Genomic DNA, 144,179 nt, shown 5'->3' with positions numbered 1-144,179 from the left:
CCCTTTCCCTAGCATAATTATGCAACAGGATTTTGGTCCATAATTTTTTTTTTCACTGTGCCGATCTACAAGCATTTCTGTGTAACACGTATATCAATGGCAATACTCATAGCCTGCTTCTAAAGATATAATTGAAGACTCTAGCAATTTCCCTACCTGCTAGGATGAGATGTTGTTATCTGTCTTCTGACATGTTTCTGTCAATAATGCTGGAGCTTCCTTTACCAAATACTCTACTTAAGCATTAGGAACAGATAGATCAGCAGAGAAGATTGAAAAAGCAGAAGGAAAATCTGCTGAAGTGGAAACTAGACTGCATATATTCTTGGATCCCCAGTAGTTAGTTGTATACAGAACATTTAAATCAAAGAATGTGTCTGTGTAATTGTTAGAGACATGATTTCAAAAATTCAGTGAGATATATAGTCATAAATTATTACGAGGAGATTAAAAGAGAGAAAGAAAGAAAGAGAGAGAGAAGAGGATATTCTTAAACATCTGAAACAGATACCAAAACCTGCCTTTTTAAAAATAGAGATCTTTATCAGAAAATATGAAAACAATGCTGTGGGTTTTGCTTTTCTTTTAAGCTGACTCAGGCACCCATGTTGTTTTCACTTATATGCCACAATATCGTGTTATTAATGTAATGCCATTATGGTATTACATAGCTAGTCAGATTTGACTGCATGGAGACATCACCAACCATCTATGAACACATATTTTTCTAAGAAAGTGTGTATGTGTGTTGGGGGGTATCATCAATGCTGCCATGGGGAACCCCACATATAAACATTTGTGCAAAGAGAATACAGTGGACCCTCTACTTACGGAATTAATCCGTATTGAAACGGTGGCTGCAGGTCGAAAAGTCTGTAGGTCGAGTCTCCATTGACCTACAATGCATTGAAAACCGATTAATCCTGTAACTGGCCGTTTTTGTTCCATTTTGGGTTTTTTCTGGTCTGTAGGTCGATTCTCCGGCTTCAAGTCGAACCTAAATTTTGCAGCCAGAGAAGTCTGTAACTTGAAAAGTCTATAAGTCGAGCCGTCTGTAAGTCGAGGGTCCACTGTACAAAGTGTATGGCCAATAAGATACATGCAGGGGTGTGGGAAACTTATGCTTAAAGGTTGTAGCTGCATTCTGTTTCAGTGCCGTGCATACACTCCTGGCAGAAAGCAGCAGGTGTCAGCAGGTGGGGTAACCCCTTATTCTACCCTTTCGCTAGAGGTAGAGCATAAGCTCGAGGGCCTCCTTAGAAGATTTTAAAAGCCTCCTAGGCTCCTATGGAGTGATCAAATCCTTCAAATTATTTCAGCCAATCCTAGTTGCGATTAGGTAACTACTATCCTATCTGAATTCTAACAACATACTATGTAACTTATGCTAATATAAAGAGCTCTCAGGGCGTTGCCTTTAGGCTCCGCTGGCTCAGACATCCGTTGTTGACTCCTTTGTTCTTTCTCTAAGATAATTAGCCTTCCTTTGTTCTGTGATCACCCACATATGGGGTCTCTGAGGAATGAAAGCTTATTCCCTACCATTTTTTTTGTCCATGGACAAGAGTCATATGAATCTCCTAATAAAGCATCTGAATCTATGGACATAAGGTCAGGAATTTGTTTTAACATACTCATCAGCTTATGAGCAAAACATATACATTGATTGTTCAGATCCTAATGGCACTGTACAAAGGAAATTATTTGAAATTTGTAGGTTCTATGTCTACCCTTGAAAGCAAGAAACTGTATGAGCAAACTTAACCTCATCTGAAATTTGCCTAATGGCCACAGCTTAGTCTTCTGGTTCTTGTCATTAGCGTATTTGTCTTTGGTTCTTTGGTAGGCCCAGTGCAGCCCTCCAGGGGGTCTTGGACTACCCTAGCCAGCATTGCTAATGGTGAGGAATTTTGGGAGCTGCAGGACAACATCTGGAGGAGTGGCCTTTACATGCTCCTGCACTAGCTTGGTCTTTTCACTCTGGAGAATATGATCATGCCCTTCGGTGAAATACCAGTGAAACATTTGACACACATATAAATAGCCAGATGTCTCTCTCTTACAGAGAAGAAAACACAAACACTGTGCCAATTAGCACCCTGTATCTATCATTTATGGAGGTTGGCAATATTTTTATAATTTTTGCTTTTCTGTCAAAAGTATCAAAGAGCAGATTAGGAAATACTATCCCTTGAAAGCAGCAATCTCTAATTTCGCTTTTCCAAAACAGCTTTGTTCAACATGCTGGTGCAAGTCTGTGTTTAACGAGTGTCAATCATGTTTGAGCATGTTTGCCACAGAGCTGTGAAATTATATTGCTAGACTATGAAACCTAGAATCAATTTTGATGCTTGTCATATGACATGTAAGAACACATCTAAGAGGAAGAGTAGAAGAAAAATGAAGAACAGATGAAGTGAGATAATATTGAACAAATCTGCCTTACGTACAGCTAGCTAATATGGTTACAGATGTTTATAATTGTTCCAAACTAGATAATTGTTCAACATCCCAGTTTGGTTAAACCCTGCCCAAGTGTAATGATGAATGGGAAACAGTGAGATTTTTTTTCATTTATCTCACTCCATCAGCTCAAGGCAACATATAATTCAAGAAACATTCATATACTGTATCTATGAAATTTTCTCATACTTTCCCCGACACCTAATGGCAATATAAATTTATCTGAAACTTAACCCAGACAAGACAGTTGGTCACTAAGCAAATCAGGGAAGAAGGACTCAGCCAGTACTGGATGGGGTTACAACCCCCTTAAAACACTACATTTGCAGCTTGGATGTGCTCCTGGACTCAACTTCACAAGTCTCAGTGGTAGCCAGGAATGTGTTTGCACAGTTCAAGCTGGTTCATCAGCTGCACCCATTCCTGGAGATGTCCGATCCGGTCATGGTTACATATGCCTTAATTACACTTCATCTGGATTATTGCAACATGCTTACATAGGGATGCTTTTGAAGAGTGCTCACAGACTTCAGTTCAGAATGCTGCAGCAGACTTTTGACTGGTGCTGGTTACAAGGAGCATAAAACTTCCTCATTACAACAGCTTCACCAGCTTTCAGTCTGTTTCCAGGCTCAATTCAAAATGCTGGTTACTGTCTATAAAGCCCTATATGGCTTGGATCTAGCTTATTTGAAGGATTTGATCACCCCATATGAGCCTAGTAGGCTTTTAAGATCTTCTGAGGAGACCCTCCTCTTGATTCCACCACTTTAAGTCTTTGTGCACTCAATGCTTCCTTCTCTGCATTCCAAAATATCTGAAGGTGATTCTGTCTAAACTGACAGGGCATCCCTAGAGACAGTGACAGTCAACCATATAATCTTTCTTCTTACTGTGTCTCCACCACAAGCCAATTTTGCATCCTCTTATTCAAGTGGCTATGGAACTGGCCCTCAAGGCGTATCTGCTGGAACTCCACTAAGATAAACAATATCCCTGCTGATAAGAGTTTGAAGAAAGTAGTTCTGTAACAAATTTGTTGGCAGTAGTTTGGAGTATGTGTGTTATTTTTCTACATGTTTATATTTTAATCAAGGCAGCATTTCAAAGAGAGGCAGTGTGGTCTAATGGATAGAATGCTGTACCGGGAGATCCAGGATCAAATCCCTACTTGCTCATAGAAACTTGCTGGGAAGAGGCAGTGATAAACTACTCCATGAATAACTCACATATCTGGAAAACGTTACTAGGGTCACCATAACTGTGAAGTGACTTGATGACACATAACAAAGACCACATTTCAAAATGTGGTTTTAAATCAGGGATGGGCAACCTATGGACTTCCAGATATTTTGCAACTGCAACTTTGGACTGAGCTTTTAAAAATAGGAGTGAGGTGAAAAAGAAACAAATGTCCCAGTTCTTCTAAACTTTTGCCTGTAACCAGATCTATAGCCTCTGCTACTACAGGTTTCTTCTGGCAGCATGTATTCTGGGAGGAGGTTTTGACTGGCATCAATTAAGCCAGGTCAGCATGTTGGGCAGCATTCAATCTCTGAAGCATACTATTTCATGGAAGAATGTGCTTTCTCTTGGGATTTCAAAATAGAAATGCTATATCCTTTCAAATATGCCAGAAGAAATGCTAACTGCACTCACAGCCTTTTGTGAGTACATCATGGCACCCCCAATGGTATAATGTGCCTACGTCCTCAAACTGTTGTTTTCCAACACACTTTATCTATAATAGGGTTGAATAATTACACTAAAAATACGGCAGGACTGCGCTGTGAAATATTCAGTTGGCCTGTCCCCCAGCTGCTTGCTGAAGGGAATGACTCAAAATATCTATAATGGACTCTCTCTCCCTTTAGGCATTCTAGGCTATTAAAAATAATTGTCCAAATTCTGCAATTCAAGCCATCTCTTTCTTTCTTTCTTTCTTTCTTTCTTTCTTTCTTTCTTTCTTTCTTTCTTTCTTTCTTTCTTTCTTTCTTTCTTTCTTTCTTTCTTTCTTTTTAAAAAGCTGGACAGTGATGGTATTCTTTACACAGGAAGAATTTCAAAGAAAGAATAAGTTTTTGTTTCCATGGCAATTGGGGCTCCTTCATTACATACAAGAAGAAAGACAATGTAAGGAATTATCTTATTTGTGAAGAAATGGTGGGAGGGGGAGGGATCTACAAAGCTATTTTTACCGATCAAGAATCGCTTGTCACTCTTTGAATCACCTAAATGAGTTTCAGTGTTAATCTCAAGGCTTAATGGATGCAAGGTATGCTAATTTCCCGGCACACCAGAGCAGTTACAGTTTCTGAAAAGTGGCTCTTTTTTTCACACTGCCTTGATCTAGTGATGGAGATCTGCATATGCTAATTTCCTGGTGGAAATTACTTGTGCAAAAGCAGGGGTCAGCAAAGTAACTTTTGGATGACTCTTCTGAGAACCGCCTTTTTCCATCTTTGGCAGATAGCCCGGCTGCGGTCCTATCTCGACAGGGGGGCGCTCACTACCTTGGTGCATGTGCTCGTAATCTCAAGATTAGAGCACTGTAACGTGCTCTACATGGGGCTGCATTTGAGGTTGATGCAGAAACTCCAAGTGGTGCAGAATGTGGCAGCCAGACTCCTCAGTGGAGTGAGAAAATACCAGCATATTTTTCCTATTCTGGCCGCACTGCACTGGCTGCCCATCTGGTTCCGCATTGACTTCAAAGTCTTAATGCTTACTTAGAAGGTCCTAAACGGTTTAGGACCTTGATATTTGGCGGAACGCCTACTCCCACCAAGGTCTACCTGTATCCCCCGAGTGAGTCAGGAAGTGAGGTTGAGGAGCTAGACGCCGAGGGAGGCCCGGAAGGAAAAAAACAAGAAATCAGGCCTTCTCAGCATTAGCTCCTCACCTCTGGAACAATCTCCCTCCAGAGATTTGTGTCGCCCCTATGCTGGGTATTTTTAAAAATCAATTAAAAACATGGATGTTTATTCAGGCCTTCCCTCCAGTCAATACTTGATCTATTTTCTTTCTTTCTTTTTCTTTATTTATTTCTTATTTTATTTTTCCCATCTTGTAGAATTGTCATGGAAGTTATTTAAAATAATATTTTTTGTGTTATATTTATTTGCTGTTTTATGTATATATTGGTTGCCTAGAGTGATCGGAAGACCAAATAGGTGGGATATCAATCAATCAATCAATCAATCAATCAATCAATCAATCAATCAATCAATCAATCAATCAATCAATCATCATCAATTATCTCTTTCCCAATGTTTGGTCTGCTGTGGGGGTCAGGCTGGTTTGCTTCTTTTGCTCGTGACCAGATAACACATATGCCAGTGCAAACCCAGAACATTCCTACCTATAACTTCCTGGCTTTCTGTCAGGGTCTATTCTTTAACATGCAGGTAGGAATGATCAGTATTGGTTGCTTCCAGCACATGCAATCACTGGAATTGAACAAAGTGAAGTTTGCTGGTTTCAGTTTCTCAATATCATTATGCTTAGTCCCTTAATGATACTGGGAAATTAAAACGTTTTCTCCTCCTCCATGGAGGTGCAAGAAACTTTTTAAAAAAACAAACCTTCAAGGATTGCTGCACATTTTAGGAGAAAAAAAAGTTTCCTTGTAGAAGAAGGAGAAAACAGTAGGGGGAAATGAGGGGAATTTTTTGTTGCCACCAAATATGGCTGCTTGAGGTGCATATGTCATGTGAATACAAGGATAGCACCAAATACAATCTTAAGTGATCCTATTTAGATCTTAGTTTGCTCCAGATCATTCCATTAAGCTGTCTCATCAAGTCCATAGGGGAGTTCTGGGAGTTGTAGTCCAAAAGAAAAAAGGATAGCACAGTTAAAAAAAAGGATTCAAATTCAATGATGCAAGTAGGGATCTGGGTTTCTTCTTTTCTAGTTCTTTTATAGTCCCATGGATTCACTTTGCTCTGAATTTCATAACTCTTAAATTGTGGTTTAACATGGCAAATTTCTAGGAATTCCTTCCAGAATATAGAACTTACGTCTTTTAGCTGTTCAATCCCTTGGTTCATTGCTGCTTCTTTTCCTTAAATTACTTCTGTGAATGGGCCCAAAGCCACTCAAAAGAAGCATCTTGAACCTATAGTTTGCACATTTACAATGCATCAAGATGCTTTTTCTGTGGTTTACTGATACTCAAACATGCTTCTGTAAAACACATTGGTAAACACACCACAAAATTTTTTAGATCCCATTGATCTATGAAACTCAGGGCTCATCCAGAATACAGCATCCAGACATAAGTGATAAAGAGTGACAAAAACCCGGGTTTTCAAAAAGCCACCTCCTGTAGGTGGTTGGTTTGTTTCCTATTGAATTGGAGCCAGGGTTCAGGCTTCTCATGTTGAAAGAAAATTATCGAATCGTAGAATTATAGAAAAGTGAAGTTGGAAGGGGCCTACAAGGTCATCAAGTCCAACCCCCCTGCTCAATGCAGGAATACAGTCAAAGCATATCTTCCCAAGGGCACACAGGTTGGGCTCCTCTCCCTAGAGGCACAATGGGAATTCGACCTGCCAGCCTCTGGCTCTGCAGCCAGATGCCAAAACCACTGAACTATTTTTTCCCCTTCATCAGTAGTATAAAAGGGAAAAATGTACTGAAGGTAATTAAAGATGTGGCAGACTGTGCACATACAGCACTGACCACAGAAGGATCCCTGAGAAGTCCATTTCAAAAATAAGAAAAAGACCAGACTTCAAAACACAGTGAAAGGAATGTATAATGAAAACCTTGAATCTGGGGAGAGAGACTGAAGGGGAGCATCTGTTTCTGCATACTCCACTGCTATCCTGACCAGCATCACTCTCCATGAGATGGAGGATTAACGTCTGCAGTAGAGAGTCTGCCATAACAAAGAGGATCAGGATTAATAATGTTCGATGACCTTGAGTAGGCAGATAAGGCAGGAATATTTTTCTCCTGATTCCTTGGAAACTGAGAAAGAATCTGCTGGATATTTAGGGCCACATGCATTGCCACTTAATTTATGGGACCTTATGAGGTTTTGAAGGTCAGAGGGTGGGGTTCATCTCAACATTCTGTGATGCATTTCCCCTCCCTTCCCATGAAACCACAAGCTGCCTATGGTGGGGGTGTGTGTCTGTTTGCCCCCTTGCCTTAGAAAACCTTTTAACAAGTTTTTAACAGCTGTGGGAGTCAACAGACTCATCCAGCAACTTTGTTCACAAGCTCTCTCAGAAAGTATGTGCCCGGTGGGAAGCTGTGGAAAAAACCTCATGCTGCTTTGCACTGACTACGCCTCCCAGAATGCTGTGGATCTGATGCAAATGTGACATGACAAGGTATGATTACCAGTTTCAAGACATAAAGCTGGAGAGAAGGCAGGAAGAGGGCTTATGCCACCACGTGTAAGACAAAGGTTTTACATTTTATATTTTAACTGAAAATCTAATAGGGAAAAGCAAGGGGACGTGGTGCTGCTGCAGGCTAAACCGCAGAAGCCTCTGTGTGCTGCAGGGTCAGAAGACCAGCAGTCGTAAGATCGAATCCACGTGACGGCGTAAGCTCCTGTTACTTTGTCCCAGCTCCTCGCCAAACTAGCAGTTCGAAAGCATGCAAATGCAAGTAGATAAATAGGTACCATTTCGGTGGGAAGGTAAACAGTGTTCCCTGTATAGCTGCGTTGGCCATGTGACAACGGAAACTGTCTTCGGACAAACGCTGGCTCTATGGCTTGGAAACGGGGATGAGCACTGCCCCCAAAAGTCGGACACGACTGACTAAATGTCAAGGGGAACCTTTACCTTTACCTACCTTGGAATTGTTCAGCCAACTCATTAGATTCCATTAGATTAAGAATAGCAACCTTATCGCATTAAGTCTGGAGGAATTTCTTTTTCCTCCATGACCTTTTTCTGCTAATTACTATCCATCAAAGAAATAGTCATTAAAAATTCAGTTGATCCCTTTTCTACAGGGTGCTCTGTAATATTTTTCCCAAACAAATGCAAATAGATTTTTTTTATTTAACAACACTTTCTCAAGAAAATACCTTATATGAAAAATGTATGTTATACTATTCTGGTAAGCTGCCAGGAACCCCCATGTCCATCCCTTTCCTAAAGACTACTGCTAAATATGTCACTGGGAGGGCAATAAGGGTGACGCCTGAATTAAATGACTGCCATGGCATGAACTGGCTGCTTGCAATGTAGGAATCCAGGTCAGTCAGTTATGAAAGCAATGTTGCTTGCTTGGGTGGGTGGAGAGAGACAACTGGGAATCTAGGATTGAGAAGACAGCCACAGCCTATTGACCACCCTAAGTTCCAAACATACACACCCCAAGACAAGAACAATGTTTTTAATACTTTAATCATTTTGTGCTGTTTGATTTCAAATTGGTTCAGATATCTTGTTTTAAAATTGATTAATATAGCTTTGCAGCCCACCCTGAGATCCAGTGATAGAGGGTGGGCTATAAATGTTTAATAAAGAAATAAACTAAGGAGCTGAGCTGACATAACCTTGCTGGAGAACCCTCTAGAAAAGTAGGCTTTACTTTGGTGGGCCCTGGGATACTGTATGAGACTTTAGGGAGATGTTTGCAGAAACCAAGGGACGTGGGGGCGCTGCAGGCTAAACCACAGAAGCCTCTGTGCTGCAGGGTCAGAAGACCAGCAGTCATAAGATCGAATCCACACGACAGAGTGAGCTCCCGTCGCTTGTCCCAGCTCCCGCCAACCTATCAGTTCGAAAGCATGCAAATGCAAGTAGATCAATAGGGACCACCTCGGTGGGAAGGTAACAGCGTTCCGTGTCTAAGTCGCACTGGCCATGTGACCACGGAAGATTGTCTTCGGACAAAACGCTGGCTCTATGGCTTGGAAACGGGGATGAGCACCGCCCCCTAGAGTTGAACACGACTGGACAAAAATTGTCAAGGGGAACCTTTACCTTTACCTTTTCAGAAACCAATTCCAGTTGCCTCAGTTACTGGTTCAGTAAAAAAGTTTCTACTGCTTTCTTTCCACTTATTTAAAAGACCTGGAGTATCAGTCTACCCTCTTGAGAACTTTTTAAACACAGACAGGAATCCAGATAAGTTAAATATGTCTGTTGGAAGTAATAAGTTAAACAGAAATAAGTTAAAGCATTATAAAATTTAAAAGTTAAAGCCCAAGAAAGAATAAAGCATCCAGAGTAAAAGTAGTCAGGTAACCCCCCATCTCAAGAACGGCCCACTAGCTGTACATAACACATAGAGGCTTCCTAGTTTAGCCCCCACTCCTGAGAAACGTACGTATCTTATGAGTAAAACTGCCTCACTGAATTGCACCTAATTATTATAAAATGGCAGTATTGATTGGCTTCTACTGCTACCTGAATCCACCTTTCTAGTACAAAGAGAACTACCTCTGTGGCTACCTTACTTAGTTGTATCTTTATATGGTCCCATAACTATGGATAGCCCCCCACCCCGCTACACATCCTCCCATTAGTATTCCTATTAGTTGATTCCTAATTTTGGCTTCCCTTTTCTGTCTAGACTTGACATAAGTTTCCTCCAGGGATTTACTGCTCTGCTGGTTCATAAAAAATTGCACATGACAGTGAATTTAACACTTGTTTAGTCATTAAATACCTCAAGGAATTGATCTTAACTAGTGCTAACACCCAGTAAGCATTGACTATAGCTTATAACAGCGATGGCGAACCTGGCACATGGAGCCCTTTCTGCCAGCACATAAGCCATAAGTCACTGGATCGCTTCCCCCCTTGCCCCCACAGCCAAACCGGAGCAGACAGCTACAACTGCGGTGCTGGTGCCTGAACAGGTGGCGGGGCAGGATCTGGAGCAGCTGGTGCTGGCTGTGGATCCGGAGTGTGGTCTTGAAGCACCTCCGTGCCTGAGATTCCCCCTTCTGCCACCACTTCCGGTTCTGCAGCAGCAGCAGCAGTGGCACACCGCACCCTGTCCCCCCCAGTTTGGGCACGCGAGCCCAAAAGGTTTCGCCACCCCTGGCTTATAATGTGTGCCTTATGTTAGAGAGTTATGTCATGCTGCCTCCAGTAGGTGTGGCTGGGAGGAATCTTTTTTGGCTTGGGGTGACTGTCAATCTATCCATAATTAATCAATCAGTCATTTCCTCCCCTGCCTCTGATTCAAAGAGAGCACTTTCTCTCTGCTCTACTCCCCCCGCCCCCAATCTCTGGTGTCTGTTGACAGTTTGTGAGTCTGTTGAGACCTGTTACTGAAGGCAGTCATTTGTCAGTTTGTTGTTTGATCTCTTCTACATTAAGTAAATGAAACTCCTCCCCCCCACTTTCTCTTACTAATATGAGTTATTGAGACTGCAAGTGCCAGCTTAATAAGAAAAAGGGGTGGACTACTCTAGGGAACTTGAAACTATTCTGCTCTGTGAGTCTCTGCACTGCCACTGTGCAGCTAGAGGAATTTAAGCAACATTTAAAACTCTGCAACACCTTATGCTTGCCCTCTATTGCTGACCCAAATTAAAGCCTATGTTCTACAGCCTCAAAATGTCTCCCTCACTAATCATTCCACTTAAGCGGCAAGAGCTTCTTCCTAAAAGAAGGTGTCTAAAAGCCTACAGCATATAAGAGAAGGCTTGCCCAGAACAAACTACCACCACATCTGCTACCTAAACCTTATCTCTTACAGCTGAATTCACCTGCTACCAATCCCTGATCCTGCTGCCACTTACCACTAACCAATGCTCGTTTCCACAATCATTGACCTCAGGCTTCTTAACCACACTCATTCCCACATCCTGCCACTATTTCTACACGTCTCGCTCCTGATCCTGTTGCTTCTTACCCTCCCTAAGAGCCTGAGCAGGAATGTGCTCCAAGAGTTGTGGACTATGGAATTTTCCAAAGTGTCATCAAGGGACAAAGACAGACAAAAGTCCTTACCATGAGAATAGACTCTACCTGAGCTAGGAAAACTACTTTTTCTAAGTAATGAATCATTTGCTACAGTGCTGTGGAAGTAGTCTGTTACCTTCCATGTGCCAACTCCAGAAAGGATTTTGATTACCATATTTTGCAGTGTATAAGATGCCTCCATGTATACGACCCCCCCCTTTTCTAACCCAAAATTAAGAAATCTTAACTTAGCTTTGATTATTCAGCCTTTGGGCTCAGAACACTTGGACATTATGAGTCCCTGTTGAATCTAAGCACTTCCTACAGGCTCCACCTCCAAGGAGGTGTATTCCAATTGCTTTGATCCCTGGTTTCCCCTTTCTTGCTAAACCCTGCCAAACTTAGAAAGAGGGAGGGGGAAAGGGATCAAAGCACTGCAGGATCGCTTTGATCCCTGCTTTCTCTCTTCTTGCTAAGCCCCATGGGGCTTAGCAAAAGGAGGGGGAAAGGGATCAAAGGGTTGCAGGATCCTGACTGTAGGAAGCTAAGCCTCATGACTGAAGGAAGCCTGTTTGCAGAGGCAACATATGGGCCATTTTGTTCTCTCCTCAGCTTACTTCCATGTATAAGATGACCCTCAATTTTTACTCTTAAGATTTTAGACAAAGTATCATCTTCTACATGGAAGAATATGGTAGTTGCTTGTTTGTTGCTTTTTTTTCCATCTGGGGAACAACCAGTTAAGATTGATAAGGCATATAATTAGAATAATGTCTTAAAATTGCCTGTAAAACTAGTTCTGGAAAATAACCAGAAAGTGTTACACTAATAAAGTAAGTTCAGTCCTACTTATTTCATTATTTTTGGAATGTAACTTTGATATGCTGTTGCCCCCTCCCATTAACTAGTTACAGTGGTGCCTCAACTTGCAAATTTAATTGGTTCCAGAACTCCAGTCGTAACTCGAAATGGTCGTAAGTCAAAGCACCATTTTGAAATTGAAATGCGATTAATCCGTTCCGGCCGAAGAAAAAAACCACCAAAAAAACCACACCAAAAAACAAAAACAAAACCACTGCAAGACCCATCGGAAACACGATTAATCTGTTCCGGCTAAAGGGGCAAAAAAGAAAGAAAAACAAACTGTGCAAGACCCTTCAAAAATGAAAAAACAAACAAACCCGAAAGCAGAAAGCAACCAAATCCTGCAAGACCCATCAGAAATGGGAAAAACAACAACAACCAAAAAACAAACAAGCCCTGCAAGATCCATCAGAAATGGGGGGGAACCCCTCCAAAAAGCAAACAAACCCTGTAAGACCCATCGGAAATGGGGGAAAAAACCACAAAAAACAAACCAGCCCTGCAAGACCCATCGGAAATAGGAAAAAAAACCCAAACTCTGCAAGACCCATCAGAAATTCGGGGTGGGGAACCAAAAAACAAATTGTAAATGGGAAAAAATACCCCCCAAAACAAACAAATCCTGCAAGACCCATCACAACATAGTAATATAATGCCACCACCCAGCCCAAAACCACACTGCAAAAACCCACCCAGAACAGTTTTTAAAAAGTAAAAAGCAGCATCATACCTTACCAGGCAGTCTGAAGCCTGTACTCTTGGGGCTACATGACTAATTACTTGTGAATTCCAAGCTCTGGACTTGATGCCTGACCCCATAACAAAATGCAGGTCATGAATTCCTTGTTGGTAGCCTAATTCTGCAAATGAAAGCCGGAGCCATTTCCCTCTTTGGTATTGTCATCTTTCAAATCAGGTGTGGATTGGCCCTGAGCTTAGAAGGAGTGGAGATTTCAACAATCATATCGTGTCAATAAGCTATAGATGGAATGTTTTTTTCCTTTTTTTTTTGAGCTTTTGACTTACAAAACAGCTGGAAGTAAGCTTTTAGGTCCTCAAAATAATGCACAAAAAGTACTTAATGTCATTTTGGAGTTTTTAAAAAAAGAAACCCAAGGTCCTGGTGTTTAAGCATAGATTACTTTATATTTTTCAAAAGCACTTCTGAGATTTCCTGTCCCCATAATTGTAAATTTTGCTCTTGTTGACAGCAGGTATAAATGATTACTGTGGAAGGGGGAAATAACTGTTTAAAAATGTAGCTATATTTTCTTCTGTGGCCCACAATTTACTGTAGATCTTAAGCAATGAAGGATAGAAAACCTCCTGCTGCTTCAAGGAAAAAAAATAGTTATTTTTACTCATACTTTTCTTTTTTCTTTTTGCCAAAACATATACAAGCCTTACATATAACTTCAAAGAGTCAAACAAGCATCATGTAAAATTTTACTTTGTAAGCTGTTCTAATGCAGAAGTAAACTAATTACTACAATGTGAAGCATCTTGGAAATTTATAAGATAATTAAGTATAAACTGTATGGCTAATTTTATTCTCCATACTATAGATGTATTCATTCACTGGCTTTGGGGAGCACAATTAATTCACTTTTGGCAAAGGGGAAGTGCATGTTTAAAGACCCTGAACTATGAATGAACTATGTTCTACTAAGAGAGTTGGCTGGCTAACTCCCATTGAGTGGTCTACCAACCATGTACTGTATTTTCTTTGTTGGAAACCACATTATCAGGCAAGATTCCAACTCAAAAGCTCATTTATCAGGTACGGCTTCAGAATTCAAGGGTAACTTCACATGAAATCCTCTTAAAACAGTATAATGGGCAAGGGCTGTTACTCCTACTTCCCACTCTGTGGCCTTTTGGAACAACCAGTTCCCATGGCATGCATCAGAATGGGGTGCCATATATATCCAGCTGGTTTTCTGAAGCTGGTTGAGAAACGGACCTGGAGCTATGTAAGCACAGAGGTTTAGGATGTTGGGCAAAGGTGGTGGAAGGAGCTGGCAGATGGGAAGAAAGGGGGCAGTTGGAAAGATGCAAAAACAGCTAGTCTGCTAAGACAAATAGCAGAGCTTTCCCTTGCTTTGAACCTGGGGAAAAATGCAACTAGAGTGGAAGGAATAATTGTTTATCAAGGGCTCACAAAAAGAGCAGTGGGGGCAGTTTTCCACCAACCTCCACATGTGTGGGCAGTCTCTGACTATAAGCAAAGGTTTGTCAAGCTTTCATCACATGAGTTCAAACCTCTAATTTCACATTTGGTTGATGTGAAATTTAATAGGGATAAGTGCAAAGTTATGTACCTAGACAAAAGAAACCAAATGCACCGTTCCAAGAAGAGAAATACTTGGCTGAACAATATTGCATGAGAGAAGATCTTGGAATTGTTGTGGATTGCAAGCTAAGTATGAGCCAATAGTGGGATGTGGTTGCAAAAAAGGCAAATATTCCAAATCACATGATGGACAAGTTCCCTTCTTCTTAGTACTAGTAACACATGTGGCTGCAGCTGAAACAGTGTTGGGATTCTGTTGGCATACTGTTCTCCACATGCCCAACAGTCTCCTTTTGTGAGCATTCTTGGGCAGTGTGGTGTGAGACTCATTGTTCTGGGAAAATTCAATATCCATGCTGAGGTTGCTCCATTAGAATTTCATGCCTGTCACAATAACGGACTTACCACAATTAGTAACTGACCCCTTGCATGTGATAGGGCATATGTTGGTTACTTTATTTTCCACTGGTTACATATGATTCAGTTGCATGGATATATAATCATCTGGTCAGTTATAGATTAGCAACTGTTGTAAACTCGTTAAAATGGTCTACTCCAAGATCCAGTGGATTTGAACTTGGTGAACTTCTCACTTTTTTATCAGTGTTACTGTCAAAACCCTGACTGATCTCTGGGACATGGAAATAGCTAGGGTGGATAACACTATTGCTATTAAATTCCCAGTCCATGTATATACTGTAGATGGGTCAGCTTCTTAGTTCAGCAGAGACTACAATACATCTTGATTGCTGCAGTGCTCTCTATGTGGTGCTTTGAAGAGGCTCTGGAATCTTCAATTGGTGCAATATGTGGCAGCTGGGCTGCTTAATGGTGCACTGTACCACAATAATATGATCTTGGTACTGAAATACTTTCACTATTTGCAGTTGCTTACTGGGCCCAATTTGCAGTGTTGGTTTTAACCTTTAAAGCCCTAAAAAGGATTGTGGGCTGGAAGTATAAGGGACTGAGTGTATCATTAGGAAACTGTCCAAAAGTTCAGATCTTTAGGAAAGGCATTCTTAAGAATACCAACAATTCCAGAGGCAAATGGGAAAGAGCTTTCTCCTGTGTGGTTCCAGACTGTGGAATGCACTTCCTTCAGAGTTATGATCAGTTTCCACTCTGGGTTTTTCAAGAGAAGTTTAAAATGTATATCATTTAAAACCAACATGTGATGTTTAATATGCTGTTTTAAACCGTTTATCTGGTTGATTTTAATGTTTTTTTTATTGTGGAGTTGATTTTACCGGGTATATGTTTGTATAGTTCAGTTTGTTTTTGATTTGTTTTAATTTTTATGAAGTCTGTAAGCCAATTTGAATGCTACGTTGGTGGGATATAAATGTAATACATATCCATCCATCCATCCATCCATCCATCCATCCATCCATACATACACCACAGCAGTGAAACACTTTCAGTTAATGAGTTGCCAGTTGCATTCCTGGTCATATGCTAACTTGCATTACTGCTAAGCAGCCAGGAATGTGAACAGCAAATTATTAATTAGAGAATCTGCTGCTTCTATTGCCATTTATATAGTTACACTTAGATCAGAATAAATCTGCAATAGGGTTCTAGCCAACAGTTGGTAGTACTGTTACTTGTAGTGACTATTTTTTCTTAAAACATTGTTTTGTTGAGACATTTAGGAGAATTTTCTGCCATTTTTGTATATTACAAAGTATTTTTTAAATTAAAACATAGCTGTAAAGTTAGAAAGATGTCCTCTTGTGAGACAGGACTCCATTTTGTGGTATCTAGTGTGTTAACAGCAAGTAATGAATCAATGTTTTTTTTTTTAAAAAAACAGCTAACATCTTGTTGCTTACAGAAAATGGCATAAATTTCAAACGGTGAATTGCTGCTTGCTAAGAAGCTGACATTTGTGTTCCTCACCATAAACCAGTTGTGTGAATTGGTATGCAACAAGAAAAACAAGCTTTGATTTTTCATAGTAGGCATCCTTCAGTCTCAAGAGACTATGGTAACGTGCTCTGTATGGAGGACTTGGAACAGTGTCTTGTGTGGATGAGAAGACTAATTCGAGAGTGACAATCCCTTCCACACTGAAGACAAATACAGTCTGTCCCCTATCCAGCTCCCTGATTTTGCTGGTTTTGAGACTGCCTCTTTGCCTCAGCCTGCTGAACAAGTGTCTCTTCAAATTGGAAGAGGCCATGATGCACTGCCTACCTCCAGGCTGAACACTCAGACACCAAGGTTTCCCATCTGTTGAGGTCCATTCCTAAGGCCTTCAGATCCTGTTTGCAGATATCCTTGTATCGCAGCTGTGGTCTCCCTCTGGGGCGATTTCCCTGCACTCATTCTCCATTCAGGAGATCTTTTGGAATACGACCGTCAGCCATTCTCACAACATGCCCAAGCCAACGTAGACGTCACTGTTTCAGTAATGCATACATGCTAAAAATTCCAGCTCGTTCTAGGACTACTCTGTTTGGAACTTTGTCCTGCCAGGTGATACCAAAAATGCATTGGAGACAACGCATATGGAACGTGTTCAGCTTCCTCTCCTGCCATGTACAAAGGGTCCAGGACTCACTGCAGTACAGGAGTGTGCTCAGGACACAGGCTCTATAGGCCTGGATCTTGACGTCACTGTTTCAGTAATGCATACATGCTAAAAATTCCAGCTCGTTCTAGGACTACTCTGTTTGGAACTTTGTCCTGCCAGGTGATACCAAAAATGCATTGGAGACAACGCATATGGAACGTGTTCAGCTTCCTCTCCTGCCATGTACAAAGGGTCCAGGACTCACTGCAGTACAGGAGTGTGCTCAGGACACAGGCTCTATAGGCCTGGATCTTGGTATATGCCATCAGCTTCTTATTACACCATACTCTCTTTGTGAGTCTAGAGAACATGGTAGCTACTTTGCCAATGTGTTTATCCAGCTCGACGTCTAGGGAGAGAGTGTCAGAGATCGTTGAGCCAAGGTACAGAAAGTCATGAACAACCTCCAATTCTTGTGTGGAGATGGTAATAGAGGGAAGTGAGTCCATGTCCTGGCCCATGACTAGTTTTTTCTTCAGGCTGATTGTTAGTCCAAAGTCTTGGCAGGCCTTGCTAAAATGATTCATGTGTTGTTGGAGGTCTTCAGCAGAGTTGGCAATGATGGCTGAATCATCAGCGAAGAGGAAGTCCCACATGTATTTCAGCTCGACTCGGTCTTTGCTCTCAATCTAGAGAGATTAAAGAGCTTTCCATTTTATCTAGTCCGGAGATAGACACCTTCTGTTGCAGTCCAAAGGCATGCTTCAGCATGACAGTGAAAAAGATCCCAAACAGGATTGGTGCGAGGACACAGCCTTGTTTTACTCTGCTTTGAATGTCAAAGGGATCTGATATTGCGCCATCAGAAACTACAGTGCCCTTCATATCCTCATGAAAGGACCTGATGATGTTAAGATGTTGAGGTGGACATCCAATCTTGGGAAGTATTTTGAAAAGGCCATCCCTGCTAACCAAATCAAAGGCCTTTGTGAGATCTATGAAGGCCACAAAGAGTGGCTATTTTTGTTCCCTACATTTCTCCTGCAACTTTCTGAGGGAAAATACCATGTCGATGGTGGATCTATTAGCTCGAAATCCACACTGTGATTCTGGATAGACTCTGTCTGCAAGCACCTGGAGTCTCTTCAGCACAACATGAGCAAGCAGCTTCCCTAAAGCACTGAGAAGAGAGATGCCACAGTAGTTATTGCAGTCGCCCCTGTCTCCTTTGTTCTTATACAATGTAAAGATGTTTGCATCCTTCATGTCCTGTGGTACTCCACCTTCACTCCAGCAAAGACGAAAGACTTCATACAGTTCGGTGGTGATGATCTCTTTACAACACTTCAGCACTTCAACAGGGATGTTATCCTTTCCAGGAGCCTTGCTGGAGGCGAGGGAATCCAAGGCTGCTTTTATTTCTGCTAAAGTTGGTTTGCTGTCCAACTCTTCCAAGACAGGCAGGCACTCAATGTTATTTAATGCTTCTTTGGTTACTACATTCTCTTTGTAATATAGCTCAGAGTAGTGCTGCACCCAGCGGTCCATCTGCTCAGTCCTAGATGATCACGCCTGTAGCAGACTTCAAGGGAGCAGATTTCTTCTGTATTGGACCTAAAGCCTGCTTGATAATGTCATACATTCCCTTGATGTTACCTGTGTCCGCTGCTATCTGTATATGAGAGCAGAGCTGAAGCCAATAATCATTGGAACATCTCCTGGCAGTCTGTTGGACTTTGCTATGAGCAAGTCGAAGAGCCTGCTAGTTGTACTCACTAGGACAGGCTTTGTATGCTGCTAGAGCTCTCCTCTTATCCTCGATGGTTGGCATCTCCTCTTATCCTCGATGAATGGGCTTCGAACCAGTCGGCCGTCTTTTTGGTCTTCTTGCCAAATGTGAACAAGGCAGTGTTATAAACAGCGTTCTTGAAAAGTTCCCATCATTCAGGTGCATTTGCATCAGCTGGGCCTGGAAAGGTTTCCTCAAACACTTGGACAAATTCCTCCACTTTTCTTTGGTTGCAAGTCTTGTTGATGTCAATAGTGGTCTTCCTTTCTTTTTCGTGTGATATAATCTCTTTCTTTGCAGTTTTATTTTACTACACACCAGGAAGTGATCAGTATCGCAATCAGCACTCTGGTAGCTGCGTGTGATCGTAACACTAGGAAGGCTAGAACGTCTAGTGAGGATCAAATCGAGCTGATGCCAATGCCTGGATCTTGGATGTCTCCAGGAAACTCTGTGTTGCAGCTTCGTATTAAAGAATGTGTTGCTGACACAGAGACCATAGTAACAGCAAAACTCCAGTAAGCGTTGGCCATTTTCGTTCATCTTTCCAATGCCAAAATGGCCTAGACAAGTGGGCCAAGAATTGTGATCAGCACCAACTCTAGCATTAAAGTCTCCAAGAATGAACAGTGACTCTCTTTCAGGGACTTTTTTGATAGTAGCTGCCAGATCGTCGTAGAATTTGTCTTTCACTTCTGTAGTGGATGACAGTGTTGGTGCATATGCACTAATGAGGGTTACTGGTCCTGCTGATGAGTGGAGCTGCAGAGACAGGATTCTTTCACTCCCCACAGTGGGTGGAACAATGCATCTCAGGAGAGTGTTTCTGACTGCAAAGCCAATACCATATTCCCTGGTCTCATTCGATGGTTTTCCCTGCCAGAAGAATGAGAAGTTTTTTTCTTTGACAGATCCCGAGTCTGGCAGTCTTGTCTCTTGCAGGGCAACAATGTCCATCTGCAGTCTACTCAGTTCCATGTCAATGACAGCTGTCTTGCGCACATCGTCTATTTCTTGCAGGTCGTTAGGAAAGCCGTAGTCAGGAAAGCCAGGGGTCATTGTCCGTACATTCCAGGTGCCCAGCTTTAGGGCAGAAGTTTTCTTATGATTGTTGCATGGTGCACGGTTGTCGATCTGCTTGTCGGGTTTCACCCTAAACCACACGCACCCCGTGAGGTTAACAGACCGTGGCGAGGTAGCACCTTACTGGCTGGGCGGATGTCTCCAGGAAACTCTGTGTTGAGGTTTTGTATTAAAGAACGGGTTGCTGACACAAGGACCACAATAACAGCAAAACTCCGGCAAGCGTTGGCCTTTTTCATTCATCTTTCCAATGCCAAAAATGGCCTAGACAGGTGAGTTATGATCAGCATGAACTCTAGTGTTAAAGTCTTCGAGAATGAACAGCGGCTCTCCCTCAGGGACTTTTTTGACAGTAGCTGCCAGATTGTCATAGAATTTGCCTTTGACTTCTGTTGTGGATGACAAGTGTTGGTGCATGTGCACTAATGAGGGTGACTGGTCCCGCCGATGAGTGGAGCTGCAGAGACAGGATTCTTTCACTCCCCTCAGTAGGTAGAATAGTGGATCTCAGCTGAGTATTTCTGGCTGCAAAGCCAACACCATATTCCCTGGTCTCATTCAATGGTTTTCCTTGCCAGAAGAATGAGAAGTTTTTTTCTTTGACAGATCCCATGTCTGGCAATCTCGTCTCTTGCAGGGCAACAATGTCCATCTGCAGTCTACTCAGTTCCATGTCGATGACAGCTGTCTTGCATGCGTCGTCTATTTCCTGCAGGTCGTCAGAAAAGCCAGGGGGTGATTTCTTAGTTGGTGGCAATTTCCTACTGAGATGCCAGCTCTCTGTCTAATCTAGGTATAACTAAGTAATAGGATTCTCACTAATACTCATAGCTCTGAGAAAGACACAGGGAGGAAGATAGCAAGGAGTCAAAGAAGAGGTAAGGAGTAGAGATGGGCATGAATTGAAAAAATGGTGCTTTGTTGGGATTCGTCATTAGTCAAAGTTGATTAAATGATGAAGCACCAAGTTTTAGGGACAAATCAATAAGTTGTTAAATGCAATGTTCTGCCGAACAGCTGATTGGAGGGTCATTGACAACAGTTCTGAGAGCCAGCCTGCTTGTCAATGTCCGGACCACCAACTGATCTCTTCCCACATTGACAAGTGGACTGGCTGTGGGAAGGCAAACCCAGTTTCCATTCCACAGCCTGTGGCACAAAGGGACAAATGAAAATGGGTAAATATTCGTCCCTTCATAGGGACAAATATCTCACAAATCAGTGATATTTCACAAATATCCTGACACAGTTTTTTATTCGTCCCCGTGTCCATTAAGGAGCACAGTTAAGTCGCAAAAAGCTAAACTGGAGGTAGCAACCCAACAGCAGCCAAACTCGTTATAATTCTGTTGTTTCTATTCTTCAAATATTGTTTTGTCCTCCAAAAGACATAATCAAGTAATAATCACAGTCAGCCAAGCAGGAACAGATATTACTTTGGCTCCTTTGATGTTTACTTTGTCACTGATTGGAAAATACTGAGCCGATGGAGACATTTGCCAGATTCATTGTTCTTCCCTGCACAGCGGACAACCTGTGGTCCTCCAGATGTTGCTGGACTGACTCCCATCATCTGTCCTTCCCCATTTGCTACGTTTTTATATGTCACATTTCTGTTTCTGATCTGGAAATGTTTAGAATGCCAAAGGAAAGCCTGTATTAACTCAGCTATTTTCCATGGGATCATGGAATAAGAAGGTGGGGGGGGGATGAATTAAATGGAAATTGACTATAGTCAGATTATGAGCAAACGTTCACCCTATTTGTTTGCAGAGAAACAGGGCAACAGAGACCATTTCACCAAATCTCTCCAGAGAGAGAAGACATTCTTCAGCCATTTCATGGAAAGGAAGATCTCATCAGCGGTAGTGATTTCTGTTACTGTTGCTTCTCTTCCTCCTCCTCAGACAACAGCAGGAATAATTAAATTGATAGCAAGGCGGCCACCATTGGTTCTCAGCTTTAGGTAACCCAGGTGCTCATGGACTGCAACTCCCAGAAACCCAGGGCAGTACAGCTTCTGGGAATTGCAGTCCAAGAACACCTGGGCTACCCAAGCTTAGAAACCACTGCTGTATAATATCCTTCACATAGAGTTCATGAGGAAGGGAAAACAGTAAGAAAAAAAAAGAAATTTAAAATGGCACAGAATGTTTAGAACAAGTTTATCAAAGGACATTCCTATTTTCTCTCAGCCTCTTTGTGCCTGTGTGTGTAGGGGTGTGTGAGAGAACTCTCAAGTGATTTTTGAGAACTTTTGCATAAGCTCTAATAATAATAATAAAGAATGAAGATATAGCTATAGATATGCCACCCAGAGTAGACTATCTGTCTAGATGCATGGGGTATAAATCTAATAAATAAATAAATAAATAGCTGCAAATCTGGAAAATAAGTATAAAGGGGGTGGAATACTACTTAAATATACCCAACATCTTGATTGCTAACTTCTTAGTCCTGCCATGATTTTTATGGTGCAGACTATATCAATGCAATATACAAAATTTCTATGCTGTTGCTGATTTGCCCCTACACCTGTTTTCCATCAAATGCTGGAGCCGTAGAAGGAATTTTCACAAGCACGTTTTCCTCTGTATTGCATAGAATCTGTAAGGCATCTTAATATTCTGGAGGCAGGGTAGTGATGGGGGGGGGGGGAGAGAGAGAAATCCCTAAACCATGGGAGAACTCATTTCTCTACATACACATTGCACATAGTCCTGGCAAGAGATATGATGTATTTTGTAAAGGGATTTGGAAGGATACGGCTTGTGGCCAATTTTTCATTTCACTGAATAAACATTGTGTCCAGACTTGACAGTATATATAAGTACTCCAAAGGACTGGATCTTATGAGACCCACATTTGATTAAAGGTTTAATGGGGAGCAGAGAAAGGGACTGGGGGAAAGGGAGAGACAGAGACAGAGAGAGAAAAAGAGAGAAGCACAAATTGCAGAAACTTTGCCTGGAGAGTCACACCTGCCAAGTGCCGTGCTCTCTCCTTCCTATATCTCTCTGTGAGTGTCTGGCTGGTGAGCCCTAGTGATCACATGAACTTCAGGCAGCAACCTCCCTCCCTTCATTTCCAGTCCTCACTCCCACTTCGTCACTTGCAACTTTTGCAAACTCGTCCAAAGCAGAAGCACTGTGCTCTTGATCTAGAGATTCTTCAACAGCCAATGTCTCTGTTTTCCTGCCTGCTGAATATAAATTGGATCTTCACAGAAGAGCTTTTTATCCCCTGCAATACAAGCAAAATAAAATGAACCATCTCTTCAAGAAAGCCTCTTTTGCTCAGATCTGTCTGGCACTCTATGTTTTGGACCTGAGTCTGTTTGGGAATACAAACTGGGCTCTCCCTTTGGAAGATCAGGATTATTACCTTCAGGAAATCATCAACAGGGAACATTATTATTCTTTTTCGGATCCAGATGAGGAATTTTCACCCTTCACAGAGCAGCCCAGGGAGGAGGATGTGGAGATTCCCACAGAAACAGAAGAATCCCCAAGATTCAGGTCAGGCAAGAAGGACTTGAAATCAAAGAAAGCCAACAAAAAAGAGAAATCCACTTTGGAGACCCCACCAGGTAAATTTATTCTTTCACATAAAAATTCTGACAATCCAGAAAGGCTTCAAACCCTGCCCCCTCCCCCTCCAAAAGTTAATACCCTAAGCATAAAAGTAGAGATAGTACTCACTGTGCTGCGAATGACGTTAAAACACCCTCATACTAATAGCAGCTGTTACACTAATAGAGTTGGTGATTATATGTAGGTTTGGAAATCTAAATTTAACCTCAATTCATTCTTCTGGGAAGACACAAAATTGCTCCCACTTCCTGTTCTCTCTTTGTTTAAAGGCTTTCAAGAAAACTTTTCTTGATCCACGTTGCCCAACCTGAGCGCATGCCATTGCCCTTTTTAATACATGACATCTGGTTTTTGTTTTGGGTTTGCTAAGTAAAGTGGTCACATTGCAACCAAAGACTCCGTTCCGTGCTTCTCCTCTTGCTCAGGTTACGAGAGCGGGGTCTGCGAAGTATTTCTGGGACAGTGTGTGCGCTGCTGTCAAATTTCATACTAAAGCCTTCCAAAAAACCCCAGATCTTGAAGGAATGTTCTGCTTTGATCCTGGTTCCACTGAATCATATTATATTGTTTTAAATAGTACTATTGATTGCCCTCACCCTTAGGTCTTCAAATATAGCGTGAAATGGAAATATTTAAAATAAAATATTTAAAATCAATAAAACCATCTAAAATCACGTTTGCTCAAGCAGTTGAGAGGGGAGTTTAGATGCTCACATCTGGCTTTACGAAATGCTGTAGTTGTTCTTGCCATTATTGTTATTGTTGCTGCTGCGTTTTCGATAGCATGTGTTCCTTTATGATTCTTCATTCCTGTGTCTATGTGCAGAATGCTAAGCCAGCTGAAATAAGCTGATATGTCCAGACCTGTTACAGCTGCTTCATGCATGGCTCATGGCTGAGAGGAGAATTATGACAAGTTTTGTTCCCTTCACTGTCCAAATTGTAAGCACTTTATCAGTCAAGACTGGCCCAGGATATTTTGCTGCCTGAGGCAGAGCAGCAAGTGGTGCCCTTCCTGAGTCAATGTGCCTAACACAATCCAAATCTGGTCACATCATTTGGGCATCTATGGGGAAAAATGTCACAAACACTTGGCACTCTTCTTGGGAGTAAGGACACAATGGCTGAAATTGCAGGTAGAGTAGGCCCATTGAATCTGTGGGGATTTAATGAGTCAAGATCTGTGTAGGTTGAATGGGTTTAATGGGCCTGTTGTTGTTGTGACTGACTATTGACTTTCAGATAATGATATTAAATAACCAACAAAGTGTTCTGTTTCCATGGACCTTGAGGCAATTGCCCTATTCTGGCTAATGATAGGGCCAGCACTTTTAATCAGTTGTGCTTTTTACCATCCTGCACCTCTGATGACAGCAGGTGTGTCCTATCACCACCATTCTGTCTTCATTGGTTGACTGCTGCCATTTTTGAAAGAGAATAAAACATCCAGACCTATAGGAACCTGTGAAGTTGTGCAGTGCTGTCCTCTCTGATACCATTTTATGAAATTTAGTGATATGCTAAGGGTGAGTAGGCTGATATAGTATGCTCTGGTGTAGAACCCCTCCATCTCAGAGCTGCATCTGACTGCTTCACTCTTAACACAATGAATGATAAAATTGCGATGCTATACTTCCTTACCTCAGACAATCTTGATGAAATAACTTTTTTAAAAAGATTTTTGTTGTTGTTGTACTGGAAGCTTAGGCTGAACTTCACTTGAGGAACTTGCAAATACACATTCTGGTTGGGGGATTCTGGAAGTTGGAGTCCAAAACCTAATTTTTCCAAGCTCTGCCAGAAGAGTCCGAGGCTGCCATTTAATAAAGACAGGAAAGATGAAAATTTCATACGCAATTATGATTTACAGCTGTAGATCTAGCTGTGGGGGTGAATTCTCTCTTTGCACCATAACATATGAGAAAAGAGCTAATGTAGTGTACAGAAGAGAATTCAATTTGCAAGTCTTAAAATAAAATGTTGCTGATTCTTGTTTGCTTAATAGGGCTAAAGGCATGTTGGATTAATTAAGTGCTTGTAGCAAACAATCAGCTGGTGCTGAACTGCAATGAGGCAAAAGCCAGGAATTGGAATTAGGAACATGTGATCTGCCCATTGACAAAGCAGCTGGTACCAATCAGAAGCTGCTCTGAATCAAGAGCTGGAACTAACATTCAGAATAAAGCCAGAGCCCTATACCTATGCCACAAACTTTTGATTAATGTTAAGTAAATGAGGAAGGAGAGATCAGATGAAGCTGTTTCAAACACTACAACAGCAAGAGAAGGATATGTCCTCCTTTTCTTCCCCTTCCTTTCATCTGAAATAGACAAAAGGCGAATTTAGAGCATTAGACCTTAGCATGGATGAAACATGCCCTAAGATCTTCCTATTGATTAAATGTTCATGGTGTGAACTTGCAAATAATAAACCACATGCCCTAGCCTCTAGCCGTCTAGCGCACACACCAGTGGCATATAAAGATTAGAGTGCTGGGCTAGAATTTGGGAGTTCCAGGTTCTATTAAGCCTTGAAACATGCTGGGTGACCTTGGGCTATTTACTTACTTTTGTGTTGACCTACCTGACAGAGTTATTGTAAGTCAGTGGGAAGTAGAAGAGGATGCTTGCATTCATGGGAAGAAAGGCAAAATATAATAATAAATAATAAATAAATTCCAGAGCTTGGAAAAGTCTGGCCTATAACTCCTAGAATCACCCAGTTGATATCATCAAAAGTAAAATTCCCAAGCTTTTCATAAGTGACATGACTAAATAAATTCTTACTTTATATTCATGACTTGAAAATATATGCATGTGCAATACATGTACACCTACTACCACACACAGATTGTAATGACTGGTGAAATGAGCAGTGAACCAGGCAACACCAGTTCAAATACTGTCTCTACCATGAGTTTTGAGATACTCAGTGTGGTGTAGTGAATAGAGTGATGGACTAGGATTCTGAAACTCAGGGTTCAAATCCCCACTCAGCCATGGAAGCCCACTAGAGGAGTGCAACTGGTAAAACCACTCCTTAGATATCTTACTTACCTTAAAAGTCCTCTTAAGTTTGCTAGAAGTCAGTGCCAACTTCATGGCACAGAACAACTACAAGTCTTAAATTGTTTAATTATATAACATCAAGTCACCATCTACAATGTGGAAGTTGTGAGCATCAGTTTATACAGAATGCAGGTCACAGGCTCTTACCTGGATACCTGCCAGTAGCATCCCACAGTCAAGGTGCACAGTGTCAAAAGGTTAGGATTTTTTATTAACAAAAATTATGGTAACAGCTGCCACATTGCTAAAGCTTTCCCCTTTTCCACCCCGCTGCATTTGACTGCAGTCCTCACTGTACCTGGGAGGAGGCATTGGGTTTTGTCAGTGAATTATCCTGGTTCTATGACCGTTTCTTTTATAGTGTGAATTAAAATCCACTACCTTTGTAAAATAGCTGCTTCTGGCAGGTTTGAAAACTGCTAGAGCTATTAGCAGCTGCCAACATCATTCGGATTCTCCTTGGGTGTGTTAGGAGTTGTCAAGAAGAATATTTGTGCTTTGAAATGGAATATTTGCATGCATAGCCCGTTCACATTCAGTGTTAGCATGTCACCACCAGTTTTGTGTATGAGAAAGATCAGACATTCTTGGAACCCATACATGGACAAGGGCTTGTACTCAAAATGAGGCCTGATTATCTCTCTGTATAGTACCAAGGTTGAAAGATAGTAGACTAAAGGCCACCAATGAGGTACGTGGCAGATGTCTAAGAAATGGATGTCCAGGGCTCTGACCCAGGAGTATACCAGTCTGAAGAAGCAGGTAATTGCAGAACTATTGCCAAGTCAGCAGAGTCCCATTTAATGGTCCAAACTTTGATTCTGGCTTTATGATATTAGAACCATGGGTCCTTGTGACATTATAAAGTTAGATGCCTGTGGTGTCACAGTAGGCAAGGAAGGAAGTGTGCCACAACACTCATACTAAGTACCTTTGCCCTGATTCAGTAAGCCTTGCCACCAATAGTAATTGGATGAAGGTGCGGGCCCAGGTTAAAAGAAATACAAGAGAAAGAAAGAAAATAGTCTTTCTCTTCCTGTAGCGCTGCCCATCCCAAAGTTTGTCTTCTTTTCTTACAACTTAGGGAAGCAACTTCCCGAGACTCAATTTGCTGTTTTGAAACCTGGCAAGTTCAAGTGGCACTGTTCTCAGCTATAGTCCATTGCCTCAACAGCTGAGCAGCAAGCCAGCTGGTGCTATAGTAGGGATGGGCCCAGGGTAGGTGACTGAGGAAATGATTGTAGCTGACATATTACTGTGGCAATGAGTTTGCCATACTCACGATTTGGGAAGGTCACTTTTTGTACTACAGAGCCTTATAGGTTGAAGAATTCTGAAGAAGCCTTCATCCAAAACTGTAACATTTTCAAACTCCTGTCATAATTGTCTTCTCAAGTCTAGCATGTTTCATCAAAGGCTGAGAGACCCCAACCAGCAAGCATAGTATGTCCTGCTACCTTTAAGCCAGAAAGGGTTGAGAAATAGTCTTTCAATGTTTGATCTGCCATTGCCTCTTGACAGCAGTGGGTATATGTGTGGTCACTGCTAAAAGGGAGTGGAGTCTCTCTCTCTCTCTCTCTCTCTCTCTCTCTCTCTCTCTCTCTCTCTCTCTCTGAGCCTCAACTAGCAGTTTTGATGCCTATGGCTTCACTGTCCTACTGGTTAAATTTGAGTTATGTGAGATTGGCAAACATGGAGGGACGAACAAGGAAAAATAGTTCTGTCTAAGCACGTGAAGGCCATGTTGGTTTCAAACTGAATCTGCCTGTTCGGTGTTTCCTTTAACTGTGATGAGGAAGCTAGAAATAATCCTAAATTCTTGGCATATGTGGATCCCAGCAGCAAATTTTTGCATAAATTAAAAGTTGGCGCTCTTGGTCAAAGCCTCACTTGCAGTACCCTTGCAGTAGTTCTGCTTTCTCTTACTCTCTCTCTATCCCCTCGCCCTTCACCCAGAAGGGGAAAGGCACAGATAACTTGCCAGAGACCTAAACTGATCACTTGCAGATAGCTTTGAGATTAGGCTAAGGACTGTGTATGGCCCTGGGGCCAAAGACTGTGCACCTCCTCCTTTAAAGGATGGGGAGTCAGGGCTAAGAAAAGAGGTTCACCCATTATGTATTAGCAGAACAGAGACTCACAGTTTTTTTCAATCTCCTTTATAGCTGATCCTCTTTTCAACACCCTCTGGAGGGTTTATGTCTGCAGGAGTCCAATTGGATAATTTGGGTTATGAACAATAACAGTGGTGTTGCCAGTTTTGAGAAATCCTGTCCAAGATGCTTTATGGAATCATGGTTCTGTAGTCAAACTCCCGGAGACCTGCAGTTGGTAAAGACTGTGTCTAAAAGCATGAAACATAAGCCAGATATTATTGTAAAAGCTCTCTGTCCCTTCCTTTTATTGTATTAAACAAAATGTCCTCCCTTCCCCTTTAGTATAAAGATTTTCTTGGCGGAGAAATGTTGCATAGGAAGCTATTTAAGATGAAAACTATATTTTCCACCCAGGTAAGCCAAGGATAAAAATAACTAGCCATGGTTGCCAGATGTACTTTATTTGAGGGAACATTCCTTATTTTGAAATGCCTTTTTGCCAAATGTCTCTCCCCCCCCCATCCCAACATTTATTGGAGGAATCTTTTCTTTTTCTTCAAGTAGGACTATGTCCACAATGTTTGAAATATTAAACCTTATAAACCCTAAGGGGCCTACATTAGATTTCCTGTGAGGTAAGTACCAGAGCTTGGGGGTGGGGGGAAGATCACAGTTTTGGATTAAATTTCTCAGAATCCCTTTGCCAGTGGCCATGCTGGGTGTGAGAGTCCTGCAGTTATCATTCTAACCCCCCCCCAAGAAAGTGTCCTTTCCTGAGCTAAAACTACTCTCATGTGCATGTTTTCATGGCTGTCAAGAACCATCCTCTGTTTCTGGCCATTTTCTACTGAACTCTTGAGGTTGAAATAGCCTGATTTATTTATTTAGTACCTCATCTATCTTACGTGGGAAAGTTCTTCCATTCATATTAACACACCTTACTACCATATACAAATTCTGTTCTCAGTTTAACTACTATCTGTTTTGTTTTGCATTAGACAAGACACACTCCCTCTGGTCTAACTTAGATGCTGTCCCGTTGCACCCTGCAAATCAACCCAGATGTAGAACCACAGGGCATTCTACCTTGCCACATTAATAATAGCTCTCCAGCTCATCTGTTCCAGAAGAACAAAACAATGCTTTTCTAAACAAGATGGGCATCTTTGCCGTTTTAACTCAACCTTTTCCCAACCTGGTATCTTCCAGACTTTTTGACTAGAACTCTCATCAGTTCTCCCTCCTTCCAATTCTTCTTTCAGCATTTCAGTGTGTTTCCATGCTTAAAATAAATGGAAGGCACAAATGTGGAGAAGGCTGACTTAAACTCTATCTTGATAGCGCCATTCCTTCAGAAAGATTCTGGTTACCCACTGTTGGAGAGCCAAGGCAGAGACGGAAAATGGCTGCACTTTTGCCTTCTTCATAGGACAGTTACCAAGCCCAGGATATTGCATGGCAGTGCTGCCCAATGTATTCCTCACAGAACAATTGGTGTTTTCTTCTTTTGTTGCTGTCGTGCTCTTTTTCACTTTAAAGAGCATATGGTGGTGTGATTCTCCACCTACTAATCTTCACCTCCTCTTCCCATCTTCTCTCTTTCTACTGTCAGGTGAAGCAGGGCTTCATTTCTCCACTGTATGTTTGACATGTCTGGGGAATTCTGGGAGGTGCAGTCCCTAAACAAGGAACAGTCTAGCTCTTGTAAAAAAAAAAAAAATTAAGAAGAATTTGCCATTTGTACTGTCCTTGATGAAAAAGGACATCAGCATGTTGGGACACCCCATCAAAAATATTGTTAATCAATGTGAGATTCTTTTGCTCCTATATGACAGCATACCTCCCCTGCTTTGTTTAAAGTAACACCATTATCAAACACTATTGTTCTTTGTGCAAAAATGTAGTATTTTGCACAAAGTTTGTATTATGTGGAAACACTATTTTGAACCAAATACAATATTTCTTGTGCAACGTGTTTCTGTAGAAAATACACTTTTTTCATGAAACATAGCAGGTTTTCCACAAAACACAATGTTTTTGTGTGAAAGACATTTTTTTTGTGAAAAATATATTTGCACAAAATATAATGCTTGTGCACAAAATGTGGAAAATACACAAAACATCACTAGCCTTACCCAGCAGGGAGAAAACACTGAGTTTTTTTTAAAGATTATGAAGTAAGAGGATATTTGAATTCATACAAATAAGCCTTAATTTGCATATGCTTTCATAGAGCATTTTTGAAGCTATGATTTCAACCTCTCCTTTATTCAGCAACTATGAGATTTATTACAAGAAAGGTCTCTTTTCTTAGTGTGTCTCAGTATCTCTCTGTTGTGTGTTGTGTGGTGGCTGCAATATCATTCCAGCAGGGAGAAAGTTATGGGTGGTTCTATCAAGGTAATAAGACTTTGAAGTGTTCCTGGTGCCAGACCATATTTCTGCTACTCAAACAACAGTTTAGTTGAAAGAAGCTTGCTGCTAAAAGATTGGTCAGCAGATAAGAACTGGCTGCAGCAATTATGGACCCAATGACAGTGCAAACTAGTTCTGATTAGCTTCAAGGGAGAGACTGATGCATTGCATTAGCTCTTCAAGGTGTTCAAGGAAGTCTATAATTTGCCTTGAGAATGATTGTTACTGAGGAAACTAGAAAATACAAACAAGCAAAAGTCAGTTTTGCATATTTTCAGTCCTCAGCCAGTTATATCCCACATCAGTGTGTGGACATGTTAAAAACATAATGGTGATAGTTGTTGTAGGTTTTTCGGGCTGTTTGGCCGTGTTCTGGAGGTTTTTCTTTCTAATGTTACTCTGTCTGTGTTCTAGCATAGACTATGCCACACACTTCACCAGAACACAGAGAGAGTTCTGACTCCTGTCCTCTGAAGACGCCAGCCACAGAGACCGGTGAAATGTTAGGAAGAAAAACCTCCAGAACACATCCAAACAGTCCGAAAAACCTACAACAACTATCAGATCCAAACCATGAAACCCTTTGAGAATACATAATGGTGATAATCTGCATTTATTTTTTGGGTGCATTTTCCCCAATATATAGGTTTTTAATACAGTTTCACCTAATATAAACATTTTGAGCAACATTTCTTCAGTCCATGTATGGCTTTTCCTTGGTATTCATAATTTTATATTCAGTTTTGCTTCACACTGAACATTTTTGGTGCTAAAATCTGTACCTCAAAATCTAGAGAAATGTACAATCCATTGAAGAAATGCATATTGGTTTTGGAAGTTCAAATAAGTTTGGTTCACTTTTAATGTGAGCTGAATAAAATTCATTCATTTCATTCCTCATAATCAGTCTCAAAGCTGTGTACACATGTCTTTCAGTAGATAGAAATAAGACTACGGATGATGTGAATGTGGCTTATGAATGGAAACACATATCCCCCCTCCCCGTTTTTTGTTTGTTTGTTTTTTTGCCTTTGTCTTAGTAACTGCAACAATGAAGGTGGTAATTCCTTGTCAATAGCTGGCTCCTCCCAGCCTGTCCCATGAATGGCACTATGTCATAAAATAACATCATTCCAGGGGCATTCTCAAAGTAAGGAAAGGGATGAAAAGAAGGTCTGGTAAAAGGCAGTGAAGGGTGGGAGACTTGGCAGTAGTCCTTCCAAAGAGCTTTTAGTACAGTATTGGGTATCATCAGTGTAAATCATTTGAATAAAGAGGAGTCAAAAACTGAATTTGAAGAATTCAAGAAACATGACTTTGCACCCAAGTCTGCATGCTTGTTTGTTTACTATTCAAACATCCTGCCTTTCTGTCCTATCACAAAGATTTCCAAACAGCTAGCAACGTAAGTTGAAAAGAGCAGTTAAGTGGGACTTACTCATATCTTTATTTGTAGGCCTGTCATTTTTGTCTGAAAAATTCCGGAGCAGCAGTGGTTGTGAATAACGAGCCAGGCTTGGATCTGAAGAGAGGGTCAAATATATCCCGAACTCTTCAGCTTTTGGTAACCATCAGGATCAATGCATAATAAATAATATTTGAGAGACACACTGAGTCTTTGTTTGCTGACCCAGATGGAATTTGAAATAATTCCCTGGCTGTGTTTGGAATTAAAAATAGGAAGGCTGCCATGTTTTTTGACTTGCCAGTGGTGGGAAAGAGTTTCCAGCTCACAGCTTGTTCTTGTCTCACAGCCTTTATTAATTATATTCTCTGAGAGTTAAGCAGCTACTGCCTTCATATTAAGCTTTATGACACACTTAGGGGAATAGCTGCTTTGTTGGGTCATGAACCATTGTATGAAATTGTCTGGCTTCATCACAGTCAAGTCATGTATCTGACTGTGTAGTCAGTCAGATGGGCCAGGCAAGCTACTCATTGTATGCATTTGCCCATTTTTCAAAATGCAGATTGGCGTCCCTAAGAATTTCACATGGACATCTTGTTCCCTACAGGAATGGATTGACACTTCTGCTTTCTCCCATAACTCCTTCTTTACTTCCTTCCTCTTCTCTTATTGGAGACTGGATGTTATCATGGCTGTTTTTACTCTGAATCCAGCAGTTTCAAACAAGTCTCCAAACTTTCCCAGCAAGACGTTCTCCTTCCTGTGTTCCTTTTCCAAATTTATTTTACCCTGAATGTTGAGCTGTAACAATCTGTAGTTTTCATTTCTCATTATGTGAGCAAAGCATTGTAACTTTCTGACTTTTATATGCCCTATGGTTTCTTCATCTCATTTGGTTTCCTGCTTTGTCTTAGCATTCTGGCAACACACCGACTTTTCACTTTGCTTCCCTCCCCCCGCCCCCCCGGTCTGTCTTAGTCCACAATTATCTCTTGACCCTTGTTTAGCAATAACTCCATCATCTTGTCATGCTGCGCTTTGCCAGAGGATTTCTCCTGACCAAGCATGACCCACCTTCCTGCCACAGTGTCTCTTCCCAAGTACATGTATGTACAAAAGTGCTTCCAGATCCTCCTTTGAATCCAAATTGTGTGCCTCTTGCCTCTTTTTCACACTGCTCATCTTTTTGTTCTGTATCACTACAGGGTGCTCCTAATTTGATAATTTAATAAACGCCAATCAGTCGAATTTCAAGAATAATTCTTGCCCCTAGATCTGACTGGGGGAAAAAATTATTGAAACATCTATGATACCCTTTTTTTGCGAGCTTCAATACCTGTTCTATATAATTGAGTCCAGGAATGTTGCCATTTTTGCTAGCTATACCACATCTTGACTATGGATTCCAGTCTGTTATCTTAATGTACTCACTCCATGCTACATTTTCAACGGTAATGTTAGCTATCAGAAAATTACTGTCATCTGTCAGTAATGGTCAATGTCATGTTTTTAATATACTTTGTTGTTGTTTAGTCATTTAGTCATGTCCAACTCTTCATGATCCCATGGACCAGAGCACGCCAGGCCCTCCTGTCTTCCACTGCCTCCCAGAGTTTGGTCAAATTCATGTTGGTAGCTTCGGTGACACTGTCCAACCATCTCATCCTCTGTCGTCCCCTTCTCCTCTTTCCTTCATACTTTCCTAACATCAGGGTCTTTTACAGGGAGATTTCTCTTCTCATCAGATGGCCAAAGTACTGGAGTAGCATTAATATACTTACCTCTTGCATATTTTTATTCACATTAAAAAATTATGAAAATAAATCTAGTTTTTTTAAAAAATTGTATATTGTTCAAGCCATTGTTTTTCTTTAGCCAATCCAATTTTGTTTTGGATGCTCTCATGTCATTCTCTGTTTTTGACGGTGTCTTCATTTTTCTGTTAGTGTTAATATTTATTCCATGATCCCCTTTTATTTACATTATTTACTTCTGATATAGTCACCTCTATCAATAGCGCTGTTAATTTAGAGCAAATAGAATTTATACCTCAGATGAGTGTGCAGTCTTTTTAACACCTTCATGAATCTCTTACTTAACAGTAGTATATACATAGTCAGGTCATGTAATTGTTTAGTTGCTTTGATTTTTCTAGGGTTTTATGTTTGTTTGTAGTTTCAGGCAAACTTTGGCAATGACATGATTATGTCTAAATTTGTGTCAGTCCTGGGATACATTTCCATTAACTTGACTCTCTTGTGATATCTCTGATTCTATCTTAAACCTGTAGCACTGGAAGAGGGACCCTATGGGTCATTGAGTACAGCCCTGTCAAGGAAGCACAGCGGGGAACTAGCATATAATTTGGTTCCTTACAATATTATTGCTAATTATATTTTGTGGGAATTTCTGAGTATGTAGTCTCCTTGGTGGTCTAAATGTGGTGTTGGTTATTTCAAGATCCTTCTCCTTCATATGCACAAAATTTTATCATCTGTTTTCCATATTCATTTTCCCTTCTAAGACCCCCTTCTAGTTAAAAGAACAAGGGGTGGGGGAAATCTCCATAGCCTCCTTTCCCTATTTAAGTATTAAAACCTCTTATTGTGAAATTTAGATATTGCTTTTTTCCCTGTGTTTTATACACACCTGAATTCTTTAAATAATCTTTCTGTGCTTCCTTCATCTTTAAAGGCAGTTGAGGTACACTGTATAGTGTTTATATCTGTGGGATTTGCCTTTAGTTGGATATGGATTATTAAGAGACAGGTCACTTTTTCTGAAGTACTTCCAAGTTTTGTACGATGACTTCAACATTTGAAAAGAAGTGGAAATGACTTGTTCACTTTTGGAGAACAGAGATGGCCAATAAGAAAGGGGATTATTTTCTTAGTTTTGTTTATAAATTGAATTCTAGGGATGTGCACAGTGGAAACTTTCATTTTTGTTTTATTTTAACAGTAGGGTGTTTTTCTTTGGGGGGGAGGTTGACTCTTATTTTCATATTTTTTTTGTCTTCCAGTCTTTTAATTTAAAATGAGAGGGACTGTTTCTTTAGAGTAAATTCATTTTGTTTATCCCCATTTGTGTTTTCTAGTGCTAGTCCAAAAAGTTGTTAAAAAGCCATAAGAGCTATCCCAAAAAAACAAAGACAAAAGAAAATGAATACACTGCAAAAGCAGGCAATAGTACAGCCAACTATGAAAGGAAAGAGTGTAAAATAAACCCACCAAAATATACACCTCTGACAGAATAAATACACAGTAAAAGAATGAAATAACATTTTTTTTGAAAATCAGTCAAACAGAGAAAACACTCAACCATCCCCCTGCATACAGGGAAAAACTAGCAAGATAAAACACACTACACAAATAGCCACCTCTCTCTAAACCCAGGAAAAAAAACAATCAAGCTAATAAAAGTTATTTGCTGTACTGGTTTTCTACCTCAATCAAAAACAAGTGTAATACAGAGAGATTTCTCTCCCCTCTACCACTTCAGGCCTTGTTCCCCACTTCTTTTCCCTTCTTTGAGTCTAGCACAATAGCAGGCAGGCAGCAAAAATAATCCAAGCAAGGAAAGGACCAAAGAGGAGGAAATTTCTTCAAAGAAATCAGAGGGAAAAATACACCCAATGAGGCATGCTGATTGGTGGTAGCAATAAAAATAGTCTGAAGAAATGGGGAACACAGCTCCCAGCAAGTGAAACAAAGAAAGAGCCCTCCTGTTGGATTCCAGCCAATCCAGGCTCTTTTTTAGCTTCCAAATACCACGTATTCCCTTCTCAATATTCTGATCGGCTAATAACAGCAGCTCTCACAACACTATTTGATGAAAAATTTCCTGGGCAATTTGATGGATAAAGAGTGAAAGAAAGGTTAAATGAAAGAGTGGAAAAAGAAATAACATGAAACTTGTGTTCTCTTTTTATGCTAAATGAATCATCTATGTTTAAAAGCTCTCATTCACAAATCAGCAAAACAACACAAAACTTTTTAAAGCCTTGTTCATATTTGTTCCTTTTATGAAAACATGAACGTTGCATCTCTATTGACTATTAGGCTTTATGTTTGGAGCATTTATATTTGAGGAAAATAATACATCTTTTTCCTCTCTTCTGTCAGCTAAAAATGGCAACAAGAAAGGTGAGAAAAACAAGAAGAGCAATGAAAGAACACCAGATGGTGACCCTGAAAGACAAAGTGCTTATGAAGACAGCAGAGAAAGTAAGCTACAATGCTTTAAGAGGTCCTTTGGAGTTCCTTTGGTCTTTTGAACTTTTTCATTCAGCTCTTTCTTTGGACACATAAGAATTAAAATAAAAGAGGTCATGAAGACATACTGTGTGTTGCATTGGTTATGTAGGTTCCAAATGTGTGTTTAAAGTCTTTCTTAGGAGCTATTTTCCACCTCTAGGTTCTTCTCTTTGGAGGTCTTGTGCTTATTTTTAACTGAGATAGTAGGTCTGATGGGAAAGTCAATGGATATAGTTGTTCCTATTTATCTTCTAGAAATAAAAGGTATGGTTGAGTCCTAGTGCAGAAATTCATTCTAGCCAATCTTTCCCTTGCTTGATGACATTTTGTGAATGGCAGTGAGCATAAGAGGGTATCCTGTAGACCATCTTGACTGCTGCCATTGATGTTGTCAACATTCAGGCTGTCCCTTGCTATATAAAGCTTGGCATGCTTTTTCCTGCTAGCAATGCAGGCATGATATTGTACAGCAATACTGGGCCGTTTCCTGGAATTTTGAATCATTGATACAGAAGAACAATATCTCAAATTCATAAACAGAATTGTTGGCAGAATTGGATTTCCTGGCTTTTAAAATACAGTGTGAGTTATATGGAACAGATGAAGAGATTCCCTAGGGAAAACCAGGTCTTCCTGGACCAATATCAAATAACCCTCCAGAGATTTGCACTATGTTCAGCAAGCACTATCTGCTTGTTGGCCTCTAAAGATTTTCTGGCTGGTTTTCTCCAGGGCGTTAAATCACGCTCACTCTACAATGATACATCTGTGGTACAGACAGGATAAACGAAGACCATTTTTGTTTTGATATAACACAATGTTTAGAGTGCAGTCTTTTGCATTGTTGATTCAGAAATAAGCCCCACTGGGTTAACTGAGATTTACTTTCAGAAAAGGTACATGAAGGTTCAATCTCTTTTCCTCCCAATCTGACATTATTTTGTTACCAGTATAATATTATAGGTTTTATGTTATGCTAGAGATGCTCCTCTTTGGTAAGGGAGGAAGAGTATGTGGAAATTTTTAAAACATAAGCAAAAAAACACAACAAAATACAGAGGTCAATTAATTATGTGTGACAGGTGTGGACTGAACTACAGTGGCAATTGATAGATGATCATGTTATTGAAGGGAGAACTTCATGACATTCTGTTCATTTAACGGAATGGAGAGCACAGACATTCTCCTCATGCAAGGACAAGAGGTCACCATTGATAGAAGATATTCTATGCATGAAGAAGGTCTCATATTTAATACCTGGCACTAGTGAGAAGAATCATGTAGAAAGTGATCAAAAATCTGCTGGAGACCCTGTGGAGCAATTGCAGGTCACAGTGCTGGACTACATTTTTGTTTGTTTGTTTGTTTTGGTGGACAAATAACTTAAGGTATAAAGCAGATCCTATGATCTTCTCAGAGGCATTATAAAAATATCAACAGAACAACTGAGGCATTATAAAAATATCAACAGAACAACTGGATGTCTTCTCAGACAAGAAAGGTTAAAACTTATGTCAGTATTCAAGACTAGCCCAAACAAAAAAAAATCAAAACTATTTTTTAAGCTGAAATCGATGTATTCTGCGAGAGAGTTTCTCAAACTGCTAATCAACTTTACTTCCCAGCTGATCCAGGAAGACCTGATTGCGTACTTACAGCCAGAGGCCAGGGTATAACCAGCTTATAATCAGTATGCTTTATCTTACCAAACATTTTTATGCAAAAGTAATGGTCTGTCAGGAAAATATGTAGTATCTGAATGCCTATTGTTTTAAGTATTGCCACTTAATATAACCATTAAGATTATTTGAAAAAAGAAAGCAAACATGTTGATCCATTTGAACAAAACAAAATCAATGGGAGGGCAAAACTTTTATTTAACATCAAATATGAGTTTACAACATTTGTTAGCTGAAGTTCTCCAGACAAACGACAGGAATGTTTTTGGCAGCATTGATGCAGATGCATAAGTAGCTGCAGTCTTCATGTTCACAAAGAAGGGCAGTCTTGCCTTCTTCTCAGTCTTATTTTTTTGTTTTGCTTTTGCTAGAGATCATGTGATACCTGCATAACCTGCAGACCCAAGCCACTACTCCCCATCTTGGGAATGAATTTAATTGCAGTTCTCTAAGGCTTAAAATGCCTACCCAACTTTCTGGTCTTCCACCCTTTCCATCCCTCTCTCTAATGTTTACCATCTGATGAAGAGTTTTAGAGAATCTGAAGGCTTACATATTGTATAGATTTATATTTGATCATAATAAAAGTACTGCCTGGAGGAAGAATCTTTCAAGTATCACAAAACGCCTGTTTTCTAGTGCTGCTTCATTAGCGGAATTGGACAACATTTATTCAGTTAGTTGTTTGTCATTTGTCTATCCTGTTTTTCAACCAGTGAGTTTAAAGCAGTGGTTCTTAACCTTGGGTTGCTCAGGTGTTTTTGAACTGCAACTCCCAGAAACCCCAGCCAGCACAGCTGGTGGTGAAGGCTTCTGGGAGTTGCAGTCCAAAAACACCTGAATAACCCAAGGTTAAGAACCACTGGTTTAAAGCAGTGGTTCTTAACCTTTGTTACTCGGATGCTTTTGAACTGCAACTCCCAGAAACCCCAGTCAGGACAGCTGGTGGTGAAGGCTTCTGGGAGTTGCAGTCCAAAACTCCTGAGTAACCCAAGGTTAAGAACCAGTGGTTTAAAGCACCATACATGGCTGTTCCCTTCCCTGTTTTCCCCTCAAAACACCCTGTGAGGTAGATCAAGCTGAGAGAGAGAGAGCTCCAGAGTCATTCTGTGAATTTCATGACACATTGTGGACTTGAACCCAGATTTCCCAAGTCCCAGTCTTAATAATCCAGTCCAAGTTCTACATCACACTAGATTGTCTATGCTGTGGAGAAAATAGGCACCACTGTTACATGAGTGAAAAGAATCTTATAGGAAAGTAGGCTTTGGGGAATATATATATATATATATATGGGGAATATATAAAAAGATGTTAAAAATACAACACAGGAAAATGAACTTTCTGTTATCGTGGGCCCTGTGCAGTAGCATAAGAGTGGAGAAGCCATTGCTTTATGATGAAGAAAATAAAATGGAATGAGGTGAACTGGAAGCATAACATTTTCATCTGGAATCATGTTTGCCCAAAACCTCTTAAAAAGCTTCTAAGCTTGCTCTAAACCAGTGGTTCTTAACCTTTGTTACTCAGATGTTTTTGAACTGTAACTGCCAGAAACCCCAGCCAGCACAGTTGGTGGTGAAGGCTTCTGGGAGTTGCAGTCCAAAACTCTTGAGTAACCCAAGGTTAAGAACCAGTGCTCTGAACTAAGACTGGAGGTTTCAGTTCAGACTATTCATTACATGTCAAATAGAATCAAAAGGCATCTTGTTAAAGTGAGCATTTATTGTAGAACTGGAAAAATCAAAACCATGGATGACTGGAGTTCTTCGTGCCCCCCCCTTTGTCTTTTTAAAGTAATCAGCCTGATATGTTGCATCCTGGCTGGCACAGTTAATGCTCTGTATCATGACCCCATATTTCACCTTCCAGGGAGTTGCAAGGCCTTCTGCTCTGACATACAAAAGCTTCCTAGAAATGGTAAATGGTAAAATTTCTTTGCAGACACTCATTTATTTATGAGTCTGGGGCAGGGGGAAATGTAGTCTGCATTGAGAAAAAGAAGCCATTTGAAAGCTATTTTTGGCATCTGAATATGGCCGACCAATATGGCCGACCAATATTGGAAGAATGTCCTAATGACCTTCTGGAGTCTTGACATACCTTTGGGCTCAGTACCAATAAACTATTTGAGACAGAGAGGTAGTTGGGATATCTGAGAACTGAAGAAAATCTAATCTTATCAGTTGTAGTTTTCGAAGTTGTAGCCATGGTAGTCTGTGTAAGCATTTCAACAAGAAACAGAGAACGAAAACAAACGAAAAACACATTGTGGCACCTTAAAAACTAACTTCTATATTTTAATGCAAGCTTTCATGGCACATGCCCATTTTATCAGCCATAATATAGAGACTAACAGTTTTCTGTCTGTATTCTCACTCTTACATTTTATGTAATTCTACAAAAGCTTACAGTAAAATATAGCAGTTAGTCTTTTCTTCTTCTTCTTTTGCTTTGTTTGGTGTTTCTTGTTGAAATGTTTATCAGATTCAATTACAATTGAAGCAATAGTTCAAACATTTACTTTTATTGACTGGATGGAGGGGAGAAAATAATGAAACCTATGGAGCTACAGCTTCCCCTCACTATATGTTGACTTCATCTTAATGCTTCAAGGTGATCAGGAATGTTTTTCTGCTATGTTAGTAGCCCCCACATCTGGGATGTCTTGAGTGAAAAATGAGCTCAGTTGAATGCAGCTGTGCATAGGATTTAATCCTTGAAAATCTTGCCATATTAACATTTTGTTCTGAATTATTATTAACACATACACGCCTCCTCCTGTTCTCCATACCTGATGAGATTTCTTTTGCTAAGCAGGTTGAGAAAAAAAATGCAGGGAAGCAAAGAGACTGGAGTTGCCTGATTTTAAAGTAACAGATCCTGAAAAAGATTTATCAAGTATTGCACCTACTAAGACAGATGTTTCCTCTCTTAAGGAACAGTATGAATACTAACTTTTTCCTTATTCTTTCAAAATATACAGTATATATATTTGAAAGACTTTTTACCCAGGCCTTTACAAACCTCACCCCTTTGCAATATGAAATTTGTACTGAGATTCTGCAAGTTTATCCCTTGGTTTGCCAAATGGGTTTTTGTTTTTATATGCCTAATTTTTTTAAAAAAAATGTTGTTTTGTACATTTTTGTTATTTCCTGGAAGCACCCTGGAGTAGTGACTTGCCCATTAAATGATTGGGGTAAAGGTATAAACAATAAAATGAACAAACAAACAAATCAATATTTATCGAATCAGCAAAAGCTGGTAAAAGCTATTCTGTCCCATGAATGATGCCTTGTCCCCTTCAAATTTCCTTAAACACTTTTTCCTTCAAATGACAAACAGGGCAGTCTATCCTCATTTAGGACTGTCTGAACACCACAATATTGGACCAAGGAAAGCTCCATCTTACCTGCACTGAATCTCTCTCTCATCCAGTCCAGTGCTATGACCAGCCACTGATTAAACATACCCATCTGGGACCAATGGAAAGGAAATAGATGTTCTTATCCTTGAAATATTGGTGATACTGGCTAGTATCCAGCATGGAATGTCTCCTGACAGAATCATAGAAAAATGAAGTTGGAAGGGGCCTACAAGGCCATCAAGTCCAGCCCCCTGATCAGTGCAGGAATACAATCAAAGCTTATCTGCTAGGTGATTATCTAAATTTTTCTTGAATGCTTCCAGTGTTGGACCACTCCCCAACTCCTGAGGTAACTGGTTCCACTGTCATACTGCTCTAACAGTTAGGAAGTTTTTCCTGATATTCAATCAAAATCTGGCTTCCTTTAACTTGAGCCCATTGTTGCGTGTCTTGCAGTCTAGGATGATCGAGAACGGATCTTGCCCCTCCTCTGTATGACAACCTTTCAAAAATTTGAAAAGTACTATCCTATCACCCCTCAGCCTTCTTAAGGCTAAACATGCCCAGTTCTTTTAGCCTTTCCTCATAAGGCTTGGTTTCCAGCCCCCTGATCATCCTTGTCGCTTTCCTCTGAACTTGTTCCAATTTGTTAGCATCCTTCTTGAAGTGTGGTGTCCAGAACTGGACACAATACTCAAGGTGAGGCATAACCAGTGCTGAATAGAGGGGGACTAGCACCTCACTATTTGGAAACTATACTTCCATTAATGCAGCCTAAAATAGTATTAGCCTTTTTTGTAGCCACATCACACTGTTGGCTCATATTTAGCTTGTGATTCACAACAATTTCAAGATCCTTTTCACTTGTAGTTTTGCTGAGCCAGGTATCCCCCATCTTATAACTGTGCAATTGTTTTCTTTTTCCACAGTGCAGTACTTTGCACCTATCCCTGTTGAATTTCATTCTGTTGCTTTTGGCCCAGTGCTCCATCCTATCAAGGTCATTTTTAATTTTGTTTCTGTTTTCTAGGGTATTAGCTATTCCGCCCAATTTGGTATCATCTGCAAAGCATTCCCTGCACTCCCTCATCCACGTTATTAATAAAAATACTGAGTACTGGGCCCAGGACTGAGCCTTGGGGTACCCCACTAGTTACTTCCTCCCAGTTAGAGAAGGATCATCACCCTCTGAGCACGATTCTGTAGCCAATTGTGTGTCCACCTGATATTAATCTGTCCAGCCCACACCTAGTTAGTTTGCTAATTAGAATATCATGGGGCACTTTGTCAAAAGCTTTGCTGAAGTCAAGATATACTATGTCTACAGCATTCCCTCTGTCTATCAGGGAGGTGACCTGATCAAAAAAATGAGATCAAATTAATGATGATACAACAAATGTCAGCAGTTTGAGGAGTTGGAGTTTTCTCACTGCAGCTGTTCTGTGTACCACCGAATCTGCTTTGGAAGGCTGGGAAACTAATGTTCAATTCCCTCTAAAGAGTGCTGTGGTGAAAATGGGAAATAAGTTTCATTGTAACACCAGTGCAATGTTAGATTTAAACTACTGAACACTAAATCTTACTTAGTAGTTTCATGTAAATTCTGAGCAGTGATGGGCACAAGACTGACCCTTGGAAATACCAAGAAATCAAGGAGAGGTCTCTCAGGAGCACCTTCTGAAAATACTTATTTAGCTGAGTAAAAGTACCATAATGTTAACCCACATATTCCCAATTCAGGCAGCTGGTTCAAGTGGGTGTTTCGCTGCTATAAAATTGTTGAGAGACCTAGAGAATTAACTGGGTTAAAATTGTAACCATATAATAAGTAAGAAACGGATCAGTACCTGACCAAATGTGGTTACCTAATTTGAGTTATATTTGAGCAATAGTGTGTGAGTTTTATTTGATTTATTTATTTATTTAAAATAATTTTTGCTCACCTTTCTCCTTAAAAGGAACCGAGGTGGCTTACATCATTAACAGAAAATACAAAGGCAAGAATAGGCGATACCTTTATAGACTACTAAAAAACCACAAGATTTTGTGGACAAAAACCACTTCAGCAGGCATGTACCAGTGTGAAGACCTTAACATTTAAAAGTTCATGGCAAGATGGGTTGTGGCAGGCAGATATTTCTTAGATGTAAATCAGGAAAGATGCAGGCATCATTAGAGTCATTGTCTTAAAGTTACAACTGGGGCATCTGGATATTACGCCCTGGTTTTTCAAGGCACCACCGTCCATGCGCACACACCCCTTCCCATTTGGCCTTTCTTTGAAATGGACATGTCTCTGCTTGGCCAGGGAGAAAGGAGGTGACTCAGAAAACCCGAGTCCTCCATCTGGGAACTGGGGTGATAATTTAATAAACTCACCAGGTTTAGCCAACTGGGGTCAGATTAAAGTCAAAATAATATTACCTAGTGGTTGCAGTCCTGCTCTGCTGATATTGAGAGTCTGTATCTTCTTGTTAGTACTGGGGTGGTGGTGGTTCATTTCATTAAAAAACAATATTAAGGCTAACAACAGTAAGTATACACAAATACTAAAAAGGATTTTTTAAAAAGAGTTATTTCCATTTTGGCTTTCCAGTCGCTAATGAATAGCAGAACATACAGTATTTTGGCTGTGCTGTCTGGAAATATATGAGCCAACATCTTAGAGCTGGCATATCTGTTGACTGGGGCATAAAAACCTACTTGTAGACATCTCGGTTCATATACTTGTGTAAAAAAAAAACATGCTTTTAAAAATTACACTAGAGTATTCTATGGAAAATGAGAATGAAATTTTCCTAACTGTGTTTGGCAATCAAGATTTATTAAATCAGCCTGATGCGAAACATTTTGCTGGCAGAAATCAAATGTAAACCCTGTGGAGAAAGAGAAATGCTGTTCTTTTGATTAACTGGAATATTAGATACATTTTTAAAACAATTTCCCTTTCCCTTTATTTCTCTCCCTCCTTGCCTAACTTTTTGTTTCTGTTTATCTCTATATGTTTGTTTCTGTTTATGCTTATATGCGTGATACTCAGTGAGGTGTAGTGCAGAATCCCCACTCAGCCATGAAAACTCACTGGGGGTGTGGAACTGGTAAATCTACTCCTTAAAATATCTCATTGACCTTGAAAGCCCTGTTAGGGTCTATCAGTGAATTCTGACTTGACAGCACATAACAACACAAATACAGTGGTGCCTTGCTAGACAGTTACCCCGCATGACAGTGTTTTTTGCTAGACATTGGCTTTTTGCAATCACTATAGCTATTCGCAAGACAGTGATTCCTATGGGGGAATTTTGCTGGACAATGTTTGGTCCCTGCTTCGCAAACTAATTTACGCTAGACGATTTTGACAGCTCCCTCCGCACTCGCAAAATGGGTGTTTTCGGGACCTAAGCTTCGCAAGACAGCTGTTTAAACAGCTGATCGGCAGTTCGCAAAGTGGCTTTCCTATGGCCGATCTTCACTAGACAACGACGATTCTTTCCCATTGGAACGCATTAAACAGGTTTCAATGCATTCCAATAGGGAAATGCTTTTTGCTAGACGATGATTTCGCTAAACAGCTATTTCAGTGGAACGGATTATCATCGTCTAGCGAGGCACCACTGTACACATTCTTTAATCAGCTGCTGTTTATTTCAATTCAAGAGAATCACAACTTGTAAATATTGTACAAATTATTAAGTGATTAAAAAAACTCAGATAGCTAGTACAAAGGTAAGGAAAAGTTTTCTTATGGAGGGCCATTGATTCATGAGTAAAGTCAACCAATGATGGACATACTCAGAGCAAAAAGTGAGCAAAGCTACTGCCAAAATCTCTTCCAAATTCTTCAGTATCAAATATCATCCTTTCTTTTTTTCCCCTGCTCCCTATCTATCACCCATATTTCATTGCCATACACACTTTCTATCCCTTCCCTCATAAAATCAAGCCAATGGCGGAAGGAAAAGATGCTAAGAGCTGTGAAAATCCATGGGTTGCAGATGCCCTAAAGGTGGGTTCTGTCTTTCATTGAAGCTGGGGACTCCCTAGTTTCTCCACTTTTTCTCGCACATTTCTAAACATTTTTCCCATCAAATCTACATTTTTTACATAAACCTTGTACAACGTAGGGCCTGAACTGCAATTTGTGGAGAAATGCAAAATCTCAGGGATAATTTTGTTGTGATGCGTACATTAGTCTGGTGCAGAACAGGTTGGTTTGCCATATATAGGGCACCAAAGAACATTTCTGAGCATCCTTTCTCTGACCAGTGGCGCTGTTCTGCCAGATAAGCACATTCCCCTGCTTCACCTATAACCTAAATGTTCTGTCATGGTTCCATTCCTGATCTATTAAGGTAAAGGTAAAGGTTCCCCTTGACAATGTTTGTCCAGTCGTGTTCGACTCTAGGGGGTGGTGCTCATCCCCGTTTCCAAGCCATAGAGCCAGCGTTTTGTCCGAAGACAATCTTCCGTGGTCACATGGCCAGTGCGACTTAGACACGGAACGCTGTTACCTTCCCACCGAGGTGGTCCCTATTTATCTACTCACATTTACATGCTTTCAAACCGCTAGGTTGGCGGGAGCTGGGACAAGCAACAGGCGCTCACTCCGTCGTGTGGATTCGATCTTACGACTGCTTGGTCTTCTGACCCTGCAGCACAGGCTTCTGCGGTTTAGCCCGCAGCGCCACCACGTCCCTTTCCTGATCTATTAGGTTACATTAAGTAAGCCTCCCTGTTTCCCTTGTCCAGAGTGACATGGTAATAACTAGAGATAGGGGTATTCGGATCCATGCAGCTGGACTTAATGAGGGTCTCCACTCACACTTCTGACGGCGACCTCACTCATCCTTCCAATCACTTCTGGGGCTCCACTCTCTTCCTCCTCGGCTGCGTGGAGTGGGTAGCCGACTGGGAAGAGAGTGGTGCTCCGGAAGTGATTGAAAGGATGAGCACCAGACACCACCAGACACATAAGTGGACAGTCTGGCTCCAGGGGCTGGACTCTCATTAAGTCAAGCTGTGCAAGGATATTTGTATTCGTATACGAATACAAACACCCCCATCTCTAGTAATACATAACCTTTGTGACAGAAAGCTGATGCTAGCATATTGTTGTTAGGAGGATATAGTTAGGAAGAAAGGAAGATTTATGTGTGTGACTGTTCAAAAGTGGTGTATTCAATATATACTACACATCCATCTTGCTTCTTTCATGGGGAATGCCTAGAGTAGTGGTTACCATCCTTGGGTACCCAAACATTCTTGGACTACAGCTCCCAGAAATCCTGGCCAGCACAGCTAGTGGTGAAGGCTTCAGGGAGCTTTAGTCCAAGAGCATCTGGGAACCCAAGACTGGGAATCACTGGCCTAGAGCAAAACAGAAATGTGATGAAAGTGAATGATAACCAGTGGAAACTGACACATCCAGACAGTACAAGTAGGCAGCTGTGGCGTTTGAAGTGTATCCCTCCCATTATTCACCTCATTTCGTTGCACCCACTTGTGAATGCAATGACAAATAAATTTCTTATGTCTTATGTTTTATTCCATGAAGTGATGGTGGGATTTGTTAGTTGAGAGTTTCTGGAGGGCTACAGTTGCCCATCCCTAGTGGACATCATAGACATAATTCCTTTTTAATAGATATACCTTACATTTTGCTGCAGTTTTCTTAGATCTGAGTCAGCATCCTTCCCTAACCATTGCTAGAACTTCTTTTGTCAGAAATATTTTGATGAGAAGATCTGGGACTTCCATGATGTACAAAGAATCAAATGAAGTTTGCATGCTTGTTGATTTACAAGTACATTTTGTGAGGAGATTAAAGGTTATAATGGTGGAAAGAGTTTTACAACTAGGGGCTGAACTCTTACTGTATCTGTCTAATACACATGCATGCACGTGCGTGCACACACAAAACCTGTTTCAGAGTGTTAGCGGACCTTCCAGAGGAGGAGAAATTTTTGTAGAGAGTAGTGGGAGGGAAATCCTGCTGTGTAAACAGAAGTTTGCTTGTGCCATACTGGATGTCATCCAGATTATTCACGAAATGTTTCCATATATTGAGTTCCCACTTTATTAGCATCATAAAATTATATTGTTCAGATGAGATATAGTAGCAGTAGCCATTTCAAAAATACCACTTTCCACTTTAGCTTTTTGTATGTTATCTAAAGCTTAACTGAACCTCCGGAATCTGGAAACTTGGACAGGAAATCTCATGAGAACAGATTAACTGGAAATTCCTCCTTTCAGCTCTGCCAAAATGACAGAAGCTCAGCATAAATGTGCTTCATCTACATCTTCTTTATAAAAAGAAGTTTGGCACCTACATGGACAGCTGGAACCCAGAAGAGCAAAGGAGCATTAAACTAATTGGAAGGCTGATGAACAAATAGTCAAGTTTTTGTAAATATCCAAACTGTTTGGCTTGACAATTCCATGTTTGTAGTAGAATAATGACACTGATAATTATCTCACTGTTCTTTTGACATCAATACAAAGGGATAATGCAGATGGGAAGGGGGGGAAAATCTCTTCCTTCTGTAATGATATATTCCACAAATGCTTTCAACAAATGTTAAGTGGTAAGTTCTGTCACTGTGAGCTGAATATGATGCAGCTGTGTTCAGGAAGGAGAGAATGCCCTTCAGCTCTTAAAGCTAAGAGGAGGAAAGCGTGGCTGCTCATACCCGTTTACCCCAAATTTCGATTCTAATGTTCAAACTTATATTTCTGGTTCCCCACCACCACCGTATATCTCAGCTTGCATGCTCCATCATTGTTTGAAACTTACCCTGGCCAAGTCTGAGTTGCTCACTCTTCAGATCCAAAATTCTTCTTTACACACATTTTGTATAACTATTGATGATGTTACTATCCATGTTATAGAGCCTGCAGGCGGTCTTGGTTTTAGTTTTGATTCATCCCCATGTCTCTTTCTCTCTTTGTTTCCTCATATTCAGGCTATTGTTAGGGCTTGTCATTGTTCTGTTTATAACATTGCTGGAATTCATCCTTTGCTTTCTGTTATTTCTACTAAGACTTTAATTCATGCCTTAGTTATTTCTTGTTTAGACTATTATGATCTGTTCTTGACTGATATTCTGCAAACATGTTTCTGTTTAAAACTCAAATGTAAAGATCTTTTCTCCTTGTTTTGGCTTCATGTTCAGCTCATGTTATTTCCCTTTTTGAAGTTTTTTTAAAACTAGTCTCCTATCAATTCCAGGATTCAACAGAAGTTTCTACTGACTTCTAAATTTTCCCATAGTCTGTCTACTCTCTATTGTTTGGCCCTGGTTTCTGACTATAGATGCAATTGTTCTTTCCATTCTTCTAGTTCTGTGCTTCTTACTGTGTTCTTTCCTTGACTACTGCTCCATAAGCTTGGAACCATGTTTGGTCCACACCTCACTTAGTGGCCAGAAACCTTTTGGATGATTACACTGAGGTTAGAGCAATAGTGTAAAATGTAGTAGCAAATTGCTTCTAGTTAATGCCAGTATTCCTCATCACATACATACCAGTTATGTGAGTTAGCATGCATTGTGTATGCACTAGTTGCACTAGTACCAAGGCAGAAGTGCTATCCCCAAAGCACTTCCCAGGGCACATAAGGTGTGTACTACATATTTCTTTCTAATCATTTATGTGTGCCACATAGGGTTGCAAACCTTCAGATTGAGACTAGATAGTTCTTTCTCTAAGTCTCAAACTTACTGGTTTGGGAGTTCATTGTGACATATTGGTCATCACTAGACATGGGCATAAAACCAACCACAAACCAAAAAACCTACGAACCAGGCAGGATTATGCTTTGGTTTGTGGGCGGTTTGGAGAACCATGCTTTAACAAATCAAAATGAAACACTAAACGTTTTCATTCTTTCAGCTACACAGAAAGCCCCTCTTCATTTAGATATGGGTCTGAACTGAACAAACCATGAAATGTGCTTTTTTAATTGGTGTGTTCCATGGACACTGACAAACCACAAACCATCATGAACTGCTGCTATGCTGGTTCATACTCATCTCTGCTTATCACCCATATGTTTTTAATAGGCCTAGATTCTACCACCTTTGGTTGAGAAAACAGTGTCCCTTTCTTTTTTAGCAGTGCACATGGTCCCCACTCAGTGTTCAGACTACAGATCTCTTCCAATAGATGTTGGGAAGCAGAATCTGGGTAGCAGTATTTTGGTGGCCCTTAAATAAGTCATGGCATCTTCATATTGTCTGTCCACACCCTCAATCATTTTGCATTTGTTACTGAACACTGTGTCCAATGACATCACAAGGGCATATTGTCATTGACCTTAAAAGGGCACTGTGCTAAATCACAAGTTTTGGCTCGAACTCTCAGGCACTCTTTGTTCTCTCAGTATTTCAGATGCATGATTTTGGGGTCTCCTTCATCATTCAAACCAGAAGCTATCACTGAAACTGAATGGTGTCCCTAGCTTAAGTTACTAAGAAATCCTTGGTGGACCATGACTTACTTTCAGGGAAAAGGTAGCACTGGGTTCAAAGGAAATCCCTGATTGGGATGTGAGCTTGAAACCTGCTCTCTGCAAGGTTCAAGAAAGATAAAAATACATAGTTTAGTTTCATGTGTTTATCTAATATTGGAATTTGGGTGTTGCTTAAGAAACAGAATATTTTGGGATCATACAAGGAACTTGTTAACCTATTGTTATAAATGTGACCACATAAATATTAGAAGTTTCAGTGATAAGGGAAATTTGGAGAAGGACTATGTTATTGCATAGTCTATCTTTGTAAAGACTTTCATAAGAGCTACTCTCAGCACAAACTGCTGATATCTAGAATAACACAGAAAGGATATCATATACATCAGAGAAAAATGTAAATGTCACACATATGAATAGATTCATCCTCAAGGCAGCAGAATGTAGCTAAAATTCAGTCCCCAACTGCCGGCAGCTATAAATAAAGTAGAAGATGCCAATTCTATGAAATACGTTGTTCAGTCTCATCCAACCCCCACAAAGGCTGTCCATGGAAATGTTTAACAACAATGTTTACTGTTTGTTCTGCACAGAAAATTCTGTTGGCACATGGCAAGATTCAAATGCATTGTGATTCAGTCTTTGTAGTTCACCATTGTTTTGTGATAAAGGATTTTGGTTAGGCGTATGTAACACCTAATCTTGAGAGTCCCCTGGCCTGCAAGGAGATCAAACCTACCCATTCTGAAGGAAATCAACCCTTAGTGCTCACTGGGAGGAGAGATCCTGAAGCGGAGGCTCCAGTACTTTGGCCATCTCATGAGAAGAGAAGACTCCCTGGAAAAGACCCTGATGTTAGGAAAGTGTGAAGGCAAGGGGACCACAGAGGATGACATGGTTGGACAGTGTCATTGAAGCTTCCAACATAAATTTGGCCCAACTCTGAGAGGAAGTGGAAGACAGAAGGGCCTGGTGTGCTCTGGTCCATGGGGTCATGAAGAGTCGGACATGATTTAACGACTAAACAACAACATGTAACATTGCTTGCATTAGCACTTGATGTTCCATGTGCTGACAGTGTAAGGGGAGAGGTTTCAGTACCATAGACTAAATAGACTGGCCCCTCTGCTTGAGTTGTATCACTTCCTGCTTTCTTTCTTCTTCTTCTTCTGTCTTTTGCTCTCTCTCCACTTTATGTCCTGGGGAAAGCAGCTTGTTCCTTTTTCTCTTCTCCAAGCGTGTGAACCACACGTGGACTGCTTGGGAGTGACCAAATAAATGCTTGTTCATCTCTGATAAACTTTGACTAGTGTTTTTTGTTCTAAGCCTCTCTGTGCAGATCCTGACAGATCTAGGTGCAAACAAAAGCCTGTTTTATTTCCAGCAATTTTGCGGTGCTATTTGTACAGTCCTTCCATGTGTTTGTTGATGGAATCCAATATTGTTGGCTTCTGTGGAACATCACTCTGTGTAACACTCCCCTTTGTTATTGGTGAGATAGCAAGGTACACTTTTCAGGAGTTACTTGCTATTATAAAAAGTTAAAACCAAGGTTGTTTAAAATTCAGTGTTTCACAGATGCATCCACGTTGCAAAAACTGTGTTTTCCTCAGTAGCTATTTTTTTATTTGCTTAAAAAGAATCACCACAATTTTCAACCAAATTAAATTCCCAAAGCAAACACACACAATCAATAAAAGACACTTCTTGCCTGTGGTTATTTCTTACAATGTAAAAGGAGTGAGATGTGGAAGCAGTGAGATGGGAACCATTTACAATCAGCTAGTGGCCATGTTGGCTGTCAGATTTGTGGAGCCATAGTTTAAACGAACAGCTCCCATTTCTGGAAGAAAAGATGTAGTCATTAGCAAGATTGGTTAATCAGCCTTGCTTCTCCCCATTGCTCCCTTTGCTACTCCTTACTGGATACAGCTTCAACTCCCAGTTTACTTTAGCTGAGGCTTAACTGGTATGATACCAGTAATGCAGTGAAGATGCATACTAGCAGCCTTCTTCCACATTCTGGGACATACTGGTAATATTTAGGGGGTGGGGTGGGAAAGAGCCACAGGACTGGGCTGAATGGAATGTTTTCTTCTTACAGAGAATGCTAGCTTAGAAAATAACATTTGTCAACCACGTTTAGAGATGTTAATGCAGTAACATGGGGTTGGACTACTGAGAAACATTTCTGTCATTATTTTAGCAGCATACTGTTAAGTGCTCTTAAACTCTTTGAACAGAGAGAAATCTGGGTGGAAACATTACCATCAGTATGACGAAAAGAGAAAACAGGAAATGTGGAATCTGTCTTGAAAATCAGGGCTATGAGTGCCTGGGAAACTAGTTAAGTGCTGTAACAGCCAGCTTCTAGATTTTCAAAACAAGGAGGGATAACACCTGAAGCTTATTTTCTGAGAAAGAGGCCTTCAAGACCAGGCCTAGCCAGTTCCCTGATATCATGCTAATTGGGAAAAACCATTTCACCTGAGGGTGGGAAGAAAGCACTCTTCCTGAAGCCAGACTGATTGTTGATCCAGAAGAATCTAGAATGAGATGTTTAATATGTACTGTATTTTTTGCACCATAAGACGCACTTTTTCCCCACAAAACAGGGGGGTGGAAAGTCTGTGCGTCTTATGGAGTGAAGAAAACAGATTATATTTTCCTGTTTTCTTCTCCTAAAAAATTGGTGCGTCTTATGGAAAGGTGCGTCTTATGGAGCGAAAAATATGGTAACAATATTGTAGAGTTTTGAATTATTGGCAAACTTCTGTTTTTGCTACATAGTAAAGGAAGTACAGAGATCCACAGAGGAGAATAGAATGGGACCTGCTTATCCATGGGGTCAGTGATTCACTTATCCACACTCTGAAAATATTAGGAAAAAAAGAAAAAGAAAAACAAAACAAGAAAAACCTATTTTCACATGTAATACCAGAACCAGCCACTAGGGCCAGAGACCATGCTATGCATGTACTTATTAGTGAAGAATACATAGCATGGTCTCTAGTGTCATCTAGTGGACAATTCAAGTAATTGAATGAATCCCCAGCAGATATGGGGGTCCTACTTTAGGTACAAGCTCTCCATAGTCCACACCTTTCTCATTAACTGGCACTAAAAGTCTCTATAACTCATTCTGAGACATTTGTAGTAAAAAGAACTAAAACATTCCTTTACTAAAAAGGTTCTTTAGTTGCTTGAAATTACAGACCTCCATATACTTTCTTTACTGCACGCATACTAACAATCAACTGAACAGCTCAACAGCAAAAAACAACTGCCACAAACCAACAAATGAGAGGGATTGAACACTCAGCGGAGAGGTGAGGCTCTCATTTAATTCAAAAGCTGGCCAGAATAATTGGTTAGTGCTGAACAGATACACAAGCTCTGCCCAGAAAGGTCCCTCCCAATATACAAGGGTTCCCTCATAATAATCTACTAAACACCTGCAGATTTGAACTCCTGCCAAGAACTAATGAATAGAGATGGGAACTTCTTGCTTCATATGAAACATGGCACCACAAGTGGTGCTGAGTTCTGTCTCCCTTCCCCCAAGCTGACTGGTCCACTTACCGGGCTCTGCATGCTGCTGAGGTCCTTCTTTGATAGCAGTGTTCCAATCCAGGTAGGAGCCCAGCCAGTCATTCCCCACCTCCCCAGGCAGCCAACCCACTCATCCGCTGTGCAGGGACATTCTCTTTCCCACCTTCTCACCAGAGTGGTTGGCTGCCTGGGGAGGTGGGGAAAGGCTGGCTGGGCTCCTACCTGGATTGGAGTGCCACTGCCAAAGAAAGAAAGACCCCAGCAGCATTCAGAGCCCAGTAAGTGGACCAGCTGGCCTGGGGTGGGGGGAAGGAGATGCAACTCAGCACCACTTGTGGTGTCATGCTTTGTTCCCATTTCTACTAATAAACTGAAAGAGTTTCATATATCTCTCAATGAAATTTGTCAGTCTCTTCATTATGTTTGCTAAACCTGCTAATTTCAACAACTCTGTCCACATCTGGTAAATTATTGGCATTTCTCTGATTTTTGAGTATCACTTCAGCTTCAGGACTCAAGTCAAATAGTGCAACCTCTGAATTGATTTGTGCTGAATTGGACCATTATCTGAATGCTGATCCAAACCATATCCTATGGTCAATTAATAAAAATCTAATGCATACCTATCAGTTTTGCATGATCTGTGTTTCCATAAAATTTGGTGGTCAGTCCTATAAAGTGGAACATGGGTTTACACATGGGTTATATTCAAGCCATATGACTCAGCATCCTGTGGTGATGAAGACAGGACAGGTATGCCATGTGGGCAGAAAGAGCAGGCAGACTCCTGTTATTTTCTGTACTTGTGTGGACCAGATCAAAGAGAGGTATTGTCTGACTGGTTCTAGGGATGCTGAATTTATTTCATAGAAAATTTCATTATGTGTAATAACCTCAGGAGATGATTATTGTGGTTGTGTAAAATAATGGATAATGAAATGGGCAAAAACCTCAGATTGCATCACACCCATCCTTCATTTAAAAGCTTTTCAAACTGCATCTTTTGTGCTTCCTCCAGCATATCTATGTCTAGTGAGAGACTCAATCCCTTTGTTTGGAAAATTCTGCAATTAGAATAAATTTACTTTTAATGGATGTTGATAGAACTGGCCCACATACGGAACTAATAATGACTTTCCAACAGTTTTAAATAGATTTCCAACAGTTTTAAATAGATTTTATTGGCATAGACTGAAGACACGCAGTTTTGAATCGTTACTAACTCCTGGCAACTGACCATAGAGAAGCCAGATGTTGAGGTTACTTTGAACACAACAATGATTTTATTGGTATTTTGACAAATGATAACTTAATGGTTGGAAGCGGATGAACCAGAAACAAAGGTTTTCAACCGCCTGAAGCATTCCATTTGCAGTCTTGCTTTTCACTTCCTGACTTGGCCCAAAAGCCATGGGATGAAGGACTGCAAATGAAGGAAACGGAAATGTTTTGGCTATAATGAACATTTTCAGTTTAAGCCTACATAAATTAGGTCCACTGAAAGAGGAAGAGAATGTTTAAAGATTTGAGGTTTTAAATTAAATTCATGAATCTGGGAAGTATAGTGGCATAGTAAAATCTAATCAAAAGAAGTTAAAAAGCTATATCATACCATCTGTCATAAAATTCTGACAATGCATTTGTGTGTGTGTGTATGAGTGAGGCTGTGACCATATAAATGGTATATTCTGAGCAGATTTGTATACAGATTCAGTGGCAAATATAGTGATTCCTATACAGTATTTTGTGTGGTGGTTTTCACAGTTTAAAATTGTTTTCCAGGTTGCCCTCCCCTGGGTCTTGAAACATTAAAAATTACTGACTTTCAGCTCCATGCCTCTACAGTAAAGCGATATGGCCTTGGGGCCCACAGAGCACGGCTAAATATTCAAGTAAGTTTACATTTCTTTCTAAGTGGACTAGAGGGTACAATTGTTCTGTAATCTTACAACTTTTGACCACTGTGTCGAGAAACAATTTTTTTTTTTTTACAAAAGAAGACAACATTTTTGCATTACAGAGTTGGTTAACAGAATTTCTTTGCTTTGAATGTTCCAGTATTGATTTCTATGAGTAAAATATTTATGGAGTTCTTTAAATTAAGGAGTGTGAGAACAAATTACACATTGCCTACACTGCACAGTGTAAACTAAGTCCTTTTCTCTTGCTCACTAGTAAGTGTGAACAGTGGCAGCTCAACATCTAGAGCAACCGGGATACTCAGATTGCACCCAGCTATCCCGTTTCTGCCTGCTTCCTAGTCAGAGGCAGAACACTTCCATAAGTCTGTCCAAGTGTGAATGATTTCTTGCCTGCATCAGTTTCTCTCTCTCTCTCTCTCTCTGTATGTGTGTGTATGAGGTGGGAGGGAAGAATGCTCACTTCTGCTCATTTCTCTGCTCTCCACTGGTTACTGTACTTTCTGCTTTGCCAGTCATAATGGGTAACAGCCACCACTAAAGACATGTCCAGACAGAGGAAGTTGGAAGGGTTTGGTTCATACTTAAAATGTTCTTATCTTTAGTGTAATCTGTTTTACCTCTCATTTGAGCAATCTTTCCGTTCATACTGATGGATGTTTCTTCTCCTGAGAAGGGTCCAGACTGGTCTTTGGATCCCTCCAATTGTCCTCCTTTCAATTAATGACACTCCCCTTTGCCTCCTTCCCTTCCTTTTCCTATAGCCATCATACAGCAGGTTGCAGTGACTTTCTTTTATTTTGTTGTTTAAAAAGTGACATAGCGAAACAGCAATGCATGGTACACATAATTGTGTCAATGTATCTCATTTATCAAGAACAGTGCTGCATCAATAGAAAAATATGTGAAAAAAATTTAAAATGGTAGAGCTGATAAAAATAGAAGGGGGGGTTGTTCCCTGTCATCCGTTTCAAAGCCACTGTCCATCAAATACATCATAGAGTTGTTACCTCAGATAACACCACCCACAGCTCCATTTGTGTGTGAACTAACCATCCACACAGGCTACAGGATGGGATAATTAGAAACACTCTTAATTGTGCCCCAAAACTCTGTATCCCGAACTTTTTGCCAAAAATGAGCAAGACAGCTGTAAAAAGCGGCAGGATGGATCATTCTAAGTCAAAATATCTGTGGATGCTGTAATTTGATTTGAAGCAGACTGCACTAAAAGTGGTCCAATATATGCCCATCTGCACATACTCAAAGTGTGGGGGACCCAATATGGACTGGAACCCTTACCCTGGGGATAACAAGAGCTGTAAGCTGTTGCTTCCTGCTCTGGTTCTGATCCATTCCATGCCTGTAGTTTGCACAGGAAAAGAACAAACAGACCTCCCATTGTAGTATCTGTCTTTGCTTGTTTTGTTTTAATCTGTGCATATTTCAGATGTGCCGCTTTACCTTGCAGGGTTGTTATATGAATAAAAGGGGAGGGGGTTCTGTATGCTATTCTTGAAGGAAGACAGAATCAGAAATGTAATAACATAATAGTAAAGGTAAAGGTTCCCCTTGACAATTTTTGTCCAGTCTTGTTCGACTCTAGGGGGCGGTGCTCATCCCCGTTTCCAAGCCATTAGAGCCAGCGTTTGTCCGAAGACAATCTTCCGTGGTAACATGGCCAGTGCGACTTAGACACAGAACGCTGTTACCTTCCCACCGAGGTGGTCCCTATTGATCTACTTGCATTTGCATGCTTTCGAACCGCTAGGTTGGCGGGAGCTGGGACAAGCGACGGGTGCTCACTCCGTCGCGTGGATTCGATCTTACGACTGCTTGGTCTTCTGACCCTGGAGCACAAGCTTCTGCGGTTTGGCCCGCAGCGCCACCACGTCCCTCTGTAATAACATAATAGCTACAACTAAAAATGTAATTGTTCTTCAGTAAGGGTTAGTTCATTTTTTAATAAGCCGAGATGTCCAACCTGCTGCTCATTCCACTGTGAGAATTGCAGTCCAACTCACCTGGAGGATACCAGATCTCACCCAGGCTATGTTATTTCAATAGTCTCTGTGTTTTTTCAGCCAAAGAATTTCCTCTGCACTGGTGTGATCAGCATTTTATTCACCTCATCCCTGTGATTTTACAATTATCTTGCTTCATCCAGGAATTTTTTTCTCCTGTGACTTTTAACTTCCTTTGTTTTCCTCCTGAAAATATAATGTAATTAGTATCAGTTGCCCTGGGGTTATAGTTTAGCATTCCACACATGCATCATGGAAGCCCCAGTTGGAATCTTCCCATTAGTACAAATAAAATTAAATGAAATGATTACTTAAAGATCCCTTAACGAGAAGCAGAGTTCACAAAGAGAAGAGAAAGGTCTTCTTAAGAAGAAGTTTCGATGGAAATACTAGTAAGCCCTGTGTCACTAAGCAACAGAAGTTTCCGAGGGAGAAAGAAAATGCTCCATCTTGAAAAGCCCTCCGTTGCTTTATGCTACCATTCCTTTGTATTTCTCTGAACCAAAAGTGCCTGTTTTCAACAATTTTCAACATAAATGCTTATTTGATTCCGACACACAGGACACAAGTCAAAAAAAGAACTCTAATCCATGGTAGTGCTTAATCACTGGAATTTATCAGCTTGCCTTTTCCTGTTCAAACACTACCTACTTTTCTGATGCAACTTTATCTGTAATAGACAGATTTAGTAGAGCTGGAGTCACATTCTTCTTGCTGTATAGCAACCAGATAACCTTCTGCTAAGCCTATAATTCAGATTTGCTGTTCATATGACCCATCCTGACTGACAGTTGACAGTGACAGGGATGTTTGCCCCCATTTTCTTCACTCTTCTGGTGCTTTCCATTGAAAATATATAATATTAATAATTTGAAGCTTAACAACATTTTTTTCTAGAGTTATGCTCTATTCTTCATATTCAGATGCAGAACGCAGCCATGACATTATACAGTCAAAGAATAGCATGACATCCTCCTTCCTTCCACGTGCCACAGCCAACAGGTGGGTATAGGAAGAGATAAGAGTATAAAATAGTTGAATTATTATGGGATAGAAAAGAGATAACTTAAGAGTAGAAGGATATGGTGAAGTGAGAGAAAATAAGGTAGTTTTTTCATCATGATTGGGGGAGGCAGGATCAAGAACACACTGCAATGGCCAAAAGACATTTTTGTTAAATACAGTAAAGCTCTCCATTCCAAGGGATTGTTTTTGCTTTTTCTTAAAAACACACACACACACACACACACACACACACACACACACACACACACACACACACACACACACACACACACACACACACACACACACACACACACACACACACACACACACACACACACACACACACACACACATGTTTAGAATTTCCTGTCCTGCGGGGCTGGGTCAAGATTATGCTGGGGAGACAAGGATTAAATCTCCAGCTGCCACATACAGTAATCCAATCTGGATCCACCCCCACACACTTAGTTTTAATTCAAGAATAATCCAGAAGTCTTGTGCTATAACAAACAATATCTTTGAAGCAGAGGTTGGCAACTACAATCTTCCAACTTTTGTTGGACAACAACTCTTATAATAATTTACTGTTGGGTGAACTGACAAGGGCTGATTCTTTTTCAATCCAATGTGTTGATGTGTGTGTCTCTGTGTGTGCGAAGCTTCCTGATCCTTTTGTTGTTGTTGTTGTTTAGTCATTTAGTTGTGTCCTGATGCCCAGGATGTCGATGTTTATTCTTCCCATCTCCTGTTTGACCACCTCCAGCTTCCCAATGTTCATAGATCTTACATTCCAGGTTCCTATGCAGTATTTTTCTTTGCAGCATTGGATTTTCCTTTCACTTCCAGGCACGTCCACAGCTGAGCGTCCTTTTGGCTTTGGCCCAACCACTTCATTAGCTCTGGAGCAACTTGTACTTGTCCTTCGCTCTTCCTCGGTAGCATGTTGGATGCCTTCCGACCTGAGGGTCCCATCTTCTAGTGTCATATCTTTTAGCCTTTTGGTTCTGATCATGGGGTATTCTTGGCAAAGATACTGGAGTGGCATTTCCAATTCCTACTCCAGGTGGATTGCCTTTAGTCAGAACTCTCCACTATGACCGGTCCGTCTTGGGTGTCCCTGCACGACATAGCCCACAGCTTCTCTGAGTTACTCAAGCCCCTTCACCATAACAAGGCAGCAACCCATGAAGGGGATCCCTTTGTGCATCCTCTCTATTTCTTTTCATTCAGGGATGGGCAAAGGCCAAACACATTATCCCTGGCTGTCTCTGTGAAAAGATGTCCATGGCAAGCCCACAGACAGGGATCTCAACCAGATGCCTTTCTTACCAGGCACTGCTACTTAGGGTTTTCTCTTTGTCCCTTCTCTGAAAAACAGGAGGTGACTCTAAAGCATTACAAAAACAGCATATAGCTTGCTGGCAACTTAAGCCCTAGCAAATTAATTGCTGTCATAAACTTCCATGCACTGCGACAGCCCACTTTGTCAGATGCATGGAGGGTTATCCTGGGGCACCCACATGCATGCACCCTCCCACACAGAGGAAGGCAGTGAGAACCATTGGGAAAGACAAATTGCAAAATACAGACATCTTAAGTTCTTTGTTTCTAATTATAGTGATGATCATAGCGGAACACATGCAGTTTTGCTGAGTGCTTGAGGAAGAAAGACATCTGGCTTGATTAGCAGCTTGGTAGCACCTGGAAAAAAAGCCAGTGTCAGATCCTTTGAGGTACTAATTGGAAAGGTCTCAAATCATCTCAAATTGTCACACTTTTATGCCATCAAAGACTGTGCAGTGCTTTAAAGTTAACAGTTTCTCACACTGGCCTGGAATGTCTGTGTCAGATGAAATGGCAGAACTGTATCATTTGTCAAAGCACTGTGGTTTTGAGGACATTTTGGACACCTTGCTGAGGGACAGGCTGGTTTGTAGCCTTCATGATCAGGTATCTGTACAGAAACATTACACAAGGCATGGAAGCAGGGTGGATTTGATTTAATTTTTTTAAAAATGGTTTAAATAAAATTGTTATTTTTTAAAACATTTAAATTATGATTTAAATCGATTTGATCCTAAAAGTCATGTATTTTTATCCACTCTGCACGTAAACAACAGGGTGGTATGCTCAACCAGTAGTAGCTACCATCCATGTTACAGTTCTCCTACACAGCATTAGCTACAAAGAACTCCAAACCAACAGGAAAACACTTTTTATACATAACAAAAACTGCTTGGGTTGTGGAGGTAACATCTCAACCACCTGCACCTTCATGGGAACAGTATGTAAACCAAGGTGACCTTGTTCTAGGAAAAGGGAACACAAAATGAAGAAAACTGTATAAAAGCCACATGCATTTTGGTGAATTGTGGAGCTTCTTTTGTTACTTATACATCAACATACTTCATTACTGTATTGCATAGGATGTACATATGCAAAGACATGTAGATGGAAAGATGATGTTACATAAATGTATCTACTCATGGCTGAAAACAGTACAGTATTTACAAGCAACTTAGGTAGCTGCAACTAGTTAGCTTTTAGGTAACAGGTAATGCAATTAGAAGGTTGACCACCAAAGAATTTATGCTTTTGAATTATGGTGCTGGAGGAGACTCTTGAGAGTCCCCTGGACTGCAAAGAGAACAAACCTATCCATTCTAAAGGAAATCAACCCTGAGTGTTCACTGGAAGGACAAATCCTGAAGCTGAGGCTCCAATGCTTTGTCCATCTCATGAGAAGAGAAGACTCCCTGGAAAAGACCCTGATGTTGGGAAAGTGTGAAGGCAAGAGGAGAAGGGGATGACAGAGGATAAGATGGTTGGATAGTGTCATTGAAGCTACCAACATGAATTTGACTCAACTCTGGGAGTCAGTGGAAGACAGGAGGGCCTGGCATCACAAAGAGTTGGATACAACTTAATGACTAAACACCAACAAATGCAATTAGTAGTTACAATGCCACTTTTCATGTGTGACATGTAACACCTGCTTTCCAAAGAAGTAGCTGTGTTAGTCTATCTTGACAAACTGGGAAAATTATGGGTTGGGGAAAAGAAGTCAAAATAAAGGCAAAATATTTATTTCAGTGTGAGATTTCATGGCTCAAAATCCATTTCTTAAAATGTCTGAAACTAGTGGAACTTAGGTGATGTAAGGTTGTTTACATCAACACCAGGTCCTAAGGCTCTCTTGGGTCCCCTTTCATGATTGGGAAGTCATTGTGGGATGGGTGGAAGAGTCTTTAATTTTTGAAAATTGCTACCAGTAAAACCATCCTGCTGGTGGTGATTTTCCGAAATTCTGTTTTGCTACTGAGTTTAAGCCAATGAGTGCAAATGTTTTTGTAGATATATTGATTTATTTCAGGACCTTCTTCCTTTGTAATTGTTATTTTATGATTTACTTATTTTTAAAGTTTGTTTTGTCTGTGGCTGCCATCTTGTGCTTTTTGTGAGATATTTTTTATATTACTGTGATCTGGGTGGCGTGATTATTGTTTATTATCTTTATGTTTGTTCTTTTGTTGGAAACTGGCTGCCACTAGATGGTGAGGTATAGAAATTCAATAAATAAATAAATAAATAAACAAACAATTACTTCCAATGCTACTTTTTAACAACATTTTAAAGGCATTTCTAGAACCATTTTGAGAAGATTTTTTGAGGTTTTATGCTATTGTCTCATCAGTCCTAAGTGGCAAGAAGAGTGTTGTTTGGTTTTATCTTTTGCATTTTAATAAACATGTATAAATTGCAATGTCAGAACTGGTCACTAGGAGGGACCAGAGATTACGTTCCTATATCTTTGTGCCAACCTAGCAGTTCGAAAGCATGCAGAATGTGAGTGGATAAATAGGTACCACCTTGGTGGGAAGGTAACGGTGTTCTGCGTCTAGTCGTGCTGGCCACGTGACCACAGAAACTGTCTTCGGACAAATGCTGGCTCTGTGGCTTGGAAACGGGATGAGCACCGCCCCCTAGAGTCAGACATGACAGGACTATATGTCAAGAGGAACCTTTACCTTATCTTTGTGGCATGTTGATAATGCCATCACAACACGTTAATAGCACACAATGCCATGAACTTGTTGAACAGTGATATCAGTGGCAACTTTGGTGTCAAGAAGAAATTTTTAATGCAACAAATTCCTTTGAAAATGTACCATTCTAAGGCCTGACCACTGGCTGGCTCTTTGACTTTACTGTCTGCTTTGTCCTTTGGACTCTGACCTTCCTTCATCCCTGACTGCTATCTTATCTGTGGCTCCTGGTTCTCTGCCCCTGGCTTACCATAGAATGCTGCCTGTGATTTAGCCTGGAAAACAACAGAGTGAGCTATAATTTTATGTTTCTTTTGGTTTTTTTTTCCTTTTTAAGTTTGTGAAGTTTTCTTTTTCTTTTATTTACTTTTTTTGCTTCTGATTTTTAAAGATAGCTTTCCTTCCTTTTCAGGCAGGTGTCAATGAAAATGACTTTTATGATGGTGCTTGGTGTGCAGGACGGAATGACCCCTACCAATGGATTGAAGTAGATGCCCGCCGGCTAACAAAGTTCACAGGCGTTATCACACAGGGAAGAAATTCTCTTTGGCTGTAAGTACATCTTTTCCTCATTTTCTAAGGAAAACCCAGATGTTGTGGAGAATGTTTTTATTTTGTTAAAAGCAAGAAATTCAGTAGGGCACAGCAAGATACCACAGACATGCTTTACCAGAGGAAAACTAAACATTTTTGGAGGGGGCTGGGGGGAGAGTGTAATAATTTTAAACCAGTAACAGACAATGCTACTTCCCATCAGGTTGACCTTTGAATATTGAGATATGTGTATGTTAACAGCATGATCTTGGCAGGAAGCTTAGTTAGGGCTAGTTGCTCTCTTTGAGTCTCTTTGAGGAGATGGGCATTATTGTGCAAGCATAGGGGTTACCATGCATTTACTCAGTTTGGAAGATAAACGCATGGCTAAATATTAGTATAATTCTGTGAGGTATAAGGGTATAATTCAGTTTGTCGCATTTCTTCTGGGGTTCCTGTACATCTAAAAGGACTACCATATCCTGTGTTCTTCATCTATGCTATGATCCCTGTCGCACCACTGGACCAATAAACAATGTATAAACAGCCAACCTTGTCCTTCTCTGGTGCTTGCTGTTTCTAGTCTGAATTTTATTTTACAAAGGACAGCCTTCTGCTTCTTTTTAAAAGGTGCCCTCTGTCTGAAGAGCTGCCTAATCAAGTCCAGTTTAAAAGGCAAAGGAGCATAAGGGGGGAGATCAGGGACCATGAAGTTGCCCATTATCTGGTTTGATCCGGGCAGCAGATGAGTTGACACACATGTGACTTGGTCACAGCCCCCTCCCACTTTTCACTTCATTTCCATTTAAGCTGTTAAACTAAGCACATGAGAGTGTTATGCAAATGAAATTTATTCCTTTGTTCTTTTTCACTTTTTTCATCAGTATGTACATGAGCATCCTACATGCTTCTATCATAACTAATTATTTTTATTTACAGAAGGATAAAGCTTTGTTTTTCTCCTCTTCTTCATGCCCTTTTTTCTTATATTTAAAACTAAGAAAATGCATTTCTTAATGTGTGTGTGTGTGTGTGTGTGTGAGAGAGAGAGAGAGAGAGAGAGTGAAAGAGAAAGAAATGACTGAAGTAATTCAATTTTATTTTCAACTATAGGCCATTTGCCAAGGGATAACTGTTTTGCAACTGTTATTTTTTCCCCACTGAGATTCTTAATGTTTCCTAGTGGCTCCATGAAGCTACTGAGAGAGATCAATAGTGGCTGCGTGCCAGATCGCCTTTCCTTCCTGAGGCATCTATGAAAATCAGATGCGCACCTTGTAAACGTAATCAAAAGTAGAAGTGGCAGTAGGCATTGTAATAATACTATTTTATTCAAAATTACCAACTTCTGGCCCATCCTTCACCCACTTTAATTGGGATAACTTGAAGCAGTAATGCTTAAAAATGAAATATCAAAGTTATTGCAGAAAAATGCCTATTGATATAATGATACTGCACATTAAAAGAATGTAGAATCATTGCTTCATGCTTAAAAATGGCTGTTCAAATCAAAACAAAAGGTTTGACATTATTTCAGTCAATACATCAGCAAATATTCAGAATGCATTATTAGATGAAGTACAGTCACAAAGGCCACCGTCCCCCAGATCTACAAAGCAATGTTGATCGAGCTGACAGCCTATATGAAGCATATTTGCTGAGCAAATGTCAAATAAATGGGCTGTGTTCTCCAGGTATCATCTAGAATGACATAAATGGAATTCAGTCGTGAGCCACTCTAAAACAATGGCAAAAGTCAAAAAGTGCTGCTATATTAAGAGGCTCTTCCAAGAAGCAAATAGTATCATACAAATTTAGTTGCATGTTATCATTGGATGGTATTACTTACTCATTTAACATGGAATGGAGACTGATTCATTAGGTAAAATGGGACACTGTTCTGTCTCAGGCTCAGGTAACCTCTAACCAGCCATTCCTCAGGGAAAATGCAGTTGCTATTCATTGTATTTAAATGTCATTGCTCTTCAGTGCTTGCAGATGGTTCACAGTCATATCACCCAGGCATGTTGCTGAATGTAGTTTAATAACCAGCCTTCACATTAAAATGACAAAAAAAACACGTCTTCCCTTGCCCGTTGGTGGCAGTACTGATCAACCTCCTCTCTTCAGGTCAACAATAACAAAATCCAAGCATAGGAGGAAGTGGCAGCAGGTAGGAATACTTCTAATTTTACAGCAGGGTTGTGGAGCGCATAAGTAGAATGAGAAAATGTCTGAGTGAATGCCTCCTGCCTCTGAGTGCATGAGTGTGTATATATTTGTGCATGTATGAAAGGAATACTCACTTCTACCCCGAGCAGTGCCTGTCATCCTTGACTCTGCCCATCTTTTGCCCTACCAACCATAATGGGCACCAGCTGCCACTTTCAATGAATGAAGAAGCTAGCACCTAGTTTCACCCTCTCCATCATTACTTTCCTCAGTTGGAAAGTGATGGGCCTGAAAAAGACAGGTTCCTGTTTGTGGGGAAGCTCCTCACGTAATCCAGAATGTTGGGAAATTAGATAAATCACACCCTTTTCTTCATGTGTTGAAGCCACCTAGATATGTAGCACCAGCAGAAGGTTTTCATTGTAACTGAGTGGAATGAAGAGTTTTCTGCTACTGTTCTGTCTTCTTCAACAGAGGGCATAATTGTATATGCCCCCCAGTTAGATAGATTTTTGTGGTTATTTCAATGATTTTATAAATTTCTGTTCACACAGTGCATGTGTAACATTGTTTTATTTGGCCAGCCAGTCAGTTTTTTTTCCCACCTCGCCAGCATGTTCTTTTTTAAAATGACCGAATCTTTGTTTCAATTCAATCCTTAGCAATTTTCCCCATGTGAATACAGCTATTGATTCATTTACTGTGCTAATGGGTTCGGTTCTTGGGCCTTAATGTATATATATATTGATTGCTAAGCATTATATATAGAGTTTTGTGTGTGTGTGTGTGTGTGTGTGTATGTATGTGTGTATGTGTGTGTGTGTGTGTGTGTGTGTGTGTGTGTGTGTGTGTGTGTGTATGTATGTATGTATGTATGTATGTATGTATGTATGTATGTATGTATGTATGTATGTATGTTGGAATAGAGACCCACACATATACATGCAGATAGCCTTCCCACCTTTCCTGGCACCCAGTTTTAAAAAGGGAGGGAGGGCTGGCTGGCTGACTGGCTGCAGGTGACATATCCCACTAGGTGTTGTTTAGACTAACAGTTGGAATTGGCAGGAATATACTGTAGTGATATATCACTCATGACGTTTTTTTAAAAAGAAAAGTTTAGGACAGCAGGGATCCAGAAACAGGACAGAAAATGAATCAATTTACTGTATATGAGATGCCACATGTAGTCTACAGAACCAATAAAAATAGCAATAAATGTACTGACTGAACTGTCAGCCGTGTGAATAGGCCCAGCAGTGTGTGTGTGTGTATACATATACATATACATATACATATACATACATACATACATACATACATACATACATACATACATACATACATACATACATACATACATACATACATACATACATACATGGAAACCGTGCGAAAAAGCTGCGGGCGGCCATTTTTTCCAGCGGCCATTTTGGAACCACTGATCAGCTGTTTTTAAAACATCGCAATGCAAAGATCGGTAAGCGAAACGCTTACCAATCATCGCAATGTGATTTTTGGCCATTTAAAACATCGTAATACGATCGCTTTTGCGATCGCAAAATCCACATCGCTATGAGGATTCGTCGTTAAACGGGGCGCTCGTTAAGCAAGGCACCACTCTGTGTGTGTGTGTGTGTGTGTGTGTGTGTGTGTGTGTGTGTACACACACACACATATACACATATACACATATACACATACACACATACATACGCACACACACACACACACACACTGCATGACTATACATACAAACATATTGATTCAGAAAAAGGAGGGAAAAGAAACTATTCAAATGGTCTGTGTGATTAGGCCTAGAGTTAAGTATTTTAGTTTATTGTTTAGTTTCCAGACAGGTGTATCTTTTAATTCACTTTTCTCCAGCCCAACACTCCCTAAACATGATGAGTTACAAATCACACCATAGTCAGCCAGGAGATCAATGACCCATCTGTTAAGTGGAATGATGATATTTGTAGTCTAGCAGATCTGAAAGACTAGAAGGCTCAAAGCCTTCCATTACAGGCTGTAAATGCTGGAGAACTGGAATAGAGAATAGGCACATGGTTTTGAACTAGCTTGCCTTCCTTGCTAAACCATATGTGGTAGTTTTCCCAATGTAATGACTGCATAGAAAAGACAGGTGTTTGGCTATTTTGAAAAGAATGAGTTGCACATGATGGCCAATGTCATGGCTCACATTTAAATTGTAGTTTTTCTTGCCATCTAGCCTTTTAAGTAGACAACCACAAAATTAAAATGTACGGAAAGTCTCATCCTGTTCTAACAGCTGCGTGATTTTACTTAAAACTTGGGAAAGCATGGGAAAGTTTTGATTGAGGTGAAAACTTCTTATTTTGACCATTTTAGAAATCCCATTCATTTTTGATGGGCTTGCTTAATGTAGTCAAATTGGATTCTCATTTTTTGGCAATGGAAGAATTGTTCTGTCTACAAGCGCTGCATATATTGTAGAAAGCCTTTCCCTGATTTTCCCCAATGAATCGTCACTAATTCAGCTATTTCACTCTTGACCGGCTGTTGAAGAGAAAATGCCAATCATGGTGAACTGCATTTAAGCACAAGGGCATGGGCACTAGGTACAAATCCCTTAAGTCCTTTAAGGATTAGAGCCACTCTCATTCATGCCAAGGCTTCATGTAGCATTTCTTGTCTGGAAATTCTTGCATTAAAATTTCTAGTGTTTTCAGACATAAGTAGGATGTAGAGGTTAATCAGAATGAGAGATGTAAACAACCCTCCTAAATATCTCATTTGTCTACTGAGACTGACTATCTCAATATGGAGAGGAGAAAAACCTCTGTGCTCTTCCATTTTGGTGCATGAGAATAAGACAAGCAGGGATGTTTGTCACAGCCCTTCTTTCTGATACCTATGTTAAATCTGCCTTGTCACTTGACTATTGAAGTAACAATCTCTTTGCATCATCACAGGAAGAAATGCATTTTATTTTATAATTTTCACTTATTTCCTCTCATGTAAATGTAACTGGACATCATGGTGCATGTCTCTACTCTGAATGTATGTAAGCAGGATTGTAACCCATGCACGTTTGCTAGAATAGCTGGGGAAAATGCATTTTTAACAAGTTGCATCTGTTTGATCAGGGAGTCCTCACTGTTCAAGGGCGGGGGTCTCTGGTACAGCTGTACTGTATTCAGAGTCATATCTATACAGTGTTACATATGAGAAGAGAATGAAAAACTAATGTCTCATCAACTCAATCCCACCGTTCCGTCCAAAATAATTTCATACCATATACTTTTAAAACTGCTTACCAATTCGCTTGTAAGGAGGTACTCACAGTAACTCACAGTTTCACTTTTTTAAGGAAAGAAACCATTGATTCTCCAGGTATCTACCACACAGATATTGTGACATTACTGATTCATCGCTCAAACAGATATTGTGTCAAATGTATGGCTGTAGTGGATATGTTTGGTTTATTTTATTTTTCTTTTCAAAATAACAGCTATGAGAGAGAAGATGTTATCAAGTTTGGATTAGGGAAACTTGTTCATTTTCACCCCCTGGCTGCTCTCTATCTTCCCCAAAGCTGCTCTTTGTCCTAGAGGGAAAGCTGTCATTAACACCCAGGGGAGCTTTCTTCCAAGGGCAAATGGCAACTTGAGGCCTGTCACTTTAAACCTCTAATAGCAATGGTACTTGGTGTAAATGCACCCAGTGTGTGTGCCGTGCAGACTGGTGAGTCACTCTGGATTTTAACTCTGTGTCACAAATGTGATGCAATTACAGCTTTGACTTCTCTCATTAGCTTAACATACTCGAAGGCCATAGCAGATCTATTTCTTCCAAACACATCAGAGAATATAGAGATGGCAAGCTTTGGCTCATATTTTAGCTACCATAAAGCTAGAGACTTTGTTTTGACCTGGGGGTCCATGCCAGCTAATGGTATAAACATCCCGTGGCATGGCTAGAATCCACTTAAAACCCTGCCAAGCAGGTGACATGACAATTGTCTTCCATTCTTTTTTCCTTTTCACTGTTATTTCTCTTTCTTCACTGCTCCTTCAGTGTTTGTACAGACTTTCTCTCTCACCACATATCAGTACAGTACCAGGAATTCTCATTTCCCCCCCACAACACCCTGTCAGACACAGACAGAGAAACACTCTCTTGGAAAAAGAAGCAAGGTTCCTTTGTCAGCTGGATTACACAGAAGAAGAACCTGTGTTACTTAATCAGTAGAAAAGCAAGAAGTGTAATGCCCATGCCAAATTTTAGAATATCTAAGATTTTTGTTACCTTTGTGCTTGTGGAGACAAACACTCTCTGTCTCTTTCTTAGATAGTTTTGGGATGGACAAAATGTTCTCATTCTAATAACAGTTTATAAAACTTTTTGCATTTCCTCTGTGTTTTAATAGAACAAATGTGTGATTTTAAACCAAGCTTTGAATGACCCCTGGCCCCTTTACTGTTCTGCCTTGAATATGTGGAATTTCTGATCTGGGGAAATTTTTACCAGAGCAAAACTACAACAATATGATCCCCCTCTTTGCCAGCTGAATTTAGTTGGTACATTATGGAGAGGATCATGTTGCACCTCCCGTTATATTCGTAGTAAAGATGAAGCACTTGTTTGAACAAATATTTGACAGCTAAGTCATCACTGATATAGCTGACTACACAAGGATTAAAACCTAGGCTTTGAGGCCTTCTGCCTAGATGGATAAATCTACCCATTTCATTTACTCCTACACCATTTTTTGTAAAGATCTCAAATTCTTTCCATGGCAAATGTGCAAAGTTTTCACAATTTTGGGAAACTTCTGGAAAGAAATAATAATTAAATTAAATTAAATTATAACTCTTCTCTAGTTTTGACTAGGGTCACAGGCTTTCCACTGGCTATATTTCTTTCATTATATATGGCATACTCTTCAATAATCATATGGACTAGAGACACGCTTCCAATTCAAAATATATTCAAAAAAGCAAAGCAAGAGTATATATATTTGTCAGTTTCTACACTGATTCAGAGTTAATCAAGGAAACCCAAAACAAGGCTTGAAGCCAAATACAGTGGTGCCCCGCATAGCGAGCGCCTCAGTTAACGATGAATCCGCATAGCGATGCGTTTTTTGCGATCACAAAAGCGATCGCATTGCGATGTTCTCTATGGCTAAAAATCGCTTTGCAATGATTGGTAAGCATTTCGCTTACCTATTTTCACATAGCGATGTTTTGGGAACAGTTGATCGGCGGTTCCAAAATGGCAGCTGGGGAAACAAATGGCCATCCGCAGCATTTTTGTGCCCTTTACTCGCTTACCGGGCAGCAAAAATGGCGGCCGCATGGAGGATTTCTGCATAGCGGTGAGTCTACAGCCCACAGGAACGCATTAAACATGTTTTAATGTGTTCCTATGGGGTTTTTTGCCCCACATAGTGACGAATCCAGATAGTGACGATTTTTTTGGAACGGATTATCGTCGCTATGTGGGGCACCACTGTACTGTACTGTGTCAGCACTTTGAATGGTAAAAAAGCTGGTTTGGGGATCACTTGGTGCAACAAGGCTTGCTCAGAAAATGAAAGCAATACAAAAAACAGAACCAGGAAATTAAAATAAAAAGGAAAATTGACAATTTGAGTGCCAATGAAAAGCCCCAAACCTGGAACCACAAATCATGAGCACCTGGGAGGGTTCTGACTAAGCAGATAAATTGCCTTCTACTTCTCATCAGTGGCCATTTTGCAGGCTGTGGTAAAGTAGTTCATTTGCTAGAGATTTTTTTGCATCACTTTCATTTTCAGCAGGGTGGATGTGCATTGGATAATTTTCTTCTTTTGTTTTAGACAGTTGCAGATCTCATTTTGCATTACATTGTAGAATCTGAACAAGTGCCTGTATGTGTGAATGTGCAACGGATATCCTGAGTCTCTTGTTTCTTTCTCTTTCAACAAAGATTTGTATAAAGTACATTGTGTAAATTGCATGGCTCCCATGTGGTGGTGCGGGGTGAAGAAAGAAGGGAAGGAAGAAGGAAGTGAGTGGGCAATTTGCTAGCACTCTGGAGGTGGAGCAGTATTTTGTGTCATTGAGTTTCATCCCTCATCCCAGGTCAGAGACCTTATTCCTCCCTCCCCTTTCATTATTTTTTCTCCATTATTCAGACAAGTACAAGTGCTTTGAAATGTTCTGATACATGTTGAATTGGATGGGCAAACTGGTTCAAAATGAATAGGTTGAAATTTGTAAAACAAGTAACTTACTTCTAATATGGACATGTTTGAAAACAGTAGGATTAAAGATGCTTTTCAGTATTTGAGGACTGTTCATCACAATGAAATATGTGACAAACTGTTATAGTGTGGAGTGTTCTTGTTTGGACTGCCAGCCAGGCATCAAGCCAGCCAATCAGCCATATTTTCTTCAAGGATATTACATTCCATTTCCCTTTCCCTCAATTTTTTCTCCTTCTACTCTGACTGGGGGGGGGGCGCTTTCGTTTCCCTACCTGGGGGGGGGACACACGGCGGCGGGTAGGTGGGACTCGTCAGCCCTGGAAGGCAGCCCATCTAGGAGAAGGAAAACTCCAAATTTAAACCTCCACTGCCTTGTGGCTATATCCACTTATGGAAAGGGCTTCAGGAGATAACCTCGAGGCAAAATCCGGAGCCGGAGTCCCGGAGGCATTTTCTTTCATTCTGCCAACTCCTGCGATGTTGCTGGAACCAGTTGTATTGGCTCTTGCCTTTCCACTGGACCATTTCAGCGGTGTGGAGAGGGGGGATTTGCTGCTTGGGTAACAGCCTATCCTCCATACTATTTTACCCAGGCTTCGTGCTCTGGAGAGGACACTCCAGCTTCGCATACAGCGTCGAAACAACACGGGAAGTAGCAGTTACTGGTTATAAGTCTCTGCTCAACTGGCGTAGAGCAGGACGCCAGGGGCTACTTCTGACGGTGGGAGAGGTCATTGCACCTCACTAGGTAGATACCACCCGCCTTAAGCTGGGCAGCCCCCAGCCAGTAAGGTGCTACCTCGCCACGGTCTGTTAACCTCACGGGGTGCGTGGGGTTTAGGGTGAAACCCGACAAGCAGATCGACAACCGTGCACCATGCAACAATCATAAGAAAACTTCTGCCCTAAAGCTGGGCACCTGGAATGTACGGACAATGACCCCTGGCTTTCCTGACTACGGCTTTCCTAACGACCTGCAAGAAATAGACGATGTGCGCAAGACAGCTGTCATTGACATGGAACTGAGTAGACTGCAGATGGACATTGTTGCCCTGCAAGAGACAAGACTGCCAGACTCGGGATCTGTCAAAGAAAAAAACTTCTCATTCTTCTGGCAGGGAAAACCATCGAATGAGACCAGGGAATATGGTATTGGCTTTGCAGTCAGAAACACTCTCCTGAGATGCATTGTTCCACCCACTGTGGGGAGTGAAAGAATCCTGTCTCTGCAGCTCCACTCATCAGCAGGACCAGTAACCCTCATTAGTGCATATGCACCAACACTGTCATCCACTACAGAAGTGAAAGACAAATTCTACGACGATCTGGCAGCTACTATCAAAAAAGTCCCTGAAAGAGAGTCACTGTTCATTCTTGGAGACTTTAATGATAGAGTTGGTGCTGATCACAATTCTTGGCCCACTTGTCTAGGCCATTTTGGCATTGGAAAGATGAACAAAATGGCCAACGCTTACTGGAGTTTTGCTGTTACTATGGTCTCTGTGTCAGCAACACATTCTTTAATACGAAGCTGCAACACAGAGTTTCCTGGAGACATCCAAGATCCAGGCATTGGCATCAGCTCGATTTGATCCTCACTAGACGTTCTAGCCTTCTTAGTGTTACGATCACACACAGCTACCAGAGTGCTGATTGCGATACTGATCACTCCCTGGTGTGTAGTAGAGTAAAACTGCGAACAAAGAAATTGTATCACATGAAAAAGGAAGGAAGACCACGTATTGACATCAACAAGACTCGCAATCAAAGAAAAGTGAAGGAATTTGCCCAAGCACTCGAGGAAACCCTTCCAGGTCCAGCTAATGTAAATGCACCTGAACGATGGGAACACTTCAAGAACACTGTCTACAACACCGCCTTGTCCACCTTCGGCAAGAAGACCAGAAAGATGGCTGACTGGTTCGAAGCCCATTCGGAGGAGTTAACGCCAGCCATTGAGGATAAGAGAAGAGCTCTAGCAGCATACAAAGCCTGTCCTAGCGAGTACAACCTGCAAGCTCTTCGAGCCGCTCGTAGCCAAGTCCAACAGGCTGCCAGGAGATGCTCCAATGACTATTGGCTTCAGCTCTGCTCTCAGATACAGATAGCAGCGGACACAGGTAACATCAAAGGAATGTATGATGGTATCAAGCAGGCCTTAGGTCCATTACAGAAGAAATCTGCTCCCTTGAAGTCTGCTACAGGTGTGATCATCCAGGACCGAGCACAGCAGATGGAACGCTGGGTGCAGCACTACTCCGAGCTATATTCCAGAAAGAATGTAGTAACCGAAGAAGCATTAAATAACATTGAGTGCCTGCCTGTCTTGGAAGAGCTGGACAGCGAACCAACCCTAGCAGAAATAAATGCGGCCTTGGATTCCCTCACCTCTGGCAAGGCACCTGGAAGGGACAACATCCCTGTTGAAGTGCTGAAATGCGGTAAGGAGATCATCATCACCGAACTGTATGAAATCTTTTGTCTCTGCTGGAGGGAAGGTGGAGTACCACAGGACATGAAGGATGCAAACGTCACATTGTACAAGAACAAAGGTGACAGGGGTGACTGCAATAACTACCGTGGTATCTCTCTTCTTAGCGTTGTAGGGAAGCTGCTTGCCCGTGTTGTGCTGAAGAGGCTCCAGGTGCTTGCAGACAGAGTCTATCCGGAATCACAGTGTGGATTTCGAGCAAATAGATCCACCACTGACATGGTATTCTCCCTCCGACAGTTGCAGGAGAAATGCAGGGAACAACAACAGCCACTCTTAGTGGCCTTCATAGACCTTACAAAAGCATTTGACTTGGTTAGCAGGGATGGCCTTTTCAAAATACTTCCCAAGATTGGATGTCCACCTCGTCTCCTTAACATCATCAGGTCCTTCCACGATGGAATGAAAGGCACTGTAGTTTTTGACGGCTCAACATCAGATCCCTTTGACATCCGAAGCGGAGTGAAACAGGGCTGTGTCCTTGCACCAACACTTTTTGGAATCTTTTTTACTGTCATGCTGAAGCATGCCTTTGGAACTGCAACAGAAGGTGTCTATCTCCGGACTAGATCAGATGGAAAGCTCCTTAATCTCTCTAGATTGAGAGCGAAGACCAAAGTCCAACTGAAATGCATGTGGGACTTCCTCTTTGCAGACGATGCAGCCATTGTTGCCCACTCTGCTGAAGACCTCCAACAACTCATGAATCGTTTCAGCAAGGCCTGCCAAGACTTTGGACTAACAATCAGCCTGAAGAAAACACAAGTCATGGGCCAGGGTGTGGACTCACCTCCCTCTATTACCATCTCCACACAAGAACTGGAGGTTGTTCATGACTTTGTGTACCTTGGCTCAACCATCTCTGACACCCTCTCTCTAGATGTCGAGCTGGATAAACGCATTGGGAAAGCAGCCACCATGTTCTCTAGACTCACAAAGAGAGTATGGCTCAATAAGAAACTGACAACACATACCAAGATCCAGGTCTATAGAGCCTGTGTCCTGAGCACACTCCTGTACTGCAGCGAGTCCTGGACCCTTTGTGCCCGGCAGGAGAGGAAGCTGAACACCTTCCATATGCATTGCCTACGACGGATTTTTGGTATCACCTGGCAGGACAGAGTTCCAAATAGAGTAGTCCTAGAACAAGCTGGAATTTTCAGCATGCATACATTACTGAAACAGCGACGTCTACGCTGGCTTGGGCACGTTGTGAGAATGGCTGATGGTCGGATTCCAAAGGATCTCCTATATGGAGAATGAGTGCAGGGAAATCGCCCCAGAGGGAGACCACAGCTGCGATACAAGGATATCTGCAAGCGGGATCTGAAGGCCTTAGGAATAGACCTCAACAGATGGGAAACTCTGACATCTGATCGTTCAGCCTGGAGGCAGGCAGTACATCACGGCCTCTCCCAATTTGAAGAGACCCTTGTCCAGCAGGCTGAGGCAAAGAGGAAGTCACAAAGGAAGCAAAACCAGGGAGCTGGACAGGGGACAGATTGGATTTGTCTTCAGTGTGGAAGAGATTGTAACTCTCGAATTGGCCTCCTCAGCCACACTAGACGCTGTTCCAAGTCCTCCATACAGAGCACGCTACCATAGTCTTTCGAGACTGAAGGATGCCTACTACTACTCTGACTACAACAGACAAACAACATTCTGTGGCTCCTCAGAATACTGAATGGGCTGTGGTTATTTTTTGGGGGTGGGATACAATTTTTCAGGTACTTCTTAGATTCCACACCAAAACAGAGCCTGTTACTAGCCTATAGGATGGCTTTTCTCACTGTGTGCACAATAATACAATACAAGGAACAATCCTGTGACCCAGTTTTTTGCAGTGCAACAGCTATTTATGGCCTTGCCAAAAGTGATCCCTATTGTTTGGTTGAAAACCTTTCTCCAGGGCCACAAAAAACAGTAGGTATCAGAGGCAAACTGGCACCTGTCTGGAGGCTGTACTGCAATGGATGCAGGAGAATGTGTTGAAGCTGAACCCAGACAAGATGGAGGTCCTGAGGATGGGCGGTCACTCCATTGGTGGTTTGGGAAACTCACTCCCTTTTGGGGGGTGACTCTCACCGTGAAGAATGAGGTTCGCAGCTTGAGGGTTCATCTGGATCTGGCGCTCACCATGGAAACCGAGGTGGCGTCAGTGGTCCGTTCCGCCTATTTCCATCTGTGGTGGATTGCCCAGCTGCATCCCTATCTTGATGGCGGGGCCCTCACTACTCTTGTCCATGGGCTTGTAATCTCTAAATTAGACCACCGTAATGCGCTCTTCATGGGGCTACCTTTGAGATTGATGTGGAAGCTTCAGATGGTGCAGAATGCGGAGCCAGACTTCTTAGTGGGATGAGAAGACATCAGCATATTTCTCCCACTCTGGCTGCCTTGCATTGGCTGCCCATTCGTTTCCGCATTGATTTCAAAGTCTTAATGATGACATACAAAGCCCTAAATGGTTTAGGACCTCAATACCTAGCGGAACACCTTCTCCCACCAAGATCTACTCGAATCACTCGATACAGCCAGGAAAGGCAGCTGAGGGGCCTAATGCCAAGGGAGGCCCAGAAAGAAAGAACAAGAAACCGGACCTTCTTGGCAGTGGTCCCTCAACTTTGGAATAAACTTCCATCGGAAATTCGCCTGGCACCCTCGCTGGGTGTTTTTAAGAGCCAACTGAAGACCTGGCTCTTTAAGCAGGCCTTCCTTCCGGTCGCCACTTGATTTTCTTTTCTATCTTAACTTCCATTTTGCTTTTCCATCTTGAATGCCACTAATATTACTGATTTGAATTGTCATTTAATTCTTTATATGTTGATGTTATGCCTTTACTGTAAGGCGCCCAGAGTAGACGTATTCTAGATGGGCGGGATACAAATCTAACAAACAAACAAACAAACAAACAAACAAAAAACAAACAAACAAACAAACAAATAAAGCAAGCTGTTTTAATTTCTACTAATGCAAAGTTGTCTTACTTCAAAGAGCCAATAAAAAATTAATAGCAATTTTCAAATTTGAAATGAGCACATTTGGCAAGAACTGAAGATCCAAATAAATCGTCTTCCTCTTAAATCCAGATGCATCTTGTGTAGGAAGAAGAACTAGTGGCAACATTATTTTTTTATGTTCATAAAGATGTAGGTTTGGACTATTCATTCTGTGCTCAGAAGGAGCCTTCATAAGGAACTCACTGCTTTTATGCAGATGGATGTTTTTTTGTTTTTGTTTTCACTTTTCCAAAGATGGGATATATATCCCCAAGTTTATATCTTCCATTATATAGTATTTTTGAACTAATTCTGCCAGCATGGATTTTTTTTATTATTCAAATGCCTTTCATTTTAGAAGACTTTAACTTCTAAATCCAATTGTTGGTCCTGACTAGAACAGTCTCATTCAATCAATAAGAGTTACATAAGGGCTGAGTCCTATTCATGCAGTGATTTATTCTAGTTTGGACTAATAATTGGATTTAGTTGTCAGATTTATCCCACTTGTAAAGGATTTGGCAGTTAGGCTTTTTAACCAATTAAATGTTGCTCTGTTTTAAATATTTAGCACCAGGAATCTATATGCTTTCACTCTTACTCTTTTTCTTTCTTTCTTTCTTTCTTTCTTTCTTTCTTTCTTTCTTTCTTTCTTTCTTTCTTTCTTTCTTTCTTTCTTTCTTTCTTTCTTTCTTTCTTTCTTCACAGTAATTGATCTTCTTTGTCTTTTGACATTTGGGCTGAGTTCACCTCCTGAACATCACTACATGCAATATTGCCTTCAAAGCATTTGCCATGACACTAAGATAAGGTAGGAAAATCAGTTGCAGTTATCACACACAACAGAGATACAAACACACACACACACACACACACACACACAGAGAGAGAGAGAGAGAGAGAGAGAGAGAGAGGGAGAGAGGGAGGGAGGGAGGGAAGTACTGTATACCATTGAACTTGTTTAAGCTTTGATAATTTCTAGGGGTTGTTTTGTATTACTTTACATCTGTTCAGACCTGAGACGCCGTCAGAGAGGAGAGAGAGATGTATCTCTTTTCCTGAGCTAATTCTCCGGGCAAATTTTTGTCCTTAGGGACTTCTGGAAATATGTAAGAAGATCAGAAAAGTGTTTAGAGGACTACTGGGCTATTGATGTCAAAAGATTTTATGACAGCCATTGAAGCAGTGCAAGGACAACACTAAGATTTCAGTGTTTAAATAAAAAATGAATCAACAAATCTTTTCCCCACCCAAATATTTCCTGAAGATAGTTTTGGCACCAAGTTATTATAATTGTGGTAGTCATTTAAAAGTGGTTAATTGTAATTAGCCTGGCAAGGAGGGGCCAGACTCTCATAAGCCCGAATATTGAAGGAACATTGAATTTTAAGTATATACTGTATACTAATTTTATGTCATTTTTACTCCCCACCTCCATGAATCTTGGACACTGTACTGTAGAAAGTGTGCTGAGAATCCTCTGTGAGCTAGTCCTAACTCCACTCTGTAGAACTATGGTGATCTATACTGCCAGCCCAAGATATTTCACTGCCTGAAACAGAAGAAGAAATAGTTGCTCCCTTCTCCCTTGCAAATGTTGCAATCCTAAATTATTAGAGCACTTGAGGCCAAAACTATAGCACAAGCTACTCTTGTTGGCAGTAAAAAAACACAGAAATAATTCAATAACTATCAATGTGCTGCCTTTCTATAAGATCCAATGAATGATGGCTGAAACAGCTGCCTCACTCTGTCTTATGATAGGGCCAGCTGCTGCAACAGTAGAAGCAAAACGATATGACAGGTGTCACAGGAGACTTTTCTGAGGGGTAATACCAGAACCTCCTTACTTTCACAAGACAAATATATCTACCATGATGATGATGATGATGATGATGATTTGGTACAATAACCTTAGAACTGCAGAGCTGGAAGGGACCCTATGGGCCATTGAGTCCAGCCCTTGTCAAGAAGGCACAGTGCAAGATCAAACTCCCAACCTCTTGCTTGGTTTTCCTTTTGACAAATGATGCCAAAAAGAAAACTGAGTGGCAGTGATTGAAGTTGGAGAGAGAAATACTCCTGTGCACAACTTTGGGGGAGGGCTGTAGCACTGTAATGGAGCCTGCTATTGGCCTCCAAGGAGCCCCAAGTTCAGCCTCCGGCGTCTCCATGTAGGGCTGAGAATATACCTGATCTGACTCAGTGTAGGAAAGTTTCCTATGTTCCCATCTGGGCCCCACTGCAGTCCTTTTTGACCTTCATGCAGCATTTCCTATCTTATTTAAAGCATTTAGCAGTAGAATGCTGACAAAAAAATGTGACATCTTTTAGAAAAGTGGAAGCTGGCAAAAATAAATATACAAACTAACTCTAGAGAGAGCCAGAGTGGTGTAACAGACAGAATGATGGATTAAGATTCAGGAGATCTAGGTTCAAATTGCATTCATTCCTTAAATATCTCATATAACTTGAAAACCCTACTAGGATTTTCCTAAGTCAGATGTAAATCAATGGTACAGAAGACCCAGAAATACCCTTGAAAACTCAATAAATGGAAAGCCACTGCTTCGTGTCACTAATTGGGGTCAATACTGAACGAACTTCTTGTTATGCACTGCCAAGTCACTTCCAGGTTAAGGCAACCCTAGTAAGATTTTCAAGGTATCTGGAATGTTCTAGGAATTGCTTCCCATTGCCACCCAATGAGCTTCCACATCCAAGTGGAGATTTGAATCCAGGTCCTTTGAGTCCTAGTCGAACACTCCAGCCACTACACCACACCTGATCTTAGACTGAATTTGGTTCCTCTCTTCAATGGTGGAAAATTTAATGTAGAAAAAAAATTGGCCAGGCTGAAAATCCTGGCAAAAGTGTCCCGACACATGCCTTCTGGGCTTCAGATTACACGGTATATCTGTTTCTTTCCTTCACCAAGCCTCACTGAAGATTGCACTGCTAAATGATTGTTTTTGTGCTGATTGCATGCTTTTTTCCCCCTTACTTGATTGATTGCTTTCAACTTTGTAAGATGCTTTATATGCGCAGAAAGGAAGAAAAACCAGAATAAAAATAAGAAATCAGGTCAGCTTAAGCCAAGTCATACCCAGCCAGGTTTCATTTTCCCTATCCCATTAAAGAACTTGAAGTATTTGTTTCTTGTTATCCTTTGTAGTGAAGGAACCACTAGAATCCTGAGCCCTGCTGGGTTCATGGGTTCTGGAGCAGATAGGGAATCTTGTGCACTCACGTCGTCTGTCCGTTATCTAATATTATGCAGTATATCTCCAGCTCATCCCCTTTTTGTATATTCTTCCCAAGACACCCAAAGCAAAGGGCCAATGGCAGCACCACATCTTTCGACTCTTAGGATGCTTCTGATAGTGTGGCTGCATAATAGTTGTGAGAAGTGAGAGCCACAAAATCCTATTCCCCTTAAGAGGACAACGTCTCTGGGACCCCAGGCCTGCACTCATAATGAATTATCCCAGCTTTCATTGCATGTGTAGTGGAGCCTTGGTTATCAAATACATTTTTGGTTCAATAATCCTCTTTTGGATATGTAGGAGTTTACTGTTATGCTGCAGAGGAGTAATGACAGACCAGACCATCTGTTTAACATTGTGCTACTACTACTACTGGAAAAAACAAAATAAAACAAAAACTTGCTAGTACTTTGACATTATTGTAGACCAAGTAGGAGTGGAAGAGAATCCAAAATTCCTGTCAAGTAATGCAGCAGTTTCTTAAATTTACTCTGGGGAAATTATTTGGGTGCCAGCAAATGTTTTCGTAAATAGGATGTAACATCAGTAACTGTTGTGACAGATTGATAGAACTTCCATTTATATAGATGGTTTTGACTGGAGGTCAAACTAGATGAGACAATCAGCCCCATTTTTAGGCACAGAGTTCTCTGAAGTGATAAAAGATATTTGAATGTCCTAGCAGGAGCGTTTCTTACCTCCACATTTTGGAAACTAGTGTGATTGGCCATAAGGAGGTAAATATGGACTGTATTTGCAAGTTTGATTGCTCAGGCAAGAGGCTTTAGAAACATTTTCATTCCTGGAGGGAAAATGTGATATCACCTTCCACATAGAAGCTCAGAATCTTGTGTAACTTAGCCATGAGCTTGAAGTTTGACATTGGGAAAGATGGAAAAGTCTATGTCTTTATGTCTGTATTAAAACACTGCAAATTAGTGAACAAAATCTGTTCCATCAAGTTTAGTCTCACACAATGCCACCTGCTCTTGGAACCAGAATGCTCTTGGACTCTGTTGGCTTTTAATAGAATATAGAATGGATTTTTAAAAAACATTATATTGTATGAGGCTTAAAAATTCTCTTATACTCATGTGGAAGATTGAATTTTATACTTCTTTATTGCAGCAAAACCAACCAAGAGTCTTGTGATCCTTTGAAGACTAACAAGTTTTATTTAGTATTAACTCCTTTATTGCAGCCTTCTTCAAATTCGTGGAGCATAGTGTGAGCAGATACACATTGATACACACCCATGAAGAGGAGTGCACAGGAAATGCAAAAGGTCAAACATAGTGCAGTGGCCATTGCCTGTTGTTTTCAGACCATGTTATGTTATGTGCCATCAAGTCTGACCTGATTTATAGCAACCTTAATAGGGCTTTCTAGGTAAGTGAGATAGTTAAGGAGTGGTTTTACTAGTGCCCTTCTCCAATAGGTTTCCACAGCTTGCGCAGGGATTTGAATCCAGATCTCTTGAATCCTAGTCTGTTACTCTAATCACTATACCATACAACCCTTGGGGATTACAAAAATAAATCCTAATGGGGGTCAATGTGAGTTCTTCAAATGTCATTTCTCCATTCAGTTATATTTAAACAACTCTTAAGGACCACCATTAAGCTACTTAATGTTTTGACATTATACTTAAGGTACTTAACACTTTCTTGTATTTCCTGCTAAACACAAATTTTATATAGTTTTTCCTTGCCAAGTTGTGATACAATTTGTGCAAATTGCAGTTTATTTGACTTATGCATGCATAATTTTCTTAAAATGATACTATCCTCCCCTCTTCTTTCTAGGAGTGACTGGGTAACATCTTACAAAGTTATGGTGAGCAACGATAGTCATGCATGGATCACTGTCAAAAATGGCTCGGGAGACATGGTTAGTAATAGAAAATATAATGTGAAATGACAGAACACATAAAATGCAGGAAACTAGACTATTTTGGTCATGTAATGAGAAACACAAAACACAGATTCTTATAGTTGATCACGTAAAGCAGAATGCGTAGGAAAAGAAGTGTGGAGAGGAGAAGGGTTTATTGGCTGAAGAAGCTGAGAGACCAATTTGGATACAACACACAAAAAAGCTGGAGTTAGTTTAGACATTACATGCACACAAACACACACTGTTGGATTCCTCAAAAGCAACTACTTAGGCCTACAATGACTTTAAGGCAGGGATCAGCACTTCCATTGTAGCTGCAAGGAAACAAAGGTCTCAAACTTGAGATTTTGGAGTCGATTGCCATTCCTCAACCCCCTTAATCAGTCTGGGAGTTGTAGTCAAAAGCGTAATGTTTCTAAGCTAATTTTGTGTCACAGTGACACAAAAGTAAGCAGCCTTATCAGCAAAGGTGGCTGGAAGTAGTACTGCAGCTCTCAGCTCAGTAGGGTTCAGGTGACACAAGGGGCCGGACAGAGTCCCATCCATCACTACAAAGTGACTCACACTGACTAGTTTGCTTGGTCTCAGCTATGCCTTGCATGGATGTTAAGTTGGCCTGCTCACAGTTTACTTGATTCCATCCTGAAACCCCGGCTGCCTCTGTCTGTCCTGAACTATTTACAGATCTCCAAAGCCCCAGGCTCCAGGAATGGTAATGCATTATGGTAAATTATGGATATGTTTTGGTAAATTATGGATAAATGTATCTTTAAATTATAGATAATGGCAAAAATTAGATCATAGTAACAACCCATTTTTGGCAATGGGATTTGTGTATCTGAAAAACAGTTATATACTCACTATAGATCAGGAGTTGGTAAAGTGTAGTTTGGAGACTGCATGAGGCTCTTCAGCCTCCCAAGGCACTCAAATGCCCCCTAATTTGCTTTTTAAAAATAGTTTTATATGTATTAAAAGCCCCCTCCAATAGGGGTGAAGGTGATTTTGCAATGTTTTGATGCACTCTGCAGCCTGCAGCCCACTTCATTATTATTATTTTGCTAGAAAAGGGAGCAACAATTCTTTTTAGTTAAAAAAAATAAAGGAAAGTACTCTACATTTATGTGTGGAGGCACAGAAGTGGGTGTGGCACTCCAAGATACAGGGATGATCCCTGGTTCTCTAGAGTTTTCCCATTCCACTTACATATCATTCCTTCTTCTTTGTGAAACTCAGACACTGCTCCAAAGTAAACTCAGCTAGCAGCCCTGCTGCATGCAAAACGTCTGCAAACTTTTTTGTAAGGTGGCAGCACATAACTTCCATCACTGTTCAATGTACCAGAATAGACAATTGTGCCAAAAAAACCCCTATGCAGGTACTGAGTATAGAGGTCTGAATAGGAAAATATGTCACTAAGCAGTTGCTTGCATGTTGAGCTCCACATAGCTAAGACACCCAGGATCTCATGATTACAGATGCATTGAATACTTGTAGTTTTTCACATCCTTGAAAAAGATGAGAAAGGAGACCAAAATGAAAAAAAATAGTGACTTCCTTCCTCCTGCAAAATCAGCAGCTTTGCCAAAAACTCCTAATTGTTTTTATGAAAAAACCCTCTTGTGTTTCATGCAAAAACTGCACTAGCAGTAAAAACCTTGTATTTTGCACAAAATGCAATATTTTGCACAATCTATTTCTGTGAATTTTTCTACAAAAAGCTTCCCCAAATGTGGAACAAAGACCTTTCTCTCACTATATAGTGAAGGTTTTTTTTTTAAAAAAATCATTTTTGTTCTCCCTTGCAAGAATGAAATAAGTGAAGATTTGCTACCCTAATCTGGACCATATATATGTTGTTCGAATACATACACAACTGCTCATGAGTAGAAGTGGCTTTTCAGACCTCAGAACCATGCTCAGCACAGGAGTTCAAGAAAAACCACAAATTTGTTATGTCAGCCTGCGATCAGGAACATGGTTGTGACTCAGTGGCTACATATGAGTGCCCTATGCATAAGAATCATAGAATTGAGTCGGAAAGGGCCTGCTCAATGTAGGAATCCAAATCAAATCAGATCTGACAGATGGTTGTCTCTTGAATGCCCCTAGCCTTGGAGCACTCAGCACCTCCTGAGGTAATTGGTTCAATTATCATACTGCTCTAACAGTTAAGAAGTTTTCCCTGATATTCAGCCTAAAACGCTTCTGGGCTGCTGTTCCTACAAATATAAATTTGTGATCGTATGAGCACATATATGTTACAAATAATAAAAATTTGTAATATAGAGAGAAAATTAATATCTGGCTGATTGTGTTTACTTTTATTAAGAGTACTGCAGGAAGAAATCATACATGGGGTCAGTTGCATGCAACACATCTGACAATATAATCCCCTAAAAGTCTACTGTTAGCAAGTTACGATTTCAGTGATTGCTCTGTAGCTGAAAGTACAGCTATAATCTTGTGAAACTATTTCAAGACTTTGCCTTTTCAACTTCTCTAACACTTTGTAATGTGATATTTCATTAAAAGCCACAAACACAGCTGGGGCCCTGTGTTGGCTCAGGTTTAGTTTAACAACTGAAGTAAGTAATATGCTACCTAAAAAAAAAAAAAAAGCCAAGTAGTAGGAAGGGTAGTTTCTCTATCTGAAGTCTGCTCCTGTTTGTTCACCGTGCCTCAGAAGAATCAAATAATGCCGCATGGATGCTACAGAATATATACTCCTGATTATACTGTATTCCTAGTTTCTTCTTCCTAAACTATGATCTAATGCCATCTTTTGACTTTTGACTTGTTTCAGGTGTTGTTACTAATGATGCCAACTACTTATGTGTTCAAATAGATTTTTGAAGGCAACAGTGAAAAGGAGATCCCAGTTCTCAATGAGCTGCCAGTACCTCTAGTGGCACGATACATTCGGATCAACCCTCGGACATGGTATGAAGAAGGAAGCATATGCTTGAGACTGGAAATCCTTGGCTGTCCTCTCCCAGGTCAGAGCTACATTTTAGAATCAGACTGGGTATAACATTTTAGATTTTTTAAAAAATTATTGTTTGCAATGGTGGGATTAATTTTGTGTGACGTTTAATTTAGTAATTTTCTTTTGCTGCTTTTAACTATGATGATTGCATAGTTTTAGCTGAATGTGGGCCATGTTGGGTTACCCAAGTTTGTGTTCTTAGACTGCAATTCTCAGAAACCCTGGTGAGCAGAGCTAGTGGGGAAGGCTTTGGGGATTTCCTGTCCAGGAACACCTGGGTTGGAAAGCACTGCCATAAGGGGAGAAAGGCCACACACACACACACACACACACAGAGAGAGAGAGAGAGAGAGAGAATGAGAATGAAGTATCTACAGTATAGGAAGGTTCCCAGATACATTCCTATAGGTATAGATACTGAATGAGTTATCACCACTTCTGTGTCTAGCCACAAGCTTTCTGTGTGCCTCCTTTGATTTGGGTAGCACGTTGGAGACATTTTTCATAACACTTAACTAGTCTTCTGTATTATTCTTCAAGATTTAACACCAAAAAATGATGACTGAAAAACAGTCCAGTGCTGTGTTAGTTGTGTAATATTTCCAAATCCCAATGAGAATTCAATGTATTAATAGTTGGGTCAGGGTTAAGGTTTCCTGTACCACTTGTATTTCTTGGCCCAAATGATAAATACAGGCTCCCTACAAGGGAAGGCATCTTGATTTTCCAGAAATGGATCCAACCTACTGACAACCAAAGCTGCAAAGTCATGCTTTCAAAAACAGCACAACCATATTCTGTCTCTATAGGTTGCATTGGCTGGTACAAAAAAGAATCCCAGTGGCAAAAAGCAAAAGTCCTTATTTTTTTGCAGTAGTCACTCCCTCCTCTAATTATCATGCACGGCAAGTGGCTGAAATTTGAAGAAATTGGTTACAAGTCTGTAGATGACAATAGCACAGGACACTGATATTGAAGGTCTGTTTCTGAATAGATTCTGCAACAGAACATGAAGCTGTAAGCTGACATGTCCTGTCTTGGCACATCAGGGTTAATAAAACATCTATATGTAATAGGCCCTGAACGTTATCAGAATGGAACTAATTTTTTAAAAAACTTCTCAATAAATCATTGTGTTAGCTAAATGCAGGCAGTTAATCAACTGAGTGGCTGGGAGAGCCTTCACAATCCTAGCAGTAAAGAGATATCAATATACTTTTGATAGAGCAGAAAGAGAGAAATTCAGCAGGCACTAACAGAGCAGGAAGATAGAAAAGGCCTGTGTGTGCATGTGTGTATCTGTGTACAGTGGTGCCCTGCTTGATGATTACAATGTTTGTATGGGTTTTTTTCGTTTAACAATGATCGGTTCCCTGCTTCAGGAACCGATTTTTCGCTTAACAACGATCAAAAAAGCTGATTGTCGGGTTTTCAAAATGGCCACCCGCTGTGCAAAATGGCTCCCCGCTGTGTTTTAGGATGGATTCCTTGCTATACAGGCACTGGAAAATGGCCGCCCTATGGAGGATCTTCGCTGGACGCTGAGGTATTTCGCCCATTGGAATGCACTGAACTGGTTTTCAATGCATTTCAATGTGTTTTTTACTTTCGCTTGACGACGATTTCGTTCTACAGCGATTTTGTTGGAACGGATTATCCTTGTCAAGCGAGGCACCACTGTATACAGTTCTCCCCGTGCGATCAATGGCAGAAGAGAGGCTGAAGCAGGGAGGCTCAGCCTTGTGAAGGCTAGCTTGCTCACCCCCTCCCTCGGCACTGACATAATCAGCCTGTGCTCGCCATTTCTGAGCCGGCAGGCAAAGAGTCCCTGCTTCGGGAGCTCTGCACCTTACGGAGTAGCCTTTTTTCAGAGAATGGTAATTATTGTTTGTTTTTAGATGCTTCCTGACCTAGCAGATAAGAGTCGAGATTCTAATCTTCTTTGAACAATGGGCTGACTGCTGGATGATCTTGGGAATGTTATGATCTCCCTAAGAGAATGGGGTAACTTAGTTGACCTGTGTAAGGAATGGGAAAATCAGAAGATGGCTGCCTGCCTCTTTGACTGCTACACTTTCTCATTGACACCAAAGGTGGATACATAGCAATTGTCAGGAATTAGAAGGAAAATGGGACTTGTAGTCAGACAAAGATGGAGTCTGTTAGGTTTTGTATAGTTTGGATTTAAACTGCAAAAATGTTCTAATGAGATTGTTGTTCCATGTTTGCTCTACCTGGCACCAAGATAAGGAACAAGGTTTGAGGAGAAGACCAAAAACCACATTCCTCTTACAGTAACTGGGATGAGATAAGACACCTGCAGAATCTCATCTGACACAGGGGTGGTGAACTGTGTTACGCCCTCATGATCCTAATTGGTTAACAGCTTGGAAGTGTCAGAAAGAAGGTGGTCCAGAGACATGTAGAAAAATGGTTGTTTCATGTATGTTGATGTGTTCGTGTTGTGGAATGTGAGAAGAGGAGAGGTTTGTCTTTTTGAAAGAGAGGGCAGACAGATTCGGCCAGCTTCTCTAGAATGCTAAGATGTAGAATGCTGCCAAAATGATAACTTAGTTTAGCTTTTATTATTTTAATCTAGGAATAGTAATCTTATTTGAATCATGGTAACCGCTTGGATATGGTTATGCTTAATCGTTTAAAGCTACAACTGTATTTTAATGGAACTACTTCATTTTCTTAATAAAACAATTATTCTTCAACAAAGGGCTTGGCTCTTCAACAGCAGGATTGCACCTACATCCAGTGGAGATTGGAAAGGTTACTAATTGCTATTATCCATAGGGGTCCTACCTAGCTAGTCTGTTGTGCTGTCTAAGGAAGCACTCAGTCAATGGTTGATTGCCTTGTAAGTAGGCAAGAGGTTCTATTTTAGGTCGAGCTTGTTCATAAGGCAAGGACTATGCACTTCTGAGGTTTAAGGACCTGTCTCAAGAGTAAAAGTCATGGTTGCTTGCCCCTACAGTGACTCCTCACCCAATATCATTTTCTCTTTAGGGAGAAGTGATTCTGACAGCAATAATGCTTGATAAACTGGATACATCAGTCCTGGCTCAACTCTTCTTTATCCTCAGTACTTAAATTCTGGACTTGATTGGTTGATTTATTATAATTTGAGTCTACCTAACCACAACCAGTTCCTATTCAGATTACAACAAGCTAAGATAATGTAACATAGTACAAATATTATGTTTGGGGTTTTTTTTAAAGCTCAACACATGGAAATGGAAAAGGATGACCACAAAATCCTTTTTTTAAAAGCCTGCAAGAAGTGATTGAGAACATTTTGATGACATACATTCTACTGAAAAATATTTGTGCTGATTTTGTCTGGCCATTTGAATTATCAGCAACTGGCACAAAGATCTGCAAGCATGGTCTTTGCCTTATGGACCCTGAGTGCCAGGTCTGTTGATTCCACATACTTAATATTTCCTAAAGTAAATTACATTCAATAATGCAAAATATAAAAGTCCTGTTCTGCTCTAATGAAAAGAAGTCCCCAAACATTTATTGTGTGTCCAGCACAGGAGGACTTCCAGTTTTCCCTTTATCTCAAACTCTTCCTGCTTCCAGATCAAGCAGGATTGACTAACATTTGCCCTTTTTTTGTGGAATGGCACTGATATGTTTGCTTTCCAAAATTCATTTGATTTAGTTTTCAGAATTTTTTAAAATTTAGGGATAGGTTAGGGATTCATTTGCTTGACAATTTAATATCAGCTCACCTCATTTTGCTGTTCAGTTGAGTATGTGAACTGAAACACTGTTATCTGTAGAAATTTGAACATAATCTAATTTAGGTTTTTTTTAAAGCCCAAGAATGCATAAATTTGTGGATAGTTCAAACGTCTGCATTATTTGTGATGGATTTTTTTTTTAAAAAAACTTTATATTAAGTAAATTGTTGTAAAAATAGATCAGGTAGACATGCATTACAGAAATGCAAAAAAGTTTTGAAACCAATTCTCAAATTTGAAAATGGTCAAAGAAATTATTGGTTCTGCATAGAATTATTCTTGTTGATGTACAAGATTGTCTCTTTCTCCATGAGTGGAGAAAAGAGACACTGTGTAAGGGCACAAAAAGACCCCAGCCAAAATACTTTCATTTCAGTTGGAAACAACTTCCCTAGATAAAAACTTTATTGCAGGATTTGTAGTCTATTTGGAAAAATAGACTAATTCCAAAGTGACTGAGGAGAGGTATTCTAAGTGGCCATAAGAACACTTTTGAAGACAGAAGCAGTAAATGTGCTACTGAGGTCAGCAACTTCACCCTATTTTCAAAACAATGATTTAATTAACAAAATTAATGTTTAAATTGTAACAAGAACACATTTATGTTGTGTCCCATATCTAACGACAATAACTTAATTTTTAGGCTGAAGTTCCAAGCTCTTGAAGGGCCAGTGCACTTCCTCTCCTTACTTGTATGCTGTAGCCATTTGGAAATCCTAAATAGGGTTTGACTGCACCAAACATTCAGTTTAGCTTCACCATCAATAGCAATTTACTTCAGCTGCTACTACCTCTAAATGTAATTGTTTTTCTTGTGCTTTATAACATTGGCACTCCTTTTAAATATTGTGAAGTGTAAAACACTTTGAATGCTTTGACAGATATAAATAGGGGGAATCAATAGCTAAATTAATATGTATTTGGATTTTCATCCTGCTAATGCCCATGGATCCTGATCAAGTCATATATGAGTCCTTTTGTGTGCAGGGTTCACATTAATTGGTTTGGGAGAGGGAAAGGAAACTGACTTGTTTTTGACTCAGCTGTTTTGTATATTGGGAATAAAAGCTAGATGCATAACTTGGGTGAAGGAAATGGGGTTTTGCCATAGGAAACCAAAATTTAGAGTGCTCTAAAACTAAAAGTGAATTTACTGGCAAGTATTAGAAAAATATGCAATTACATTCCTCTTCCTATTCAATTTCTTTTTTTTTTAAGTATAAACTTTATTTTGAGGCACCACATTCATCTCATCATGGGGCTGGCTCACACCCATTAATGAGAGTGGAATGGGTGGAACATGGTGCCAGTTGCATTGCTAGTTATGAATCTGGTAGAAGTTACAGGAGACAGGAAGGAACAGGATAACCAGCTCATTACAATGCCTGGTGAATGCCTGCTTCGTACACCCCATTTTAAAAAAAGTGTTATAAAAATATTTCTCATTGTTCTGCCCACTAGGATTCCCAAATGATGCACCAGGATAACAACAACAAATAAAAGCATTATTTAAAATAATTTAACCAGTTTTAAAGGCTACATAATATATATTTCTTCATACGTTTCCAATGAGTTTTAATGATTTTTTTTCCAAATTATCTTATATAACTCTGACCAATGTGTTTCTTTTGCTATTTCCTTTGAACCGCAGACCCAAATAATTATTACCACAGAAGAAATGAAATGACCACAACAGACAACCTTGATTTTAAGCACCACAACTACAAAGAAATGAGGCAGGTAGGAAACAAAGAACAGAATATCGGCTGAGGATATATGTGTAGATTTTGATCTTTGCAACAAGGGATCATTAGCACTGCAATATGACATTCTATAATCACAGAAATGACTTTGTAAATGCATCCTCATATGGGGACTGCATACATCCACTGATTCATAAAAATCTTAACCTGTTGCATCTGAAACTGGGAGTTATATCAGTGGTGGCTAAAGGGCCTTGAATATTTAGCTCCTAAAGTTCTTTGTTTGATTTTCTTATATTCAACCACATTAGTTCTCTTTTTTCTCTGTCTCTCTAAAAGACTCCTCAATAGAGCAAGCACAATGAAATTAATGGGACTAAGGTTAAAGAGACAAACTTTACTACCCTCTGGTGTGACTAAGTAAGAATTTAACCCACTGTGTATGCGACAACCACACCCGCAGCATATGCATCTTCTATTTTTAGTAATAATGTAGATGAGGAAAATAAATCTTTGCTTATCTCACAGGAAGGAATGAAAAATTACTACTAACTAGGCAAAATTATGAGGGGTTTTGTTGCATTTCAAGATTATTTTTTTACAAAATGTTTTTCAAATGTATCTTTTGTGCAAAGAAAGGCTGTATTTTGTGGAAGAAAATTACATAAAACCGTCCTTAGCTATAAGTGCAATATTTCTTCTGCACATTTAGAAAATACAATAGAAAACTATACATACATGGTTTTGCCACTGCTGCTAATGCTTTTTTTTTTAAAGCAGATCTTTTTGCTATTTTTAGTAGTTGATGGCTTAGCTTGATGTGTCACTGAGGAGGAGAAAGTTGGTGATTATTCTTGCATCCTTAAAATAAAAGAAAGAATTTCAGCTGGTACTATAGTTTATCATGTCACATTGTTGCAGAGATATGAAAAGCAACTGCTGCCACAATTTTCTCCTTTAACACAAATGTCAAAGGTAATCTGAGAGCATAAGAGTAAAATATCACTCTCTGACAAAAGTTCTGATAGAAAAATGACAGCAAGAGTATTTTATCCACCAAAATCTGTCCGATTACATGGTTAGAGAAAATACATTTGTGAATTTGTTTGCTAAACTCTTCCTTTTCCTAGGATTTATGCCTGCAACATATTTGTCCTGACATGTTATGTGCTGTAGTGTGGCCTTGGGTAGTGCTGGGCTATTCAAGTCAAATTTACCCATAAGCACCCCCATCTCAGACTTACGTTTTCTTTCTTTCCCACTCTTTATACTCTCTTGAATAATTTAATCTGTACAAATTTTAATGCATCTTGATCTGATCTGCAGCACCGAAGTGTGAGCTTGAACTTAGTCATCAACCAGATTTCACGACTCCCTGATATTCTGATACAGCTTGTGGTTCATTTATAAATTCATACTTTAAAGGGAAAATATGCCTTAAATATGCACCAGATGTCTTTTAAGTTAGAGCATGGACATGTTATTTTGGCAGGAGGATTCCCAGGATCCCCCACCCAGGATGGCCAGTAGTCTGAGAGATGTTTGAGGATGAAACAGAGTCATGGGTAAACAAACACAATGACCTGAACCAGTAGACAGATTTTCCCCTGTTTCTCTGCTTCAGGTGCATTATACTACTAAGCATTTAAAACTGATGTGTGGTGTGGTATGGACTGATGTATGAACTATTTTATATGACCTTTGGAATACTTCCCATCTTACAGTTCTACAGCTGTAATTTTGTCCTGCTCTGGATACAAACAATACTTCAGCCTGAACTGACAGATGTCGTGAGTGGCAACAGAAAGCTCATGCCACACAAATGACCAAGATTCACATGAAGATTAATCCGTGTCTGTCTAAGTTTAGACCTATCAGCTATAATTACATTCCTTTACCTTCCAGCACAGAACAAAAATGTCTAGATTTATATCACAATGAGTGTAGGTGTGGAGTGTGCTAAAGATATTTCTTTGGTATCTTATTGTTCAACTATGTAAGGATAATATGTTTGGACACGAAGAATGTGAATCATTTTTGACTGTGCTGAATCTTTGGCATGTCTATACTGAATGAGTCATCATTCATTTTTTATTGAGCAATTGTGTACTGAGTCACATACTGTGCTCACAAGAGATTTCATGGCCTATATTTCCAGCAGACAGAGTAGATGAGTAGAAACTCGATTGGCATAATTAGTGTCAAGAACAATAACGTTAAAAGCATTTTAGATCCTAATTGTGCAAAGACAGGTTGGTCAGGTTTGAGATATATTTGGGGAAGACTAATAGCTGAAAGCAGGAGAAAATGATTTCCTCTGGTCTTATGTAAGGAATTTTAAAAATGCAATTCTACAGTTGCAGTAGCTATAACTGGTCAGTGAAGAGCTAAATTCTTGCTTACAGCCCCTCATACTGTTTGCTTCTTTGATCACTGAGGTATTTGAAAGCATTATTGAAATTGGGCATTCAGCCAAATTTAGTTGTTTTTTCACTGTCAATACCTCTACACATATCTACCTTCTTAAAAGTTTCATAAGCAAACTGTAAAGAAATGTCTGTATTGTAGGCATTACTTGCCTTGTCCTTGTCCAGGTAAGGTCGAGGAATGATCACAATGCTCTGTTTGCTTATGGGAACTAAGATTTCCAATTCTTCTTGAATTGTCCTCATTATTTTTTTTGAGCAAAAAAGAACACACAGCAAGATGTACAAATTAACTGTGCAAAATTGGGAGGGCCACTGCTTACATTTAGGTACATTTGAGAACTTGACAGTTCCAGATTTGGTTACTGGGCTCTTTCTCCTAATCAGGCAGCCCTTTTCTCTTCACTGTGTGTAAACATTTCATTTTATGAGGCAAAAGAATTTTCAGCAAAACAAGAAAATCCTAAATGCAAACAACAGCCCTCTTTCTTGTTCTCAGCAGGAGGTGTGGAATCTCCCAAGGCTTTTGGATTGACACCTTGTCTTCCAGATATGCAAACCCTACTTAGGTAGTTTAGGGCTTTTTAAGGTTTTCTTATATGTTTACCTACACCTGAGCTGGAAGCGGGGTGCACTGTCTTGACATAATGCACATTGTGTAGGCCCCTCACACCTTTTCTGTGTATGTCATGGACACATATGGCCTCTCATAGCTGTTGCATGTATGCCATGAACACAAACGTAAAATTGTAGATGTATAGGCTTGCATGTGATATGGAATCCAACTGAGTATTAACAATGGGCACCCATGTACAAACTTAGTGCTGCTTTGAATTTTAAAGTTCAGATAATTGACTTCAATTTACTGTACTTCTTATTTTCATTATGTTATCACACCAGTGTTTGACACGATGATCCTCATTACCCACTGCTTCCACCATTGCATGCTCACTATGAATATAGTTTTTAAGTCCAAATGTTCATTGTAACTACTCTTTCTTTAGCAGATATATTTTCAGATTTTTATAGTTCTACTCCATCGTATTCTCAGAAGGCACTATTGTTGTTATGTGGTATCAAGCTGTTTCTGACTTATAGCGATCTTATGAACTAGTACTCTCCAAAAGGTCCTGTTAACAGCCCTGGTCAGGTCTTGCAAACTTAAGACTGTGAATTCCTGTATTGGGTCAAGCTCATGTTGGTCTTCCTATTTTCCTGCTGTGTTCAATTTTTCCGAGGGTTACTTTCTTGTCCAGTGAGTTTTGTCTTCTCATAACGTGCCCAAAGTATGATGGTCTCTGTTTACTCATTTTTTTTCTGATACAAAACCAAAGAAATACCTATTTTTAAAATACAAATTTACTATTATCTGTTATTTTTGCTTGTAAAAATGATACTAAGCTTTCTGTGAAGAAAAAAAGGAAATATTTCTTATGTTCCTTATGTTCCAAAAGCTGCAAGATATAAAGTAGTTAATGTGGAATGTTGACTCCTCGTCACTACCCTCGACACACACTATATTTGTGCTTATGTTTGCAGAAACAGAGCTGCCTCTGCTAATATGCAGTCACAGCTATTAACAACCAAAGGGATTATAAATCATGGCCAGAGTAAATTTGCTAATAGACAATTATTATGAGTTCTGTGAAGCAATTATTTCTTCTATTAATATTCTGGCAAAAAAAACCCTGCATAAATTCCCCGCAATAGCCTATTAGGTATGGTCTCAATTCACACAGTGCCTAAGACTGCAGAGGGGTTTTCAGGGCAAATCTAAATCCATTCCAGTTTTTCAAGAGACTGTAGTGGTGCAGGGCCAATTTATGATGCCTTCTTTCTCAGGTTATTGATTTAAATTCCCTACTAGTCATCTTTTCATGTTAATTTGTTGTTGTTTTTTTAAAGCCCTGATATTATTTGACAGGGATGTGGGTGGTGCTGCAGGTGAAACCACTGAGCCACTGGGTTGAAAGGTCAGCAGTTTGAATCCAAATGATGGGTTGAGCTCCCGTTGCTTGTCCAAGCTCCTGTCAACCTAGCAGTTTGAAAGCAAGTAAATTCGAGTAAGATGAATAGGTACCAACTCAGTGGGAAGGTAACAGTGTTCCGTGTCTAGTCATGCCAGCCATGTGACCATGGAAAATGTGTATGGACAAACACCAGCTCTTCAGCTTGCCAATGGGGATGAGGACCGCCCCCTAGATTCAGACACAACTGGTCTTAATTGTCAAGGGGAACCATTATCTTTACTTTTGTTGTTTGGTATTGAAACATCTGAGTTCAATTTGCATGTTATTTCAAAACACTTCCTCTTCCCTTGTTTACTATTTAATCAAATTATATCCTACCTTTCTCCTTTGCAGGACCTGAGGCGGCTTACAACACAAACTTTTAAAAAATGTAAAAAAAACCCTACAAAGCCAACCAAAATTGGCAGAATTAAGACACTGTTAAATAAATGAAACAAGCATAAATCAATATTGCTTTTAAACCATTTTTTAAAGGAAGAAGAGAAAAATGTATAACACCTCATTCTTAAATGGTTCTTTCTAATTAGCCAATTAGTGGCCTGCTTAAATAAAAATATATTTGCCTGCTATCAGCACAGCAGGGAGGGTCCAGCAGGCCTCCACCAGAAGGCAGTGGCATATACTGGGAGCAGCCACTGAGAAGGCCCTCCCTCATCAAATAGTGTTGTGAGAGTGGTGGGACAGGAAGAAAGGTATCTCCTAATGATTTTGACCTTGGCATAGAAGAAGACATCATTTATTAGACAGCCTGAACCCAGCTGTATAGAACTTTATAGGACATATCCAGAACTCTGAATTGTCCCCAGAAGCAGACCGTTAGCAAGAAAGCTATTGTAACTAGCTCTGTCAACAAGCCAACCCATTCTGAACATTTTCCAAGGCAATCTGCTGTAGTAATCCAAAAGGAGATGATTAAGGCATGTGTCTCCAAGGCCAGGTCAGACTTCTCCAAGGGAAGGCACAGCTGTCACAGCAGATCATTCCATGGCAGATGATGACATTCTTGGAATTATCACTTTGGATAAGGGGGAAATGCTTCTCTTCCTTGGATTTTTTTTTGTCTCCATGTGGATAGATATACTTTCTGATTTACATTATTTCCTAGAAATGTCACTCTGAACATGACAGGCCTTCTTAAAAAACATCACAAAAGAGTGGATTGCACAAATGCCTCTTTCCAATGACAAAGATGAAACAAGAAAAGATGCTGTGTTCAAGAAAACCATGTAGACTTGCTTATGTCCAAATGATAAGGGAAACAGGGGTTGTAATTTCAGGACTGGTCTGATAATACAAATATGGGGCAGATAAAAAATAGAAAATGGACACTGGGCTGAAGGGCCAGTGCTGGTCACATTCAGGCATTGGTCACCTCCCAAAGCCAATCATTCTGCACACACCAAGCCTTTGTCCCTCAGAATGGTTTTGTTCTTCTTGCTGTCATTTGTGTCATTGAACTAATTGAGAATTGACAGGAGAGGGAGAAGCAGTCTTCTTCACTTACCTTGCTTTCTCTCATTTTGGGAAGCTGGGGGACACAGGTTTCTATATGTATATTGCTTCTCCCACACTGGCTGGGAGATTCTAGTGTTCCAGAAAAGGTACTCTTCTAAGTTCCAAATAAATAACTGCTGCATTTGAAGACTTCTGGAGTCTGCTATAATTCCTGTGTTAAGAGGTTTCGAAGGGAGAAGCCCTGTGCATTGGTGGTGATATGAAATGATGGCTGCACTGAAGCCATCATGCCCAGCCTGTTGTATGCTGGATTTAGCACCAAGGATCTGTGGGGTTGCCTCTCTGTTCTGTGAGTGCCACTAGACTCTTTACTTTGTCCATAGACTCTTTACTTTGTTTAGTGACACACAATTAGTCCTGATTCAGTTTGTCTTAGGGTGCACACTCAAATATGGTGCACATCCCTAATCTTAGCTATGTTTACTTTCCTCATGTATGCAGTAAGGATACAGAACATGGTGTCGTGGGATGAAGCAAGGCTTCATTTATGTTTCAATCTGTTATTGTATATGAATCTTTCTTTCTTTTTTGCAGCTGATGAAAGTGGTGAATGAAATGTGTCCAAATATCACAAGGATTTATAATATCGGGAAAAGTTACCAAGGGCTAAAGCTCTATGCTGTCGAAATATCGGACAACCCCGGAGAACACGAAGTTGGTTAGAATTATATTCTGATAAACTAAGGACCCATCTGGGGTGAAGTTAATCACATATTTTTAACATTCTACTTGTCTAGAGGAATTCATAGTCAAGGCATATGCCTACAGTAGTCATGATGCTGAATATGTGTGAGAGGAATTCTGATGATATTTTTTCTAATCAGAGAAACAGAATATTAGTATGAATAGATGCCATCCGAAGAGTGGGTTTCAGTTACTTGATGCTAAGCAGGTATTCCTCTTTAGCAAATACTAAAAAAGGGAACAAACTTTAATATTGAAAAATATTCAGTAGCTACTAGTAATAAACTTGTTGCTGAAGATTAAATAATTTAGAGAACAGATAACAAGATGTAGAAGACAGTTCTACTCATTATTCTAGTGTATTAGGGAATCTTCTTTATATTTCTGTCAAACAAAGGTTTACTCCCACTGCAAATAGCATGCATTGGGTGAAGGACTCGGATCAAAACTTTGATGTGAAAAAAAAAAGATAAAACACATCAGAAATACCTCTTCCTACAGCATGTTCCCAAGCCATCTTGAACTAATGACATAAATAATGCCACGTCTTGTTTGGTTGCAGGCACACAGACATGCCAAGAATCTGAAAAGCATTATCAGTACCTATGTTTGACTCCTGGGTAGAAATTAGTGCAGTTCTTCCTTAGAATCATGGAAGTAACATATGATTCCACTTGCCTGGAAACTATATTGTTTAGGCAATATGTATATAGTATGGAACTGAATATTGTGGCAGATTTCATTTTCACCACTGCCCTGGAACTAAATGGCTTTTAGTGGCAGAGTGAAAGACCCAAGCCCCATATTTGTCAGTTCATGGGAGAAGATACTTGGGACAGTATGTTGTATGATTTACTATGTGTGAAAGCCATACAAGTGGCTTTCTTCTACCTTTGGTTGCCCAGTTCTGTCACATGGTATGGATAACCCACTGGAAAATAGAATGTATTCAGTACCATCTTGCTTCAGTACCAGAATAAATTATTCCCATTGCCTCTTTTGTATGCACTTTTCAATGTGCTTGTTTGATCACATTCTTCTTTGTTTTTAAATAGGTGAGCCGGAATTTCGGTACATGGCAGGGGCTCATGGGAATGAAGTGCTTGGACGTGAGCTACTGCTTTTATTGATGCAGTTTATGTGCCAGGAATATTTGGCTGGAAATCCACGCATTGTACGTCTTGTTGAAGATACCCGAATACATCTGCTTCCTTCTGTCAACCCAGACGGATATGAGAAGGCCTATGAAGTGGTAAGGAGGGTTGCCATTTTGCCACAAACAACAGTCAGTGATTTTAGCTCAAATTCAAATTTGTAATGCAGCCTCGCGGCGCAGTGGTTAATCTGCTGTACTGCAGCCAAAACTGTGCTCACAACCCCAGGTAGCTGGCTCCAGGTTGACTCAGCCTTCTATCCTTCTGAGGTGAGTAAAATGAGTACCTAGGTAACTCATGGGGGTTGCAATGTGTAGCTTGCACAATTAACTTGTAAATTGCCCAGGGTGTGCTTTAAGTGCTATGGGGCGGCATATAAGCAGCATGCTTTCCTTTTTTGCTTTTTTTTGTTTGAAATACAACAAAATTAATTCTTCTGTTTGAGGTCAAGGACAGGAACCAGTAAAGACTTATGATCCTGGCAGTCACAGTGTCTGGGTTGGTTAAAGGCCAGTCAAATATTGTGAGCTGCTTTGCCTGAAATTATAACTTAAGAAGTACAAGTTCCTCTCCATCACCTGTCAGTACCTCGTAGCTTGTTGGGAATGCAAGGGGAGAATATAAGTTCCAAATGGATTCATAGGATGAATTAAAATTCTTGAATTAGGTTCATTGTCAAAATGAGCATGGCAAAAAAAACACAAACAAACAAACAAACAAAAAACCACAGGGTTGTCTCATGGACTTCTCTCACAAAGCTTCAATACAAATTGTCTGGCAAAGTTTTGTGTAGTGTGTGAATATGTACAAGAGAAAGAATGTAGGATCAATTGGAGATGTGAAGAGTTTTGGGGAAAGCCTTATTTCTTTATTGTGAACAGCTACCTGTATCTCCTTACACAATGCAGGATATATGGATATCGTTCAGTAGTTTTCTTCAGTAGTCTTTAAAAACAAAACAAACCCTAAACTAAACTATGCACATCGTCCTCCTACTCATTTATCAATAGTTTCAGCAGGTCTGTGTATTAATTCCTCTACGAAGTTGTGTCAGCTTTTATATTTACTGTATGCCTATGTTAACTATCTGTGACACAATATGAGAGAAAGAAAGCATTTCTCTTATATTCTTGTTTATACTCAACCTATTTTCATAGTAGTGGCTGCTCCGGTCCCTCACTAATGACACATCTGCCAAAGTCTACTGGAAGAAATAACAATAAGAAATCATTTGCTTGCACTAGGAATGGAGAAGTTCTGGAGTTTGAGGAACCAAAATTCCATCTCCAGAACTCATTGCCAGGACTCATGGCAAGCAGCAGCACCACCCTGACAATACAATGCACCTGGGGGCAAAAAAAAAAAAACCCTTTGTAAAATGCAAGCCGTGAGGTTTACACTGAAACCACAGCTCCAGGAGGCTTCCAGAAGTTAAAAAAAAAAAAAAAAAAAAAAAAGAGATATTTTTTAAAAAATAAGACCTGGGGGGTTCAAAACAGCCACTGAAAACTCTGGCATTAGAGCAGTCTGATTCTCTGTCAACTCAGCATATGAGCAGTGATACGAAGCAAATGTTTTTGAACTGCATTCCACTGATTTTACACCATCTCGACCGGTAATAATAGAAGCCCATACATAAGATAATAATGACAAATGGTAACAAGGGCAGAAAGAGCAAGGAAAAGGACGTAGGAGGAAAGGATAACAGATTAATGTGGATGGATGCAGTTTAAACTTTTATGTTTAATCAGGAATAAATTTGGACATTAAGATTCATTTATATAAATATCAGTGACGTAAGGGAATCATTCATGTTAATGGTAGTGATTAAGTGGATCAGTGTACCTTTGTTGGGATCTTTCCAACCATTTCTCTTTTAGTCGTCTTCTCCTACTGCATAATTTTATTCACCTTTATATATAGCTGAATTTTCTTCCAAAGGATGAAGAAAAACACTGTCTTAGTAACAAATATTTTCTGAGTTTTCTCTGAAAATTCATACTCATCACCAAAGGTTAGCATTCAAAGACGACGCAGAAAAAGTCAACCTCTGGCAAATTCTAATATAATGGGCAATATCCTGCTGCCAAATATGGGGTGCAACTAACTACTACATGGGCATAATTGCCCAGCGCACTCTGCTCATCTCTAGCTCATGGTTGCATGATCCAGAGATTGTTGTGTTGCATGAACCGTGGGTCCTTCTGCTTGCAAAGTGTTAATGTATTCCTCCTTGCTCAAGTGGTTAAAGTAGTGAGACTGTGTATGCAATAAATCCTTCCATGCAGGTTGCAGAACAAAAAAACCCAGTGGATTTAGCAGTACCTCAAAGTGAGCATTAAATATATTTTACTATAGCTGCATAGACTACATATAGCTATAGTGACTTCATATTCAGATATTCTTAAATGTGCTTACTCGTGTGAGGAGGGGAATGCGGCAACTGACCCCTTCCACTACTACCTTGTTCACGTGTAAAGTGATGGAACAGGAGAGGGTCTTTTTTGTGTGTTCAGGCTCTCCATGCAAGCCAAACACAGGAGGATTAGGAGTCTGGTTCCTGTGGAGAATCTTCACAGATAAATGAGAGGAATCTTGAGAGACATTGCTTCATGTGTGAATAAAGCAATGGTGAAAGGAGGTGGGACTAGAGTAGGCTGTTTCCCATGCTGTATATTGAGTAAACACTCTTAATGATAGGAATGTGAAGTATACTAGGAAAAGTCTCATTCTTAACAGTTTTCCAACTTTCACCATGCCAAAATTACTCACCAGGACTTCTCAGTGCATAATCAGATTTTCTGGGATTTCGGCAAAATTGGATTTCCATTTATTACATATTTTTAACCTGTCTTCCTTATGTAAGAAACTGCCAACTTCTCCACATCTCAGTGCTCTTTCTAGGGAATGCAGTGCAGGAAGGATTTCATTTAGCACAGGAATTATAATGCTGTGCAAACTAGTGTTTCTGCCAGCCAAGAAATGACCATAAAACCTCCAAGAAGTCATGCAGGATTTCTTTTCAAAAAAATCTTGTGTAGCTTTACAGTTCTTACTGTGAGAAAGAAAGAAGGTCCCTTCCCCACCCCCTCAGCCTCTCAGTAAGAGCAAGAGGCTTTAACATTCACACCCCTACTTAGACATGTCTGAATAGGTTTAAAGTGCTGGTGGCATACCACAGCAACTGTATTTGACAGCTTCTAAGTCTAAGACACAATAAGCTGGCTGGATAGCTCAGTGATTAAGTATCTGGCTGTGTAGCCAGGAGTTGAGAGATTGGTTCCCCATTGCGCCTCCAGCAAGAAGAGCTAGCTTGTGTGGCCTTGGGCAAGCTACACAGACCCAGTGCATCCCCAGAAGAAGGGAATGGTAAACCACTTCTGAGTATTCTCTACCTGAGAAACTCTGAGAAGGGTCACCATATGTCAGAATTGACTTGATGGTACATCATCATCATCATCATCATCATCATCATCATCATCATCATCATCATCATCATCATCATCATCATCATCATCATTATTATTATTATTATTATTAGAATTAGAATTATTATTATTATTAGAATTATTATTAGAATTATTATTATTATTATTAACCCCAATGTTTTTATAATTTTGACTGTGCCTGGTGTTTTTTAATCATAATCATAATCATAACAAAGAAGACAGAAGAGCCGTTAGATATCTGTTAGTCAAATGCAGTGAATCAGAATGTGCAATTTTCACGCCTAATTTTAATTCCAAATTTCTAATGTCATATTTTGAGGTAAGGCTTTGATAGCAAAATCCAGATTTCACAATGTAAGTATTCTGGTTTTGTTTCAGTGCTAATTCCACATTGCTGTTACTGACCTGGCTTGCCTTTCTTCCAGTAATTCACTTACCCCTAATTCACTTGCCATCGTAATCAACACACCAATATTTCTTTAAAGCCAAATTGCTTGAGAGGCACTTTGTGCAATTTAAAAGAGTGATCAGGAGAAATAGGAAAGAAGCTTCTCATAAATGTTTGCTGTTAAGTTATATTGAATTTATTTCTTTTACACTGTAATTAACTTAATAGCTGAAGGTGTACAGTATATAAACAACCATGGTTTATTTCGTTGGGGCATCTTTTTGCTTTCCTTTTAGTTCAGTTACATTGTTTCATTCTAAATGGTAATGGCAGAATAGTATTCACTTTTACTTTTTTTTATCCTTATTCAATTAACAACCTCCAGTCATAGACTACAGTAGGCAAACATGAGTGGAAATATATTTTTCACTAGTGGTGAATTTTGGATATTAAATATTCGTACTACATCTTGTGGCCCCCCAATAGCTTCTCCAAGACAAAAGGGATTATTTTGCAGAAAGATTAAACGTAAAGAAGAAGATGGCATAGTTGTTTTAGTGAATCTTTTCCAACTATGGAAGAGGAATAAATCTGAAAATGGGGCTAATACTATTTTCTGTATAAAGCCCCATTTTAACACTTTGCTAAAAGCGTTAAACTTTTAGCAACCACAAAATGGTGGCCAGAATCTTATTGTCTGGGCACCATTTTGCATAAGGAAAATTGTGTAGGTCTTGGCAGCAGGTTGCTACTCAATTAATGACATTCTGGTTTGTTCCTGAGTGTGCACCCAATTGTGTGATTGGCAAATGGCCAGGAACAGCACTAGCACCTTGGTAATTACTGGCAATTTGCTGGCAAAACTTAACACAATTTGCTTTTTGCAAGCATACATTGGTAGTAGGATTCTGGCCAACACATTTAATCATTCATTTACACAAGGCTTTCTTCAAAATAATACCCATGCAGAATTTACATGCAGTTTAGATTCAGATGATGTTTTGGAAGTAAGGAAGTACAGTTTTGCTCTTGTGTGTGTTGAGACAAGATGCCATGACATGAATATACTTTACTATGAAAAAGCCTTCTGGCAGAGTCCAGCATGGAACATTGATGGACCTATTTTTAAATAAAGACCTTGATTCAAGAGATATTTGTATAATTAACGAGCCTTATTTATGGCAACCAAAATCTCCAGTGAATGTTAGAAAACATAGAGATATGAAGAGTTCCACAAAGTGATACAGTGGTGCCTCGCTTAACGGGTGCCCCATTTAACGACGAATCCGCATAGCGATGTGGATTTTGCGATCGCAAAAGCAATTGCATTGCGATGTTCCCTATAGGGAAAAATCGCTTTACGATGATGGCTTCCACCCCCATCATTGCAAACGCCCCATTTTTGCACAGCTGATCGGCGGGGCCAGGGATCTTAGCAAAGGCCCCCCATCAGCTGTGCGAAAATGGGGCATTTGCGATGAGGGGGGGAGGCGATTGTCCCAGAAAAGAGCTGGGAGCCATCTTCTCCGCTCCAGCCCCTCCACCTCCCCGCCTTACAGCTGATCCCAGCCGCTCTTAGAAGCTTGCCCAGCAGGTAAATAGGCAGTGGAAATGCACTGGGGAAGCCTCTGAAAGCGGCGCTTTGCCAGTGTGGGTGGGGGTGGGGGTGTGGCAGGGGCAGGCCCGCCACCCCCCACCACCCCTGCCACCCCGCGCCCCCCGTGGCAAAGCACGGCTTTCAGAGGTGCATTTTCACTGCTGAAAAAGCCCCAGGAGGCTTCTGAAAGCGGTGCGAGGGGGGCTCTGGGGGCAGGGGGTGGTGGGCCTGCCCCTGCCACATCCCCACCCACCCCCACCCACCCCAGCAAAGCACCACTTTCAGAAGCTTCCTGGGGCTTTTTCAGCAGGGAAATGCACCTCTGAAAGCCCTGCTTTGCCGCGGGGGGCGCGGGGTGGCAGGGGTGGTGGTGGGCCTGCCCCTGCCACCCCCCCCACCCCCATCCACCCCACCCTGGCAAAGCACCACTTTCAGAGGCTTCCCCAGTGCATTTTCACTGCCTATTTACCTGCTGGGCAAGCCTGGGCAAGCTTCTAAGAGCGGCGCGGATCAGCTGTAAGGTGGGGAGGGGGAGTGGCTGGATCAGAGAAGATGGCAAAATGGCCACCCGCTGTGTTTTCGCCCAGATTCCTCATTTACCAGCCAGCGAAAATGGCGGCCGGATGGGGGAATCTTCGCTTACCGGTGAGTTTAATGCATTCCTGTGGGGTTCCCCCCCCCCGCATAGCGATGTTTCCGGATAGCGACATTAATCCTGGAACGGATTAACGTCGCTATTCGGGGCACCACTGTATAGTCTTGCCACTGCTATTCAGTTTGTACTTTGACAACATCTTTGGAGAAACATCTACTTCTTCAAAGGACAACATCATCATTGATAAAGAGGAAGTAAACCTTATTGGTTAAAAAACCTTTGCTACTAAATTGACACAATGTAATGTTATGGTTTAGAGCTGCCACTGCTAAACTCAGAATAGTCATGATGATGTCAAGCTTCCATCAGAAGAGAGAGGCAAAAAGAAGAAAAAAAATGTGTTGTTCATGCCTTACTTCTCATTTTAAAAAAAACAACCAAAAGTATATTTTAATGAATGTGTTTAAAATCCAGTAGTGTCAAAAGTAGAGTGGGCCCACTGAGTTACCACTAACTTTGGTGGCATACCTCCTTTGTGTCATTGATTCAGTAGGCATACTCTAGTTGTGAATTACTACTGGATTTCAGCTAAGGTCTCCAAAGTCCACTGAAAGAGTGTTTTAAAAGTAAAAGTAAACATCATTGACCACACACACAAGTAATGATGTTATTATTTGTTCCATTAATTTGCAAAAATAAGATGCCTATGTATCTTTATCTCAAAAAGTAGTATAGGTAATGTTATTACTTCTAAACTCTGTAATTAAATTATTGCTTGAATGATAATGAAAATTTGAAAAAATATTGCAGTATTAATTACACAGTACCTGAGAAAAATGTATGTCTTCCCTCCTTACCTAATTTAATTTATATTGGTGGTTTTTGTTCAGATGAATAAAAATATGAAGGTGGCTCAATGAAATATTTGAAAAAACACACAAAGAAACAGAGAGCTCTTAAATACAGTACAGTGTTTATGAGAGGAGCTGTGCTGTGCTTGGAAAATCATACATAGTATTCACAATTCTCTAAACACTTCCTAGTTCAATTAATTTGACAGATATGCTGTTGTCATTTCACCGTGGTGGAGAAGTCATTTTAACCTCATTTTGACCCTCTCATGATAGTTATCATGTTCCGGTGAATAAAGCTAGACTAAAACTTGGTAACAGATTGGATCCAGTCCATATTTTCAGGAAGACATGCACGATTTCCCTTTGGAGGAATGGGAGATTTTGAGAAAATTTTCTTTTTTGCCAAGGTATTGAAAACTCTGCAGTTGAAATATATCTGTAGGCATTTGGCTTTTAATAAAAGCCAGGTTTAATAAAAGCCAGCAGTGTACTTCCACAAAACTTTTATGCAACTGCCAACAAAATGTGGGGGATGAAGTTGAGGCCTTGGTGTGCTTGAAAAACCTGTCTTACCTGGAGGAGTGGGAGGAAGTCCCGATTCCTCTGATAGAGCAGCAGAATCCAGTTGAAGCTGAAATGGGATTCTGGTGGAAGCTTGACACCACAGTCTCTCTTTAATGATGGCAACTGTAAAATAATGTGCCAAATATTTTGATAACTGCATTACAGGGTTCAGAATTAGGAGGCTGGTCTTTAGGACGATGGACACAAGATGGCATTGATATCAACAATAATTTCCCTGACTTAAATACGCTACTCTGGGATGCTGAGGATCGCAGGAGAGGTCTGAAGAAAGTCCCAAATCATCATATACCAATTCCAGAATGGTACTTGTCTGAAAATGCTACAGTAAGTATAAACAGCACCAAGGATAAGTGCCAAGAGAAATCACATCTCAGTGTGAAATAGTTGGGGATGATTCTGCTTATTTTCATGAGACATACAGTGGAGAAGGATTGAAAAGATAGTCACTGACAATGGCTTGAATTAAAAAGTAATAATTATGCTAGTAATTCATGTCTCTAGATTAGATCAATGTAGTTTAATTATTTATTTATTTGGCTTCTATACTGCCAATCTGGCTACTGGGTAGTTCTGGGAAATTTACATATTAAACATACACAGTTCCAAACAATAAACATAATAGTATAAAATCAAAATAAAGATAAAACAACAAACAACTTAAAACAATAATTAAAGTAATATAAAATAATATACAGCAAGATAGCGGGACTGATAGTATAAATGTTGGGACCAATCACTGTAATAGGATATTGCAATCGAGGTGTTGTAAAGTCCAGGAAGGCCTGTTGAAAAAGCCATGTTTTTAACAGTCACTTAAAAATTTCCAGTGAAGGGGCCAGGTGGGTTTCAGGCAGCAGGTTGTTCCAAAGCTGCGGAGCCACCACTGAGAAGGCCCAGTTTCTGGTTCTCTCTTTCGGGCTCAATACTCTCAACCGCTCAGCCTGAGAAGATCGTATGGGGCTGGCAGATCTCATCAGGAGGAGACATGTTGTCAGGTATCGAGGTCCCAAGCCATTTAGGGCTTTATAAATTAACATCATCACCTTGAAGCTGACACGGAAAAGGATGGGTAACCAGTGCAAGGTGGCCAAGCTTGGAGAAATGTGTTGATGTTTCTTGATGCCACTGCTGAAGTTTGCATAAGATGGGGAACACCAAGTAGAGAGCATTACAGCAGTCTATTCTCAAAGCTACTGGTGCATGAACCAGCATGGTGAGGGACCCAGTGTCAAGGTAGGGATGCAGCTAGGCAATCCATCTGAGATGGAAGACCACAGAAACTATCTGAGGCTCCATTGACAGTGCTGAGTCCTATAGTACTCTGTAGCTGCGAATCTCATCCTTAGCAGAAAGAGTAGCCCCCACAATGGAGAGTGAGGCACCCAATCCACAAACACTGGGGCACCCACCCACAAGATCTCCGTCTTGTCTGGGTTCAAACTCAGTTTATTATCCCTCATCCACCCCAGCATGGCATCCAGGCAACACTCAAAGGATGAGACAGCATCCTCTGCAGAATGTTGGAAGGGCAGATAGAGCTGGGTATCATCCGCATATTGGTGACACAAACTCCAAAACTCCTGATGACCTCCCCCAGGGGCCTGTTTATTGATCACGGGCCCACTATCTTTGCTGTGAGTTGTTCTGTAGTACTTTTGTCAATGTAATCTGCATTTTGGTTTTATTCACATTTTATCCTTTAGATTCAAAGGCTTCCAAATAGTTCACAAAGAACAACTTTGGCTAAAAAAATTCCACTATGTGTGCAGGGGTGGGGGCAGTGACTCTTATATAATGCATTAAACGCAGATCACAGATGGCGTGTGTGAATTGCATTGTTCATTAACAATGCAACAATATTACTTCATTTCTGTCCTGTTGAAACACTGAGTATTATTTCCAGTCGCTGAATATACCCCACGTGAAATGAGGAGAAAGAACTTAAGTAAACCCTGTTTATAGGATATTTCCTGAAACTACTTAGCTAGCATCGTTTATAATATATCAGTTTCCTTTGATCTGTTTCCTCCCCTCTGTAGCAGTTTAGTGCACCAGTTTCCTTAGCAAAATCTCCAGTATTTTAAAGGAATAAATGTATACTGGCAGCTTTTGGATTATAAACTACAAAAGTGTGGCAGCCGGTGCACAGTGATTGCTATCACTGTTTTGCTCTTGGTGGACAGTGTTTTTTCCTTGTTTTTTTCCTTGGTTTCCACTGTTTTTTCCTTGGTGGACAGTGACTGCTATCACTGTTTTGCAATCAGAATACAAGTATCAAATGGTAGTGGCATGATATACATTACAGTGTGGCTGAGAACTGCGGGTGTATTTGCTGAGTATGGTCCGGTGCAAACATAAGGTTTCTTATTGTCTACCATTCACATGCACAATCTTTCAACCTCCCTGTTCATGTGCTGAATGCTGCTTCTCATCCTTCTCTCCCCCCCCCCCGAGATTATAGTACAGGATTAAATCTCCACTACACCTCACTATAAATTTGGAGGATTTGTTCTCACCTAATGCTTTATGCAAATATCATGCACAGGTGTAAAAAGCTAAGCCTTATTTGTCACGAGCTGTTGTGGGGTAGTATCGTTGCTAAGAGACTGGAAGTTCCACTTCATTTTGGCTCTGCAATGAATTCACTAGGTGGTATTAGAAAAGTCAACCTCAGTCTACAAAAATTGTGACAATATCTATAATTTAATTACTGAAATGTAATACATAGCCATTTATTAGAACATGAGAAACGTGATGTACTTTACAAGATATTTGCATGTATTTTAAGAAGAGAATTAGTCATACACATTGTGAGCATTGGAAACACCATGTAGGTCAATCATCAGCACTTTCCTACATACTTTGTGTGATAGTATTATTTTTTATTATTGCTGGTGCTAGTGCTAGTGCTGCTACTAATACTATTACTGTTAGGTGATCAACTACCACAGTTTCCCTAAAGACCTGCAAGGAGTTTTGACCATTGAATAAACACTCCTTTGTAATAAGCTTGCCTTTGGATCAGGTCTGCAACATTGCATACTGCTGATTTCACATTTGATTTTACCATTTTTTTTTTTTTAAATCCAGGCTTCCTGTCAAAAAAATTGAGTGGTCAAGGCAGCTAACAATTAAGTTCTAAAACATACCAGGCAATAAAAATAAAGTACAATAAACAATAAAAAAGGAAAAGGAGGAAAAATAAAGAAAACATAAATCATAGGTGTTATCACGATAGGCTGAATCAAGGTAATATAATTGCTGATTTTCACTAGCTAATACTTAACCAGTTGGAAAGATATTATATTTAAGCTGAAGCCGAGAGTGGATAAAAGATTACCAATATGAATTCTTCGGTGTCAGTGTCTTTTGTTCCCTGGGACTGAGAGAAAGAGACATGCAGCTTTCTCTTTAGACTAGGTGCTGGTTTAAGCTCTAAAGTATGTATGGCTATCCTTTAATGGTTTTTGGGAGAAAACAACAGGATCTTTTTACATGGTGATTTTGTAAATACGGCAGCTCGGAAGATTAGTTTCCAGCAAAATTAACATGTTATCAGCTCTGGTTATGAAGCTGCCCAGTCACCTGTTTCAGTCCTCAGCTGACTTTATTTCATGTGACCATTGTTTTATGCTAAGATTTTTCCATGCCTAATGCTGTGGCTTTAACCTCTCCCCCCACTGCCCCACATTGCTGTATCTTCCCATCCAGGTGGCAGTTGAAACACGATCTGTGATAGCATGGATGGAAAAAATTCCATTTGTGCTTGGGGGCAACTTACAAGGAGGAGAGCTTGTGGTTGCCTACCCTTACGATATGGCCCGGTCCACATGGAAAACTCAGGAGCATACGCCTACCCCAGATGACCATGTTTTTAGGTGGCTGGCATATTCCTATGCCTCCACTCACCGACTGATGACAGATGCTCGTAGACGAGTCTGCCATACTGAGGACTTCCAGAAAGAAGATGGAACTGTAAATGGAGCTGCATGGCACACCGTTGCTGGAAGTAGGTATCTGTGGACTGTTTTGTATTTTAACATTCTAAAAAGTCATGCATGTTATTTTATTAGAACACTTTTGTTATAATGGCTTTCACACACCTATGCAGAAACCCTTTAACGACTGTCTGATTGTGTTTTGCAAGATGTCCCTTGGATTGAAGCCAATGGTCACATTTTCATCACCACTGATATGTTTTCTGTTGGTGGTTCTCACTCTGCATGTATAGTGCCATGGACAGTATAGTAAATGGCGCCTGGCGCAGGTTAAAAATAGTGAAGGCTAAACATGGTTTCAAACAGGTGGCACAGAGATTGATAAGAACTAAAATAATAGCTATCCAAAGAAAGTGAAGTATTGCAATTGAGAGGAAGGTTTTGTGTGGGTCAAAGATGGGCAGAGAGGAAAAGGAGCAACGGAAATACAGTAGTGTTGAAATTCTGGAGAGCTGATTTCCAGGAGCTCAGAAAGTTTTCGTCTTATATCTTAGTTCAATGAACAGTGGCTCAGATGATCCTTAGCAAATGGTAGCCCTGATTTACTGGAGCTCTTTGCTCAGTCTGCACAGTATTATAAATCAATTGTTCTCTGGTTGTTGTGCAATTATTAGGCTTCTAGTATCTGAGATAGTGAACTGACAATGTTAAAGCATGAAAAGAGCTACTAACACATAACCAGGTAGAAATGTCTGTCTTAAAAACTAGGAACACCTGCAAAAACATGCTGTAGCCACCACCATTATAGGAACATGTATGCACGCACACTTGTGCACAGATGTAAACGCAAATGCCTGCACAATCTATTTGTATCTATATTCAGGACAATTTATGAAGTATTTAAAGCAATTAATATAAAATGAAATTAATTTAAATGTAAGTCTGAACCTGTTAATGTAACAGCAATAAAAAAATCATATTTAAAAAATAAAATTAGGCATATGCTCATTTTTATTCCAGATGTATATATAGTATCTATATGGAGTGCATATGAATTCAAGCAGTTATATAGCATTAAGAAAGCAAACAAAGACTGATAGATGTTGATTGTATTACTATTATTCTCAAAGACTAGTTTGGAATACAGGCCACAAGAATACTGAGGAGAAGGTTTCTGCCCGTTGTGTGTTTAAAGGTCTTCTCAGCCTTGCAGTCTTCCTACGAGCCCTCCAGGGTATTTGACAACTGCAGTTGATCTCGCTGCCTCAGCCAGTAACATCTATCTCCTTTTTCCCTACCTAAAAGTGGAAGAAAAAATAAAGAAAGAAAGAAAAGGAAGAGGAGACATTTTGTAATGCTTTTGGCTTTCAGATCAATTGGGAACCAATTAAGGACACATTACCCTATAAATAGGCCTTGACAAATATTGATGTGTGTGAAGTGCCTTAATGTGCACAAGTATTGCACAGACTTCAAAGTACCTCGTTTAAACTTACTGTGAACCTCAATATATACTAAGCAAACTTGAAAACACCTCAAGGAAATTTTGGTTGCCTATACAAAACTAGAGACTGTATCTTCCTTCATTTAAATTAAAGGGGTCAATAAGGGGAGTTGCTGGGCACTTGAAAGACCTTTTACAGAAATCTGCATAAAAGTTGCTGGTGCTAATTCCTTTTTCTGTATGCAAACTTAGAATGCCTAGAATTAATTTAAATTTCACAAAAGTAAACAAAAGGAGTTGAACTGCCCATAATGGCTAAACATAATAGGTGCTGCTGAAGTATAATACATCTGAAAGATTTGAGAAACTTGCATCAGTTTTTGAGCACTCCCTTCTCTGAGATTAAGAAAAGTACCATAGTAAGATTCTGCTCAGTGGATCCAATTCCTGCCAGTTGGATTGTGATGCTTGTACAATTGTTGCACAAGGATAAGTCTTCTTCAGAGAGATTACTGCTTGTGGAACAGCAACACTAGTGTGCTTATATATATCTTTATTAATATAATATATACAGACAAATGCAATGTGTTCTAGTGGCATGCACTATACAGTATATGAAAATTATGCTAACATATCATTAGATGAGGCAAGTGGCCAGATTTTCTTCTGAAATCAAAAGTTCCAGTTTGGGATAAATCCCCCATAGCTTCAAATATCAGATTTTCTTCTTACTTTTTATCTCCCTCTTCAAACTTGGCTCCCAGCATTGGTCATATACAAAACAGACAATAGCCTCTCACAGAAAGTTCTTATTTCCATGGAAATACAAAGCTCCAGAATGGAATGTCCAGAAGATAGAACAAAGACGAGTGCCATGCACAATCCAATAGAGCAACTGCTTTACCACACCTCAGGAGGGACGCGGTGGTGGCAAAACATGTAACAATTTCAATTTAAAGCAGGAGTGGGCATTTTCAGAGAAATTGGGCTCAACCTAGGATTCACTGCCTCTTCATGGATTGCTGCCTTGTCATGGCGAAGGGGCTTGAATAATTCAGAGAAGCTATGGGCTATGCCATGCAGGGACACCCAAAATGGACAGATCATAGTGGAGAGTTCTGACTAAACGCAATCCACCTGGAGAAGGAACTGGCAATGCCACTCCAGTATCTTTGCCAAGAATACTACATGGACAGAAACAAAAGTCTAAAATATATGATGCTGGAAGATAAGCCCCTCAGGTTGGAAGGCATCCAACATGCTACTGAGGAAGAGTGGAGGACAAGTACAAGTAGCTCCAGAGCTAATGAAGTGGTTGGGCCAAGACTGAAAGGACACTCAGCTGTGGACATGCCTGTAAGTGAAACGAAAGTCTGATGCTGCAAAGAAAAATACTGCATAGTAACCTGGAATGTAAGATCTATGAACCTTGGTAAGCTGGATGTAGTCAAACAGGAGATGGCAAGAATAAACATTGACAACCTGGGCGTCATTGAACTCAAATGGACAGGAATGGGCAAATTCAATACAGACAATTATCATATCTACTATTGTGGGCAAGAATCCCCATAGAAGGAATGAAGTAGCACTCATAGTCAACAAAAGAGTGGGAAAAGCTGTACTGGGATACAATCTCAAAAATGATAGAATGATTTCAATATGAATCCAAGGCAGACCTTTCAACATCACAATAATCCAAGTTTATGCACCAACCACCGATGCTGAAGAGGCTGAAATTGACCACTTCTATGAATAGTTACAACACCAAAGAAAGATGATGTTCTCATTATAAGAGACTGGAATGCTAAAGTAGGGGGTCAAGAGATAAAAGGAACAACAGGTAAGTTTGGCCTTGGAGTTCAAAATGAAGCAGGGCAAAGCCTAATAGAGTTTTGTCAAGAGAACAAGCTGGTCACCGCACACACTTTTCCAGCAACGTAAGAGGCAACTCTACACATGGAAATCACCAGACGGGCAATACCAAAATCAGATTGATTATGTTCTATGCAGCCAAGAATGGAGAAGCTCTATACAGTCAGTGAAAACAAGGCCTCGAGCTGATTGTAGCTCTGATCATCAGCTTCTCATAGCAAAATTCAAGCTTAAATTGAAGAGAGTAGGATAAACCACTGGGCTAGTCAGGTATAATCTAAACCAAATCCCTTATGAATACAGAGTGGAAGTGCAGAACAGATTTAAGGAACTAGATTTGGTGGACAGAGTGCCTGAAGAACTATGGATGGAGACCCGTAACATTGTACAGGAGGCAGCAACAAAAACCATCCCAAAGAAAAGGCAATGCAAGAAAGCAAAGTAGCTCTCCAACGAGGCCTTACAAATAGCAGAGAAGAGAAGGGAAACGAAATGCAAAGGAGATAGGGAAAGATACAGAAAATTGAATGCAGACTTCCAAAGAATATCAAGGAGAGACAAAAGGCCTTCTTAAATGAATAGTGCAAAGATATAGGGGAAAATAATAGAAAGGGAAAAAACAGAGATCTGTTCAAGAAAATTGAAAATGTTAAAGGAACCTTTTGTGCAATGATGGACATGATAAAGGACAAAAATGGTAGGCTCCTCACAGAAGCAGAAGACATCAAGAAGAGGTGGCAAGAATACAGAGAGGAATTATACCAGAAAGATCTGGATGTCCTGGACAACCCAGATAGTGTGGTTGCTGACCTTGAGCCAGACATCCTGGAGAGTGAAGTCAACTGGGCCTTAGAAAGCATGGCTAACAACAAGGCCAGTGGAGGAGATGGCATTCCAGTTGAACTATTTAAAATCTTAAAAGATGACGCTGTTAAGGTGCTACATTCAATATGGCAGCACATTTGGAAAACTCAGCAGTGGCCAGAGGACTGGAAAAGATCAGTGGACATCTCAATCCCAAAGAAGGGCAGTGCCAAAGAATCCTCCAACTACCAAACAATTGCACTCATTTCACACGGTAGCAAGGTTATGCTCAAAATCCTACAAGGTAGGCTTCAGCAGTATGTGGACCGAGAACTCCCAGAAGTACCAGCTGGATTTTGAAGGGGCAGAGGAACTTGAGACCAAATTGCAAACATGCGCTGGGTTATGGAGAAAGCCAGAGAGTTCCAGAAAAACATCTAATTCTGCTTCATTGACTACGCAAAAGCCTTTGACCATGTCGACCACAACAAACTATGGCAGGTTCTTAAAGAAATGGGAGAGCCTGACCACCTTTTCTATCTCTTGAGAAATCTATATTTGGGACAGGAAGCAACAGTTAGAACTGGATATGGAACAACTGATTGGTTCAAAATTGGGAAAGGAGGACAACAAGGCTGTATATTGTCTTCCTGCTTATTTAACTTATATGCAGAATACATCATGCGAAAGGCTGCGCTGGATGAATCCCAAGCTGGAACTAAGAATGCCAGAAGAAATATCAACAACCTCCAATATGCAATCAATACCACTCTGATGGCAGAAACTTAGGAGGAATTAAAGAACCTCTCAATGAGGGTGAAAGAGGAGATCACAAAAATGGTCTGAAGCTCAACATCAAAAAAACTAAGATCATGGCCACTGGTCCCATCACCTCCTCTCAAATAGAATGGGAGGATATGGAGGTAGTGACAGATTTCACTTTCTTGAGCTCCATGATCACTGCAGATGGTGACAGCTGCCACAAAATCAAAAGATGTCTAAAGCGATCACAAACCTAGATAGCATTTTAAAAAGCAGAGACATCACCTTGCCGACAAAGCTCCGCATAGTCAAAGCTATGGTTTTTCCTGTAGTGATGTATGGAAGTGAGAGCTGGACAGTAAAGAAGGCTGACCACCAAAGAATTGATGCTTTTGAATTGTGGTGCTGGAGAAGACTCTTGAGAGTTCCCTGGACTGCAAGGGGAACAAACCTATCCATTTTGAAGGAAATCAATCCTGAGTGCTCACTGGAAGGACAGATCCTGAAGCTGAGGCTCCAATACTTTGGCCATCTGGTGAAAAGAGAACACTCCCTGGAAAAGACCCTCATGTTGGGAAAAGTGTGAAGGCAAGAGGAGAAGGGGACAACAGAGGGCGAGATGGTTGTACAGTGTCATCGAAGCTACTAACATGAATTAGACCAGACTCCAGGAGGCAGCGGAAGACAGGAGGGCCTGGCGTGCCCTGGTCCATGGTGTTACGAAGAGTCAGACATGACTTAATGACTAAACAACAACAACAGGACTCACTGGGAACTCAACTAGCCCAGAAAATGAGCAAATTTATGGAAAAAGATAGAGCAACATTGCTGCATGTCCATGCCTAGTTTTATGTCTCTCTGTGTGTTTAAGGCTTGAGGTTTCACCTCATTTTATTAGAAAAAAGTATTCCCATGTTTTGTTTTGTTTTATTTTATGCACAGGGTGATCACAGAGCTGCTGTGCCCTTTCTTGTTTTTTAAAGCAAAGTGTGCAGGGAGTGTATGTATTTTCAACCTCAATTGCTTGCAACGTGAGATTGCAGTTTGTCTGTCTGTCTGTCTGTCTGTCTGTCTGTCTGTCTGTCTGTCTGTCTGTCTGTCTGTCTGTCTATCTATCTATCTATCTATTTATTTATTTATTTATTGCTGCCACTGCAGATCACTTATCTGGCCTTTCGACTCAAAACTGGATATATATTTGCACCAAAACATTATTTAAAACAAAAAAATTTAAATTGCTGGATACATATGCCTAATTTCCTCATTTGTGCATACATTATACATCTTAATTCACAAATGATTATTCACTCATCAAATTTATAACTTCAATTTTTAAAGCGCTTCACAAATCAGATTGTGAATTCATTGGATGGACTTGTGTTGCTATCAACACAAGAACTGGATTTATCTCTAATACCTAACTACTGTTTGATTTCTTTAGCTAAAATTATTACTTTGGATTTGATTCATCAGAAGAGTTATATTGTTACATTATACTCTAACGATTTGAATCCACTGTTTTGAATAACTGAAATGAGGGTTCTAAAATACTGTCTCTAGCCACTCCCTTTCCATTGAGTTGCTCTCATGTACATCAGAAATCATCTGAGATTAATGCACATTGAGTGGAATTAACTAAAAAGTGCTAATTGAATCAAAGTAGCTTTTTACACACCATGTATTCAATAAATATCTGAATCTGTTACTCCCACAGTTTATCTGCTACATTAACCCATGATCTACTCATCAATAAAATGTATCTAAGTATAATTAGATCCATTTTATTCCTTTGTCTTATTCCCAGCAATTTTAGTTCATGTTTATTAATCTGTGGTTTGGGCTGGTAAAGTCAATGCTTCTGATTGAATAAGCCGACATTTTAATGGCATGAAAATATTTCTGTTTCCTAGAGTTAAGGAAAGTGATGTCCAGTCCTACTTTTGTACTCCCATATCATGCCAGTAATATAATGTCACCTGTAAAAAGGCATGAAAATTAGGAAGATAGTAACACAATTGAAATGAAAATTAGTTTTGATCCAGGAGGTCAGATAAAAGTGCATGCCATTTGTGCTATATAACAGGAGAGAATTAAGGAAATATTGTAGGGATGCTCTCTTTAAAAGGCCACATCTTCATTGATATCAACAGGGGGAAAAAAATCTTCTTTCAAATGAAACAAAAAAAACTGGTTAAATTTAGTCATAAAGCCTGATTAATAGATCAAAGAGTAAGGAGAAAGGTTGTTTTAATTAGTACATGCTTTCAGTTTATGAATGTAATCAGATTCAAAGTAATTAAAAGAATGACTACATGTTACATTTTCTTTTCTTTTTCGTTTTTTAAAGTTCCGTGTAAAAATGTAAAGAAAACATCTCCTGGATTCAGGATTTTCTAATCTGTTATGTTCTGTGGAATCCCAGTAAATTCAAACCCTTTTTTGTATGTTCAAATACCTTCAGAAACAGGGTACAAAAGCCCCCAAAATTTAATATCTTATAAAGATTATTACGATTTTTGTTGTGGCTTTCAAAACCATCCGAGAAGGTGCTTTCAAAATTAAGTGAATGGTGGGGCGGGAGGCAACTGTTCTGTTACCAAGGAGGGAAATAGTCGTGGCAAAAAGGTTATTTTGCTGACTATTTGGACAGGCTCCAGTCTCTGTGGCTGACTGTTGAAATGGTAATACAGCTTTGAGTGTGCTCTTATGAGACTGCAGTCTTCTTGATCCTTGAGGGAAATCACATTTCTGTTACCTGAGCAAGCAGAAGCAAGCAACAACCAACTTGGAGATGCAGTCCTTGACAAGAGTAGAGCACACTTCCCAGTGGAAAGGAATCACACCCACATTCCTTATTCTGTGCAAATATGAAACCTTGTGTTTCATAGATAAATACTGTACACTGAGATGAGAAAGAGAACATGCATCCTAATTCTGTCTGATTACAGTGGGGATGCAGGAAGTCATGATTGCCCCCTCATCTCTTGAGAACAAAGGCAAGATATCTCCTCTGTCCTCTCACACATGGGGTGATGTAGGACATGTGAAAAGGAAGAAAACTGCATCAGCAACCCTAAGAATATCAGTCTAGTCAGTGGTTGCCAATCTTTGGTAACCCAGATGTTCTTGGAATTCATTTCCACTAGCTGTGCTGTCCTACATTTGTGGGAGTTGCAGTCCAAGAACACCTGGACTACCCAAGGTTGGGAACCACTGGTCTAGGTTGAAGAAAAGTCAGTATAAATCAGAATGGGTAAGAAGAATTTAGGAAATCCAAGAAGGTGTGTGTGTGTGTGTGTGTTCCTCCCTAGGCAAAGACATATATCTACTTCAGTATAAGCTGATTTGCATCCAGTCAACTCTAAAAATTTCACAGCCTATTCAGAAGTGCCATTTCTGCCTCAGAATGTGGATGAGCAAGATGGAAACATGTCTTGTTCATGGTGCACACTTCATGCCATTTTCTCAGCATTTGCAATGTTTCCTTGCCTTTTCAGACATCTGCAAGTACTTGAAGGAATGTAATCAAATCACTGACGGAAATCTTGTTGCTTAAGAGCAGGCCCATTGAATCAATAAGGATTTGGTCAGTCAACTCTTCCATATGTTCCATTGATTCAAATGTGTCTAGTTGTGATTTAATATAATAAGCAACAGGATTTCAGCCACTGTACAGCTGACTAGAGGTTTCCCACATCTCTAATGAGACTCAGATTTGCAGGTGATATTAGGAACAGCCTGAACAACGGCTTTGTTTAACAGTCAAATTCACTTTAACTATTCAACTAGATCTCTGAGGAAGTTACATGGGGTCATTCTGAATTAAATAATGGATTTAAGTCAACAAACAATTCACTTTTCTATCATCTTTCCTCCAGCACTTTCTTTGTTTACATTCAACAGATCTCCTTGCAACAGGCAAGGGGTCGAACTAGCTAGCCTTGGTCCAGGTTTTGGTTTAATTTTTTTTTTGCCTCAACTCCTCCACCTCTGTATTCAGGAGAGATTAGGGTGGTAAACGCATCCCCCAAATGGCTCCCAAACTTTTGTGCCCAGGCTGGGCCTAAGAGGAGATTTGAAAGGACTCATCCCACAGAGCTGCCCATGGTTCTCCAGATTTCAGGCTTCCCTTTCTTTTTTTCTCTCTCTCTCCTTTCTACGTCTCTCCCTCTCAGCAGTTTGGCCCCAATAAGGTAGCTTTCTATACATTCTCCTGTTTCATTCCCATTCTGCTTCTTCCCTAGGCACTTAAAAGTGACCCATTCCCCTGTCCATCGATATTCTTTAACTATCTCTACCCAGCCTTCTTTGTCTTTAATTCTCTCTCACACCACAACTAACCAACATCCTTCCTCTACTTCTTCACTTTCCAACTGCCTCCCTTCTTCTCTCCCATCTCCTTTTATATCTCCCTCGTTTCCTGCCAAAATAGCTCCCCCTATTGATGCAGTTTCTCCTGGGTCTTTGGTGCTTTTCACAGCCATCTTTCCCAGTCCTTCTGTCAAATCTATCAGGTCTGTTTCTTCACATTTTTCTTTTCCTATGGACAGCATACTTCTGTCTCCTGGGTCCATCATTTCTTCAGTCTCGCACTCTCTCATCCTGAAGTCCTTTAGTACATTGACCCTATATTTTGGACAGCAGGTAGATCGCACGAGAAGCCTATTAAGGCATTATGCTTGAATCACCTCATTGAGAGAAAGGTGGCCTACAGAGTACACTAAACAACCAACCAACCAAACAAACAAATTAGGATTAAAAAGGTGGTAATGATGGGAGCATCTCCCACTTTCCATACCACTGCCTTACTTGAAGTCTCTCAGGCTTTTTAATCTTTAATTGAGCCTCTATTCCAAAGGTTATTTTGTTTTAGAATTTTTCAGCATTTAGTTTAGGTACTTGCAGAGCTTATCTAAATTGCAGCAGCTAATTAAGAACCTTGGATTCAAGAATGTAGTCATGTTTCAATCCAGTGTCATCTCGTAATCCAAGTATGAAAGATATGGTCTTGGTCAGTTAAAAGGCCGATCAGAAAATAGGGATCTAACTGGTGTTGGTTGGGGTTACACTACCTTGAAAACTGAGATTCATAATTTTAATGTGCTGCTGGATTCATCCCTGAGCCTAGGTGCCCAAGTCTGAGAAGTAACTAAGGGTGCATTTACACAGTTAAAATTAGCGCACCAGCTATTTTGTTCCTTGAGAAGTCTAATCTAGCCAAGGTAGCACATGGCTACATTCCATGCAGATTACTGCAATATATTCTGTGTAGTGCTGCCTTCGGTAACTGTTTAGACACTTCAGTGGATCCAGGATGCTTTGGCTGGACTCCTGATGAGAGCTGATTACAAGGAGAACAGAAAATTACAATAGCTTTACTAGCTATTGGTATATTTCTGGACACATTTCAAAGTGCTGGTCTTAACCTATAAAGCCGTAAATGACTTGAGTCTATCTTCCTTTTCCTTGCACCAGCAGGCAAAGGCCTTCCTTTTCAGGCAGGATTTTAATAGGTAAACATTAAAGGATTTTATAGGTAAACATTAAAGGAGGAAAGGATTATAAGAGGACAATGGTTCTTTTATTGTTTTAAAACCTGTTTATCAGTTTTTAAATAATGTTTGTTTTTTATAATGTGATTTTTATATTGTGATTGTTTGTTTGTTTGTTTGTGTGTGTGTGTGTGTGTGTGTGTGTGTGTGTGTGTGTGTGTGTGTGTGTGTGTGTGTGTTTACAACCTGGTAAGCCACTCTGAGTCACTCTATAGGGAGAAAGTCTAGGTAGAAATAAAATAAAATAAATTGTTGCCTAGCAACTAGTGAGGCCTAGTGGGTTTTCTGCAATTAATGCCTCCTGTATACAGTAAGAATTGAGAAATATGTTCATTCATTGCTGTGTAACTGTTTTGGGTTGGAAGGCATAAATCTGATGTCCAGAAGTCTGGGAGCCACATGCACCCATCTCTGGACATTGAAGGGCTACATCCCTTCCTGTAATTGCCACCCTGAAAATATTTTGGTACAAACAGTAATAAAATTCTAGTTTGGAAAAACGGGTATTGGAGTCCCTAGTGTTTCTCCATGTTGCATTTGGATAACTGGAGGATGGAATGAAAATCCTTGCCTTGCCAGTTGTTTCCCAGTCCTCTGGAGCAGGTTTAAAGGATGCACAGGATGAGACCATCCATAGATTACCCCATCTTGATTCCACTAACATTGCCATAATGTTAATTATCAGAAGAGGAAAGGCAAGTGACGTAGACAATGTTCTTTTATTTTAAACTTTTGCCATCAACTAGCTCAACATCTGTGTTATATAAACCTCCTACACAGAATCCAGAAGGTACTTTTGGGCTCATTAAATACTTGACTGCTGCTACATGGTAATAGGATTTTCCCTCTTCATTCTCTTTGCTCAAACATATTAGTTGCATCAATTTTCTTCTATTTTTGTCCATTGTGAAATAAATGAATTAAGAAATTTTAGAGTTCATTTTTCTGTAAGCATAAAACTTCCTCTTCAACCTGAAGTGCTGTTTGCTAATGAGCAAAGCATTCTTACTCCCACATGCAGAGATAAAATGGCAAATGTTCACAGATATGTCATTCTCTTCCTCTTGCTCTTTCCTTCTTTTGTCCATTTTTATTTTTGGGGAGACTATTAATACATTTCCTGGATATGATAAGGGATTCATGAAAAATGTCCATATGTTTTTATATCAACAATTACTTTGAGTGACCTGTTAGTGAATTTGCATTGGATTTGAGTGAGTCATTTTGCAAGAGAAAGCAGCTATAGTTTAAAGTTAGTTAAAGGCATTGCTGAAATGGAAGATACGTAGTTTTAAAAAATAAAGTAAATCATTGGCACCTTAGCATTCATGGCTTGCTAAAAAGCTTTTGGCAGTTCATATAGAATGTCCTGAAGATTTGAACAGATCTTTGAATATATAATCAAGCTAAAATTCTGGATGACTGTTTCAAAAACTGGTTATTTGTAAGGAGCCTACATAAACTATTTTAGATATATCCTGATTTTCCAGAAAGCCCAAGGAACACATCTGATTGACTATTTGCTCCTAAGACAGCTGCAGCATAGATCTAAGCAATGAACTGTATGTTCTTCCTTGGTTCTCTGCCATTTATATCTGTATATGTCACTCTTGAGTGTGTTTGCTGATATTTGCAGTTGAACTGATTTTAAAAATCTGTCATGAACAGAATTACATATTGCACACATATAGGTCAAAATATGCCTCTTCCTCATATACAGATGTCAATTCTCCCTTTGTCTTGCCATTTGACTATTTGTGCAGTTTTTAAATAACCACTGGAATAAAAGTGTTTGCTTTAACAATCCTATTTCTTCTCTTCTTTTGCTGCTAACCTTTAGCTGCCCCTATGAATGTGTAATTTCCCCTTCACTCACTTTGTAACACTTACCAACCCTCAAGTACTGAGCTCCACACCATTCAGCTTGAATTAATTTAATACAATTTTATTAGTGTCCAAAGGATGCATTTATTCCTATATTTCAAGTTCATTCAGCACTTCACTGTCACACTCACCTCTTCCCCCTCCAGCTCCTAGCTCTTTTATCAAAAACCATCCCCTCTCCTACCTCTCTACTCTCTCTCCACTGTTCCAAAAACACTACCAAACCTCAACTAATGTAGGTTCTGCCAGCCAATCAGAACCATTCTTACCGACATCTCATGCTTGTTGTTAGCATATAAATGCTAACAGAACCGGGCATCACAGTAACGCCCATACAAATCACTCTAGACACTAGAATAAAACACACCACTTGCGCTAACATTTGTTTTCTCATCTGGATGTCTGGGGAAGTTTAGCAGTTTCCTAAGACTTCTAGATCCCTGCGACTCACAACTCTAAGTGTAACAAAAACCTGATACAGCAGCTATGGGAAGTGAGAAGCAATACGGAGAGGACAAGCCTAGTTCTTTTCCAATTTGGCTCTTCTCTGGTTCACCCTCTCCTCCCATCAAAAGTACAAAACACTCTCTATCCCACCTTGGTGTTTTTATTGCACCCTAATTTCCATCACAGAATGGCTTTTCCTTATGAAAAACAACGACCAAAACTTTATCACACATATTTGTATTTGTATTTAGTCTCCAAATATCATTACCTACTCGAACTTTAAATTCTGTCATGTGGAAACTATATAAAAACAGGCTTGTGGGACTTTTAAGACTAGTGGATTTATTTTGGTGAGAGTTAAAAACAGATTGTATTCCATGGAAACTCACAGTAAAACAAATATGTTGGTTTTAAGGGTACCGCAAGCCCTTCTTGATTGCTAGATGCGCTGAAGCAGGCTAACACAGCTGCCTCTTTGAAAATTGCTAAAGGGAATATCAGAGATTTCTAGGTATCTAGGGAAGAATCCTGCCTTAAGACCCTGGAGGGATACTGCCAATCAGAATAGAAAATATGTGGCTAGACAAATAAATTGGTTTGGTTCGGAAAAAAGGCAGTTTTATATATTCCTGTTTAAGAAGTGTACAGTTTCATATGTCTGCATCCACTCGGCATTGGATTTATGTATATTGTTTTTGAACACATTAACTTAAAAAAAAAACTGAAAGCCCTGAACAGAAATATTCACATTTGGAAGAAAAAAAATGTTTTGCATCACGTTTCTTGACATAATTTATGGCCTTAATTTAATGTTCTAATCTGAAAACACTCATACTGGCACAATGTTATATGAGTTTACTTTAATCAAATTATTGATGCCTTCATAAAATACATTTTCTAGAAAGCTTTTTATTGAATCAATTTGAATCTCAACTATTAAGACAAATTTGATGATTAAAAATGATTTTTACCGGTTTTTAGATTAAATGAAATCTGAAGTTTTATTTTATTGCATTCTTTATTATATTTATTGCATTGACAGGTATAAATGACTTCAGCTATCTTCATACAAACTGTTTTGAATTGTCCATATATGTTGGCTGTGACAAATATCCACATGAAAGTGAATTACCCGAAGAGTGGGAAAATAACCGGGAATCTCTAATTGTTTTTATGGAACAGGTATGGCTGGTTCAGGTTTGAATCCATTTTCAACAAGCTTCTTTTCCTTACTTAGGGTCTTTTGTATTTCATGATCATACTCGCATGTGGTGAATTTTGAGGTGTGGGTATACTCATCATGACAATGTAGTGACTCCATAAGGAAACTGAATTGCTAATGTAGATCCATATTAACAAATTACTTCCAGCGGTTTCCAGCAACACCAAGAACAGGTATTTTCTAAAGCTAAAGGGTCCTAATTTTCAACTCAAGACCAACCTGTCCCCAAATACTTTGTGTATGTGGATTGTGGCTACACTCAGAGGTAGCAAGGAAGCCAGTGGGGAGCAGAACTGGCTGTCCGTGTCCTGGTTACCCCAACTCAATAGTCTGAGTTACTTTCAAATGGAATTATGGATTCTGTCTAGATATGGAAACCAAGTAAACAGTTTGGTTGGAAGTATTCACTGATTTGATTCAGACATTTAGGAGTTGGGAATAAAGAGTGGTTGCTTTTCAATAGAGGAGGGCACCTTCCAGAGATTTGGAGACCACTTGTGTCCATCCCTGGACCTTGGAAGCTGCGCCTATTCTCATGCCCCAATTTAAAAAGCAATAATTCAGAACACACCCTTGTATTCTTTAGTGGGTATGTAATATGGGAACATGGCAAATGTTATCCTCCCTACCCCCAGAGGGCACATGGGAATTTTGAGCAAAATTTTAATTTTTTTGGAAAGTTCAGGTGCTGGGCGAAGGGTGGCCATTTTGGTCCTTTGGGCTACATGCGACCGACAAGCCATGTTTTGTCCACTTCCTTTTTTGGACAACTTGAAAGCTAATGGGTACCATTTCCATTAGCTTCACCCAAGTGCTTTACTACTTGTGCTCCTTTACTTAATCTTACCCTCATTACTTAACAAATACACTGGAAATGACCACCACAGCATAGTTCTCGGTACTATTTTTAGTGCCACTGGTTTAGTCCATAAAGGAAGGATGGATAAGAATTTCATTTGAATCAAATTCTTTACAAAGTAATTTACATAATTTTGGTAAGTTGGTATACTTACCAAAATTATGCAAATTTCTTCATCAAGAAAATACTTCAGTTTGGAAAAAAGGTGAGAGAAGGAGCAGATGAAAACCAACAGATTTATTCCTACAGGCAGAAGGCTTTGAGTTCTTTTGCTCTTAAAGTGAACTTCTTGTGTCATTTCAGTCACGCCTGCAGTGTTGAATTATGGTTGACTCTTCCTCCTCCTCTCATCTTCTTTGGTCACTTTGTAAATAATCAGTAGCTACATGGTGGGCATGTACAGCCTGGCTCTGACTCAGCTAGGAGTAACTGTAACCTACTGAATTTGGCTAGCATGGTTAGCTGAGAATTTTATTTCATTGTTTGGTTGGTTGGTTTTTAAGAGCTTGCCAAAATTGGAAATTTATTCATAAATGAGACAGAAAAAGCATGAGATTTTTTTTAAATAGAAAAATGAAAGTTGTGGAAAGCAAAGCACAGATTCATTCATCTCCATGTTAACCAGGTTAACAAGCTCTTTGTTGCTTCCCTTAAGTATCAGTTTAGCCAAGTTAAGGAGTCCATTGATGTTCAGTGGAAGTCAGGTTCAGGTGTTGAGCCTGGCAAGCAGGATCAGGAATTACATGGCACAGAAGTTTTCGGAGCTCTGCCTTGCAGGACTATGCTTTTTAAATCGTACTTTTACCCAGCATTTGGATGAAAAACAAAGGGAATGCTTTTTGGTTTTAGGCCGTTGGCCTAGGTCTTTGAAGAAATTTTCTTTTCATTGAACATGCAAATTCTGTCACTAGAATCAAAGCTCTTGTGAATTAAGCATGGCAGAAGTTCAGGTGCACCGAGCCAGGATTGAAAAATCCTGATAATGTTGAAACAGCTTTATGCAAACTGATAAAGAAACGGATACATAATAAGTAGGATATGCGACAAAATGTTGCAATGTGAGTTCTCCAATTCAGGATTCCAGTGCCTTCCAAGTTTTCATCTACTCCACTCTACCCACTACCATCAGAATTGCATGGCCACTGACCATGCTCAATCCTCAATTAGCTGGGACGGTTGGGGGGAGGGGGTGTAACCAGGTCTGTTGGGCTCCCCAAAGATTTGCAGTGGCCAAAACCTGAATACTAACATAAAACAAAATGGTTTATTTAAACACACGTCTTTCTCTACAGTTCACTGGTCCTTTATATAATTCCTCTGATCTCAGAGCCATAAACCTGGTTTTTTTAATGCACTGAACATTGTTTGAAATGTTTCAGAGATGTTTCAAATAACTATCTTTCTTCAGATTATACAGTAAATATACAGTAGGTGTAGAATTTTTAGCCTGACTGTGTTTTGCCACATGTGTGAAAAAATAAGCATTCAAAAATATTGCCAATGTTCTTAAAGCCAGACTTCTGTAAGAGCAGGAGTTTAACATCACAAAGGGTATTTTGTGTCTTTTAAAGGGTAAAATACATATTTTAAATAAAAAAGAAAATCGTTAAATTTTACTTTAGTTCTTTAAGCCAGATCCCACAAGTCTAGACAGTAAGAGTAGCTTTAAGAATATATAAGTGGATTTATTAGCTTCTTATGTCTTTGAGCTTGAGAATGTGTTCTTGATATTTCAAAGCTTGTAACAGTCATAGAGAATACAGAGATGGTAACTGATCTGTTTACTTACATTTATTTAAGATGTTTTATGATGGTATGCCCTCTGGCTCTCATAATGATCCAGACTGGAAAAGAAAATCTGGGTCAAGCTCCAGTAACTCATAAACATAGGGCAAATATTTGACAAATTTTGTTTTGAGTAATCAGTGCAGGTCACTTAATTGGGGCATACCCTGCAATGCTTGGGGCTTTCTCCATTGCTTCCAGAAAACACAGCTCAACATATCCACATCTTAAAATGAAGGGAACACCAATAAGGGAATTGTAGTATAATGTGTGGATCTTTTCTGAGGAGGCATGTATAGGACAATCTGTTGGAAATTCTTGAGAAAAAAAGAGTTTAATTTTAGTTCCTTTTGCTGCAGCACTATTCTAGATAAGCAAGATATGTGAGCAGTATTATGGTAGAGTAGATGAAAACAGAGGACAGTGTGTGTGTGTTTCTCCATCATCCTTTTCAATGCCACAACCCACCAAATATGTCACAGGCTTGTCATCTCAGATAACAACACCCACATCTCTATTTTGGTGCAGGCTAACCACTGCCCTGGGCTAAATGGGAATGCTCCAAATTGTGCCAAACCTCCCACCCCACTCTATGATCTGTGTAGAGATCATAGAGTGTCACTGTGTCATAAAGGAGCAGGACAACTCTAAAAAAGGGACAGGATGGATCAATTTAAATCAAAAGACATGTGGATGCTATAATTTGATTCGAAACAAACAGCACCAAAAATAAGCTTGTCTGGATGTGCTTTATGCGACACTAGGAAATACAAGCAATCAACAAGCCCCTCTTGACTTCCAGATGGGTTTTATAGTGTTTATAAGAGGAGGCAATGGCAGGATTATCTAGAGGCCAAACTAGACAAGATGTTTTTGCAGAGCTGATTCCCCAAATGGTGAAAATTGTGCTTCTTCATCGTGGTCTTCTGTGAATGCACACAAAGGGTTAATACCAGCGCCAGCGTTGGGCCTCTCGGAACGTTTTCTAGCTGCAAGAGAAAAGTAACAATGTTTAGGACTACCCCTACTGCGCACGCCCAGCCTAACCGTCCCTCAGTTCCATTTTTCCGCCTAGCGGTTTGGAGCCTCTCGTCTTAGCTGCGTTTATTGCTGCGTTATTGCGATCTATCTGATTTTTGGCTTTGACCTTTGCTTCGCTCACGGACTACCCTAGCGCTTTTTCCCTTCAACTTGACGACCCGGTGTATATTCTGGCTTACTCGGACTGTGTTTGGACTGCTCTGCCTTATCCTTGGACTTGTCGTTTCGGTTTCCTTACTACCCTATGTCCCCTTCAGGGCCGTTCAGCAGGTGTGTGGTGTGCGACCGCAAAATCCCCCATCAAGACGGCCACGATACTTGCCTGTATTGTTTGGGCGAGTCGCACAATCCCAAAGCTTGCCCACACTGCAAAGCCTTCACTAAGGCCGCTCTCAAGGCTCGCCAACAGCGCCTTAAACTTCATCTGTGGGAGTCAACGTTGTCTTCCACGGCGCCCTCTGAGGGGGAAATGGCTTCCACTTCTCGAGCAGCTCCTGTCCACTCAGTCGTCTCCAAAGTTTCCAAAATGTCGAAGAAATCCGCGTCGTCGAAATCGGCCGCTCCTGCTTCACCCGAGCCTCCGGCTCCGAAAGCTAAGCCGTCGAAATCGTCCAAAGCTAAGGCGGCCGCCCAGCTTAAAATGACATCTATTCCACTTTCTCCGAGCTCGGGTTCCATCCCATCGCCAATTCTTGAGGAGTTGTCGAGGCGCTTCGGGGCCTCGGCCGAGGCACCCGCACCTCCTCCTGCTCGACGTACTGAAGTGATACCGCCTTCGGGAAGGTCTTCCCCGACGCCGAGCCAGTTAGTCGCCGTCACTACTGGCCTCGCTTCTGCCCCACATAGCCCTTTTCCTGCGGGCCAGGGGTCGCCTCCCGTGTCGATCTCGTCCGTACACTCGGACTCGAGATCTCCTCGAGAGAAGATACCTCGATCACCTGTGCGCTCGAGGTCTAAATCTCCTCGAGGCAAACGTTCTCGCACGGAGAAGCATGGCTCCCCGAGTCGGTCCCCGTCCTCCGGCCGCTCGAGGTCGAAGTCTCCTCGACAGAAACGATCGAAGAAGAGGCATCGAGCTTCCACTCAGTCCGACTCTAGCGATCGCTCGGACTCGAAATCCTCTAAGCGTAAACGCTCTAAGAAGAAGCACCATTCTCATCGACGTCGTACCAAGCACCGACGTCGGTCCTCTTCTTCCCGTTCGGCGGATTCCGACCGCCCTAAGCGTCGTAAGCACCATCGACGTCGACGCGGCCGTTCGCGGTCTCCTCCTTCGTCGTCGACATCCGCCTCTCGAGACCGGTACCGCAAAAAGATCCGGTACATATATGTCTCTTCTTCTTCGGAGTCGACCCGACCTCGACGCCGACGCCGGGCCATTCGAGCCAAAGACCACCCTCTTCCGGTACCGGTTGCCCCTCCACCGCAACCGGCCCCTCCCACCTCGGCACCGACCGTGGTCCCCGTTCGACCCCCGACAACGCAGGTCGACGTCGAGAAGCCCCCTCCAAGGAAGAAGAGGGACGTCTTCTCCTCTGATCCAGATGAGGTGTCCACGGAGCGGTCTTCTGACTCCGATCAGGAGCCACCCCCACCCTTACCACCGCATGATTTACCTCCGGGTGATCTGGTGCTTTCCGATACTGGCGATACTCACGCTCCTTCTCCATCTGAGGATTTTTCTTCTTACTCTCAGATGATGTCCAGGCTTGCCAAGACGCTTAAATTGGACTTGAATCTCCCTTCCCCTCCGGGAGAGGACTTGTTCTTTGGAGACATAAAACGAGACAGTACCGCTCCCCCCAGTATAGCCTTTGTGCCTGTAGTTATGGAGGCCATCAAGGAATTCTGGGCTCAGCCTGCGGCTACACCTAATGTCCCTCGTCGCACAGAACACTTCTACAAGATTCATGGGGCCGATACTCATTTTCTGCTCAAGCATCCCATTCCAAACTCACTCATTGTTGAAACAAGCTGTTCAAGGCCTTCGGCCAAGGCTCATGTTACTCCAGTCGACAAGGAGGGTAAAAAGCTGGAACTCATCGGCAGGAAAATCTACTCCCTTGTCACCTTGCTACTTCGAGTCATAAATTATCAAACTGTTTTGGGAGCTTATCATAAACAATTGTGGCTCAAACTTTTGCCTGGGTTGAAAATGATACCTGAAGACACCAGGCAAGCTTTTCTTAACTCATATGAGGAAGCTCAGACGGTATCCAAGTATGAACGTCTTTTCATCAGACATGCAGCAGAAATCTCTGCCAGAGTCCTCATGTCTGCCATCTCTATCCGGCGCCATGCTTGGCTCCGTTCTGCGGACATAATGGAGGACGTCAAATCAAAAGTTGAAAGCCTCGCCTTCGACGCTACCGGGCTGTTCAACGAAAAGACCGACTCCCATTTGGAGGACCTTCATAAGGCTAAGAGAACTGCTAAGTCTTATTCTGTTCAGACTCAATCTAGACAGCGACGCCCTCAATGGCGTAAATCTTATGGACAGTATCAATCTTCCCAACAATACCGTCCTTACAAACACCTTCCTCAGCAGCGCTCTGGCCAGTCCTCTTCTTCTGTCCAGGGCTATCAGGGATACCGCCCTCGTCCGCCCCATCGCCGCCAACCTTTTAAGCCACCTGGCAGAAAACAAAAACAGTATCTTTGACTTTCGGCCCCCCGTTTTCACCCACTCACCACCTACCACCCGCCTTCAACCGTTTCTTCACAACTGGTCTGTCATCACAAACGACACTTGGGCTCTAAAAATTATTCAGCACGGTTACCAGCTGGAGTTTATAAGATCTCCTCCGCTAGGTTTCATAACTCATTCTCCCTTCGACTCCTCGCTAGAGGAAGAAATATCATCTCTCTTAGAAAAAGAGGCCATCTCTACAGTACCACCTCACGACGTACAATGCGGGTTTTACTCCCGCTACTTCGCCGTCTCAAAAAGCGGAGGAGGCATAAGACCCATCCTCGATCTAAGACTCCTCAATACTTACCTGCGACCCAGACGGTTTCGGATGCTTACCTTAGAGTCCATCATGCACTTGCTGAAAAAGAGCAACTGGTTCGTCCTTATAGATCTAAAGGACGCATACTTTCACGTCACTATTCACCCCGACCACCGCAGGTTCCTTCGGTTCATCTTTCAGGACACGGTCTACGAATTCCAGGCCCTGCCATTCGGTCTGTCCACAGCTCCCCGGACCTTCACCAAGGTTATGGCTCCGGTGGCGGCTTACCTTCGTCTCAGGGGCATTCACGTTTACCCTTACCTGGACGATTGGCTCGTAGTCTCCACCTCGAGAAGGCAATCCCTGAAAGACACAAGATTCATTCTGTATCTTCTTTCCAATCTCGGTCTCACTGTCAACAATCAGAAATCCCGGCTCATTCCCTCCAAGACAGTTCAATACATAGGGGTCTGCTTGGACGCTGTAAAGGGTCGAGTCTTTCTTCCCCCGGAAAGAATACACAAGATTCGACGAGCCATCAGGAAATTTTTCCCCGGTGCTCGGGTGACAGCCCACCATGCCCAGCACCTCCTCGGCCTGATGTCTTCTACGACGCCGGCGCTAGCGCACGCTCGCCTCAAACTCCGGTCGCTCCAATCTTGGTTTCTCACCCTTTTCGACCCCATGATCGACAGTCAAAGGAAACGCCTTCGTGTCACCCCGGAGCTCACCAGACAACTCCAGTGGTGGATGTACACACCCCATCTCACGGTTGGCCGGCCCTTTCGTCCACTCCGTCTCACCGTTCAAGTTACAACGGACGCCAGTCCGTCCGGCTGGGGGGCGCACTGCGGGCGCCGCACCATTCACGCCCTCTGGACGCCTCAAGAAGCCATGTTCCACATCAATTACCTGGAACTGCTGGCGGTTATCAAGGCCTTCAAGTCCTTCCTCCCTCTCCTCCGCGGCCGCGGAGTTCAGCTAGTGACGGACAACACTACCACAATGCACTATGTCAACAAGCAGGGAGGAACCCGCTCTCATTCACTCCTGTATCTCTCCATCCTCCTTTGGGAATGGTGTTACCGTCATCATATCTACCCGGTGGCCATCCATGTAGCCACGGAGGACAACACACTTGCCGACACTCTGAGCAGGCTTCACTATCAGACTCACGAATGGGAGTTGAACCCTCTGGTCTTCCAGGACCTTTGCAACCAGTGGGGGACCCCAGTGCTGGACGTGTTCGCATCCCCTCACAACGCAAAATGCTCCCGCTATGCCTCCCGGGCAGGTCTCGGTCACCACTCGCTCGGCGACGCATTCATGATTCCATGGAACCAGGGTCTCTTGTACATGTTTCCACCGATCCCGTTAATACAGAGATCCTTGATCAAACTCCGACGCTCGATGACTCCGGCCATCTTCATCGCACCCTTTTGGCCTCGCCAAGTGTGGTTTCCCACTCTAGTCAGCATGGCTGTGGACTCAGTAACCCTTCCAATGTGGCCAGACCTACTGACCCAGGAAGCAGGCAAAGTCCTTCACCCCGACCTCGACACGCTCCATCTGACGGCGTGGAGGATCGTCCAGAAATTCAGGAGGTCTTGACCAATGCCATCAAACCCTCCACGTCTCGCTTGTATGCCTACAAATGGAACAGCTTTCTGAAATTTACCCAGCAGAGGGATCTCACCTCCTCACCTGTGTCTCTTTCCACACTTCTGCAGTATCTCCGTTACCTGTTTGATTTCCACCTGTCTATCTCTACTATCAAGGTGTACCTGGCTGCGGTTGTCTTCTTTCAGCCCAGAGCTTCTCCCTCATCCCGCTTTTTCTCCCATCCTACCGTCAGGATGTTTTTGAGGGGTCTCTCTAACCTCCGACCTCCCGTTCGTCCTCCACTCCCTCAGTGGTCCCTCCATTTGGTTCTGCATGCCCTATCCAGACCCCCATTTGAACCTATGGCTACCTGTGACCTCAAAATGCTCTCTTTAAAAACGCTATTCCTAGTGGCTATCACCTCTGCTCGTCGAGCTAGCGAGTTGGCAGCTCTCCGCCATGACCAACCTTTTCTTCAGTTCTTTAAGGACAAGGTTATGCTTTACCTGGACGTCTCCTTTCTTCCTAAGGTGGTCTCCGACTTCCACGTCAACCAGCCACTTATTCTGCCGACTTTGTTTCCGTCTCCGACGACTGATGTTGAACGCATGCTCCACATGCTCGATGTTCGACGGTCCTTAGCTTTTTACGTATCCAGGACCAAAGACTTTCGCCTGGCCAACAGACTCTTCCTTTGCCACTTTGGCCCTAAGAAGGGTTGCCCGGCCTCGCCGTCCACGCTCTCTCGGTGGCTCGTGTCTACCATCGCCCTTGCCTACGAGCTCAACCACAGAGATCCTCCACAGGGACTTAAAGCCCATTCCACCCGGGCTGTTGCCTCCTCCACTGCCTTACTTCGTGGCGTCGACCTGCCCGACATCTGCCGGTCCGCTACGTGGTCTAATGCCTCTACCTTCATAACCCACTACAGATTGGACGTGAGGGCAAAAGAGGAGACCAAATTCGGGAGGGCAGTGCTAGCATCGGCTCTTCAGTGACAGCCCACCATCCGGTTAGTAAGCGTGCTAATCACCCTTTGTGTGCATTCACAGAAGACCACGATGAAGAAAGAAAGGTTACTTACCTGTAACGATGGTTCTTCAAGTGGTCATTCTGTGAATTCACACAATCCCGCCCGGCCTCCCCTCTGTCTGTCTGTCACTGGCATCTCTCTGACTCGAGGGCCTATGGCGGACAAATGGAACTGAGGGACGGTTAGGCTGGGCGTGCGCAGTAGGGGTAGTCCTAAACATTGTTACTTTTCTCTTGCAGCTAGAAAACGTTCCGAGAGGCCCAACGCTGGCGCTGGTATTAACCCTTTGTGTGAATTCACAGAATGACCACTTGAAGAACCATCGTTACAGGTAAGTAACCTTTCTATTTGTCATAGGGTGAAATTTTGCTAATCTATTATTTTGCATTTAGTATGCTTCTTTTGTGATTGGTCACTAGAAGTCAAACAGGGATGACTTTAATTTGAAAAGCTGATCACTGAGATGCAAATATCACTGCAGGTTTACATAGAAAACGTATATTCTTCTTAACATCTAATGTGATGGTACAAGGATTAAAGCAACATATGCAAAGGTTTGGAGAGTTCCCACATGTTGAGAATCCAGATATATTTAATCAGAGATGTTTAGCAGTGCTTCCAATAACCTTGAATTCATTTCCTCCTAACTCAGACTTAAGAGTATAATGGGCAGAATGATGGCGTATATTGGCCTAGAAACAGTATTATGTGCACCCTGCTTGGTAAATGCATTTCTGCTTTGCTATGTCACTTATTTTATTTAACAAAATAAGGAAAATCATTGCTGCCTGCTGAATGATAGCCACAGAATAAGGTGCGGACCAGGGAGGAATAGGAATGTCATTAATTAAAAGGGGGACTAATTGGGACAATCCAAAGTCTTCTCTATACCTTTTGCATGGGGAAAAAAAGTTGATCGGCATGAACAGAAGGATCAAGTGTGAGAAAAAATAGATTAAACTAAAGATGAGAACTTTTTAAGTGTGAACCAGATCACTCCACATTATCCTTATCTGGATGTGCCCATTGTCTCACCAAACCATAACAATTTCAGGAATCTTACACAGATTTCTCTTCCTGTTTCTCAGAACTGTGAGTATGGCATCCATGTCTTGAAGTGATATGCCTTTCTAAGTTGTTTCACACATGTTTCCAGAAGCTTTGCTCTCTAAGTTCATATAAGATCTCTGGGGAAGAAGCCTGTTCTAAAAGATAGGGCAGTGTTTTCTGTGTCATGGCATTAGTTTGTAAGACAGTGTTATCTGCCAAGCCTCACCTAGTACTTCCTTGCAGATTTTGAGACATGCTTTTCAAAAGAGGCATTTAGGAAACTTGTGTATTCATAAGGGATTTGGTTTAGATTATACCTGACTAGCCCAGTGCTTTTTCCTACTTTCTTCAGTTTAAGCTTGAGTTTTGCTATAAGAAGCTGATGATCAGAGCCACAATTAGCTCCAAGTCTTGTTTTAGCTGACTGTATGGAGCTTCTCCATCTTTGGCTGCAGAGAACATAATCAATCTGATTTCGGTATTGCCCATCTGGTGATATCAATGTGTAAAGTCGCCTCTTGTGTTGTTGGAAAAGAGCGTTTGTGATGACCAGCTTGTTTTCTTGACAAAGCTCTATTAGTCTTTGCCCAGCTTTGTTTTGAACTCCAAGGCCAAACTTCCCTTTGTTCCTTTTATCTCTTGACTCCCTACTTTAGCATTCCAGTCCCCTATAATGAGAAGAAAATATTTCTTTGGTGTCAGTTCTAGAAGGTGTTGTAAGTCTTCATAGAATTGGTCAGTTTCAGCCTCTTCAGCATTGGTGGTTGGTGCATAAACTTGGATGACTGTCATTTTGTAAGGTCTGCCTTGGATTTGTATTGGAATCATTCTATCATTTTTTAGATTGTATCCTGGTAGAGCTTTTCCCACTCTTTTCTTGACTATGAGGGGTACTCCATTTCTTCTTGCCCACAGTAATAGATATGATAACTGTCTGAATTGAATTCGCCCATTCCCCTCCATTTTGGTTCACTGACACCCAGGCTGTCAATGTTTATTCTTGCCATCTCCTGTTTGAGCACATCCAATTTACCAAGGTTCATTGATCTTACATTCCAGGTTCCTATGCAGTATTTTTCTTTGCAGCATCAGACTTTGCAGAATCAGACTTTTCATTCACTCCCTGGTGCGTCCGCAGCTGAGCGTCCTTTTGGCTTTGGCCCATTAGCTCTGGAGCTACTTGTACTTGTCCTCCACTTTTCCACAGTAGCATGTTGGACACCTTCCGACCTGAGGGGTTCATCTTCTTTTAGCCTTTTTTTTCTCTCCATGGTGTTTTCTTGGCAAAGATACTGGAGTGGCTTGCCAGTTCCTACTCCAGGTGGATCATGTTTAGTCAGAACTCTCCACTATGATCTGCCCATCTTGGGTGTCTCTGCACGGCATAGCCCATAGCTTTTCTGAATTACTCAAGCCCCTTCACTATGACAAGACAGCAATCTGTGAAGGGGAGAAAATGCTTTTGAATTGTGGTGCTGGAGGAGACTCTTGAGAGTCCCCTGGACTGCAAAGAGAACAAACCTATCCATTCTAAAGGAAATCAACCCTGAGTGCTCACTGGAAGGACTGATCCTGAAGCTGAGGCTCTAATACTTTGGCCATCTCATGAGAAGAGAAGACTCCCTGGAAAAGCCCCTGATGTTAGGAAAGTGTGAAGGCAAGAGGAGAAGGGGACATCAGGGGATGAGATTGTTGGACAGTGTCATCGAAGCGACCAACATGAATTTGACCCAACTCCGGGAGGCAGTGGAAGACAGGAGGGCCTGGCGTGCTCTGGTCCACGGGGTCATGAAGAGTCGGACACGACTTAACGACTAAACAACAAGCCATTTTCTGAAAAAAGGAATGTGTGCTTAGTGTAATGATGATTTCAGAATTATTTTCTTTTTAAAAGTATACCGTTTCAATAATCTTTGAAGCATTTTCATTGTCATATTTGAATAAAGGAGAAAAATCAAGTGATAAATGCATGCAGTTAGTAAATAATAGCTAAATGGGTGCTCCCTCAGGATCCAGACTATGCTTGATGCTGGGTACTTCCAATTATCCAGTAAGATTCAGGTAAAATAACATGGGCATTTGTCTTCATCTGATGTGTTGCTGGGGCCTGCTCTTTTTCTAGCATCCACATGACACGTGGACCAAGTTGCCACTGCAGCAAAAGGAAGTAAAATTAAACTTCTGCTTGAGGTTGAGATGCTGTTTGGATGTGAGGATTGTGCCGAGTGGCCTATAATTCCTTCCCCTGGAGCTCAGCTGAATCTTATTTAAACCACATCAGCCTGCACCAAAAATGTCGGTCTGGACATGCCCATACTTGATAGACATATCCGCCTGTCCTCAGTTTGTTTCTGCTGCAACTGTTTCTAGACAGTGTATTTGTTTATTTGTGTGATGTTCTTGGCCTGAGGTGCATTATGCCGTTTTGGGAGGAAAATGTATTTCATGCTCACATATTAGCATGCATTATTTCTTTTTCCATTGTTGTCTGAGTTGTAAACTTGTGCATTTTCTAATTTGTAAACTTGTGCATTTAATTTTATTGACAGGTGCACCGGGGAATTAAAGGCATGGTCCGGGATCAACATGGAAAAGGAATTCCCAATGCCATTATTTCTGTGGAAGGTGTTAACCATGACATCCGCACAGGTAAATATGCATATCTATATTGCATGGAAAGAAGACTAGAACAATTAATACTAAGCTAGAGGTGAAAACCTTTCTAAGTGAACTTTTTACTAGATGAGGAGAAGGAGCTAGTAGCAGAATTAGGAACTGCCAGATCCCTATGCATTATCCAATTGTGTGTGTGTTTTTTTTTTAAAAAAAAACACAGCAAGCCATCCACTCCTAAACCTGACATAACATCTCCAGTTGAGATTCAACACAACCAGCACAACAATGATCGGAATGCCTTTTAAAACTTTAATTTGCCTCATATTATAGTTTGACGTGGCAGGGCATGTTACCCATGGGCAGGACCAATAATAGTCACCATGTCACTTTGCATTAGTGTGAAAAAGCCTGTTCTGTAGGAATTGTTGTATTTATGTTTTTACATAGCATATTTCATAGGAATGACTGAGAAGGCCTCATTGCAGAGTTCCCCAGCTGCACAGAGGTCACTGGTTTCATATGGAAAACCCATATTGACAGTAATTTGAAATGAAATAGAGACATTTTGCATCTGGAAAATCCACTAAAAGAAATTTTGAGCTCCAAGTACTTTCCATGTTCTTTATGATAATTATTGGTGATGATTTACATTTTAAAGTAGGGGTGTTTACTTTTCATTTTCTCTTGTAAGATAGAATTTTGATGAAATGACCAGGCATGCCACCATAATGTGACTTAGTACCTTGTCAATTAGCCATAATTAACTGCAGCATGTTATATAAACCCTATGAGGACACCAATAGGATTCTGACCTACAGTATATCACAGAAGTGAGTACACCCCCTCACATTTCATAAATATTTCAGTATATCTTTTCATGTGACAACACTGAAGAAATGACACTTGGCTACAATGTAAAGCAATGAGTCCCAGCTTGTACAACAGTGTAAATGTGCTGCCCCCTCAAAAGAATGCAACACACAGCTATTAATGTCTAAACCACTGGCAACAAAAGTGAGTACACCCCTAAGTGACAATGATAAAGCAGAAAAATGGTAGGGACCTAACAGAAGCAGAAGACGTCAAGAAGAGGTGGCAAGAATACACAGAGGAATTATACCAGAAATATCTGGATATCCTGGACAACCCAGATAATGTGGTTGTTGACCTTGAGCCAGACATCCTGGAGAGTGAAGTCAACTGGGCCTTAGAAAGCATGGCTAACAAGGCGAGTGGAGATGAAGACATTCCAGTTGAACTATTAAATATGTTAAAAGATGACGCTGTTAAGGTGCTACATTCAATATGCCAGCAAGTTTGGAAAACTCAACAGTGGCCAGAGGACTGGAAAATATCAGTCTACATCCCAATCCCAAAGACGGGCAGTGCCAAAGAATGCTCCAACTACCAAACAATTGCACTCATTTCCCATGCTAGCAAGGTTATGCTCAAAATCCTCCAAGATAGGCTTCAGCAGTATGTGGACCGAGAACTCCCACATTCACAGAGGCAGAGGAACTAGAATTGCTAACATGCGCTGGATTATGGAGAAAGCCAGAGAGTTCCAGAAAAACATCTACTTCTGCTTCATTGATTATGCAAAAGCTTTTGACTGTGTGCACCACAGCAAAGTACGGCAAGTTCTTAAAGAAATGGGAGTAGCTGATCACCTTATCTATCTCCTGAGAAATCTATATGTGGGACAAGAAGCAACGGTTAGAACTGGATATGGAACAACTAATTGGTTCAAAATTGGGAAAGGAGTATGACAAGGCTGTATATTGTTTCCCCGGCTTATTTAACTTATATGTAGAATACAGCATGCGAAAGGCAGGACTGGAGGAATCCAAAACTGGAATAAAGATTGCCGGTAGAAATATCAACAACCTCCAATATGCATATGATACCACTCTGATGGCAGAAAGTGAGGAGGAATTAAAGAACCTCTTAATGAGGGTGAAAGAGGAGAGTGCAAAAAATGGTCTGAAGCTCAACATAAAAAAAACTAAGATTATGGCCACTAGTCCCATCACCTCATGGCAAATAGTAGGGGAAGATATTGAGGCAGTGACAGATTTTACTTTCTTGGGCGCCATGATCACTGCAGATGGAGACAGCAGCCATGAAATTAAAAGACACTTGGTTCTTGGGAGGACAGCATCTTAAAAAGCAGAGACATCACCTTGCCAAAAAAAGCCCACATAGTCAAAGCTATGGCTTTTCCTGTAGTGATGTATGGAAGTGAGAGCTGAACCATAAAGAAAGCTGACCACCGAAGAACTGATGCTTTTGAATTGTGGTGCTGGAGGAGACTCTTGAGAGTCCCCTGGACTGCAAAGAGAACAAACATATCCATTCTAAAGGATATCAAGCCTGAGTGCTCACTGGAAGGACAGATCCTGAAGATCCAATACTTCGGCTATCTCATGAGAAGAGAAGACTCCGGAAAAGACCCTGATGTTGGGAAAGTGTGAAGGCAGGAGGAGAAGGGGACGACAGAGGATGAGATGGTTGGACAGTGTCATCGAAGCTACCAGAATGAATTTGACCCAACTCCTGGAGGCAGTGGAAGAAAGGAAGGCCTGGCGTGCTCTGGTCTATGGGGTCACAAAGAGTCGGACATGACTTAAAGACTAAACAGCAACAATGTGTGCCAACTACAGTGGTGCCTTGACTTACAAATGTCCAGACCTATGAACAATTTGACTTATGTACAGCTCCAGATGCTAAATATTGCTTTTTTTACGAATGGAAAAAAAAACCCTTTCCTGTCCTTTTTTTAACCTAAGTTCATCTTAAGTCAAAAGAAGAAAAAAGAAAAAAATCTCCCCCTAGTGGTAGACTACGGATTAACTGGCTTTGCATTAGTTCCTATGGGAACTAATACTTTGACGTACAAACCGTGCCTTGACATAAAGACAAAAAACAGCCCGAAGGGATTAATCGGTTTTCAATGCATTCCTATGGGAAATGGTGCTTTGATTTACGAACGTTTTGACTTATGGCCACTATTCCAATACAGATTAAGTTCGTAAGTCAAGGCACCACTGTATATTATTATACAATAATTTTGACTGTGATATATGATTAGATTTACATTGTATGGCAGAGAGCACCATGTAAGCAAGAGTACTTCATGAAAAAAACTCACACACTCCTGAATGAAATTTATTGGTGCCATCCACAGACCTGAGAATAAAATCCATAGACATGAAAGAAATCTGCAGTACTACAAGAACTGAATATCCCAGCTGGATAGAGTCTTAGGTCAGTTTTCTTTTGCAAAATACTGTGCCTCGTGGCGCAGTGGTTAAACTGCTGTACTGCAGCTAAAACTGTGCTCACGACCTCGGGTTCAAATCCCAGGTAGCCGGCTCATGGTTGACTCAGCCTTCTATCCTTCTGAGGTCGGTAAAATGAGTACCCAGCTTGCTGGGGGGGCAATGTGTAGCCTGTATAATTAAAAATTGTAAACCGCCCGGAGAGTGCTTGTAGCGCTATGGGGCGGTATATAAGCAGCACGCTTTGCTTGGCTTTGTGTGTGCCTTGGCAACTACATACAGAGCCAGATATGCCTGACCGGGAAGCTGCCTGCCCCTTGCAGGTTGTACAACCACATATACAACAGTCACATCACTAATTAGGTGAATTTGCTTGTACAATTACCCTTGTATGCATAGCATTTTGAACAGGATACCAGCTTTTCTATCTTCATTCCTTTGAGCAAAAATTTGAATATAGGGCAGGCAGGTGGGATGCTAGCCAGAAAGAGGAAGCAAAGAGGGGGGAACAGCCTTTAAATAGCTTAACATTCCCCTCTCTTCTACAACTGCTCGTGAGACTTTAAAAAGAGCTCTTGCGTACCTCCGTGGAAGAAGGCAAATGTAAGCCACACTGCTGAAGCCCTAGCTCAGCAGCAGCTTGTTCATAATTTTATAAAGGAAGCCTGTATGATAAGAACATATGGTTACACTGCATAAGTGCAGTGCTCACTAAAAGGTCAGGTGAAAATTTTTTAGTATTGCAAGCAGCCTGATCTTGTAGTGCCTGGTCCTAGAGCAATATCTGAACATGCAAAGAAAGGCAAGCCTTTAGGTATTAAAAAGAAAGGTAGACATGAAGGCGACTGTATAGTTCTATTCATTCTTCTTTGATTCTTTCACAGCAAGTGATGGAGATTACTGGCGACTTCTTAACCCCGGAGAATATGTGGTCACTGCAAAAGCAGAAGGCTATACTACAACTACCAAAAACTGTGCTGTAGGATATGACATGGGTCCAACCCGCTGTGACTTCACAATCAACAAAACCAACATGGCCCGAATCAAAGAGATCATGGAGAAATTTGGAAAGCAGCCCATTAGTCTCTCACTCCGACGGGCCAGACAGCGATCAAGGCAGAGGCGTCAGCAGTATAGACTACGTTCTGCAGTGTAACAGATTTTGCTATCATGTTCCTCACTTAAACGGAGACCTATTTTAACAGTAGAAAAAATATAGGAAGATTTTTTAAAATATCCCTTTTCTAACCATATTCTCATTAAGGATCTGTGCTGAAGAATATTTGGGATTCCAGAGCTAGATTTAAAGCATCTTCTAAAAACACTGAAGTAAACCATTGTTCGCTAAAAAGATTGCACAAAGGAGCAATTATGTGCAGCACATGTACCTCTGACCTAAAGAAAGGGCTTCATAGAAATAGACGCTGAGAGGAAATTCCATACTGATACAACAGTAGATAATCTGCTGCATGTGAAACTATTGAATCAAAGGTGCTGTGAATACCAGCTTTGGGTTTTGGGTGATGGAAATGAGATTTTAGGAACTGAATATTAAATGCAGTATATCATGCAAACCTTCAGGCTTGGAAACAAAACTTGGATCCTGTCCAAGATCCCACCTAACTGTTTTATTCAGCATCTATTATGGTGCAGCTGACCCAAAATGAAGTGCAACAGAGGGTGATGAGATGTGTAAGAAGAAAAAACAACTGAAGTGGTATCCTTTTATCACAGAAAAACACTAGATGAAGAACTGCTTTCAGGGATGCTTTTAGAAATGATCTACGTGGCTTCGGGTACAACTAAAATGGACTGACTCTGCAACTGATTTTAACATGGTGTGATGAAAGCAACTGTTTGGTGGAGTTCTAACTCTGCAAAAGTCGACAGTGAAATTCACCTCTTGCTCACCACTAATAAACACCCTGTAGAATGTTTAATAAATGCATCTTTCATTGCAAATGTCCTTGCATTTACAGCATCTTCATTTTACGTTCAGCAGATGACATGCTGAGACAATCCCATGATCATTATGGCAAGTAAGTCAGACTGAATGCAAAGGCCTCAGTGTGTATGCTGCAGTCACCCAGAACAACCATCCTAGAGGTCTTCAACACCAAATGTGAGCTCACCTTGGTTAACTCAGATAAGGGAACTCATTGGCAGGGTGCACCAGTGGAATCCCTATACTGTCCTGAGTGTCCACTGTAAGATGTTTCAGTGCTCAGGTTCGGCACGTACAGCTGTCTCCAGTATGGAGATGACCTTAGCCCTATCCAGGTGCTATTCAGATTCTTTGAGAGGAACATCCAGCCCTGCCCTCTCCACCAGCCTGTTATTCGCAGTTCCAGTGAAGAGGGTCCTACTGGATTATAGGCTCTTCAAGTGGACAAATATGAGATTTTCAGGGTTCTTTCTCACACAGAGTTTGCACAAGCAAGACTCTTTGCTCTTCAGACTCTGAGCTGCAACCATTAATAACATGATGATGGGAGGGGGGGTGGAGATACATATTCCTCTCTCAGCATTTTCACAGTGCCATGCTGAATAATGCCTCAATTGGTGCCCATATTGTACTTATATGCCATATTATTAAAGTTATTAAAGACAAATAACTTTGGGAGGGGGCCCTGCATTCAACACTAATAGGGCTGAACATGCGCAGGTGCAAATTAGTTGATTGATAATTAAGCACTGATTAATTATTTAGCATTTAAAGGCCTGTGTTTGGATTTCCAGGCACTGCTCAATCTGTGAGTGGTGACATCGTGGCAAATTTGGAAGGTGAGATGTTCGCTGCAACAGTTTCCATAACCAGTCACACACACACACCATGAGAAAGTGAAAAAATAAGGCAGCTAGATAAGTTCTTATCAACAAATCCAGAGAAGGCCCTTTGTAAAGTTAAAGGTCAGAATCCTGTTGAGTAAAGTGGGCCCATCTAAGGGAGGTGATGTTATCTGGCAGGGGGAGTTGCTGGTAGATAAAGAGTTCCTGCTTCAGTCCTAGGTATCACATGGCTTGTGCACAATCCTTCTCATGGCATGCAAGCTGTGCAAGCTTCAGGATGGAAGTAGGAGGTTATCAGTAATTGAAAAGTTCCTGCTTCCATCCTGGAACTTGCATGGCTTATGCACAATAACAATGTATGTGAGCGAGTCAAGTGAATCTTGAGAGCTCTTTAATTAATACCTCCTCCTCATGCCAGATTATATCTTCTTACTCAACAGGATTTGGCCAATGGATTTGAACTGTCAATTCAAGAGCACATTGCTCTCAGCTACTTTTCATTCCAACAGGGATCATTTTCAACAATGCACTTGGCCTATGAAAATCCATTACTCTCCTGGCTACTCTGAGGATTGTAGCTAAGATCAGTGGGATCCCTAATGTCACAGTCCCTCCTACTGAGAAAGATCTGGTTCTGTGAGCCCTGAATGACACCACCATTTGCCAATTATGGTTTCTCCTACCTTCACTTTCCGCACTTGAGCTGCCAGCAGGCCTAGCTTACCCAGGACTAGGTCTCTCTGTTGTTTGCTGTAGTAGCAGTGCTCAACAGCTAAGCCTATTAAGTCTGCACTGATACATACCCCGCTTCCCCGAATATAAGACCTAACCTGAAAATAAGCCCTAGTATGATTTTTCAGGATGCTCCTAATATAAGCCCTACTCCAAAAATAAGTCCCAGTTAAGTGAAACCTCGCCTTCCACCCTTGTGCAGCAACCAAAAGAAGATGACATGGCTGTATTTGGATAAATGTAATTGTTATACATGAAAAAAATTAAACATTCCCTGAAAATAAACCCTAATGAGTTTTTTGGAGCAAAAATTAATATAAGACCCTGTCTTATTTTTGGGGAAACACGGTATCTGGGCCCTTAGGGGTCCTCGGTAATAT

The 144,179-nt window shown here is 40.8% G+C and overlaps 1 protein-coding gene across 1 annotated transcript; it reads left to right on the top strand.

The window, feature by feature from the left end:
* Positions 1-22,806: 22,806 nt before the first annotated feature.
* CPXM2 (carboxypeptidase X, M14 family member 2) lies at positions 22,807-142,239 on the top strand. Its single transcript, XM_072995429.2, has 14 exons — positions 22,807-23,493; positions 36,609-36,710; positions 55,594-55,703; positions 63,221-63,360; positions 82,314-82,398; positions 85,253-85,403; positions 90,803-90,891; positions 97,360-97,483; positions 98,565-98,761; positions 106,276-106,455; positions 109,843-110,140; positions 123,877-124,016; positions 136,930-137,029; positions 141,162-142,239. The coding sequence occupies exons 1-14, from the start codon at positions 23,169-23,171 to the stop codon at positions 141,431-141,433; spliced, it is 2,313 nt and encodes a 770-aa protein (XP_072851530.2). The 5' UTR covers positions 22,807-23,168; the 3' UTR covers positions 141,434-142,239.
* Positions 142,240-144,179: the final 1,940 nt, after the last annotated feature.

The sequence above is a fragment of the Pogona vitticeps genome, chromosome 3 (assembly GCF_051106095.1).
Source record: "Pogona vitticeps strain Pit_001003342236 chromosome 3, PviZW2.1, whole genome shotgun sequence".
NCBI lineage: Eukaryota > Metazoa > Chordata > Lepidosauria > Squamata > Agamidae > Pogona > Pogona vitticeps.
Note: the sequence above shows the minus strand (reverse complement) of the source record. Positions and strands in the feature narration are given on the sequence as shown.

Coding starts and splice junctions, on each gene's coding strand:
- CPXM2 (XM_072995429.2), top strand. CDS start 23,169: ATGAACCATCTCTTCAAGAAAGCCTCTTTTGCTCAGATCTGTCTGGCA. Junction 98,762..106,275: donor ATGAGAAGGCCTATGAAGTG/GTAAGGAGGGTT, acceptor ACTGCATTACAG/GGTTCAGAATTAGGAGGCTG. Junction 110,141..123,876: donor ATGGCACACCGTTGCTGGAA/GTAGGTATCTGT, acceptor TTGCATTGACAG/GTATAAATGACTTCAGCTAT.